Source organism: Cavia porcellus, unplaced genomic scaffold (genome assembly GCF_034190915.1).
Source record: "Cavia porcellus strain 051 isolate PalLab524CR breed Dunkin Hartley unplaced genomic scaffold, mCavPor4.1 scaffold_20, whole genome shotgun sequence".
Taxonomy (NCBI): Eukaryota; Metazoa; Chordata; class Mammalia; order Rodentia; family Caviidae; genus Cavia; species Cavia porcellus.
Window position 1 is genome coordinate 18349975 of NW_026947503.1, and position 144179 is coordinate 18494153.

The following is a 144179-nucleotide window of genomic DNA, read 5'->3' on the forward strand; positions in this document are numbered from 1 at the left end:
AGATTTTCACAGTTCTCTAATGGTAGAACAATAGAAGAAGCCTTTGGTCTGCACAATAGGCAGAAAGAAGCATAAGTGATTAAGGTGTTCTACTTCGATGGAAACAAACTCATTGGTACAAAATAAATCACTAGCTTAGGCTGAATATCAGGAAATATTTTCCTGTAAGGTACCGCATTGTTTCCCAACAAGGTTGTGATTATGCCAAAGATGCTGTTTTTTTCACAAGGCAACTTGCAATTTCTTTACTACTAATATTCTAACTTTGCTTTCATTTAATTAGAATTTAGTTTGAAATAGGCTTTACAGCACTAGAAGAATTACCTAGTTTACCTGTACTTTAATATCTTAATGAATGAAGTAGTTTCATATATTGACAAGAGAATCGTTTAGTATGAAAGTTACAAGAGAATGTGAAGCAAACATATCTTATTTAGTTGGAAGTAGAAGAAAAGTAATTAGAAGATATTTCAACTGGTAGAATTTGACTACAAAGAATGAAGTGATGACTGCTACTGAAGGTCATTATATGCCTATATTCATGTATGTTTATTGTTTGCCATATATTGTGGCTGACCTCTTTATGCTTATTTATGCTACCTTATTTAGCACTCATAAAAGTTTATAGTAAGATCTACAAGTTTCTTTAAGATGAAGAAATAGCAATTCAGAAAAATCTACTGATACAAGAACTTTTAGTTATTAATGTTAGCTGAGATTTTTTAACTCAGTTCCCTTTAATGTTAACATCTACAAATGTGAGGTCATGAGTTCAATCCCCAGTGCCAAAAACAAGGACAAAACAAAAAAAAAAAAAAAAAAAAAAAAAAAAAAAAAAAAGAAAGATTCCTTGAGAGGAAACATGAGCTACCTCAGTTTAACTCAGGAAAATTCATTGTCAGGATTATTCAAGAGGGTGTTAGACACCATTGCTTCTTAAACTTTAAGTTACTCATCATTGAAGAAGCTTATTATAATTCAGACTGTTCCAGGAGTTATGCAATGAGGCTCAACACTTTGCATTTCTAAACACTCCCACCTCAGTACCCAGAGGCCAGAATGGTGACATTGTACGAAGGAACAAAGTCATTGATCTCCAGTAAGTAAGCAGTAGGAAAGTCACAGATCTCTATGGAAGTTTTGGACAGTGACTTTGAGGAAAATATTGGAAATTCAAACATATCTGTTGAAAAGAAGACAACTGTTGAGTTAGTAAAGTATGTTAATGTTTTAAGTGAATGATTCTCTGATAGTGAAAAGATGCAGATCAATTATAGAATCTGTTATGAGCATAAATATAAATCAGGGAATACAGTGATGAAAGAGATTTTATGGAGGAAATGGAGGGTCACGAGGAATATGTGTGTTGCACTTCTTTCCTTGTAGTAATATAAAATGAATTTGTCCTTGTCAAAACTTTGAAGAAATGAATGAGGAAGCCTCAATTCCACATTATCCTATGTAGTCATTTGCTGCTCTGGAAGAGGATAGGTTGTTTGTGCCCACTCAAACCTAATTATTTTTTATGTATAAGCAGTACACTCTTCATATCAACTATAAAATTCCATATTTTTGCTATGACTCTTTAAAGTAGACCACTGAAACAGTTCCAAGAAAAATATACACAAAAAATGATAACTAAAAATAAATACCATAGCTAAAGCACATGGACTAAACAAATTTCTTGTAGGACAAAAGTCAAAATATTAGTTGGGGACTAATTTATTAAAGTATATTTTTGGATGATAGCAAAATAAATGAGGAAGTATGATGTAAATCTACTAATATAATGATTTTATTAGATGGAATGTGATGCAGGTAACCAAAGGAAGGATCACCGAAACAAAAGCTATTTCCTGGCCAATGAGAGCTATACTGCTCTATTTGCTTGTGCAAAATTTTAGGGTATAAATGAAGATAAAAAGCATACAAATTTATCAAGTAGTATAATTGGGCTTCAGTATTATTGTAACTAATTTTAATCAAAATATAATCATGCTAAAAGCAGAGTTTGGCATTTTTTTTCATTATTCATCCATTCATTCATTCAGACAATATTTATTGAATGCCCTCTTTATCAAATACTGTTACACAAACTGTAACATATGTTAAGACTGAACACAGTCCTTGCATTTATTATGTTCATGATATAGTATGAGGATATAGTATCTTTTTAAAAAGTAAATATTAAATATAAGTATAATAGTCTATTAGATGTAGAAGGTACAGTGTCAGCTTGGACATCGTGTTTAATGAAATGATACTGAATTATCTGAGAAACAGTTGTTAAAGAGTATTTTAAAATAGTAGGACCTAGGGCTGGGGGTTTGGCTCAGCTGCATAAGTGCCTGCCTTGCAAGTGCATGGTCATGAGTTCAATCCCAGGACCAATAAAAAAAAAAAATGGTAGGACCTGAATATAGTAATGCATATGTGTATAATCTTAGATACCCAACAGTTTAAGGCAGGAAGATACTGAGGTTAAGGCCATTCTGGACAGTTTAACAATAGTATGTCAAAATAAAGTAAAATAAAACCATTGAAGTCAAATAAGAAATCATCAAATATAAAGGTATTGGTAAGGATCAAAACAACTTTATTAAGATATGGCACATCAGCAAAGCTATTGTTTCAAAAATACAGAGAGATGTAAATACACATTTTGCTGCCAAGAGTTGAACCAAAATCAAGATAGCAGAATAGTAAATAGTCACTGAGTTTTCCCAAATGAATCAACTGGGAACCCACATTGGGTCATTCCAACAGAACCATTCTGATGGAGATCCAAGGGAGTGAGTTTTGGGAGAATGTGGGTTGAAAAAATAAAGTCAAAGTGCCTTCAGGCTAGATATAAATGTGTTGATTTCTTAAGAAGCACAATTTGAAAACATTTTTTCCAAAAATATCTTTTTGTTAAAGGAGTTAAGAATTGCCTCTTTGGAAGGAATTTAATACAAAATTATAGATAAAAATATAATTAAAACTCTGTATAAAAATCAACCTTTATTTTTTAAAAAAATGCCTTTCCCAGGCAATCCTAAACTTATAAAAATCTGAGCACAAATCAGACAGAGAGAGAGAGAGAGAGAGAGAGAGAGAGAGAGAGAGAGAGAAAGAGAAATTTTGATTAAAACTAGGGACTTTGTACTAAGCTATCCCTTTCTAAAAGTGTTATTATTTTTGTGACTCATTTCCCTATGTTGATACATGTGGGTCTCAAACTTGTGATTCTTGTGCTGGGATAATAGGCAGGTGCCATAACACACAGCTAAAACTTTCCTTTACTATCATGGAACATTTCTAGGGTCTTTTCCTTCTATGCCAAGCATTCTCTACTAAATAGGCATATTCTCCCAGCACCCTTGACATGTAAACACACCGTTAGTCATAATGGGCTAATAGAGAACTTTAATTCATTATCCAGCAATCAAAGGAGTTATTTAGAAAGCAACTTAGAGCTATCTCTAATTGGAAAATGCAGTTATTTGTCTATATTTGGAAATGGAATGCTGTAATTCCTCCCTTAATGGGATAGCACAAATGATAAACTCAAAGAAGCATCACTTGTTTCGATTATGTACAAAAACTATAACTATACTCTTCTACTATTATGTATGGGAAGTTCTGATGACACTTGATGCCTCTGTATATTTTTTTTCAAAACTTCCCAAAACAATGAAAACTACATGTGAAACACTTTTGTTAAATTTTGTGGGTTTTTTCAAATATTGATAGATTGTTGGTAATCGATCATCTCTGCAAGTTTGGAGATATAGATTAGATTGGTTTCCACACTTCTATCATCCAAAGGGTCAGTTAAAAATTTAATAGAGCACCCAGACTACTCATGTTGTGCCAGCAGCATACTTGTTACTACACCCATATTTGAGATGTTTCGCTAGGTTCCAATTATCCAATTTCAGGGAACTGCATTCTGCTTTCAATTTTTAATGCGTGATTCCTGTGGATTTCAGTATGAGATCTGTAGGTAGCAAAGTATCAGAATATACTGACTTAAGAGAGCACTTACAGGTTTATAAGGCAGTAAATGATATAACGTTTGGGAATGTGGATATTTCACTACATGTTACATTATTAAAGGTATACCCGCTTGATGCTCCATCTCCCCGCTCTGTGGCAATAAAAGAATATTTGCTTTTTTTGTTTTTATTTATTCATCCTCAGAAACAATTTAAACAGTTAACCACTGAAAATGAAATTTTAATGTTTCATTTTTCCATTGAAAACTGAAATTCTGAATTAGATGTTAGAATAGCAGAGAAGTTAAATGCCCACTTACAGAATAGTTTGTAATCTCAGCTTGCATTTTGTAAACCTGCTTGACTTGCAATATCCTTGAGTAAATAGGAAAAGAGTCATTTTATTGTATTAACAAGTTTGTTCCAGTGAAAATAGAAGAAATAACTGTGAACATCCGACTATGATTGAACTCTGACCCTTCCTTTAACATTGTTTAATATTTATAAGCTCTGTGAATATATATGAATAAAAGTACAAAATAAATACAATGTAATATTTAGTTATATTTATATATTCTGAATAAAATACCATTTAATAATATGTTTGTTTCTGTCTTATTATTAGAAATTCATCAAATTAATTGATATATCATTATTTAAATCAATAGGTATCCAGGGGTTACCATATGGCAGACACTGTACTTGGAATTATGGGTGATGTGAAACTACATGAATATTATTTCTTCTCAAGAAATGAAAGAAAAGAGATAGGATGAAAGTCAAGAAGTGTTGTTTAAGAGTATTACAGGTATCAAATTTCATAGAACAAAGAATGTCCCATCCAGCTAAGGATATCTGAAGATAATGTTACCAGTGCAGTGCATGGAAATGTAGAAAATGTGATACTCTTGCCGAAGAAAAGAAATCCAATATGCAACATAATACTTTCTGTGAAGGAGAAAGAAGCAGCAGGAGATAAATCTAAAAAGGTAGGATAAAAAAGGGATTAAGAAAGACTTTATTAAGAAACTAACAATAATCTGTAGACAATAAGAACCTATTAACTGGTTGTAAGAGATATAACTTTTACAGGTTTTCAGTTATTAATCTCCAACATTCATTTGAATTTATTTGAAGAGAGAGAAAATAGAGACCAAGTAAGAAGACCCAGCATGCATATTCTGTATGATTTGAGGCAGAACGTCCAAAACACAGTGCTAGGTGTGACCCACAAAGTAACCGAATAATGAAGGAGACAGGCTCAAGACAGACCACAACAGAAGCATTTGAAGAATTTAAAATCTAAATGGCAATATACAGTCAGGAGGAAGAAACAATTATTCTGGATCATTAAAGATGATGTCAGAATCAACAGAGTGGGAAATTCAAGAGAAGCTCAAGAACATACAGAATCAAAGCTAAAAATTTGACACATTGGAAGTGACGTCCTGGTAGGCCATTCGCATGGCAAAGGATAGCAAGCAATAGGAAAAGCTCACCTGAATTTTGGGAGATATTTTTAGTTGGATTATGTTGGCTAATATGAAGAAGACAACGATGGAATTTGAAATTCACCACACATGTATGAACATAACAGAAGTACACTTATAGAAATATAAAAGCAAACTAATTGAGAGATGCCTCATTATTGCCCTGGTGGCCCATCCCTTACATAGATCTTAACTGTGGCAGACACTGTGAAGGCAGCACAGGGAATAATAACTGCAGGCTTTGCCACCGTGTCTGACTTCTTCCTGCCCCCCAGAGAATGCAACTTGTTAGTTGCTCATATACTACAGAAAAGAGCAATAGACAAAGTATTTACATGAGGACCTGTGTGTGATTATCCCAAGACAACTGTGCCTGATTTACTAGAATCTCTGAGTCCTTTACTGGCCCTGTAGGGCCGGGAAGTGGCAAGGAAGTACCTGGGGATGGCTTCTAGCTGACAATCATGAGAGAATGAAGCCGACTAGGAGTGTAAGGCTTGCCTGTAATTTCAGTATTCTAGGAGACTGAAGCAGGACAACCTCAAATTAGAGTCTAACCTGGCCAAATTGAAGACTCAGCAGGCCCATCTCAAAATACAAAATTAAAAGATAAATACATAAAAAGACCTTGGGGTTGTAGCTTAGTAAGCACCCCTTGTTTCAATCTCCAGTAAATCTTCCAAAGCATGCAAGAAAGAAAGGCAATGAAGCCTTCAGTACTACAACTGTATCAGACTGAATTCTTCAAGGATTGAAAGGTGAATCTTTAATCTGCAACATTTTAATGATTACCTTGTGTTTCTTCAAAGGGTTAATTGCATACACAGAAAGAAGGGTAAAGAAAATAATGATAAATACATTTTATCTAGGTTAATAAAACTATAATTCAAAGAGATATTACTAAATATGAAAGTTAGATCATGTTTGAAACTCACAATCATAAAGAATTGTAGAGACATTTCAGCATATTTGTTTATGAGAGAGATTGATACCTAAGGCTTAGTGTTAGGATAACTATGTTATGATGAGGATTAAAGGAAAGATATTAGTGGGCAATGCCAATAAATCTAAAAAGGTTTCATCCACCTCCCTTTGCTAAACAGTTTCACCCTAGACACACCTTGAGACATGTAGAGCGGTCATAGGATACCAATAGGTCCTCTCAAGTCAGTGAATCTGTAAAACTGTAACTGTCGCAAAATTAAGACAGTGATAACTATGGCTCCCATGGGTTTAACAAAATTCCCAGTTGCAAAACAAGTTAAGTGTTGGATCAGGAATACAAATCTAACTTAACTCAGTACTCCTTTATTTACTCAGTGAATAGTTATTATTTTTTCTCTTTTTGTCAAACAATATAACATGCATTGCAGATAAATGTATTAGTATCAAATAGAGAAGAAAATCTCTCGTTATATGTCAAGAGATTCTGTACCTGTGGTCATACAGTTCCCTGCATTTCTTAGATAAAAAAGTAAACATAATGCAGATAATATGTCCAGATCCAGATTTAGTTTAGGGACATTTCCTTCCTTCTCAGCCTCAAATCCTATCACAAATCTAGTACATTTTAGCTTCATACCATTTTATTTTCATTCCTACTTAAATGCTTACATTCAAGCACATATTTATTATTTGAAAAGTTTCAATTACTTTCAACTAGCGTTCACTTCCTTAGTCTTGTCCTTCATAGTATGTTCCAAAACTATTTCTAAAATGCGACCCCCAAACTATCTTTTTGACGTGCTGATTATAAATAAGATTGTTGAGTTCAGTGTGTTACCTGATTTTTTATCTTCACTAATTTGCTAGAAAGTGGCATAAAACATGTGCTTAATAAATTGGGATTTAAAAATAAGAAAAAATGAGAGGTAATGAATTATTTTGTTGTGCTTAAATTTTTCAAATGTTCTTAATTTGGAGCGCTCCTAATCTTGCCTCTTACAGAGATGAACCTATACTTTTCAGCCTACTGTCTGAGTTTAATATTGATCACTATCGTCTCTACTTAAATTCAAATGAAAAAATGCATAAAACTATTTGTAATTTCATTTTCGTATTGTTTTACAATTCCTTTGTTTTGTGTGGAAATTTGCTTCTAAAGTGACTGTTCTAGGAGGATAATTTTAAGATCTCCCGCAAAAGCAGAGATTGAATGTTTCACTAAAGCCTGTCTTTTTTATAGGAGTAAAAGTGATTATCACATTCTATAAGCACAAAAGCTTCATCTCCCTAAAATTTTCAATCTCTTTTATGGTTCCTGTAGAATTTTATTTCATTTCTCTTTATACACACCTCTTTACTTTTAATGCTGCAGCATCTTGATCACACAAAATACATTGTGCTTATTTTTATGCCTATGAGGTCTAACATAAGACGGTGTAGACAAAGTTGAGAATTTTTGTGACAATTAAGAAAATTCTACAACTCTGTTTAGATGGCTATGCCTGCTGAGTACTAATTCTATGATGTAGGGAGCGGCTTCCAATAGCTGCTGCTGCCCTGCCCCTCCTGCCTGAGGGCATTTGGTGTGTCAGCCTACATTTCCCATGACCCTCATGTCTGCCTACATTACCCATAATCCTCTCCTGCTTACGTCATATATCCGGATGTGATGATGACCTATCAGATAACACTCTGTGCCCTTTTCCTGCCCCATTGGCCCGCCTCCACCCTATATGAGTTGTAGCCATTTTAAAAATAAACGAGACTTGAATGGAATCTGGCCAGGTCTCTGGTCTCTCTTTTCTCTTGCCCTGCCCCTATCCCTGATCCCCTCTCCATGTGAGACCCATAGATTGATCCCCAGGCCGGATCACTATGACATGGGGGAATATTGTGACTTATATCTAGATGTGTCTTCCAAGTCTTACATTTTTATAGGTGGATCTTTTTGAAAGTGGCTGGATCTGGGATGTGTGATTTAAGGGAATGTGATAACTAAATTAGTCCACTGATTGGGTTATCACCCTCTGGACTTAGTAATGGGACGACTGACTAGGGTGTGAATGGTACTGTTCAGTAAGCTTGTAGTCTGTGTGGAGTAAAAGGAAAAGGGAGATTCAGTGTTTGCTGTTTCTTGCCTGAAACACATGGACTGGTTCTTGGCCATCTGGGCCCTCTGCCATGCACCCTGGATGCAGTGGGCTGAGAATGGACTGAAGCTTCTATGCACTATGACTGCTTTAACTTGTGAACTTCAGGTATTTTGTTTTAGAAACAAAGAAATAAAACAAGAAATATTCTATCAATTCTGTTATTCTTTTAAGAATATCGTGAGCATATTAATAATAAAGATCCATAGAAATACCATGTACTTGACATGTAGTAATACTTCAAGTAATGCTACTTACTGTTACTTGTAAAAAATCACAATTGGGCTTAGCATTTGCAAAAATAATTATTTCTCCATCTATAATTTTTATAGTAATGCAAGGATAATAATTTTGACTCAAACATACTTTATGAGACTGAAACTAGAAAATTATTTTAAAAGTGTTTAAATAAATGTGATTTGTAAATGGAAACATATTTGTAGTATACAAAGTATCTCTCCCCCAAATAATGAAAGTACAAGGGATGTTGAATTTAATTTATGACTAATTATTTGAAACTTTTAGATTGCAGAGTTTTAATTGTAGTGAAATCTGTTTGAACTAAGTATAAGGATATTTTTTTTCTAAAAATCGGACTCATAGAAAAAAGTATATCATGTGAAAATGAGAATATAAACCATGGGCTGAATTTCCAACTCTTTGGAATGATATATTAATAGTTTGAAATTAATCTTTTTTGGCAATATGATCTCTGTAACTCTTTACAGATTTTATATTGTGTTATATACCTTGTTATTATTTGAGGTTTTCTTTGCAATATTTCTAAATAAGGCAGTTTTTTTATTTTGTTATAAATATATTGTATTGAAAACAGAAACAATGTTTTTCCTTTACCTAACATTCTACAGGTATTTGATAAGCAGAATGTCTATGTTTTTTTGGTAAGAAATTGAGGGCATACTGATTTTTAGAATATCTAGTTTTGAGGGTTCTTTAAGTAGTTTTTAAAAATTTCTTTCAGAAGCAATGCCCACAAAAAGAAGCCTCATTTTTTCCAAGCTTTTAAATGAAATTTGTAACTATTATTTTCATGAATGATTAACCTCTAGCATAAGAAAATTAAGAGGATTCAAATAAGCCAGTGGAATTAAATACAACAAGATGTTGCTTGGTTAAGCAGCAGATGTTGAATATTACACATTATCTCTGCTTCTAGTTGTAGGTCTGTGTCAGGTCTGTGATGATAAGTGAAGCACATTTTTTCAGGTCCCAGTGAGTCACTTGATCAATGTTTAACTGGCAGGCGGGCTTCATTAGTACAGTGTCCAGCAGGTGTAGGTATTCAGGAGGGGCCTGTCATTAAAGCACTTTGTGTGTACCTGCTAATTACATTTCTCATTTTGAAGCAGCAGCATATTCATTGCTGTAGCATTTGTCATCCTTCTAGCAAGTAGCATGGGTATAATGAAAGATAAAATACTGTGTTTGTGATCACACGGGGTTATGTTGGGATTCTGGAAAGGTATGATAAGGGAACACATCCTTTTCTTCCAAAATGTCACAAGGAAACAGCAAGTAGAGTCAGAAGGAATATGCTCAAAAAGGAAATAATCTCTATATGTGTGTATTCTGTGTTTCTCAGCATTCCTTGATATATATATATATATATATATATATATATATATATCCCCTGGAAACACACACACACACACACACACACACACAATTTTATTTCATGCTGAAATTCTATAAGTTTAATTGAAAAATGAAACTCAGAAGTTTGAAAGGTGCCCACAAGCAGACCCAGAATTTCACTTGAAATTTCATGTTTTCAAGCTCAAGACACTACATCAACTCACATTGCAATTTGGGCTTTTATCCAAACTTTAAATAGAAATAAATAAATAGAAAGCACTAAAGAAGAAATAGAGCGATATAAACCTTTGTAAGATGTAATTGGATTTGCACTGTGCACATCATCAGTAGTCAATTTGTTTTATTAGTTCTGAAATGTGTTCTGCAATCAGTTTTATGAACTACTCTATTGGCTTTTAGCTACAACGACAAAGCCAAATGTCCAAATGGCTATCAGGAATATAGCTACAAATTTCAGATTATTTCCTCTTAAACATTTTCTTACCCTCTGCTTCATTAGTCTGAAGCCAAAATGAAATGCAACTTTGAATTTCTCTTCAATTGTTAAGCAATAAAACATCTTAATTCTTTAAATTTTTCACTTCCAAAAAATCAATTTGCAAAATAAGAGTTTTATCATATTTCAGAATTTAATGTCTAAAAATTAATCCAGTTTTAAAACTTCAACATTTCTTTTAAGAATAACTGACAAAAAACTTAAAATAGAATGGCTTTGAAAGTTTACATTTTTGAATTCTGTATATATTTATTAAAATTTATGGACAAATTCTAGGCAAGCTATAACGAATTATAGAAAACATTCTATAGCCCTAGGCAATCTAACTTATATACAAGTTTTGGTTAAGATTATTTAGGTTACTAAAACAACTTTTAAAATTTAAGAAAAAGCTAAACATACTGGAATTATTGCTCCTATATTTTTATTACTTGATCTTTTTGGTGAGCAAGGCAATGAATGTAAGAAATAATTCCATTATTCCACCAGGATGAGACTTTGTATTTGGATTTCGAAGAGTCCAATGTCATCAGGAATTTGTAGCACAAAGCTTAGACCACTTACTTCCAGATCAATTATAATTAACAAAAAATGCCCTCCTGTTTTGCTTGAGGCTTTGGAATACTCAAGTCACTAACTGTAACCTACTCATTTGTCAATATGAAATTCAATTTCAGCATTATGAAAACTAATAATAGATTTAAGCCACAATTGCATTTTCTATTCCTCTAAAGAAAGCAAGTATCTAGATTTCAATGAGGCTCAATTTGATACTGTTAATTACAGTATTATTTCCTGTGTTGTATAAAATCACACAGCACTTGGTAGTACTCTCCTTACAGCTCTGTTGATTCAGCAAATTATATGTGATATAAGAATTATCTCTTTTCATTAATATCTTTGAAACAAATGTGAGAACATTAAGAGAAATCATAAGACTTATAAATCTACATATTTTCTTGTTCATACTAGGCGTTTATAATTTTTCATGGAAAAAATGAATTCAAAATATTATTGTTTGTTATACTTATATCATTTATTTTATTAGCCTGAGGTTGATTTATATATATTTGCACAACTTATTAATTTCCAAAAGTGACACCAAAGATTATTTAATTACTTTTTAATGGCTATAAAATGGAAAAATGATGAATGAGTATCTGTTTTCTTATTTTACTAAAAGATAATGATATGCTAATCACAGGTGTGTGAACTCACTCTTTCTTAAATGGTGACTTCACAATTTATTTCTCAAATGTTTTAAGATTTTGGCAAATAAACTTATTTTTCAATATCGTTTGCTTTAAAATGGGTTCTAATATTTCCATATGAGACATTAATTCAAAACTCATAATACATTTTATTCGGGAATTTGAATCTTAATACTTTCTTTTCCTATCTTTGAGAAATTGTGCTTTTAAATTGTTGAGTATAATTTAAATTAGTAAGTATTTTTTAAAAAATTATTTCTATTTTGGTAAATTTAAATATAATTTAATATAATTTAAACTATTTCGATACTGATAAAGCTTCAATTTTCTGTAAATTATGTTCTTTTTCTGTTTGAAAATTATAAGCCAAATTCCAGGCTTTAACTGTGCCAAACCAAAAAAAATGAATGCTCAAATAAGTAACTATAGTATTACACATGTTTAAAACTTTACCAACTTTAGCCTACTGAAATGTATATCAACATAGACATGAGATCAGTGATAAACACAAGGCCATTTTATGATGTCAGTTGTATAATTTGAAGTGAAGCTGCACATGGTGTTCTGCCTTTTCAGAGCATGGTATGTTAAATTACCAAGACAAATGTGAGAATTGTCTGCTGAGCCTTCCCACTATACATTAATAACTTCCTTAGTTTATATAAAATATATATGCATATTGATTTGGAAAATGTGTAGAAAGTTTTCTGATCTGTTGCTTTAGCAATCGTTTTCTCCATCTGTCTTGCACTTTTGCTCTTTCTATTGATAGACAACATGTGAGAATAATGCAGTGTGTAACCACAACCTTACTTGATAAGAGGATCTTCTACTGATCCAAAAATAAAACTTAATTCCCACGGAGAAAAATATATTTTTCTAAAGGTAATTGGCATTGATATTTTAAAAGTTTCATAAATAATTATCATTTTTAACCTCTCTGGAAATTTCAAGAACCAATTTTTTTTTAAATTCTTTTTCTAATCTGTTTGATGAAGCATAAAGACAGTTTAGGGTTTTTTGTTTTTTTTTAACTTTGCAAAAGTTCTGCATATGTCCAGTCCCTAAAATAAGTCAGACATGTAGGTCTAAATAATGATTTTTGCTTTACTGTCTTCTCTATTTTCATGCTTCTGGGACACACTATCCAATACCAGAAGTAGGAAAGTTATATTTTAATTTACAGTATGTAGAGGTTTCAGAGGCTGGCTCCAAGGCAGGTGGCATGACTTATGCATATGGCAGAGGAAAGAGAGTTCGTGACAGATAAGGCAGGAGACACTCAGTCTTCCCAATTCTTTCCCTGTTTATTGCATCCAGGCTACAAGTCTATTGGTTGGTGACACCTATATCTATGGTGGGCCTTTTGTCTTCAATAAACCCATTATCTACACCCAGAACAAAGCTAAACTAATCAGTGGGTAATCTGATATTACATAACCCTGATCCATCTACTCCCACAAGGCCTCCCCATTTATGCATGAGGTTTTAGCAGGGGAACATCTAGATATAACCATAAAATGACTGTGTCACATCTTGTTTATTTGGTTCAACATGAACTAATTTGTTTAGGTGTGAGTTCGCTACTCTACTTTTTTCTTCTCCTTTTTACTCTCTCCTCTTTTCTTTTTCTTTATTTTTCTTTTCTGTTCTTTTCATAATCAAACTGCTTATCTGATGAATTTGGTGCAGGAAATGTGAAGAGATAATTTTACTAGGATTCTGTATACTTAAATTTTATGAGAAATGACAAGTAAGAAAAAAACACCCTCTCAAATAAAAAAAATAAATCATTGTCCAGAAATCATAGTGACTTAATAACTTAATTCATAAATAAGTTTGTGCTACTCTAGTGTTTGAAATCAATTTTAATGTAAATAATCTAGGTAGACTTTGTAAAATACTGCAGTCTCTATCACACACTTTTGTCTGTATTTTTGACTGTGACTGTTGATCTGTTCACACATTATGTGCCTTTCATAAACACTTTGTGTAGAATATGATAGCAACTGAAACAAGAACTCATGATATTATAGTCAAAAATGCAGTAGTGGACCAATTTCAAAAAAGCAAGATCTAAGAAAGAGCTGGTCCTCTCTTCCAAGCTCTCATTTTTTTTTGTTTGGTTTTTTTGTTTGTTTGTTTGTTTTGTTTTTTTTGAAAACCTGCTAGTGGCGAAATAATGAGGAAAAAAAGGCTGAACTATGATTTCTGTGCCAATGAAGAGTAGCTATCCTGGTAACATATCTGAATTTTTTAAAAAAATGTTTCCTAGGATTTTCAAATCAGCTTCCTCCTTCTGGATCTACAGTTTGATTTCAGTTGTTCTGGATATCCCATAAATTTTCAATCTCTTTTTTCCTTCTTTTTTTTTTTTTTTTTTTTTTTTTTTTTCTTAAACATGTCAAAAGCTCCTTGAGGCAATTTTTTCTCTAGTACCAGGGATCAATCTCAGGACTTCGCGCTTATGATTCAAGTGACTGAGCTTGCTACAGATGAATCAAATCAGTAAAGGTTGCCACTCATAAATTCTTCAGATTCTTTCCCTCACACCATCCATTAAAGAAGCTCCCTATTGGAATGACACCATTGGGTGCTTTAAATGAAAAAAGCCAGAACCTCCTCCAAATTATCAGTTTCTTACAGTCTGAACAGCCAGTACAATAAACTGTCATCCTCTATGCAAAAATTTTGCATCCACTAAATCTAAATGACTTATTTTCATTGTCTAAAATTTTGGCCAATTCTTCTTGTGTTTCTGCAGTCAGTAGAGCACATGAAGTGTTATGATATTTTCCCTGTTCACATTTTGGTTCCTGGATTTTAAAGCCTACAGGATATTGATTATGGAAATAGAGTTTTTGGTTCTAGTACAGTTTCTATAATAAAAGTTACCCATTTTCTTTTTTTCCTGTCTTTGCATCACTATCAAATGTACACTAGTGCTCTTTAAGAACATATTGAAGAATTCATCTTCCCTCCATTACCCAGAATTTAGTTTGATAAGGCCTGGCTCTTTCTCATAAGCTACCTACTGTAGATTTACTGTTTTCTTCCTGAGAGCTATGCTTCTCAGTAAAGTATCTGATCGTCCTTACCAGTGCCTGTGTTGGAGACCACTATGAAGTGGCTCTGGGCAGGATTTAAAGTTAACTAATTGACTTTCTATGTTTATCTGTGAGTCTGTCTTAGCTGTAGGCTTTTTACCTGGTGACAGGAGCTGATTCATATTAAGTGACCTCTATGATCACTGGTGCTGGCTGAGGCCTGTAGTGGCCTGTGAGGCCAGAGATACCTCAAAGAGCAAGATAAGGCCACAGCTGTGGACACTCTGGCTCCAACCCCAATTAAGTAGATAGAGACTGCAGCTGCAGGAAGCTCACTCCTGCAGTCGCACTCCTACCATAAATGCCATCCTGGAGATAAGATGGTCCTCCTACATTGCCATAATGTACTGCTTGGAGAAGTCTTTGAAGTGACTCTAAATGTCCTGCTCATTTCCCACACTTTCCTCAGTTTCCCTGCGCATTGTTTAGAAATCAATCAACATGGGCAGTCCAGAGAAGTCTGTGTCTTAGCCTTCAAAGCCTGGGACTTAGCTTAAGGGTTTTGAGCCTCCTGGAGCCCTAAAACAATACCACTTATCTCTTTCTATTTAAGTCTTCACCATGCACTAGTTTGGGCGATTGGGGATCTAGGTCAGGACCCAATATGCCTGGACATTATATGCCTGGACATTTTCACTTATTTATTTTTTTTTCTGTTTACCATTATTTTTATTAGGAGAACTTCTGAGCACCTTCTGATATTTCTTCCTTCATAGACTCTTTGGCAATGGTAACGATGGAACACCATATGTCATTTCTCTATGTTGAGTTTCCTGTTGAAACTCTTTGGAAAAATTATCTTTTGATTCCTGACTACAGTTATCACGGTCACTATACACATTACAGTGTTTACTTCGTGATTTGCTATGTAAAAAACTCCTTGGTGATGCATAGTTTCCAAAGTGCACAAATTTTATGTGAATTTGCTCATATCCAATTTTACTCCTCATTTTATTTTCTTATGTTTCTTCAACTTCTGTATTTATTTTGCCAATGATACATTTTCAGTATATCTCCTATTTTTTGCCAATGACTGTGTTAGACATTTTAGTGAAAGGATGTTTAAAATCTTTAAATTTTATGTTGGTCTCCCACTCACAAACTGAGAAGTGCTTGAAAAATCTTTGAACTGCAAGATAGTTAAAGTCATTTATAGAGATCTCTGTGGCTTACATCACATTGAGTCTTAAATTCTGATCACCATTCCTTCTGCCCAAAAAGCTTGCCAACCGTATGAACACACAAATGCATGCATACAGAGTTTATGGAAATATATACACAGATGCATATTTATGATATATGCATTTAATAAAATGTCAGTGAAAAATGTTCAATAAGTCTTATTAATTAAAATATTAAGGAAAAATCAAATTCTGTAGCTACAATTTCTTATGATGAAATGTACAAGAATACAAAATATATACCTGAAGCTAGTGATCAAAACGTTTCTTAAAAAAGAAATGACACAGTCGGCAAACAGATATAAAAGAAAAGGCCAAATTTAAGCCAAAAGAATGTGAATAAAGAGCAAAGAAAAATGCATAATGTGAAAGGGTGCAATTCCGAACAAAGACATGTTATACACATTTTTTTTCACACCCAGAGTATAATAACAAGTTTTATAAAGCAAAAAATATCATGGAAAGGAGAAGTAAATAAGAAATCAAAACTTGAACATTTCATTTCTTGCTTCTCCTTCAAAACAAACACAATAGGCATAAAAGTAAGTTCATAATTTTCATGTCTTTTTGAAGTGCGTTCATAATCAGTAAGGAATACAAGCAGCCAAACTGACAAATTTTGGAATTTTATTCCTTGAGCTCAGCGACCACTTGCAAAACCCCTGTTTCAGAGTCAGATAGAGTGGACCCTAATTGGAGAGTAGCAAAGCTGTTAAAGCAGAACACCATAAAAAAAGGCATCTTCTTAAATTAATTTTGGTTGACACCTGTATCATGCTTCTTTGTTGAGCAGGTTACTTTTTCTCTTGTGGGTGCAGCTCATTCTGCTTTTCTCATAGGCCTTGTACCCTGAGTAATTTTTCGCTCTTCTGGATCAAATACGGGGGGGGGGGCACTAGTTAAATGCAGGGCACAAGATTGTGTCAGTTATGCCAAACTACAACATCTTAGGTTTATATCAATTTTTAGACATGTTTATAATTATTAATGAAACACATAAAGTTTCCTGTAAATTAGATCACAAAGAAACAGAAATTTTCAATACAATACCTTCCAAATAAAGTTAAAAAAATTAGAAGTCGATAAAACCAATCCCAAAAGGTACTTTTTCTAGATATACTTCACTCTCTAGAAATTAAAATTAGGATGCTAAAACATTGCTGAGACTAAGAAATTTTAAAAAATCAATTAAAGTTTTTAAAAGAAGCATTATTAAAGGTTTAGTACAGAAAATTCATTAGATAAATCCAAATGTATCACAGGAAAATGAGCAGCACTGGTTAAGTAACTATCTGTCTACCTACCTGCCTATTTGACAACTTTTCATTACCGTGAAAAATACCGGAGATAGACTATCTCAAGAGTAAAAGATTTATATTGACTCATTCTTTTAGAGGTTTCAGTCCTTGGTGATCTGATTCCATCGTCTGTGCATTTGTCATGAGGCAGATCATGGCAGAAAGGCATAGTAGATGTAAACTTTTCACCTCATGGCAGACAGGAGAGAGTAAAAATAAGGGGCAAGGACATAAAATATCCTTCCAGGATGTACCCTGCTTGCCTGCTTCCAGCTTGTCCCCAACTATTTACAGTTTCCACAACTCCCAAGAGTTCATTCAGTCTTGACCCCATCAATGGGGCAAACAGTGATGAAATTAGATCCCTCTTGGTCATGTTATATCAAAACACGGCTACCTTGCGGACCTAGCCTTCATTCAGCAAATGGGCCTTTGTAGGATATTTTAGATCCAAATCATTGCAGTGTTAAAATAAGTGAGTTGAACATCATCCAGCTACTTACTAGGAGCTAGAGCCTGCACTGATGAGCCTCCTGGTCTTACAAAGCAGGGAAGACTAGAATTAAGGAATGAATCTGAAGACAACAAGTTCCAGAAACTTATGAAGAACCTCAACACTATTGTATGTTCATTCCAAAGTGTATGAGGAACATGAATATCTTTAGAAACACATATGCAAGCCAGTAACTTTCATACTTATGACTTCAAAATTTGATGTGGTTTAAATTTTACAAATAAAAATATATTCAAAATCAAAAGGTTTAAATATCTGGCATAAGTTGGTGTAGTTATTTAGTAACAACATCTGAAATAAAGATTGGAATTTTTAATATAATTATATTTGCTACTTGTTCCCCCCAAGTTACGCCATCTGTAGTCCAGTATCTAGAAGACAGACATCTAACAATATTGATATGAAACTAAATTCCGGATGAGCAGAAAGACAAGTAGTATTTGAAATTTCAGAAATATATTACTAGAAGTCTCGCATGCACTGTTCACAGCTTCATTCTTGGGATATTCTCTGGGGTGATTATGAGACCCCCAAAGGAAAATCATATTTTGTGTACAGGTATTTACATCGTCAAATGCCTTTAATAATGGTTATATGTGCAGATGCCTATGAGAAGAGAGCACCCGTTCCTCCTAGTAATTGGGATCCCGAGGGATTTAATTAGAGCAGCATTCAAGTTCATCTGTCTGCCACATTCCCCAGAGACTAGTATCTATGTTGAATTCAGAGTGAATCTGGCAGATATTTCCCAGGAAACTCTTGGATACTAGTTGAGTTCAGTTCCCCAGAGTTGCATAATGAGGACACAGAGAATATGAAACTTTGTGTCAATTTGTATAACGGTTTTCTTTCTCCGGTAAGAGAGCTAGATTGGTAGCTGCACCCTTATTCCCAGATACTACTTTATTCTTGACTTCATACCAGATTCTGAATGCAGAATCACACAGAATATGATTTGTATGTTGATTAAAATATTCAATTAAATTTCAGATGTAAACTTATTTGTAAGCTGTAAGATTAGATCAACCTAAGTATTCTCTCCAGGCATGAAACCTGTAGACTAGACTGAAATACACCTTACATCATATTTCAATGTATAAAAAACAGTGTACAAATAGTATTAGTATTCCACAACTGCTTCTACTCATCTTGAAACAAGGGTTTGCAACATGCTCATCATATTGTGGGTATCATCTCATTCTTCAAGTTTTGCATCTTAGCTAAAGTAATAAATTGAACATAAAGGATGTACTGAAGAAATGTTACTAAAATTTCTTGCATAAAACAATAGCTATCACTACAGTATCAATACAAGAAAAATTATTCATCAATTAAATGAATCCATGAACATTTAATCTAATATGGAAAACAGTTTAAAATAAATATATTGTTACTGGATGTTCCACAAAAATTCATTTGGAATTTCCATGCTTCTGGGCCTTCATCTAAGCTTAATATGGAATGCTTTGCTCTATATCTTCTTTGTTGGAAACCTAATGCATATCTCAGATTTACTTTAGTGCCTTTATGACATCTTTTGGCATTTATAATTCCTTAACAGCTCCCTGTCTATGTGAATGTAAAGCTCATGGGATCAAAAGTTTATTTGCATTTATTATTTTAAAGATAAACACTACTGTTGATCCAGAGTCAAACCATTCTAAATAGTTAAAACCAATGACAATTGGTTTTCCTACATTATTAAATTAGTAAATATTAAAATCGCACACAAAATCAGAAGAGCATGATACCATTTATATGAGATAGGTAAAGTAACTAAACTAAACTCATAGTAACAGAAAGTAGAACGATAGTTGTCATAGACTGTAGGAAAAATGAAAGGGTTTTTTTTTTTTAGGGGACATAGAATTTCAGTTTTGCAAGATGAACTTTGGGAGGTCTGTTCTATAAATATATTAATATACTTACCAGTAATTAACCAGACCCTTCCCACAGAGATCTGCAGAATAGTTTTATTTGCCTTATTTGGAATAATACCATTATTTAAATCATCTATCATCCTGGCACATATTAAAATACAAATGCATTTAAATTATTAGGAAACATTATTCATCAGATCAGAATGCACTTTCTTGACTCAAGAAAAGAGAAGTCCCAAATGGATTTGAACGCTGCCATATCTCACATCAAAGATCATAGTTCACTACTGATAATTTATTGTGATTTTCCTTTTCAAAAATCAAGTGGCAAAATCACAGAGCACTTCAAAGTATCTTTCAGTCCTTCATCGTCTTCAGCATAATGTTCAACATTCTGGATTTGCCTATAAATCTAAGCCTTCTATGATGTACTTCAGATCTATGATCTACTTTATCCTCATCTCCTACCATTAACATACATACTCCTCTCAAATATGATCAGTATTCCAACACTCGTCCACTGCAAAATTTCACATTTCAGAACATGCTTACTGTGCTCCCTTCGCTGTACTGCAGAGGCTGTCCTTCAATTCGCTCTCTCACCTCGTTCAGTGATACAAGATTTACCTTGCCCAATCATGTTCTTGTGACAACCCCCATGATGTGCACTATAGTAGTGTTAGTTTCTCCCTCAGGTTTTCAGAGACTTAGTGTGCTAGATCTGGAAATAAATGAAAAACAATTGCCTGGTCAGGGACTCAGAACCCAAAACACTAAAGGTTTTTCCCATTCATTAGTCCTTTTCCAAGAGTTTATCCACATAGTTTGCTTCAACAGCAGCCCCCAAATTTGTCTGTTGAATAAGTTAACTTCAAATTTTGTATATCAGTGTTAATTAATGAGCAGTTGAGTTTATGGAGGTCACAACAAAGATACAAAATACACTTATAAAATCACTTATGTTGATAAATTATATTCATCTGTTTCATTTGTACATTGCTTTTAGTCTACTATGGAGACTAAAAGGGCTTTATGTGGGCCTGACTTGGACTTTTGACTTATTTTTTATTTCTTTATTTCCCTCTTTGGTGCAATTATGTGTTTATTTATTTGATTACAAAGTGACATGTAACCTTTTTCTTTGTCCTAGTTTTCTTATTTATTTTACTGTAAGAACACTGATCATTTACACTGAGGTTAATTATATTAACAGATTCTTAAATACTGTATACAGTATAGTCTTGTTGAAGGTAGGAGCAATGTGATATAATACATGTCTAGAATTTTTCATAGATAGTTAAAATTTTATGTCTGCTAACAACATTCCTCCTTTAACTTCTTTCTAGCCCTTGCCAACCATCATTATAGTTTTTTTTTTTTTTTTTTTCATTTATGAGCCTATTTTCTTCAGGAAAAAAAAAAACATCTATTCAAGACTTTAATGTTAAATGTGTTAAATTTGCTTTTTCTATTAAATTATAGGCATATCTCATAATTTTTATGATTAATCCTTATCAGCTACATTATTTGCAAGTATTTTCTCCCTTTACACACTTTCTGATTACTTCCTTTGCTGTGAAGAGTGTCCTGGTTTAATATAGCTGCACTTATCACATTTTGCTTTTTCAGCTGTACCTTAGAAGTATCCATGACATTATTATCCATGACATTATTGCTGAAATCAGTGTAATAGATCCTACATTTTTCTAGAAATTTCATAATTATGAGTGTTTAATTTAAGCCTTTAATCCTTTTTGTGTGTAAATCAAATCCAACTTTCTTTTTATCTTTTTTTTTTCCAGTCTCTCTTCTTCCATCCATCCGTCCTTCCATCCACCTCTGCCTCCTTTCTTTTTTTCCTTTTTCTGCCTCCATCTTTTTTCTTTCTCCCTTGCTTCCCTCCTTTTTCCTTCTTCTTTTTTGAGTCCTTAGCAATTTCTGTATAAAGATCAGATCTGCATAAAGATTCTGTATAAAGATCAGATCATCTACAAAGTGGGGATTTCTGTTTGGAATGTACTGGTTTTTTTTTTTGTTGTTGTTGTTTTGTTTTTGTTTTTTTCTTTGTCCAGTAGCTCTGACTACAACTTCAGCGCTGGGCCGTGTGAAGCGGTATATTTGCCTAGCTCATGATTGCAGTGGAGAAGCTTGTGGTTGTTCAGCATGTCATCAATATCCTTTATCAAGTTGAAGTAGTTTCTTATACAAAGTTCCTGAGAATTCTTATCCTGAAAGTGTGTGAATGCTTTTTTTTATGTACTGAAAAGGTAATAGAATTGTTCTTTTCCAGTAAGCAGTAAATTACACTGCTTAATTTTCACATAGAAAACAGTCTTCACATATATTTAATAAACTCCATTCTTATTATCTTATACATACACACACATGCCCATTCATGCACACATGTGTGTGCATGCACACACAGGATTAACTTTTTAAGGATACGGCATCTAATTTCATGGAGAAATTAGATGTTTTCATTTGTAATTTTTTGTCATAATTAGAGAACAATGAAAATCTGTAAAGCTTCATAAGTGTTTTGTCTTGTTCAGAGTTTTGAAAGATTTTTGTGTAAATTTCATCATTTTTTCCTCTGAATATGTGATTCACTTCACTTTTATATTATTTTGTTCTAGATTTCTTTGTGAAAGAAAATAAATCATTCAATGTTTATGTTGGATACAAAACAACTCACTGTACTTCTTTCTGATTAAAATTTGATACAAGGTAACTCATCAATTTGACTTTCTTTGAGATTTCAAATTTTTTAGCAGAAAAATATCAATATAAATTTATTTTCTTTATTGGAAACTGTATGCTAATATTGTCATTTAATGTGTGATTTTTAATTTGCAATCATTTTATTATTAATTATTATGTATTATGTTTTATCAAAGGTATTTTCAATCCAACTTTTGGTTTTATTTATTTACTTTATAGTTCTCATGCTTGTGAATTAATCTGGAAACTTAAAAGGGTATTATTATGCTGCTGTTTCTGAATTTCAATACTATGTATAAAGCTCAGTTAAATCTTGTGTTCAAAATATGTCAACACTGGAGACTAGAATTCTACTTTAGTGTATCTTCACCAAGTTGTTCGACATCCATTTCCAAAGTTATCCTGTTTATTGTAAGGTCTGTTTCTGTGACTGTGGAACTGATGTGCTCAACAGTTAGAAGCCATTATTTTCTTTACTCAGGTCACAGAGTAACTGCTTACTTTGTTAAGGGGCAAATGACAGATTGCCTGGCACTCTACACCTGCCTTAAAGAATTTATCTGTTTTAGTCAGATCCTACAGGACACTCTGTCCTTTGAGTAAACTAAGAGTAGTTAATGAGAAGTCTTACTCGCAGCTGATAATTTTTTTTCATTTTTGTCAAATGGGATAAAATAATCACATGGTTACTATAATCACTATCTTCACTCTATTCTACCAATTAAAAAGCACGTTATATACGCAGCTCCAACTCAAGAAGGGGTGCTTAATGGTGGAATATGTCACTGGATATTCTAACCACCATACCTTCCCTTTGTATATCTAGATTGCTTTTTATCACTGATTTCTTGAACTTTCAATCTTTACCAAAGATATAGGAAATTACATTCTTTTCATTTTTATTCAAAAGAAGCACTTTCAATCAGATTATATATATATATATATATATATATATATTTATATATCTGTATATCTGTATATCTATATATCTTTGTGTCTATAAATCTTTATATCTTTGTATCTATATAACTATATATGTGCCTCTACCTCTACCTCTACCTATATACGGTACTTGAGGCATACTTTACATACTCTGTTATACAATGTTTTCCTTTCCTTTCAGTTTTTAATGTTTAATTTTCCTCATAGCTTTCTTTAAGCCGTAGATTCAGTAATATCCGTAGTTTTTCAATAACTGGGAAATACAAGTATTGTTCTGTCACTAGTTTATATGCTTATGCTTTTCCTGCCCAACACCATCTTCTTCCATTTATTAAGACTTGTCTGCCCCCATATGCCATGAGTCATGGAAAACTCTTCATGCAGACTAAAATAAATATATCTTGATTTAGAGATTTAACACCAATATTCCTCAAACTCTTTAATGAAACTGAAAGGGAAGAAATTCTCTCTAACACATTTCTGGAAGCACGTATTACCCTAACACCAAAACCAGAGAAAGACACAACCAAAAAAGGTAACAACAGGCTAATCTCTTTCGTGAAATAAGATACAAAAAATCTTAATAAAATCACCTCAAAACAGAATGCAGCAAATAATCAAGTACATTATACACTTTGACCAAGTATAATTCATCCCAGGAATGTAGAGATGGTTCAACATGCAAAAACCAGTAAACATAATACATCATATCAAGAAAGCCAAGGACAAAATCACATGTTAAAACTCAATAAATGCAGAAAAAGATTTTAATGAAGTCCAACACTCATTCATGATTAAAAAACCCTTATGAAAATCAGAATAGATGCCATTTACCTCAATAGGATACAAGCAACCTGTGACAAAACAACAGCCATAGCGTACTAAAGGGACAAAAACTGAAAGCTTTCAACCTAAAATCAGGAAAAAGACAAGGATGTCCACTGTCACCACTCCTATTCAATATAGTTCTGCAAACATTAGCCAGGGCAATTAGAAAAGATTAAAAAAAGGATTAAGGATTTGAAAGGAAGAAATTAAATAATCATTATTATCAGATGACATGGTACTCTACATAGAAGAACTCAAAAATTCCACCAAAAGTTTTTTGGTTTGATACACAAATTCAGTAATGTAGCTGGACATAAAAATCAGCACTGAAAAGTCAATAGCATTTCTGCACACAAACAACAAATTCACCGAGAGGGAAATTATAGAAATAACAGCTTTCACAATAGGTGAAATGCATAGGAATCATTCTAACAAGGAAAATAATGAACTATACATTGAAAATTATAGCACTCTGAAAACAGAGGATGAAGAGGATATCAGAAAATGCAAAGAACTGAGCATGTAGCATACATCTGTAATCCCAGAACTCCAGAGGCTAAGGCAGGAGGATTGATGCAAGGTTGAGACAAATTGAACTACACAATGCCCTCAAGCCTGTCCTAAATGGCATAGCATGATCCTGTCTTGATATTTTTTAAAGAAAAGATGTTCCTTGTTCATAGACAGGAAGGAACAGCATTGTGAAAATAGCCATACTCTCAAAACTGAAGAGGTTTAATGAAATATTGATCAAAATACTGTTAACATACTTCACAAATCTAGAGAAAACATTCATAAAATTCATTTGGAATCAGAAGAGACCTAGGATTGCAAAGGCAAACCTGGGTAACAAAGGCAAGGCAGGGATCCCTACAATCCTTGAATTGGAATTATACTATAAACTTATTGTGATAAAATCAACATAGTACTGGCAAAAGAAAAATAAAACAGACTTGAGGATCAGTGGGATAGATTAGAAAATGTAGAAATAACTATAAACACACTCAGTTACCTTATCTTTGACCAATGGGGAAACCATGTTCACTAAAAGAAAGATAGCTTCTTTAAAAAGTGTTGCTGGAAAAACTGGCTTTCCACATGCTAAAGAACAAAAATAGAACCATGCTTATGACCATGCACTAAAACAAAGCCAAGATGGATCAAAGATCTATATATTAAAACAAAAACACTAAATCTACTAGAAGAAAAATAGATAGAAATCTTGAAGACATAGGAGTAGGCAGAGATTTGGTAAAGAAAAATCAGACTGCATAGTAGTAGTTGTCTCAAAAAAAAAAAAAAAAAAGCTACTGGGGCTTTGGGGAAAAGGAGCCCTTCTCCCTGTTGGTAGGAATGTAAAATGATATAACCATTGTGGAAATCAGTGTGCAATTCCTAAAAAAAAAAAAAAAAAAAAAAAAAAAAAAAAAAAACTAGAATTAGAGTAGGATTAGAGATTCCATTTGACTCAGCTATTCCTCTTCTGAGTATTTACCTAGAGGACTTAAAAACAATACACTACCAAGATATACGTGAACCCATGTTTATGGCTGCATAATTTATAATAGTTAAATCTTGGAAACAACTCAAACACCCATACCCTAAGGAATGAATAAAAAATATGTAATATCTTTATATAATAGAGTACTACACAGCTATAAAGAAAGAAAAATGCAAGGCTTTTATAGGTTAATGGATACAACTAGAAACCATACTCATAAGTGAAATAAATCAGTCTAGTATGTGTAAACATTGTATTATATTTCTAGTATAAGACACTGGAATAATAAATAAGATCCAAAATCTACAATAGATTGTGTGAAAGAGAAAGAAACTGCTCAAAAGGAAATGATAACTGGGTTAGGTAAAAGCACAAAAGAAAGAAGGGAAATTATATATATTTGTCCAAAGAGAGCTAAGACAGTTATACTACTGTTTACTTTTAGTTCAATAAAAAAGAAGTTTGTACTTTTACTGTTTAATGAATTTAGCTGTGTATATCTTACAATTTGAGGACCTACTTTGAAGGTAACAATAGTCAATATAGTAACCATTGTTAATCTCCTACTATCTGGTTTTCAATTCTGTATCATAGTTGCTATTGTTTTTCTCCTTAAAATGAAAACAATTAAAAGCCCTACATATTCTGCTGTGGCTGTGATTTAAAATTTTCAATCAGATCCAATTGTTCAAGAATGATATTTCATATTATTATTGGATTTTTGCCTCCTGATAACTTACCTTACCCATACATTTGACATTAACTAGAAAGAAGACCAGATAAAAGCTGCTCAAAGTGTGCAGTGCAGGCAATTTCCCTGTTTGAGGCTTCAAGTATCATGGTATTTTATCCTTATCTACATTTAAGAACTTGTTAAAACACCACTTAATTCTTCATAACTTAGTTTTAGGTTCATCAACTCTCACCAATGCTCCACCAAGACGAGACAAATTTTCTGACCTGTCTGTCTGGAGTGACTTATTCCCTTTACAATTCAGTTCATTATGTGAACTTATCTCTCTGATGGACCTGAAGAGCATTTTTTCCCCATTTTGAGGTTGCAGTTTTCTACATTCTAAGTGTCAGCAGAACTAAAATACATAGGCATTTTATAACTGCCGGGAACAGCTTGGGGGCCACATCATAAGGCAAGCCACATCCCATAGGCAAGACAAGTCTTCTCCAGCCCTTCCTGACCTAAACCAGAAGAAACTTTTTACAATGTAGGGACGTCAGCCTCTGTGTATGCATGGGCAGTTCTCATGCAACTCTATAATGTAAATCACACCCAACCAGACTGTCAAATGTTAGTTTATGCCCACAGAAGGTGGAAAAAGGCACAAAAATTGTTAAAAAGTGTGTGACTATGCCATGTTCAGCACTCAGCCTTTGGAGAGAAATCCAGAGAATCAGTTCCTAGATGAATGATGTTGCTTCCTTTGAAAAAATTCTCAGTGTCTCCTCTCTGACTAAAATCTCACACACATCTGAGCTTTTGGTTAGGATTCTGAGACAGTGTATTTCCAACACTTTTGTCACTGTAGTCTGAGCCTCAGCTCACCAAGAGACACAGCTTCACTTAGCATTATCTAATCCATAGGAAAGTTTGGCCCATTCCTACATGGTGGGACAAGGGCTCTGAACACAAAACAGAACCAGTTCTGTGAGCAACATCTGCCAGATTTGGTAGGGAAAGAAGGAAAGGGTCCATGAACATGAACAAAGATTTGGAGGTGCTTCAGGATCCAGAAGGAAATCCAATGCAACTATTTGAAAGATTTGACCCAGGAGTAACTGAAAATCAACAAATGGTGAATGTGGCATTTGCCAGCCAGGCTCAAGCAGTTCTCATTTATAAGTTACAGAAATCAATTATTAGAAGTCCCAGAGTGTTTGTTACCTGAGACAGAGAAGTTTATCAAGAGGAGAGTGACAAGATGAAAAAGAAGGTAGACTTGCTGCTTCCTTTGTAAAATGATTGATACAGCCATGTAAGGCTACACCTAGTGCCAGAGGATAAAGCCTATGATAACAAAGCTATCCTGGAACCAGTGTTCCTACTGTCTCAGCTATGGACTATACAAAGATGAATGCCCCTACTGAGTAGAACGTCTTCCTCTCCCCTCAAACAAGGCAGTGGAGGACACACTACAGAACCAATTCCAGCCATTTCAGAAGCTACACAAGATCCCAAAAGATGATGCCATAGGACTGGTTGGCATAGTAAGATATGAGGTGGGCCAACACAGACTGGGTACCATTTTGTTAGCTCCACCTCACCAAGAGACTGTGGTCTTAATATATGTGGGAACTGGCCTGAAGAGTTTGCAATAGACACAACAGTTGGGCCCATTCCTGTGGAGACAGTTGCCATAGTGGGGGCCACAGATAACAGAATGTGCATCCCATTCTTGCTTCCCCAAAAATGCAATTCAGGCTTCCATGAGGTCATCCATGAATTCTTATACATCCCTACTGTCCTGTGGCTTTAATAGGTTAAAAGTACTGGGAAAGTTTCAGGCCCAGATAACTTTCAACTCTCATTGGCAGGCTCCTTTAGCTTCACAAAGACCAGAAATAAAATTCAAGATACTTATGCTTTGCCAAGAAGCAGAATGACACCTCTACAGTCTTACAGAGAGGTCACAACAGGGAGTACAGCTTCTTTACAAGATTACTCAAGGTATGGACTAAAGACAATCCATCTGAATTGGCTTGAACACCTTCAGTAATTGTAGAGCTAATGTCAGGGGCAGGACTGTTTTGCCAAAGCAGTAATTCATTTCTCATAAGTCTCAGACTGAGCTCCAAATACCCTTGGAAAGACTTCTATATTATAAGATTTTCTGACCTTGCCAGTCACCTTGTTACAAACTTCTTCTGCCTGCCCAAAAATGGGCACAGATGACTACTGAGTGGTTCAAGATCTGGGCACAGTAAACCATGCCACAGTTAACCCTACAATAAGTTGTCCTAAACATTTGCACTCTTTTGGGGCTTATACTTGCCTAAACAATTTTTTACATGTTCTGACCTCAAACATGCCTTATGCTGCATCTACCTGACTTCATGGAGCCAACCAGTATTTGCCTTCCAGTGGGGGAAAAACCCATAAAATGGTAACAAAGGTGACTTGGACAAGTCTACCCCAAGGATTCAAAAACTCGCTGAGCATTCTCTGCATGGCCTTTGCCACAGACCAAAAAGCCTTATCTACAGATCAACGTGGTTGTGTATTACTCCATTATGTAAATGATCTGCCAAACATGAAATGGCTGTATGATAGGGACACAATTGCTCCTTACTCTCCTGTAAGAGGCTGGATATACATATTGAAGTTGTGGATCAGGTTTTCTCCAGCCAACCAGACTCAGGGTACTAGTGCTTCAAGTATTCCAGTGCTGAGCATTTCACAGATGATAGCAGTTTTATGAAAGGGGAAGAATGACTATCAAGGTATTCCATCACTGAGACAAAATTTCTTCTAAAAAGGACCCTAAGTATTTACAACATAATATTGCTTGGTTTAAGTCAGGACAGAAGTTACCTCCCAAATGAATGGTGGAAATTTGAAGACAGCCAGGTATCCTAACCTACAGCCCTAGCTTTTGTCAGAAAGTTTCAAGATACCCATCTTGAGACTGCTGTGAGTCAACAATTGTACATCCTCCAGCTCTCCATCATAGCCCCATTGTTGTGTGTTGTTGGGAAATATGTTTCTGCAATAACCCATATCAAAGGCACAGAGTCTCTCCTGGGGTACAAAGAGTCAGGGAAGCTCCATTTGAAGGTTTTATGGATTCCAGTAAGCTTTCTGAGACCATAGCTAAAAGCATTTTCCAGCTTTTGGGTACACTGTCTCAAGCTGAGTAGAGGTCTTCCCCACTCACATGGAAAATGTATGTGAGATGGTCTGGGCATTTCTGAGAGGAATCATGTCTCATTCTGGAACTCCTGGATCAGACAGTGGACTGGAAGTAATTGTAAAAGTGGTGCAGCTGGTGGCCAAAGGGGCTAGATAGTACTTTGAAACTGCATAATGCACAGGTCCCTAGAGTTCAGGGAAAGTGGAGCAAATTGTGAGCAAGTTGTGCCAGAAAACTCACCTTCATTGGGCCCTCCCCATGCCAATACTGCTGCTGGAAGTTAGATCTAGTGCGACTAAATAGACAGAACTTTCCTGTTTTGAAATTATCTGTGGGTGGACCCTTATTCTTATTAAGATCTTAAAGAGGATTTGAAGGAGATCGGGACTCCCATTCTAAGACAACAGATTTAGGCATTATGTTCAGTCTTAGCTACACTACACCAGTGGGTTAAGGAACCAGTGCCTATGGTTCGATCAAAGATACTCCCTCTTTTAAGCCAGAAGATGCTGTGTCAGTAAAAGAATGAGTTGTCAAACCCATAAAATCTTTCTGCAAGGGATCATATCCACCCCACTACAGTAAGTAGGGTGGGATAGTTCACTGAAGCAGAGTGAACCAACTGAAGCACTTCACTACTAAAGCAGAGTGAACCAACATCTTGCAGTGAGACCAGGAATGCACCCCTGATTCACTGGTACCATGTGAGCTGAAGAGCCAGATGAGGCAGATTCTAACCTCAGGAGCATCATGGATATACGACCCCCCAGAGGTGCTCATTCTGAAGATAAGTAGTCAAGATATGTCAGCAGCCTGAGGATGAGGACTGATGACACAAACAGACTGCACCCCTCTTGGCATGCACTTGAATGGATTTGGGACACTAGACCTTCCTTTTGTCATAGGGCATGCTGAGATCACACCCAGCAGATTAGAAATGTGCTTAGAGGAGCATGTTTTCCCTCATCTTCCTCTGTTGGGTGGGATATTATATTGATATTGGTGCTTTTACCAGAAGCCCTATCATGTGACCTTTGTAATAACCCAACCAGGTCAGGGCGGGGAGTTGCTTGGACTTTACCACATCTAATTCTCATTCTTTGGAAGAACCAAAGGACTAAACACATATTCTGTCTCCCAAAATGAAAATCAGTACATCTGTTTCTACCTGAAATAATTCCTGATTGAGGAATGGTGTAGATTCTGGCACACCAAAACTGAAGGAATATTAAAAAATAAAAAGAGGTTCACAATTGGACTATTGGTATTTTTTGATGAGTATGCTACCATTGGTAAAAATTTCTGGAAAGTGTAGGATTATAGTGGGAATGAGAATGCATGCTCAATGATAAGTGTATGTGTGAACAAGCTTTGTCCTAATCTGTCTTTTTTGGTGACCACTGGACTTATTACCCTATTGGAGAGGTGTCTTGTGGGCCGTTTGGAAGGATAAAGATGAAGCATCACTCCTCCAAAAAGGGGTTGACAATCTTAGCTGTGAATTTGGAATTTTTTTTTTATTTATTTAAAGAGAAAAAAACAGTAAAATGGTACAAGTAATACAGAATTTCAAAAAAAAAAAAATAAACAGTAAGAAATCAATAGTTAACAGAATACATATTGTCATCTTAGAAATAGTTGCTCAAGTTACAAAATTAAATATTTACCCTAATTCTCTAATGAGTAATGATGATGAACATTTTTTCAAGTATTTATTTGCCATTTGTATTTCTTCATCTGAGAATTGTGTATTTATCTCAGATGCCCATTTCTGGATTGGATCTTTGAATTTTGGGGGTCTGATTTTTTTTTAATTCTTTATATATTTTAGACAGACATCCTTTGTCTGGGGGACAGTTCACTAAATTTGTTCCCAGTTTCTGGGTTTTCTTTTCACTATGCTGGAGGTTTCTTTTGATGTGCAGAAACTTTTTAATAAGAGGGGATCCTAGTTATTGATTCTGGGAAGTATTTCCCATGCAGTTTAAGTCCTGTTCAGGAATTCTCTCCCTACTCTTATGTCTTCAAGGTTTTTACCCAATTTTTCTTTGAATAAATTTAGTGTTTCTGTTTCAGATCTTTGATCCATTTAGTTTTTATTTTAGTACATGGTTATAGGCATGGATCTAATTTAGGTTTTCAGCATATGGAGAGACAGTTTTTCAAACACCGTATGTTAAAGAGACTGTCATTCTTCCAGCGAATGTGTTCGGCCCCTTTATCAAAGATAAAGTGATTGAGTGTTTGTAGTTGTGGTTGAATCTTCTAATCTATTCCACTGATCTTTGGCTCTGTTTTGGTTCCAGTACCATGTTGATTTTACTACAGTTGCTTGTAGTATAACTTCAAGTCACGGATTGTGATGCCTCCTGCCTTTCCTTTGCTGCTTAGAACTGTCTTTGCTATTCTGGGTCTCTTCTCACTCCAGATGAATTTTAGGAGTGATTTCTCTAGATTGATGAGTTGGGTTGATGGTATTTTTATTGGGATTGCATTGAATCTGTATAGCAGTTTTGGGAGAATCGTCATTTTCACAATATGTATTCTTGCTATGCATGAGCAAGAGATGTCTTTCCATTTTTTGAGATCATCTTTAATTTCTTTTTTCAGTGTATTATAATTTTCTCTTTATAGGTCTTTCACTTCTTTCATGAGAGTAATTCCTAAATATTTTATTTTTTGATTGCTAGTGTGAAGGGTGTGGCTTCTCTTATTTCTCTCTGTGTGATTTTGTTTTCAGTGTATACTAATGCTATTTATTTTTGAGTATATGTTGCATCCAGCTACATTACTGAATCTATTTATTATATCTAAAAGTCTTTCAATGCAGATTTGGGGGTCTTCTATGTACAGTATCATGTCATCTGCAAACAATGATAGTTTCAGTTCTTCTTTTCCTAACTGTCCCCATTTTATTTCTCTGTCTTGTTTAATTCCTCTGGCTAGTATTTCCAGTGCTATATTAAATAGGAGTGGTGATAAGGGACGTCTTTGTCTTGTGCCTGATTTTAAAGTAAAGGTCTTCAATCTTTGGCCATTCGGTATGATACTGTGAATCCGTCTCTGTCTGGGCTCTTCTTTGTAGGTAAGGACTTAATTATGTTTTCAATTTCATTAATAGAAATTGGGTTATTCAGCAGTTTTACATCTTCTGTACCTAGCTTTGGTACTTCATATGCTTCTAGGAATCTATCTATTTCTTCTGTGTTACCAAATCTTTGAGAGTGGAGGTTTTCGAAATAGGTGTTGATAGTCTTCTGTATTTCTGTAGGGTCTGTAGTGATTTTGCCTTTTTCATTCCTTATTGCATGAATTTGAGCTTTTTCTTCCCTTTTTTAATAAGGTTGACTAGGGGCTTATCAATTTTATTTATTCTTTCAAAGAACCAACTCTTTGATTCATTGATTTTTTTTGGATTTTTTTCTTAGTATCTATTGCATTGATTTCTGCTCTGAATTTTATAATGTTCTCTCTTCTTTTGGCTTTGGGATTGACTTGCTCTTCTTTTTCAAGATGTTTGAGGTGTAACATCAGATTATTGATTTGTATTCGTTCTGTTTTCCTGATGTGGGAACTCAGTGCAATAAATTTTCCTCTGAGGACGGCTTGCCTTGCATCCCATAGATTGCAGTTAAATTATATTTGTATTTTCATTTTCTTATAGGTATTGTTTAATTTCTTCTTTAATTTCCCCTGTGACCCACTGATTACTCAAGAGTGTGTTATTCAGTTTCCATGTATTTGTGGGATTTTTGCAGTATCTTTTCTCATTAATTTCTAATTTCATAGAACTTTGATATGATAATGTGCAAGGGATAATTTCAACTCTTTTGTACTTATTTAAATATGTTCTGTGAGTTAATATACGGTCTATTTTAGAGAATGACCCATGTACTGCTGAGAAGAATGTGTATTCTGTTCCTGTTGGATGGAACACTCTGTATATGTCTATCGAGTTCATTTGTTCACAGGGGTGGTTCAGTTTTGTTATTTCAATGCTTATTTTCTGTCTGGTTGATCTGTCCCTTGGTGTCAATGTGTGTTAAGATCTTCAGCTATAAGTGTGTTACTGCTAATTTGGGTATCATTTCTGTTAATACTTGTTTTATTTAACTGGGTGTTCTGGAATTTGGTGCATATATATTTAAGATAGTTATTTCTTCCTCTTGAAGTTTTCCCCTAACCAGTATGTAGTGACTTTCTTTATCTCTTCTGATCATTATTGGTTTGAGGTTCACAATGTCTACAAACAGAATAGCTACCCATTCCCCCCCTTTTTTTTTGTTCCTGTTGCATGAAATATTGTTTTCCATCCTTTGATTATCAGTCTGTGGGTATCCTTTTTGGTTAGATGGGTTTCATGTAGAGAGCATATGACTGGATTTTGCATCTTCCTCCATTCTTCCAGTCTGTCTCTTTTAATTGGTGCATTTAGACCATTTACATTAATGGTTATAATTGTTATATGTTGGTTTATTGTTGACATGCTATCTTTCTGCTGTTGCATCTTTATCTTTCTGTTCTGTTTAATTGTCTGCTTTGTTTAGTGGTTTTTTTTTTTTTTTTTTCTCAAGTGTATCTAGACTGGCTTTTAGTATTCTTTGCAGGGTTGGCTTGGTGATTATGAAGTTCTTCAGCTGTTCTTTGTCATGGAAGTATCTTATTCTTCCATTGATTTTGAGGGACAGTTTTGCAGGGTACATCAGTCTAGGCTGGAAATCATTTTCCTTTAAGATCTGGAATACTTCACTCCATGCTCTTCTTGGGCTTATTGTTTGTGCTGAGAAGTCTGCTGTAATTCTGATAGATTTTCCTTTATAGGTGATCTATCTTTTATCTCTGACAGCTTTTAAGATTCTGTTCTTTTGTTGGATTTATGGAATAGTGATTATTATGTTTGGGTGTAGTTTTATTTTGGTTATGGCTATTTGGATTTCTATATGCTTCACTGATCATGATATCAGTTTCCAATCTCATATTTGAGAAATTTTCAGCTATTCCTTCTCTAATTATACTCTTGACCTCCTTTATGCTGTCTGCTTCTTTTTCATTTATCCCTATCAATCTTACGTTGTTTTACTTTGCATCATCTTGTAGCTGTTGAATTGTTATTTCCTGTTTTCTTATTATTTTTAAAAGATCTTTCCTTTCCCTTTCACTGGCTTAAATCTTGTCTTTGAGGTCTGAAATTCTGTCTCATTTTCATTGAGGCAGTTTTTACAACTTTCAATGGAATTTTTGATTTCCTGTATATCTCTTTGCATCTGTTTAATGTATTCTGTTTGTTTCTTGTATTGTTCATCCAGGGATTCTATCTTTTTGTTTAGTTCCTCCAATTATTTAACTGTGTCTTCTTTAGATATGTTCCTGATCTCCTTCATTTCTTTTATCATTTCTTCTTTTATCCGGGAGATTCTTTCTAGTTTGACTTCCTTTAAAGCTTCCCAGAGTTGCTTCTTTACAGTTACTATTATTTCAGGTATGCCGGGAATATGACATGTATTTTCTTCTATGTACATTGCTCCTAAGGTTTCTTGAGCTGGGCTGAATATTTGAGATTGCATTTTGGTCTTTTGTTTTTTCATTTTCCTATATTTCCATGTTTCAAGTGTTGTTCCAAAGCTTCAACTTGGGCATGTTGGAAATTGTCTCCTATGTCCTGGGTTCCTGGGACTCCTCCCGTAGCATAGCTCCCTCCATGGGCAGCGAGGCTCCTGGTTTAAAAGAAGGTTGCAGGCTCCTCTCAGAAAGGTCTAAAGCCTCCTCAAGCTGCACAGCTCTGCCCTCTGGCAGCAAAGCTCCCCAGCATGGTCCAGGGAGGCCCAAATCCCACTAAGCCCAATCTAGTGTGGCTGCAATCCTAATGGGCCCCCAAGCCCCTACAGCAAAGATCTCATATCCTCCCAGGGATTGGATGTTGTGTTTCCCTCCACCTCCTTTATGTCAAAGCTCCCCAGGCTGATAGAAGGTCACCCCTATGGCCTAGGTAGGCCTCAAACCTCCTCAGCAGGGCTTCTCCTTCCTCCAGGTGGTGGCAGTTGTGCTGATGCTCTCCAGGCCAAAAGAAGGTTGCAGGCAAGGTCAGAGCAGGTTCCCATGGCTAGGCCCATCTCCCTCCACCAGTAGTGGCAGCTGTGGTGTGTTCTCCAGGTAAAAGAAGGCAGTCAGCTGAATTTGGAATTTTTAATCCTGCTAATTTTACTTTCTTTAATCCAGGAAACTCAAGATATGAAATTGGCTTCCATGTAAATACACTTGACCCAGGGACATTTTAGAAGGGTCTTTACCATCCAAAGGGCCACATCTTATCAGGTTTTACATTTATTATATGAAGAAAAAGAAAATAACACTCCTCCATCCCTGACCACACACAGAAACTTGATTTTAGCCCTAGCAGAGCCTTAGCCCAGACTCTGAAGGTCTCTTCTTAAACTGCATGTGGAAGAACCAGCATGGGTGATCAATGACCATGGGAAACTAGAGAATTAGATCTCTCTGAGCCTTATTCTGTAACAAGTATCCCAGCTCTACCTCAGATTTGGTTTCTCAAGAACTCAATAATTGGGGAAAAAATCTTCCCCTTTAAAAGAACGGTTCACCTATCTGTGTCTCTTTAGGAAGTCTAATATGTGTGAATAACAGGACCCACACCCCAACTTGAAAGAACAGTGATGTGGGCTGCCTGGGTACATGAACCAGTCCCTTACCCCTTGTCAAATTCTTTTGATCTACGTGGGGCCAGGAATGCAGGCTTCAAAGCAGATATTAACAGGCAGGTAACAGACAGCACACATTCAATATATAGAAGAACTACATATGATGTGCTTCTCCCAAACTGGTCAGGGTCTTGTGCATCAAGGATGATCCATCTGTTTCTCATTCTATGGCACTCGCCAAGGCAGAACATCTGGAGGTTCAAGTGTATGGGAACAGGGGGACCTATAGAAAATGATACCTCCTGCAAATTGGCAATTAGAAAGATGACAAATGGCTGCCTGAATGCATAATTCCATATTATGGTCCTACCACCTGGGCAGAGGATGGGTCCTGGAGCAACTGCACTCCTATTTACATGCTAAAGTGCATAATTAGACTGCAAGCAATTGGGGAAATTACAACTAATTAAAGTGCCAAAGCTCTTAACTTGTTAGCCAAACAACAGACCAAGATGAGTACTATTTGTTCCAAATCCCTTGGCCTTGGATATCTGCTTGCTTCTGAGGGAGAGTTTCATGAGAAATTTAACATAAACAACTGCTGCCTACAAATAGACGATGAGGGAATGATCATAGAGGAGATGATAAAACAATTGAGGAAAGTTGCTCATGCTCCAAACAAGACATGGAAATGTTGGCATCACAGAGAACTGTTTGGGTATGGTTTTTAAGCATTGAGGCATTCAAAAGCCCCATAGGTATTACTTGTCTGATTATGGGAACACATTTAATCTTACCATCCCAGGCTCCCTTGGATATACATTCTGTTGTCAGTCTCATTGAGATGATGTTCGAAAGAAAAATGATGAATTTATGGGAATATACTCCTCTGCACCCGGGTGTTATGCTCTTTGACCCAAAATAGAATGAGGTCTAAGCACAAAAGGATGAAGTATGACAGGGCTGCTCCTGATGTGTCACAGTACTTTTATCAGTCTATGATGATCAGCCTCTGTATAAACTTATGCATTTCTAACGTAACACCATAACATAAATCATACTCAACCATACTGTAGAATGTTAATGAATGCTGAAGCAGACTATAAAATCTTAGTGTATATCCATATGATGGAGACCAGACACAAAAGTTGTGTAAAAGGCTGCAACTATGCCATGCTGTACACACTGCCTTTGGGTAAGGATCCACTGAATCAGTGCTGCAATGAATAAAGCTACTTTCCTGGGAAAAAAGGTCTTATTGTCCCATCTCTGCAGGAAAAACACACAGCAGAACCACTCCCAAGGTGGATGGTAGATTTTGAATTCTCAAAATTATGAAGGGAGAGGAGTGAATAACAAATCAATAACAGTGGGAAAAGATATGTGATGAAATGTTGGACGTCAATACCATAGAGAACATATTGAGATTTAACAACTCATTCTTCATGATTTTTAAATGTGGTGAACAAGGAAATAGTAAGAATAAGAATTATCTCGCATTGGTCCCTGTGTGTCCTGGATGCCATCATCGGACTTTTTCCTCTATTGTAAATGTTGATGCTTTTCAATAGAATAAAAGAAAGTGGCACAGAAAAAAAGATGTCCTTAAAGAAACCTACTCAGAGCTAAGCCAACAAAAGAGGCAGGGGTATTATCTGCTGATATTTGTGTGTGGATATGTGTACAGATGTGAATTATTTTTTTGTATAAAAAAAAGTATTTCATACAATGTTCAATACCTCTATACAGAAAAAAAAAAAAAAAACACCAGGAGGTTTTAAAATGAAATACATTCTAGGTTATACATTCTTCTAAAATGCATTATATTTACTGTAGCTTTTTATTTAAGTGATGCGTTTTATCAGCCATACGTTTTAACTGGAAACTAAAACATTATGAAATCATGTGATCATGTTAGGAAATAAAAAAGAATACGTTGGTCCAGGAGAATGAAAAGGTCTATAGAGAGTAAAATTCTGTGTCTTCATATTTTTAGGGATGAAATCTACCAGAAAAAACTACTTGTTCTGTGAGCCAAATCCAATCCTAATTATACTTTCTATGTGCAATTTGCTTTAAAAATCTAATCATCCTTTCTGATCCAGATATAACCTCTCCACCCCATGTGGTTCATGTTATGTAAATGGGGTCAGAAATGTAATAGCTCAATTTTGATTATATAGCAGCTTGTTGCCTGTGGCATCATTAAAAGTGCAAGTTGACAGACAGGTTTCTAGTTTACGGTACTGTATGTTATAAGCACATTAGTTAAGACAGTAACAGCCCTTGTTTGCTTTCACCCTGTAACTTGCAAAAACATATTTGTCCTATAAGGCCAGCATTATAAAGCTACCTTTTAAGGGTCAGTGGCTTACACACAAGTTCCGTACATGCATGCTGGTAAGGCTTCTCCTCCCCTGAGGCTGTGTTTCTCATGGGGCTTCTCACTTCTTCTCTGGATCCCTTTGCCACTTGTGACAAATGAACTGGCCAAGACCACATAGAAGCCTTAAGTATGTGACAGAGTTACAAGAGGCACTGGTTCCTTTAGAGCTTTTCATTTTACAGATTTTTCATGTAAAATTGTTAAAGAAATCGTAAAATAAAGATAGCAGTGGGCCATTCAGTGCAAAAACACAAGCTTTTTTAAAAAAATTAGTTTGCATTACAGTAAACAAGAAAAAAACTAATGTACATAATTTGGCAAAAAGGTATGCATTGAATGAAGGAAAATATATTTCTGTAGCCTAATATAGTACAGACTTATCTGAGAAATACTAAAAATAATGTTTCCAATTTTCAAATTTTTTTGAATAAATGTTTCCCCTCCAAAAAAAAGAATCACTCAAAAAGTAACAATTTAAAATTAGCAGTGGGAAAAGAAGATTTAAGAAATTCTAAATAAAAATAATTTTAGTCAGTTCATAATCTATCATCTACAAAAAGCACTACAGAGGGACTAAGGTGACAAGGAAATGTAGATCAAGCAAACACTTCCTGCTTCCCCACTATCTTTGGCCCCAGGGGTAGACTGTCTAGTAATTCTTAAGTATGTCCAGGGACCACAGAGCCGCTGCAGGGATGTGAGCTGTTTACACCACCCTAGCTACAAAACTAACAGCAACTCCTGAAGCTATTACTGTCCAATAGTAAAGCACATACTATCAGTAAATAGGATCTGGAGTTTTGTTTTTGCTTTTTTTTTTCCCCAAGTATTTACTATGTGTAATTGATTTTGGAACTTAATATATTAGTTTAACTTCTTGTACCCTATTAAATGATAATAAAACCCTTTTTTTCTTGTCATTTTAATATCTCATGAAAGGGTTTGCGGGCACAGTTCATTTTGATTAGGCAAAAAAAAAAGAAAGAAAGAAACTAACTCTGGCTTATGAAGGTTTCCAAATAAAATCATACAATCTTGAGAAGATACATAATCTTCCAAATAAGATGATATAATCTTGAGAAGATACATTTTGTAACTCATACAGGATATTTGTAAGACATAAGGTATAGAAATTGATGCTTTTATAGCACTGAACTGCAAGTTTTAAAACGCTGGAAAATCATTCACAAAAAATAATACTAGCTTCATATAAGATAGAAAGAACTTATTTATACCCAATGTTGGATTATAATAGTTTTCCATACACATTCCGTGTATGATTATTAAAGTTCTTAAAAGTACCATGTTCATGAAATCGTATACTTCAAGAGTTAATTGATTTTAGAGAAGCATAAATCTACATGTTTCCTGGCAACCTGAAAATAAGAAATTATGATCAAAATAAGGAGAAGAATACAGTATCACTAATAATTCCATTTCATGGATAAATTTCTATGTAGAAATCAATACTTTGAAAATTTTTTACTATGTTTTAATTTTATCTCACCTAATGTTACTGAAAATGATTTGTTGAGGAGCAGCAAAAATTGTGTTAAGTATCTCTTATTTAAGTGTTTATAAAAGTTTTATTTTAAATATTCACTATGTGATTATCAGAATTACTTTCTCTTATTTTCATGGAACAGAATTCATAGGAACTTAGATTGCTGTTTAAATCTCACCGTTTTACAGGTCTAAAACATTGCCAAACCTTGACTGCCAACTCCTTCTCATTCCAAAGTAGTTTCTACCCTTATCCTTGTGGGCTATAAAAATATTCTAAAACATAAATTTCTTGTCGCACTCCAAATACAATGTTAATTTGGTCTTTTCTTGAATCCCATAGTTGGCTATTATCCGAAATGCATTGTAAGTGTTAATTGCCAATGGAGTCTCAAATGTTATGGTTTGCATGATTTTGTGTACAAAGCAATAATTTTATTCTCATTAAGGAAAATTTTATAGTTTTAGTTCTTTTAGTTTCCAACATGATTGTATTAGATATTGTAGCTAAAATGTTTTTAGAGTACTCATCACTTGTTGACTTAAAAAAAGTTGAGGTTCATCCATGTTATAGCATATACCAGTAATTCATTCCATTTTATTGTTTGTTTATGTATTACCTTAGATATGCCATATTTTGCTATCCATATGTAAGTTGACAGACATGTATATCATTGTAATTTGGAATATATAGTACTATGCATGATGGTCCTATGAATATGCATACATAGAACTCTGTGTGATATACTATGTTTTCACTTTGTGTAGATACTTAAGATTGGAATTTGTGAGTTGCTCAATCTTTAAAGAAAATTCAAAGCAGTTTCTAAACTAGGAAACCATTTTCCATTCTATCAACAATATATAAAGGTTATAGTTCATCTTAATCCTTACCAAACATTTTGTTTTATTTTCTATTTTTCTACATCACTTGAAGTAGGTATGGAATAGTATCTCATTGTGGTTTAGTTGTAATTGGTAATGCTTGACTAGGAACTGAATCATAAGTGGAATTTTTGAAGGATATGAGAATGTTCACTGTTCTGAATTGGAGACTTTGTAGTGTACAATAGTATATGCCTGTGAAGTTGTAGCTCACAGTTTTCAGTCTCAATCATTTGTAGTTTTTCCTTAGAATCTGATATTTGGTCTCAGAAGCCCCCACAATTTTAGGGAAACTACAAACATCTTCTTCAATTGCTTTTTTGGTAGGAGGTTTGCAAGTGGCCAGTCAAAGACTGTTACTCAGTTCTTCTTGCTGCTAATTAGCTACTGCCCTGCAACCAACCTCGGGCAGATGTATCAGAATTCTTGAATGATAACCCGCGTTCCTACCACTTTTTGTTCTTTGTAAAGCCCCAAAATTTCTAAGATTCTGCCAAAATGCCCGATGCCACCTAAGAATTTATTAATATTCTATTAAATTAAATTACATAGCTATGGGAGACATAGCATATTTAAGGTTTAAATAATAAAAGTAGGTGTTTTGAGTCTTTTTAAAATACTACATGAAATTTTTGAGCTTTCACATTTTGCAGTTGCTCTAGAAATGTGACTCTTAAAAATTTGAGAGTCACATTTGTATTACAGTAAACAATTTGCATAAAATTATCACATAGCAGCACAAAAATTTACACAATTAAAATGTTTAAACAATTAAAAGTCAATTAATTTGCATGTTATTAAGCAGAAATTTTAATAATTTGCATTTTATTAAGCAGAAAGAGTTCCTTATTTTAAATAAATCTCTTAGTTAGATGCATCATTTGAAATGATTTTAACCTAGTTTGTGGACTGTGTTTTTCTATCATATAAATAAATTGAATAGACAGTTGTCTTATGCTGCTTCATTCAACTTTTGGAAATTTTTTTACCAAAATTCATGTTAAAAACTGATTTGCAGGTTTAGTTTCTTGTAATGTTGTCTGACTTGATCTACACTACTTTACATGTCACTAAGTGCTGTCCACTTAAAACCTGCAGCCTTAATAAATCCATGTCCTTTCGGTTCAAAATATTTTCTAATTTCCTCTTTTATCTATATCTATATCTTATTTGTAAGTGTGTTAACTGATTTGGAAATATTTGGGGATATCATATAGTTATTTTTGTTTACACTGTAATGAAAAACATACTTTTACTTCCAAATTGATGGAGGCTTGTTTCTGGCCCTGAATATTTGTAACTTTGTATAAGACATGTATACACTTCTAAAAATGAATATTCTGCTATTATTGAGTAGAATTTAAATAAATATAACTTTTATCAACTTACAGCTTAAGTTATTCAAATTATAATTTTACTTATCATCTAATTGTATGTCAGGTACTTAGAAAGGATACTGAAAATATTCAACTACAGACTTAAATTTGCACATTTATCCATTTACTCATGTCTGTTTTTGCTTTACTTTTACGTTTAGAGTATTCAAAATTAGCAGATTCTTTTAATTAATTGACACTTTTAGCATTGTAAAATGTTTTAATTTAAACCTTAACACTATTCTTTATTCTGAAATTTCTAATTGATATTATTATTGTTCTTTCAGACTTTTTGATTAGGATAAACATCATGAACTTTGATATCATTTTTCTTTTATCTTATATGCTTCTTAATTTTTAATTTATTTGTTATGAAATATGTAGTTTAGTCTGACTTTTTTATCCATTGTAATAATGGTTGTTTTTAAATACATTCAGAACATTTATATTTAGTGTTCCTGCATTTTTATGATTTTAATCATTTTTGAATTTTTAAAACATTTTTTATACTTCTTATTGTTGTACAGATCTGAATATAGGTTTTATTTATTGTCTTTTACTGAGAGTTTGAAAAGAATTTTGAGCATATGTGTACTTTTTATAACCTACAATTTAAGGGCAAAACACCACTCTGGACTGAAAGGGATGTGGCAGCCAAAGTTTTGGAACTTTTTGAAACCTATGAAATGATTAGTTTTAAATAGGGATCTCAGTTCTTAACTCTTATATTTCTATTCAGTGTAAAGATAAGCAAATATTTCTTATAATTACATGGTGAATTTAAAAATCAATAGCACAGTTTTCACATTTAAAATAAGTTGTCATAAAAAGTAGTTAACACTGTAGTCACTACTTTCCAACAAATTGTTTTCAATAATCTCTTTTGTCTCCCCCAAAATAACAATTTTCATTAATATACAAGAAATATTTTTTAAAGTGTACCGTGCTTTTAAATACCCCTATGTTTCTCTGTCTTATTCTTATTGACTCTACTTACATTGGATTAGAGGACCTTTTGATGACCTCATTTTAATTTAATTACATTTTGGAGGACTCTACCATCAAATGAAGACACATATGGACATACTTGGATTAATACTGCATTTCAACAGAATCTTGGAGAACCCAGTGCACTCCAAAACTGACTGTGTTTTACATTATGTTGTTACCTTTCATTCCCTATATATCTGTTAACAGTACCTAGGTGTGTGAATGTGGCGTGTGTGAATAAAAAGACTCTTGAAGGATGTATACTTCTCTATAATGCAGGGATATAGATATATTTTAAGTAGTGTCTCACTATGTGGTTTAGCCTGGTCTTGAACTTGTACATCCAGCCTCTGGAGTGCTGGTTTACAGCGTGTGCAGTCATGCTGAGTTTAGGTGTTTCCCTTGTGACAGAGAGATTGTACCTAAATTATTCTTTTGATGGATTAATGAGTCAGATTGCATTACCTGTGTGTAAAATAACTTTATTGAAATACAATTGAAATATCATGCTGTTTGTCTGTTTAATGTGGAAGATTAAATACACACTTCTTTTTTTTAATTTCTTTTACTTGTTTACTGCATTTGGCTTAATCAGATTTTAACTTTTATTTCCAAAATGGTTATAACATTTATTGTAGTTAAAATATTTTAGGGATATTTAACATTTGTCTTCAGAATGATTAATCTTTTATTCCACAAATTTTAGCTATCATGTATCTTATCTCTTGTATTTTTCATTTTACTCAACATAGTTTTCACTTCTAAAATCAATCAGGCTTGTATAAATGTATTTTAGCAAATTTTGATTGATTGCTTTAATTATTCATTTTGGACTTTTTCTACACTTTTTGCGCCTATTATTATTATTAATTACTATTGTTAAAAAGTCTGAATTTTATTTTATTATATTTATTTTCACATTCATAAAAACTATTTAGTTTAGTGTCATAAAAAATGCTTGGGATGGTTTCCAGTTACTTGGGAAAACTTCGCCCTTTCAGCTATTGCTTTTCAATAGATGGTGGAAGTGGTACAATATTCATTTTAGATTTAATCATTTCTCACTGTCATGCCAGAGTATTTGATATCAGTCACACACTTTACCAAGTGACCAGTAGTGGAAATTCTACTGCCATATGTTCTTTCCTTAAATTGCTACATTTCTAGTTATATCAATTTAAGTATATTAGAGATAAGAAAAGCATATACTTAACCCATGGTGTTAACTCATACATACCCTATGCTTATTTAAGGCCCATCTATGGATATATTACTATTATTACCAGTCCTTCCATGGTCATTTATTTATGGTGATCCCTTGGTATACAGTTTTCCATCCTGACATTTAAATTCAGAGTTTTACATTTTCTACATAGCAACAAAATATCCAATACCTGTCTTTTGTCTATTTTCTGAATTGATTCATGATTCTATATTTCATAGAAACCCAAAATATATAAATAGATATTGTATGAATATTTATTTATTGAAAGAAAATTCTAACCTTTCATATTGTTTTATTTCTAGAATTTTCCAAGAGCAAGTGAGGGATGTAGCTTAAATATTCACTTGTTCATCTTTATTCACGTCCAAATACCCTTGTTCATCTTACACAATCCAAATTTAGATAAGAATATTACTGAATAAGAAAGGCATAGATGTTTTTCTTCATTGTATGGAATTAATTTGTACATGGCAAATGCCTATCAAAGTATATGTATTATGATTTTTCCATGTCTTACAGGGTTGCTGTTGTTGAAGACCCTAATATGTACATTTTCATTGCAATAATAATAACATCCTCTTATAGGCCAGACAATATTAATTTCATATTCAACAAAAATCTTAGGAAGAATCTAACTAATAAAAATATAATTGTGTAGATTTTCATTTTATTTTTATTCCTAGTTGTTTGGAAAAGTAAACTTATTTTTTCAGGTAGTAATTTGTCACTTTTAATCAAACCTCCATAAGGTTAGTTTTATGTGAATTTCAAGGGATTATAACCATGTTTATCCTTAATGTATAGAATTATCTTTAAATTAGTTACTGATTACATAATTAGAATAACAATTAAATAATACTTTAAATTATGTGGTGAAAAACATTGCTTTTCTAAGTGGAATTTAATACTATATTTCTAAGGCAATAAAGAAACCTTGACATCTTTGTAAATTATAATGATTTAATAACTCTCTGTGGTCCCTAGTGAAAAATGAAAATAAAAATGAAAGGAAATGACCAATTTTTGTAAACCACCAATTTATTTAACTTTAGTAATTGCAAATTATTATTATGTTTTCTGTTTTGCAGACGATCTTAACCGATTAACTAAAACTGTGTTAAATACCATGTCCAACCTTGATAGAATGCAGCCCAAGTTGAATATTTGAAACAAATAGACACAGCAGAATGTTGACCTGTTATGAATGGGCCACCTTTATAATATACTGTGCCTAAGAAATATTTTTTGAATTGATAAGTCCCATTTACTCATAATTTCTGTTGGATATATTTCAATTTGTATCATTGATAAGAATGAAAATTTCATAAATAGACTTAAACCAATTACTTTCAAAAGCAGTAACATATTGGGATTCCTGCGCCTCACCATCTGTGTGCAGAGGAAGGGCTGGGTGGATCTAGGGTGCCTGCATCTGCCTCCCCATGTGTCTGGAGGACTGTGAATATCTCAGCAAGCAGGGGAGCATCACAGGTTCCAGAGGCCCCACGGCCTGTGTTAAGTGTTCAGTGCACTCTGCCCAAAGCACAGACTGTTTGGAACCCTCCAGGCTTCCGGGTGCAGTGAAGTGGATAAGTGTGTTTGAGGCATCTACATCTGCCTCCCCATTCCGGCTGTGCTTGGAGAACTGTGGAACTTCCAACAAGCAAGTGGGATCACAGTGTCCCTGAAGCCCAGCTTATCTGGAACTATGGACTTCTAAACAGGCAGTAGAGGGCAATTGGTTCTACAGGCCCAGTGGCTTGGGGTAACTGGGTGCCAGAGTCTCAGGAGCTGTGAACATGGAAAGGCATTTCCAACAAACCCTGTGGAAGCTTTCAAATAACACTTGAAACAAAGAAATATAGGAAAACGACAAAACATAAGACCAAATTACAACCTCAAACCTCCAGCCCATCTCAAGAAACCCTAGAAGCGATGTATATAGAAGAAAATATATGCCATTCACCTCAAATATCGGACACAATAGCTACTGAAATTAACAAGCAACTCCAGAAAGCTTTAAAGGAATTCAAACTCAAAATAATCTCCCAGGTAAAAGAACAAATGATAAAAGAAATGAAAGAGCTTCTGAATATATCTAAAGCAAACACTGTTAAAAAATTGGAGGAACTAAACAAAAAGATGGAATCCCTAGATGAGTAATATAAGAAACAAACAGAATGCATAATGCAGATGCACAGAGATATACAGGAACTAAAAAACTCCACTGAAAATTGTAAAAACCGCCTCAATGAAAGTGAAGATAGAATTTCAGACCTTGAAGGCGGATTGCAGCTATTGAACAAAAAGGAAAGATCTTTTAAAAATAACAAGGAATCAGGATACAACAATTCAACAACTGCTAGATGATGCAAAGAAAAATAACATAAGAATGATGAAATTAATGAAAAAGAAGGAGACAACATAAAGGATGTCAAGAGGATATTTAGAGAAGGAATAGCTGAAAATTTCCCAAGCATGAGATCAGAAACCGACATCAGGATCAGTGAAGCATATAGAACCCCAAATAGTCATAACCAAAATAAAACTACAACCAGACATATAATAATCACCATCCCAGAAATCCAAAACAAGAATAGATTATTAAAAACTGTCAGAGAGAAAAGACAGATCACTCATAAAGGAAAACCTATCAGAATCACAGCAGACTTCTCAGCACAAAAAATAAAGTCAAGAAAGCATGGAGTGAAGTACTCCAGATCCTAAAGAAAAATGATTTCCAACCAAGACTGATGTATCCTGCAAAACTACCATTCAAAATTGCTGGTGAAATATGACACTTCCATGACAAAGAACAGATGAAGAACTTCAAGAACACCAAACCAACCCTGCAAAAAATATTGAGAGACAGTTTAGATACACAAAGGAAAAAAACCACTAAGCAAAGCAGGTAATTAAACAGAACAGAAAGATCAAGATGCAATAGCAGAGAGATAACATGTCAACAATAAACTAGCATTTAACAGTAATAACCATTAATATAAATGGTCTCAGTGCACCAATCAAAAGATACAGACGAGCAGAATGGATCAAGAAACAAAATTCAACCATATGCTGTTTACAGGAAACCCATCTAACCCAGAAGGATACTCACAAACTGAAAGTCAAAGGATGGAAAACAATACTTCATGAAGCAGGAATCAAAAAAAAAAAAAAAAAAAATCAGGAGTAGCCATTCTGTTTGCAGACAACATGAACTTTAAACCAACAATGACCATAAAGGACAAAGAAGGCCACTACATACTCGTTAGTGGAAAACTCCAAGAGCAAGAGATAACTATCTTAAATATATATGTACCAAACTCCACAACACACAGTTATGTAAAACAACTATTAACAGAAATGAAAAGTCAAATTATCAGCAACACAATTGTAACAGGAGACCTTAATACCCCACTGACACCAAGGGACAGATCAACCACAAAAAAAAAAAAATAAATAAATAAAATAAAATGAGCAAAGAAATAACAAAACTGAATCACACCTGCAAAAAAATGGATTTGATAGACATATACAAAATGTTCCACCCAAAAACATCAGAATGCACATTCTTCTCAGCAGTACATGGATCATTCTCTAAAATAGACCGTATCTTAGCTCACAGAACATATTTAAACAAATGCAAAAGAGTTGAAATCATCCCTTGCAAGTTACCGGATCATAGCGCTCTGAAATTAGAAATTAATGATGAAAGATACTGGAAAAATCCCGCCAACACATGGAAACTGAATAACACACTCTTGAGTAATCAGTGGGTCAGAAGAAATTAAACAATACCTAAAAGAAAACGAAAAATCAGATATAATTTACCGGAATTTGTGTGATGCAATGAAAGCCGTCCTCAGAGGAAAATTTATTGCAGTGAGTTCCCACATCAAGAAATCAGAACAAATACAAATAAATAACTTGATGCTGCACCTCAAACAGCTATAAAAAGAAGAGCAAGTCAAGCCCAAAGCCAAAACAAGAGAGGAAATTATAAAAATCAGAGTAGAAATCAAAGCAACAGAGACTAAGAAAACAATCCAAAGAATCAATGAATCAAAGAGTTGGTTCTTTAAAAGAATAAATAAAATTGAAAAGCCCCTAGCCAGCCTTATTTTAAAAAGGGAAGAAAAAGCTCAAATCCATGCAATAAGAAATGAAAAAGGTGAAATCACTACAGATCCAATAGAAATACAGAAGATCATCAACACCTATTTCAAAAAATTCTACTCTCAAAGGTTTGATAACACAGAGGAAATAGACAGATTCTTAGAAACATATGAAGTACCAAAGCTAGATCAAGAGGATGTAAGACTGTTGAATAACCCAATCTCTGATAATGAAATTGAAAATGTAATTAAGTCCTTACCTACAAAGAAGAGCCCAGGCCCAGATGGATTCACTGCAAAATTCTACAAGAAATACAAAAAAGACCTAATGCCAACACTCCTCAAATTATTCAATGAAATTGAAAGGGAAGCAATCCTTCCTAAGTCATTCCTGGGAGCATATATTACTCTGGTACCAAAACCTGAGAAATACCCAACTAAAAAAGAGAACTATAGACCGATCTCCTTAATGAACACAGATGCAAAAATCCTCAATAAAATATTGGCAAATAGGATGCAGCAAATCATCAAGAAGATTATACATCATGACCAAGTGGAATTCATCCCAGGAATGCAAGTATGGTTCAACATATGCAAATCAATAAATGTAAACCACCATATCAATAGAATCAAAAGTAAGAATCACATGATCGTTTCTTTAGATGCAGAAAAAGCCTTCGATAAGGTCCAACATTTATTCATGATAAAAACTTTACAGAAAATTGGAATAGATGGTCTTTACCTGAATATAATAAAGGCCATTTATGACAAACCAACAGCCAGCCTCATACTAAATGGCCAAAAATTAAAAAGCCTTTACTTTAAAATCAGGCACAATACAAGGATGTCCTTTATCACCACTCCTATTTAATAAAGTGCTGGAAGTACCAGCCAGAGCAATTAGGCAAGAGAGAGAAATAAAAGGGGTAAAGATAGGAAAAGAAGAAGTTAAACTATCATTGTTTGCAGATGACATGATACTCTACATAGAAGATCCCCTAAACTCCATTGAAAGACTCTTAGATATAATAAATAAATTCAGTAATGTATCTCGATACAAAATCAATAGCATTCCTATACACTAACAAAATCACAGAGAGGGAAATAAGAGAAAGCACACTCTTCACGTTAGCAAGCAAAAAAATGAAATGTTTAGGAATTACTCTTACGAAAAACGTGAAAGACCTATATAGGGAAAATTATAATACACTGAAAAAAGAAATTGAAGATGATCTCAGAAAATGTTAAGACATCCCTTGCTCACGGATAGGAAGAACAAACTTGTGAAAATGGTCATTCTCCCAAAACTGTTATACAGATTCAATGCAATCCCAATAAAAATACCATCAACATACCTTATAGATATAGAGAAGTCACTCCTAAATTTCATCTGGAACCAGAAGAGACCTAGCATAGCAAAGGCAATTCTAAGCAGCAAAGGCAAGGCAGGAGGCATCATAATTCCTGACTTGAAGTTATATTACAAAGCGACAGTAGTAAAATCAATACGGTATTGGAATCAAAACAGAGCCAAAGATCAATGGCATAGATTAGAAGATACAGCCACAACTACAAACACAGTCAACCACCTTATCTTTGATAAAGTAGCCAAGCAGGTTCACTGGAAGAACAACAGTCTCTTTAATAAATGGTGCTGGAAAAACTGGCTCTCCATTTGCCAAAAACTAAAGCTAGAACCATGTCTATCACCATGTACAAAATTAAAATCTAAATGGGTCAAATATCTCAATATTAAAACAGAAAAACTAAATCTATTGGAAGACAATTTGGGTAGAAACCTTGAATACATAGGAGTAGGCAGAGAATTCATGAACAGGACTCAAACCACATGGGAAATACTTTACAGAATCAAAAACTGGGACCACTTCTTAATAAAAAGTTTCTTCATGTCAATAGAAATCTCCAGCATAGAGAAAAGAAAACCCACAAACTGGGAAAATATTTTAGTGAACTGTCTTTCAGACAAGGGACTCTTGTCTAAAACATATAAAGAATTTAAAAAAACTCAGACCCCCAAAATTCAAAGATCCAATCCAGTATATTGCATATATATTGGGCATTTGAGATGAATATGCACTTCTCAGACAAAGAAATACAAATGGCAAATAAATACATGAAAAAATGTTCATCATCATTGGTCATTAGAGAAATGCAAATTAAAACCACACTGAGATACCATCTCACTCCTGAAAGAATGGCCAGGATCAAGAGAACCAACAACAACAAATGCTGGAGAGGCTGTGGGGAAAAGAAACTCTCCTACACTGTTGGTGGGAGTGTAGACTGGTACAACCTTTGTGGAGGTCAGTCAGGAGATTTCTTAAAAATCTGGGATTGGAAGTCCCATTTATTCCAGCTAATCCACTTCTACGCATATTCCCAGAAGAACTGAAAGCATCATACTACAGTGATATATGTGCACCTGTGTTTATAGCAGCACAATTTGTAATTGCCAAATCTTGGAAACAACCCAAGTGTCCATCAACTGAGGAATGGATAGAAAAGTTGTGGTATTTCTATACAATGGAGTATTACTCAGCTATAAAGAAGGATCACATTGAGATATTTATTAATAAATGGGCATAGCTTGAAACCATACTCATCAGTGAAATAAATCAATCTCACATGTGTGAATACTGAATATTTTCCCTAATGTAAGTAATGATTCAAATATATAAAAGTATGCGGTAATCATGATTCCCAATTATGTGGCCTTGAAGACCTATAAAGTTTTCACTTATTCATTGGAAAGGCTTTATTTTGGGCTTCTTGATATGGAAATATTTGAAGCTATAGTGTATGAAGTTATATTCAAATATTTCAAGGAAAAACACAGTCACTATGGTAAGTACTATTAAATCGGTTTATTTGGTGGTGAAGCACAGGGTTGCTGAAACAGTCATGCTTTTACCTGTATTATTATGTTGTTATGTCCTCTTTTATCTCAATCTCTCCCTTATTCATTAAAAAATTATTAATTTTTATTTTTTTAATTAAGGGGAAAAATTTAAAAAATTAGCAGGATATATTATAGTAACTTTTTTTGATTTCCTAACTTGTTTTGAAGTCCTGTAATACTCCCACTATCTTGTTTTGACTGATTAGACTCTGTTCCATTCTGCATGATAGCATCAAGTTTGAGGGTATAGGCAACTACTTTGAAGGCAATAAGATTCACTAAGATTCCCATTCTGGTTTGACTATTGTCTCCTTTGGAAGTCCTGTAATGTTTACAATGTTAAGTTTTATTGGTCTTTTTCTCTACTGTTTTGTTCAACTTTATGTACCTAATGATATAGACAATTCTTTTTAAGGAAACAAGAATCATTATGGTAACCACTGTTCATAACCTTGTACTCTGTTTTTACATCATGTACTATGTCTATCCTTGGTTTTGACTGACAGCTTTGTTTTGCCATATTTGACTTTATTCTCTTCCAAAAAAAAGTAATAAGAACTAATGAGTAATAAAACCCAAAATGTGTAAATTTTGTTGTAAGAAACCCAAAATGTGTAAATTTTGTTTTAAAAAAAATGAGAGAAAAAAAAAGTACTCTAAAGGATACAACTGCAAATGTGTTTAGGGGTGTTAAATAGCTGACCATATTAATGTTTTTGGTTGGATCATTGAACACAACTTTTTGCAGTCTCTCTGTTTGAATATTCACTTTGTATGCTTTGATACTGTGACTTGAGCAACTATCTCTAAGACAATAATGTGTAATCTATTAACTGGTGATTTCTTATTGTTTTTTTTTTTTTTTTTTTTTTTAGTTCTGTGTTACTTGTACCGTTACACTGTTTTGTTTTGTTTTGTTTTTCTCTTTTTCCTTTTAAATGATTTTTTTAAAAGCAGTAAAATATAAGACTTAAACATATTGACCATCAGAAGACTTATTTCTTACAGGCAAGTTAATATAGCAAGATCCTCACCTAAGTGCCTTCCAGGACTGTAGGAAGGCTTGCTTGCTCTGAGAAGCCAATGTGGTCAGTGAGACACAGCCAGATATACCCATGCACCTGAAGGCACCTAAAGGCCACTAGCGGAGCACCTACCTGGAATCCGACAAACATGTTCCTTTGTGCCTGTTTTCATCCGAAGAGTCCCAGTGTAGCTATGCACACTAAAAGAAGATGCATACAACCTACCATGCAACCCAGCCATGGGGGAATCCTCATTGTAGCTGTACTTGTCTAGAGAAGTCCACCCCATTCCCTGATACCTCCTTAGGAACCTGGATTCAGAGAAACTCAGGGGTCTGGCTCATTCCTCTACATCACAGAGAGGCAGCCAATGTGAGAAGTGCCTAGGACCCCAAAAGTAGCTGGATGAAAAGAACCCAGGAAAATTTCAAGATGAAGGAGCAAAAGAATCTCAAATCACCAGCCCACACAGAACAAGCCTGAGAGATACCGTCATGGGAGAAAATGAAGTCACACTCCTGAAATCTCCAAGCAGTTAGCAACTGAAATAAGAAACAATGCCACAAGATTGTAAAAGTAATCAGATCAGAAATAGTTTCTCAAGTAAGAGAAGAAATTTCAAACATAGTGAAAGAGTTGTTCAAGATATCTAAAGAAAGCATAGATGAAAAAGAAGAGAATAGGAAAATGATGGAAACCTTGAATGAACAATATAGAAAGGAACTACAATACATGTAACAGATTCAAAGAGATATCCAATACATTTTTAAAAAGCTGACAAAATCACTTGAAAGAGATTGAAGATACTTTCAAACCTTGAAGACAGGATTGTAGCTAGCAATCATTAATGGAAATATCACTTAAAATAATAAAGAATCAGGAAATAACAAGTCCAGGGCTTCAAATCTATGCAAAGAAAAATAATTTAAGAGTGATAGGTATTAGCAAACAAACAGGATCAACACAAATGAACTAAAAATGCTATTTACACTCGTAATAGAGGAAAACTTCCCAAACATGGGAAAAGGATCTGTTGCACACATAAGCGAGGCATATAGAACTCCAGCCAGCCATAACAAAATAAATCTACAACCAGACATATAATAATCAAGATCCTAGAAATTCCACACAAGAACAGACAGAATATTAAAATCTGTTAGAGGAAAGTAACAAAATCACCTACAAAGGAAAGCCCACCAGAATAACGGCAGACTTCTCAACACAAACACAAACCCTCAAGTCAAAAAGAGTTTCGAGCGAAGTGCTTCAAATCCCGAAAGAAAACAATTTCCAACCCAGATTGATGAACCTTGCAAAACTATCTTTCAAAATTAATGGAAAAATAAGATATTCCCATGATAAAGAACATCTGAAGTAGTTCATGACCAGTATATCAACCCTATAGAGAGTGCTAAAGGACATTCCTAATAGAGATAAAGATGACATTGGTTCCAGGAACCGCAATAGAGGAGGATCATTAAACTAGACAGACAATTGAATGAAGTGGAAAAATGGAGGATCAACATCAGAAAATAGCATGGCAGAGATGAACCCACGCATGCCAGTTGTAACTATTAATGTAGATGGCCTCAAACACCAATAAAAAGAAACACAGGGAAAGTGGATCAAGAAACAAGAGCCATCTATATACTATAAGCAAGAAACACATTTAACTAAGAAGTAAATTTATAGACTTAAAATCAAAGAAAACAATTATTCCATGTGATAGAGGGCCAGAGAAAAGCAATGATAACTTGATCATCGACCACAGATGGATAAGAAAAATATGGTATTCTCATAGAAAGGAAAGCTACCCAGATATAAAGTAGAATGGACTTATACAGAATTATCTCCCTAGCATAAAAGCTGAAGAAATTATTGGGATTTAAAAAACACAATAGACATTATGAAAGTGATAGAGGAGGAAATTCCTAAAAGAGGAAAGTGCTAACCATTGTTAATTTCCTATAATCTTGTTTTGAATTATTGTTTTATGTTTGTTTTGATTCTGTCTTGTTTTGTTAGATTTTATTGTGTGTGATAGTGTGGGCAGTGATTTTGAGGATTATGGGATATACTATGACAACCATTGTTGATTTTCTATTATCTTTTAAGTGATACAATCCTTTAATTCTTGTACTTTGGTTTTATTCTGTTTTGTTTGATTTTATTATGTGTGAAGGTATGGACAACTATTTTGAAGAGCATAAGAGATCTTATGGTAGCCATTGTTGATTTCCTGTTATATATTTTGAACTCCTGTAATGCTTTCATTTGTTTGTTTTGATTAGCTTTGTTCCATTTTGTTTTGTTTGATTTTTTTATGTGTGATGATATGGACAGCTATTTTGAATAAAACAAGAGACATTATGGAAGCCATTGTTGATTTTCTCTTGTCCTGTTTTGAAGTCCTGTATCACTTGCATTGTTCTGTTATTATTTGATTTATTTTGTTTTATTCTTTTTAAAATAAAGAGGAATAAATTTAAAAAGACAAATGCACATAGTTTTAATAAAATGCATTGATGTTTGTTTCTAAAATGCTTCTAATTTTTGAAATATGTAAAGTTTGAATACCACTCCAATCTTGTTGCCTTAATATAGAAGTATATTCTAATTTGTGATCTTAAAAATTTTGTTGGTTTGTCCAGTGGTTGTTTTTGTTTTTCTTTTGTGGATGGGTTTTGTTATATAATGTAGGCTTATATCAGATTCACTAAGTGGCCCAGGGCAACCTGCAATTTTTGGTGATCTTCCTGCCTTAGCCTCTCAAGTGCTGGGATTATAGGCATGCTCCACTACACCTCATTTGAGAGGTTCTTTTTAAATATTTCTACATGAAACAAAATGATCTTTGATTTGTATTTATTTTCTTTGAAAATGTATGATAATAGTTGTTCTATGTTGTCAATGTCAAACAATTTTGACCACTATAATATATATATATATGTGTGTGTGTGTGTGTGTGTGTGTGTGTGTGTGTTCTCATAAAATTCTATTTCAATGAATTTAAGTATGAATATAAAAACACATAGAAAATGTTTACTTCAAAATCTAATCAGTTAATTGCTAATCATCCTGTTTTTCCAAAATTATTCTATATTTTCCAAAATTCTAATCATTTGAATCATAAATGGGAGATGAAAAATTTTTCACTATAATCTCATAATTTTTATTAGTACTCAATTTATAACCTCAAATTATTAAATCCTCATATTAGGTGTAAGTTTAAACTAAGTTGATATAGTAATAAAGTTGTGATTAGATTTTTATTTTTAATATATATTCAGAAAAAAATCTAGCTTTAGAAAAGATTGGAAAGTTTTTATTGTTATAATAAAATAAACTAATATTAACTTATTAAATTCATGCCATTGAAATTAAATTTCAGCAAAACTTCATTCATTGTAAAATAAACTTGAACATAAAAACTGAATAATTCCATAAAACTCCAATGCTAATCTCTTTTTCTTGCTGAATTTCTTAGCGGTAAACTATCTTTTGCTTACAAATTCAAATTTATGACAACTTTGAATATTTGATTAACGTTTTCAGATGTTGATTCACCAAAATTAAAAATAAAAATAGGTTTAAAAAATTTCTCTTTCACTTTTATTAGACTAGATAGCTTCCTTGATTTTTCTGACAGACTTTTATTAAAAAAAATTGGTAACCTTAAGCAGACATCCAGCAGAACTTGACAAAGTTTTGATTGAAGAAAGATTGATTCTCTAAAGTTTGAGTGGTCAGACATGCACTGAATTTGCTGTGGTTCATTGCTATATCCCAGGAAGGATTTTCAACCATTCACTCCTAATGAGCTTATTATAAAAGGCTGAAAGGATCACAGATTGTCTATCAGGAAAGATTGTCAGTCACAAGGTGTTAGCAACTCTGCTGTGATTTATACGCCATGAGTAAAGAACAGAATGGTGCTAAAGTGCTGCTTATTATGTCTCACAGCTTGTGCAATAACACAAATAAAATATGTGGAGCAAAGGTTTAAAGGAAAAAGTAAATTCGGAAGAAGAAAATTAGACATCATAATGCTTCACCACCTCCCATTTTCTTTAATGGCAATTATAAAGGGGAGGAATCAAGGGACTTGCCACCATAATAGCCAAAGTCAAAATGATGCTATTAAGGTGCAGTTGGAAAAATAAAAATAATATTAAAAAATAATAGAAACAACGTCCATCAATGGCTCTTAGCAATAAGTAGACTGAGTTCTCTCGCTGGATATAGAGGATTTTCTGTTTGTTTGGTTTTTGGTTTCTTTCTTTCTTTCTTTTTTCCAAAGAAACAGACACTTAATTTTCTTTACTTAAATTACCTTGATATCTTGGTTTAGCTTTCAAATCAATAATTGGGTAAGTAGATTAATGTACATCTTGTTTAAAGTCGGATAAAGATCACTTAGCCAAATAAGTTTGTTCAGAAAATTTACACATATTTGAAAAATAGACACTGCTCGTTGTTATGTATTAGATAATTCTTTTTTATACTTTTAATTAATATTGCTATACATATAGTATAAATTTATTTGCACATTTATCTTTCCTGATAATGTGTTAGTGTATATTTGTTTAGGGTGAAAAAAAGAAAGTATAAGATTCGGGTAATTTCCTTTGCACCATGACAAATAGATATCTTAGGAAATAGGCTAATGATATTTGGTAGAATCATTGTCTATAGAATGTTCTTAATATTGTGTCTCTAGTCAATGTCTTAACAAGAATTTATTTCTTAATAGATGTTCCTAGTGAAAGATTGCATTTTGTAAATAAAATCAGGGTCTGTGAACTTATGAAACAGTAGTCTGTAAAATGTCGCATATGCTAATATATATGAAAAGATTTTATTGTATAAATGTTATTAGATGTATGGCAACAACCTATTAACATGATCTAGAAATTACATCTAATATAGATCTGGGAACACATTTCATGCTAGGAAAAAAGGACCTAGGAAATTTTCAGTGTCTTGCACTTCAACATCTTGGCATTTTCCAGTGTTGACGACTTACAAACTTGAAATGATGGGTAAAATCTGATCTTATTTGTATGTCTCAGGTTAAGTCTGATTTATTTCAGTTTGAGTTGAGAAGCAAGCTTTTTAAGGCAAATCAAACCTAAAATACATGTTTTATTGAATGGCGTCTTCATAAAATCAATCAATACAATTCCACACTTTCATAACCTAATGTGATGATTCACAGGGTCGCACATCAACCTTCTAAGCTGATGAAATTCATTTACCTAGATTATCATATTGTTGCACTTGCCTTTTTTATTGGTATTGCCCCATCAAGCTTCAAAGTAAAGCTACAATCTCTTTCTGGACAAGTATAGTGTAGAAATACTTTCTGTATTCAACTAGATTCCCTTAATCACTAAGCCTCACTTAAAAACTCTCACATTTCTGACAAATCCATTAATCTTTACATTGAAAACGTTAGAGAAGAAAAACAAGAAAATGCAACAAAAGCCCTTATAAAATTAAGCTAGAAAAGTTTCATAAATGGAAAATTAAATTAGCTCAGTTATTTGTGAATTTAAATAAAATAATAAAAGAATAAGTTATGTGGTTCAGTGGCACAGTGCTTGCCTGACAAGTATGATTTCCTGGGTTTGAGACGTAGTTTAACAAAAAACCAAAAAGTGTAAGCCGCCCCCCCCAAATTAGGAATAGCCTTTGTGAAATAATAAAACACATATAGAAACAATACAACAATAGTACAATGGAGTATTGACATTCTGTAGAAACTTCTTCTAAGTCATTAAAGAAAATATGAAAGTCATGTGAAAATTAAAGCACGGAGAAAAACTATCTAAATTACAGTAAATATAAAAGAATATTTTAATCTTGTTCAGATGTTAACACTGTACCACATACTATAGTTATTCCTAAGGAATTTGTAAACTAAATCAAGTTCAAATACACAAATTTAAAAGAAGTGTTAGGAAACAAAACATTTTCAGAAAATTCTTGGATGCATTATAGAATTTTTTGACATTTAACTTAAATCTTAACTATGCATTCTTTTTATAAATTAATCTTGAAAATTTTACTCCTAGGATACATAAGCTAGAATAATTTTTCAAATATAAGATATATTCACTGAAATACCATTAAAATAAAACAATTAGAAATACGTTATATATATATTAAATGGGTACAATTAAATTTATTAGGGTATGTGTAAATCAGCTTTTCATTCAGGGGAAAACTACTTGACAAGTATGTCTTAAAGGAGATACAGAAATTTCACTTTCAGTTCTGACCTTTCAATCTGTGGTCAGCAAGGCAGAAACCACATGGCAGGGAACAGCTGCTCATCTCGTGGTACCTGGGAGGCAGAATGATTCATTCTCCAGGTTAGTGCATTGTGGTTCAATTATCTATTAAGGTGAATATCTCCTCTATGAATATTGTGCTGAGGATCAAGCTTTCAATACATGAATCTGTAGGGAATGCTCCATACTGAAATAATTACATGGCACAAAAAATGGGTTTTGACCAGCTCTTAAAATACAGATGCCCTGTAAGCATTCAGGTTGTATTATTGCTTGTTTAAAAATATTATGAGTATGTGTACAATGATGATATATGTAGTATATATATATATATATATATATATATATATGAATGCATATGTACATACTTTTTGATATTATGAAAGAAAAACTAATAAAATGACTATGGAAATCATATGAAGAGTCCTCAAAATTAAATACGGAAATTCCATTTTATCCAGAAATCCCCTTCTAGGCAACTGCCCCAAAAAACTAAATACATCAAACCACTATGATGTATGCAACATACTCATTTTTCTAGCTGCATAATTCATAATTGTTAAATCTTAGAAACAACCTGTATGTTCATAAAAAGATGAACGGATAAATAAAATATTATATTTATACACAATAGAGTAATACTTCATCATATAGAAGGATAAACTTGAATCATTTGTAGTAAAATAGTTGTACCTTAAAGTAATAATATTAATTGAAGCAAATCAGACACACAAGCTTAAATACTTAGTTTGTCTCATATGAAAAATATATATAGTACAAAATCAAATATAGGTAATATAAAATAAAGAGAATTTCCTACATTGAATGTAATTGTTGTGTATCAAAATATGTACTAATAAAAAGAGCAAATACACATGGACAACAATAAAATACATTGTTAATATATGCAAAATTGATAATTATATAATATCAATATTATATATATTTTATAATATATACAAAATTAATAATTATTTTGGGCTATGCATATTTGAGGGATTTTCACTTTCTATGTGCTTTATTATCTAATATTTTATTATTTTTGTGCTAAAAGTAAATTTCATTGCTTAGTGCTGTCCTTATTAGTTTAGAAAGAGTCCTTCATTTTTTAAATCACATAATGTACATAAAACCTATAGAAAAATGATAATAAAATGGTTAATGATACCTATTCTTACTCAGCTCTCCCACTACTATTAAAAATGCAGACGTTAGTAAAGTTTAATCTTGTGACACTTAAAAATATGTCTACTGTAGGTCTTGAGTTTCTTGATAAAGAAGAAATTGAAAAAAACTTGCCTATTTTGGAAGAACGTATAAAAAGAACAGTCCCTAAAGCTCAAGAAAGATATTGGACATAGCTAATGACAGTTTCAATTAGAGATTTCATGGAATCACTGACTATTTTTAAGCATTTGATGTGAATCTATTAAGAAAAATTACTGACTAGGAAGCCTTTATCTAAAGATAGTCAAAATACTGTAGTACTGTAATGTAATTAATGTAATGACTTTGACATCACAGAACTCTCTAAAAACGAACTTGATCTAAAGTAAATGAATCAATAAATGAATATATGACAAAACAATAAATTAATAGCAGAAAATCTTGGAAAAGAACATTACTTGAAAATTAACTTACTGTTTCACTGCTATTGGGAATTGAACCTGGGCCTTCACCCTGAACCTCATCCCCAGCCCTTTTTATTTTCACTTTTTAAAAATTTGAGACAGTTTCACAAAGTTATTAAATTTATCAGGTTGAGCTTTCACTTCCAGTCAGCCTATGTCAGCCTTCCAGAGCCCTGGCATAACTGGTATATACCCTGTTGTCTGTCTGTGACAGCTTTATTATGGGTCAAAGTGTAATGGCTGGATACATCAAGATAACTGAAAGAAGAGAAAAAATACAAATAATCAAAGTAGAAAGAAAATAAGAAAAAAGTTATTAATGAAAAAAAAATTCAGTTTATATTGAAGGCACTTTAAATAAGTCTATTACTTTCACTGGTCTAAGTGCAGAACTGGTACTAGCATTGTGCTTCCATAAGGCATCATGACTAAATCTGTTTTATGACAATGTCCTCAAACCATTCTTGTTTAAAAACCTGTACTGCAAAATATTTTTGCATAATTCTGTAACAAATTATAGCCCAGATAATCCATATGATAGAGATCTTAAGCAAATAATGCTTGAAACATTCATTATGATGGTGATGATGCTCATTAGAGGAAGGTACAATTATAATCACAATCCTATACCCCAAAGTAAATTCCATAAGCTTCAGGAATGAGCCCTGTTACTTAATCATCTAGTGTAGTATTTTCATTATGATATATAATAAAATAGTAAGAAAGAAATAATTTCCATTCCCAACATAGAAGAGACTCAATATATTTACATGCATTCTTATTTTAGAAGTATTTTATAGTCTTTTTGAGATAGAATTTGTTTGAATTTTTCAGTAAAATACTTGCAACTGTGTTTCTTCTGTTTTACTACACTAAATAGATTTATGTACCATAAAATAAAAAATAGCTATTGTTGAAAAGGTCAAACATGTATATTTTTGATATCTCCAAATTTCTAAACAATATTTCAAGACTGTAAACTTCATTGATTTCTGTTTTTGTCTAGTATATATAATAATCATAACTTTGTTTTGTGCACATTGAGAACTTACAAGTTCTTGATGTAAGTTGCATTCAGAAGACTTCAAAGTATAATGTATCATTATATATACTGACACTTTAGATAAAAAATGATAACTGAATACATAATAAAATTGTTCAAGATAAGGATTCTCTTAATGAGAATTAGATGTGTAATTAACTTTGTAAAAATAAAATTACCTAAAACTTCAAAGTCTTTGTAAATGGTTTTATGTCATGTAAATGCAGACAAATATTTTATACTTCCTCATAATTTAGCCATTAAAGTAAAACTGATTATATATATATATATATATATATATATATATATATATAGACACACATATTTGGTTTAAATCTGTTCTTTATTATATTCTTGGCCTCCACACAGAATAAAATGTGCTAGAAAAAGAGACCTAGCTTTTGCTAATGGACTTCACTTCTAATTTTCAGACTGACAATGAACAGAGTATTTTCAGAAACACTGTTTTGAAGCTTCTAAAATAAAGAGAGCAGCTTGTGCCATCTTTCATCTTCCAGAACTCTGGCAGCTAAACTTGTTCAAGGATTTCCTGCTGGCTTCCAAAGAGACACTACTCTACTTCTCCAAGTTGCCACATTAGAATAGCGCCCCTGGAATTTTTTTTTCTTTTCTTTTCCTTTCTTTTCTTGTCTTTTCTTTTCTTTTCTTTTCTTTTCTTTTCTTTTCTTTTCTTTCTTTCTTTCTTTCTTTCTTTTTTTTTTAACAAGAAGTAAGTCAAGTTAGACAAACAAAAATAAGTGCTTGATGATAAAAATACAAGGTTTCTTCTCAATTTTTAGAATCATCTGAAAATTACTCTTGCTGGAAGTGGTGGCATATATCTGTAATCCCAGCATTAAGGAAGCTGAGGCAGTTAATTGCCACTTTTTGAAGCCAACCCAGACTACATAGCAAGACCCTGCCTCAAAAACAATACAAGACAAGACAACACAAAGCAATGCTGACTCCATTTTTAGACTCTATATAGAAAACTCTAGTGTGTGGGAAAAAACAGAAATTATGAAGCATGAGTGGATGATTGAGAAGGATTACTCTAAGAGTAACACTTGGTGTCATTTAAAAAAGATCGCAGTGCCAACCAGGTTGCTGGGTGGTGAGACCTGACCTTGGGGTTGCAGGTGGCTCACACTATGCTCCCAAAGGGCCCTTCTTCAGCACTCTCTGTTACAGATCTCTGTAGCTACTTTCTCTTCTTCTCTAAAGCAATGTAAGATTTTTGCTTTGTTTTTTATGTTTATTTTTTGCTTCCCGGAGAAAGACAAACTTTTCATGATCTCACTCATATACTGAAGACTTTTATCAATTGAATTAATTTTTAATTTTAACAGCCTATGCATATTAATATAAACTAAAAACCTTTTTAGAAATATTACTTTTTCCATTTATGTTTCATGAAATTATATGTCATTTTTGTAACTGTGTTTTCTTCAAAGCTAGATAAATTCTTTGAGTCATTGTACTAAACTTTTCATTTAAGGTTAATTTCAAATACAGAATTTGAAAAACATGTATCTTTCCGTTCCTGAAAATGTTTCCCCAAATTGCAAGTGTCCAATTACACAAACTCAGGATGAACCAGTGATTTGCTCTTAAACATCTTGCATGTGTGTATATATGTATATATATATATATATATATATATATATATAGTAACAAAAATAAAACTGACTTAGAATATTGCATTTTAAATGACCATTGAAAGCATTATTCACAGTGAAATGCAGCAGTTTATGTGAATTCAGATTCAAGAGAAACTACTCGTGCCACAAAACTTATTTCTTTGTTTTTAAATACATTTTACAGTTGGCTCTAGACATACCAAAAGTCTTATTTTTTAAATAGTTCTTTAGATATAATAGTATACACTTTATGGGAAACAGAACAGTAATTTGGTTTGTTTCTATGATAAGTAATAACCAAATCAGAATAATAAGCACATTCATTTCTTCACACAATAGTAATTGTGGTTCTCCTCCAGCCAATTTGAATCGTATCTCATGTTTCAGTAGACAGTAGTTTCTCTGCCATCCTGTAGAAACCACAACTTCTTACCATCTGCTTTTGTGGCTCTTGTCTAGCCTCACCCTGTTCCTCTTCTAATCCTTCTTGTTGTACTGATTATAATTCCAATCCATTCTAGGTAATGACTTTTAAAATTCTACAAATTAAACATGCATTTACATATATTATTTGTCTGTCTTTGTCTCTTGTTTTTATTTAATGTAATGATCTCCAGCTCCATCCATTGTGTATCAAACATCGATTAAGATTCCACCAGACCATTGCAAAATTTTAAAAACACCCTTTGTCTTTCAAAGCAAAGGTGTGAGAGAAGCCTATGATCCCTCAATGTGAATATAACTTTTTCCTGCGTGCTTATCTGAGGTAGAATTCTACAAGTATTAGTGTCATAAGTGAGCATCTATTATCTCAAATGCTAGAGATGCAAAGTATTCTCTCTCTGTTTCTCTCTCTCTCTCTCTCTCTCTCTCTCTCTCTCTCTGCATAAGGGAAGCATTTAAAGCACATTCCACTCTCTTATTGACTCCATTTACTGCCCTCACAACTGCACGTATGAGATACAAGTATCTCTTGGGTTGCTAAACCTTTTAATGATTAATAACTAATTCTTTAATAAGAAAAGAATTTAGAAACACATATGTTACGTGAATTCCTTACAAAATTGACCACTGTTTTGTTTTATCATTTTTTTTTTTGTCTTTTTCCTTTTTATCGGTACCAGGGATCGAACTCACGACTGCCTGCTTGCAAGGCAGGTGCTTATGCCACTGAACTAATCCCCAGCCTTGATCACTGTTTTTAAATACCTTCTTTCCATAGCATGTATGAGAGTCGCTTTTCTGACTTAATTCTATCCTGCATCAGGAGAGCATTCACCTGGGCTTTCTCCCTTACAAAATCCAGATTTTCCGCTTCTGTTCTGTATTACAGTTTTTCTTCTTTCAACTCTACCTAGAGACATAAAGTGCATCTATACGTCCATTACTCCAAATCCTTCACTTATTTCAAAGAAAAGTATTGCTTCTAAACATAAGATGTGGTAAATTATTATCTAGTTCACATCATTTCTTTAGATACTAACTACCTGCTTCATTCATTACTTTTAAATCATAATTCTCTCATTACAAATGTATGCTAGCATTTCTACCTCTGTTATAGGCATAAGATTAGTTACTAAGATGTGCAAACTGTTTAATACTATGTATTTAGTAGCTCATTTGAATGAATTTATAAATATATCTGAAGTTATTTATTTCATTTATTTCTGTTTTGTCTGGTTTATATAGTATTAGATTTACAGACAAAATTTTAGAGTTTGCTTATTACTCTTTTGCATGTTTTCCATTTACCTGCTATTTGTTTCTGAATTTTTAGTCTGAGCTTTGGTTTCCTCAAACATAAAAGATGTTCATTAAGAGTAGGTCTCTAATTTTTTTTCTTGGAAATAATAACAAAAATTTCCTTAGTCACTGCTTGGCATGCAAGACTCAGTGTTCGGTGAAAATGAGAAAATGTGATTATGTTAAGTTACTTAAACAACGTAGAGACCACTGTCATCTGTCTCACCTACCTTCTTTAAATGAAAATATCATCTTTCTATATATAGATTTAAAATATTTCAATAGTGTGCAGTCTTTCTTAGTCTAGCAACCGAATCAAGAATATGATCTTGAGCTGGGGATACAGCTCTGTGGTACAACACATGCCTGGCAAATGTAACATCCGCCCTAAGCTTGGCTCCAGGTAACAAAACAAAACAACAGAATGTACTCTGGACAAGGCTTCTACCAATCACTCAGAGTCACTCCTGTCCCAGTTGCTCACTCTCCTCAAGCCACACAGGTTTTCTGGAGCCTCATCAATGACCTATGTGGTTTCCCAATTTGGGACTCACAGCACATGTGTCCTGTTTGAAACAACTTTTCATTTATTCTCTACTTTTAATCTAACTCATTAAATTATTAGTTCTCTATCCTCAAGAACAATTTGTATTATGTGTACTGCTTGTTGGCAAACCCCTTGTACTTTACACTGCTCTTCAAGAGGGTTCATTTGCCTAATAATTAATTGAACAGGATTGTTTTTAAACACATCTTCCTCATCTATAGCTACAGTCTCCATGGTATGTTATAAAGCCTCCTAGTGATTACACAATGCTGAATATAGGAGGCTAGTAATGAATACTGATATTATTAGTGTAATCTTCAAAAATGTCAAGTACTTACGTGTTATTTAAATCACAATTAAGAAGTAAATATTTCACTTATTTTGCAAAAACAGAAGAAAAGAGTATTTTCTCTCAGATGTTTTATTTGACACATGGATTATAAATGCTATAAGCCAGGCTCTAACTAGCTAAGCAGTTTAAACTGAGCTCTTTTGTATATAACTGCTTAGTACACACCTGCCTCTAATTAAAAGTGTGAAATTTTATGATTTAATACGTTTATTTCAAATATATTTTATGTGAAAGTAGTTGCTGGCTATTTAAAGTCAGGTGCACCTTGCAGTTTTATGTCTCCTATTACACGTATCATATTCTAATAATTCTGAAAGAACCATTTGAATTAGTGCTTTAGTTAGCAGGACAATGGGATGGAAAGAAAGACCAGCATAATAGAGGTGAAGGTTACAACATTCGTCATTTATATGGCACATATTTTATTTCCTAAGGCAATGTTAGCACTTTACTTATGCTGCTTTGTTCACAGTGAACAAAAAGTCCTTACTTTGAATATGACTTTTATTCTGAAAGTATTAAAAAGAAAAATAATGAAAGATTAAAATGAAGGCAGAAATTTTCATAGTTGCACTGTGTAGAATTGCTCATTTTTTAAATACTGAAATATTATAAAGTACATTTCAAACAATTAAGGAAAAAGAACATTCCTTTTGGGTAGTGAACAAAGAATTAAAACATATTAAATAAATATTGATAACTTGTTAATTGGATACTTCAATAAAGTTTCAATTATTAAATTATAGAAATTATCTAAATTTTACTTTACAAAAATGTTATGTAAATATAAAAGGAAACAATGACTTTTATTTATTTATTTTAGGGTATTAACTTTTTAATAAAAAGTTAATACCCTAAAAACTTTTTATTAAAAAGTTAATACCCTAAAATAAACAATCTTTATCCTATTGAATTCATGGATTCTATGAATTTGACTGTTTAGTTATATATGTGAAATTAAGTAGTATTTGTCTTTTTTATGATTAGATTACTTCATTTTACAATAGGGTCATTAAGTTTCATCTAAATTAATGTGTATTGCAGAATTTCCTACTATTTTGAGGCAGACTACACTCAACTGTGTAGAATGTAATAGCATAGTAATATTATACCTCAATAACATAATATGATATTTTCTTCTTTCATTTTTCTATAAATAATAACACTATTCTATGTTTTGGCTTTAATAAATACTGCTGCAATGAATATCAGAATGCTAATCCGTTTTTGAGATCCTGCTATCAATGTTCTGACTAAATATCCAGAAGAGAGATTTTGAAGTCATTTACTAAAATTCAGTTTTTAAGTTCTGAGATAGTTCCATACTACATTCCATACAAGATATATCATATCAAGGTTTTACCTACCATGAGAAATAGTTCCAGCTTCTCTGTATCACTGACAAGTTGTGTTGTTTTGTTTTGTTTTTTGGTGTTCCTGGAAATTGAATCGAATGCTTTTATACTGAGTTGTATTCCTATATCTTTTCAGTTTTAATAAATTTTTTTTTAAATATTGAGCTATGTTACCAAGAGGTCACTAAGTTGGCTCAGACTGGGCTTGAACATGAGAATCTCCTTCCTCAACCACTCCAAGTACTGAGATTACAGTGACAGCAAACATTAAATTTTTTTCTTGAAATAGTAACCATTTTGACAATTGCAAGATTATATCTTCTTTTGGATTTTATTTGTATTTCTTTGAATACTAGCATAAATTTTATTTAAATATACATGTTACCTACTGGCATGTTTTCTTTAGAAATGTCTTCTAAGGTTCTTAATTCATTATTTAACTTGAGTCATTACTATCTTGCAATTGCTTTATAGTCATTTTTCAGTGTATGGTACAAATCATCCTTTATAAATTATATGGTTTGGAAGTGTTCCATCCAACTCTATTGGTTATGTTTTCACTGTGATGTTTCTTTAGACATCAGGTCTTTATTACATCTCTTCACATATGCCTTTATTTTGCTCCAGGGTTTTTCATTTCATAGCTATGATAGTTAAGACTAAGATCATGAACATTTTATTCTTTATTTTCTTTTAAATCTCAACATTTCAGGTCTTATTTCTAATGGTTAATATTTTAATCATTTTGAATTTTTTCCATGTGTTTTACTGTAAGGGCTCAATTTAATTCTGTTTCATGTAGCTGTTCTGTTTCCCAGTATTCCCTGAAAACACAGTCCTTTTCTGGTTGTATATTCTTGTCACATGTGTTAAAGTTATGATGAACACAAGTAGAATATGACAATAATTATAGTTTATGCATCAAAAACATCACAAAAAGTATACTTTAGTAAGAAAAAATCTCTGTTTTAAAAGTAAAAAGATTTTAAATAAATAGAAAAGACAAAGCTTGCAGAAGGAAGAAAATATTGAAGATCATGGTGAAGGTAAAATAGAATAAGAAACACAGTAGCATAAATAAAATTATTTTTTCTTTGAAAAGAAAGAAAATTGACCAACAATTAACTAGACTATGATAAAGAGATGAAAGACTGATTAATACAAATTCAGAAGTGAAAAACAATATTATAAATCAAATTATAGAAATAAAAAGGATTGAAGAGCTAATACTCTAATACTATCATAAAGAAAAGTTAAAAGGACTTTGTTATGTTAAATAAAACGAAAAATTAAGATGAGTTTCATTAGAAGTGGTATGATTTATAAACCTCAAAATACACAATTCATGAAGAAGATTTAAATAAATAAGACTATGTGACTATACAAAGAATATATATTATATATTTTATATAATTTATATTATATATTATATATAACATATAAATATGTTATAATAATTATATATTATATATATGAATAATATATATTATATATAAAATATATAAAGTGAAAAACAACTGGGATATTCAAAGATAGAAATACACATACCTGCTCAAGTTTGAAAATTTGAAAACTCTTTGAATAATAAATGACAAAATATAATAATTTAATAATGATTTACACAAATGCATGTTTAGAAAACAGTAAGTATAGATTAACAATCTTTATTCATCCAGTTAAAACAATACCTGTATGAACAATATATTTCTGACCAAAATAGAATTAGAAATCATTAATGACATCTTGAAAATTATAATATATTTGGAATTACACAAGACATGTCAAAAATTTTTATGTGTAAGAGAAAAGAATCACAACAATCCTTTAGCACAAAAATGAAGTCCATAGTTAGAAGCAGAAATTAATGAAAAGGACACAAACAATTAGAAATTTATTCTAATTCATATTAGTAAAGAAATCACAAATCATCTTTATCAAGAATAAAATTGGAATTCTATGAACAATACATTGTTAAGAAACTAAACATTTTTAAAAGTAATGGCTAGGGTTTAGACCTACAATATCCCCCATATCACATGGAATTTGAACATGTTGTTAGGAGATGGAGCGTGGTTGGAGGTTGGTCATTCAAAGCATGACCTAGAAGGGTAAGTTCTACTATTTGTCACTATTCTCTGTTTCTTGCTGCCAGGAAAAGGTTTCTTCTGCCAAGCTCTTTCACTATGGAGAAAGTCAACCATTAGTTAAATTCTTTGAAATCATATGGATATTAAAATGTCACTAGATATGTATGGCGGGATGACTAAAGTCTGGGAATAATTGCAGGCAAAGAGGATGAAGCCGCTTAGATAAAGACACCCAAAAATGTTAGATAGAAGAAATGAATACTAGAGGTATAATACAATGGGGTGGGTATTCTTCAATAATTGATTCTATAATTCATAAATAACTAAAAAAAAAAAAAAAAAAAAAAAGAAAGTCCTGGAAGTCTCCAAATACAAAGTAATAGTAAATAAGTGGAAAAATAAATTACCCTAATTGATGTATGCATATGTATTGAAACAGCACATTTATCTCATAAAATATATAGTCATGACAAGTAAACCTATACATTAAATAAATATTTAAGGAAAATAAATTGTTAATTACTCAGATTGCATTACTGCGTATTGCATAAATATTAAACTATAAAACATAGCACGTAAATTTATTACATATAATCTTAAATTCAACATATTAACAAAATAAGAAAAATAGGCAAGTTTAAAGCATATATACAAACAGAAAGATTTAAAATTTACTTGTGAAAAAAACTAACATACCATGAGAGTATTTATTTGCTAAAATAACCATGGGCAAAAATATCCATCAATTAATGATAAAGTATTAAATAATTTCCCTTTATGTTTCCTTAGCAATTAGAATGTAAAATATTGAGCTTCATTTAAAATATAATAAAGCAATAGCATCTACTCTGATAATTTCTATGTAGAATCTAACTGAATATTCTGTCTAAGCAAAATAGGACATACAATCAAAAAAATTTAAGTAGAAAGTCAAACATTCATCTGCTATTTACACAGAAATTCTTTCAGAACTGAAAATTACTGTATGACTTAATCTTGGAAAGTCTCAGGAAATAAGATTAGTCATAAACTACTTTGTATTTTTATATACTAAAAAGATTAAGATTAAAACCAAATTGTTATTACTTTTTCAAAGAATTTGTTTGAGTCAACTGTAAATATAATATATAGATAAAATGGAACACCCATTTTAAACATTCAATGGGATTTAATTACAGTAAATTTTAACTAGCATTTATACTGATGTCAAAAGTACAGTACGCTTAAAAGTAACTTTTACACCAAGAAATCCAATATCTGTGTACAAAGTAAAACAAAATAAAGAAGGTAAAGTATGTCATACAAAGTTGAATCACATATGAATAAATAAAATGATATACCATGGTGTATGAATGCAGTTATTTGTTCTCTGAAATTGGTCTCAAAATTTAACACAATCTTAAAGAAAATCCCAAATGATTTATTTTTACTACTATACAAATTAATTGTAAAGTGTACTTAAAAACAATGAATCTATAATAGATTAAGTAGTCTTGCAAAATCAGAAGAAATTATATGATCCTACTATCTGATTTTTAGGCCTATGATAAAATTACAAATAAATAGCAGTGTGGCAGATAAAGTGCTAATGTCTGAACAGCAGGATGAAGTATTATCAGAATTTTAAATATTAACTCCAATAAGAAATCATCACAGTCCTAAGGATTGAACTTTTCAGACTGATAGTGGCAAATATTGGAGAGCATATATATCAAATAAATGTTAATTCCTTGCTGGTAAAATATAAAATAGCCCCACTATGTTGCAAATTTTTATAGCTTTTTGTGAAAGCAAATATACATATCTGGTTTCCATTACAGATACATATCTGGTTTCCATTCCAGATGTCTACTCAAATGAAATGAAAACAAAACCTACAAAAAAGATTTGTTAAATCATGTTAACAGCTTTTGTTTATAACTTGGGGAAACAGGACACAATTCAAATTGTCCATTATAAGCATACAAAATAAACATTATTTTACATTTATGAAGCCAATACAGTGCAGAAGGAGGAACAAGAGGAGATAAACCAAGGGAAAAGAAAAGCAATGGAAGAGGTGAAAGAGAATGGTTAATGTAACCACATGGATGACTATCCAAAGCATAATTATGAGCATGAAAACTAAACAAAGAGTATATACTGAATTATTTCATTCATTTACAGTTTAAGAAGAGACATTTCATGGTGGTAGAAACCAAGTGAGTAATTGCTCATGAGATATAAATCATCTAGCAGAAGTTAAAAGTTAGTTTTAGAGTAAACAACAATGCTGAATCATAACTGGGAATTTATTTCATTATTTTATATGCTCACTAAAACCAATCTGAATGTATGTTTATGGTGTTCAAATTTCAATGTATCTAAAAATTATGTGTAACCAAAATAATTTTCTAAAAATTTTTAAAAGGGAATCATAAAAAGAAGCTGTAAATTGAAGATGATTCGGATAAAACAAATACAAACAGACAAGGAAATGACATTACTCACCATCTCTTTAATAGTATTCCTTCACTACTCAATACAGTGAAAGTGATATGCTTATCGAATTTGAATAAGTTCATAGAAAAATCAATGAGATGGTTATGTATCTTTCTATTTACTTCCATTGTTATTCATTATAAACCTCATCATGAATCCCTGGCGATTTTATCCTATGATGGTATCAAATCGTAAGACTGAGAGAAAGTCAAACTTTTCAGTAATATTTAGTTCTGCTATAGTGAAAAAAGGACTTTAAAATCTCACCTGTGTAATTGTAAGTATTAGAAAAACTTTTTCAGTGTCTTACTAAATATGTGTTTTGTTTCAAAAAAATCATAACTTTAGAATGAATTGATCTTCCTGTCATGATACGAATTCAAAACTAATATTCTGAGACAATATGATGGAAAATTAAAACATATTTTCAGCATAAATAATATTTAAATATAAACAATAATCACATATAAATCACAATGCTGTAAGTTTGAAAAGTATTGCAGAATATTCTGGGACACAGCAATTATAATACAAATGTAAAATTTTTCTAAAGTGTTCTTCATGAACTTTGTTAGGCTTTTTCATTTCTACAAAATATAATAAGATTAACTTCTCATGTACCCCTGAGAGAAATGTATAACAGAAAGACCTACTAACACAAAATAATATCTCACTGAAATATAGGATATCTATGGTTATGTTACACTTAATGGAAAAGTTGCTATGGACAATACGAATATTGAGTCAGTGACAGTCCCACTCCAGAAAATATTTAAAGAATTATTCATTAGGTATTAAAGCAAATAAGTTGAAGCTGAACCCATTTGTGACAAAGTCTATGACGTATAATAACATTTTTATATTATAAAAATAAATGTTTAAAATAGAGTATCACAATATTTAATACATTAAGAAGGGAGTGACTAATAATATTTTAGTACACACTGATGATCTATTATAAAGTTTCTACTTATGTAAGCATAATGAAACTATGAAGACACATCTATAATATTTTAAATATCTAGTAAACACATAATATCAATGGAATTGATATACTTTGGATTAAATTCTCTCTCTCTCTCTCTCTCTCTCTCTCTCTCTCTCTCTATATATATATATATATATATATATATATGTGTGTGTTTCTCTCTCTATATATATATGTTTCTAACTACCTATGTAATATATCTATTCTAATTTATAAGAACTATAAAAACTAAATTAGCATCAGGAAAATATGAACAAGTCAATCATTTAAATAATAAAATTTAGCAATGTAGATATTGAAACCAAGTGTCAGGAACAATTCAAACTTAGATCACAAATTTAGATCCTGGCTGTTATATATCAAATTATCATTTCTTTCAATTTCAAATGATGAATCACTGTTCATTACAGACAATATTCTTAAAAATTTAACCTTTAAGGTATGATATAATAATTTCAATTTTATAAAAATTTAAATTAATTATCATATCTTATGAACTTCTTTAAAATGTCAAATTTTAGAAATGGGTTTATGGATCAATATGTATTATATATTAATATCATATTAGATATAGAAAGAAATTTTTTTAACTATTGAATACTAAAAAACAAGTGTCATGGTTTATGTCTGTGGCCCCCAGGCCTCATGAGTTTGCATTGTGCATTTGTGATGGTTCATTGTCTAGTGCTTGGATTGATGGTGTCAGTGCTCCATCCACATAGGGGTGGAGCCAGGATGTGATGTAATTACAGGAGGAAGGTGTGCCTTGTTCTTTGCTGGTTCCTGCTCGCTGTTTGCAGCAACCATGAACTGTGGCCCAGCCATGCCAGCCTGCTTTGGAGCCAAGTGAGTAGGGACTAAAACCTCCAAAAACTGTAAGAAATAAACCTTTCCTTTCCCAACTTTAGGCTTCAGCTTCAGCTTTTGTCTCAGTGATGAGCATAAAGTAACTAAGACAACAAGCAATTCATTATCATGATATTTTGTTAATATTGATCAGTTGGAAAGTCTCATCTTGTTTAATAACTTGATGGATTTCACCACTATCAAATCCAGGAAAAATATTATCAGAAGTAAATGACATAATGTTTTAAAAAAAAGACTTATGAAAGCCTACAATATCATCATTGAATGGAATATGTAAATTTTTTTTGATTTGCTTCTGACACATTCCCTCCAGTTAAAAGGAATATAATTAATTTCTAATTTTATCAATAATCATAATAAAATATATACTTCCTTCTTTCCAAATAGTAGAAATAAATTAAAACTATAAAATTTTCTTGTACATATTGTGCTTTTAAAACTTATTAATTGCCTTAAAATGTATTAAGGATTCCTAGCATGTTGTAACTTGAATATCATTAAGATATTTCAAACTATTGCATTGTGCATACTTAAACTTCAGAAGTATATCATCAATAAAAAAATTCTGTACATTGAAAATTACATTACTCTGAGAAAAGAAATCAAAAAGGATTTTAGAAAATGGAAAGGCATTCCTTGTTCATGAATAGGAAGAACAAACATTGTAAAAAGAACTACTCTCCTAAAATTGTTATACAGATTTAAAGCAATTCTAATCAAAATAGCATTAGCATACCTCACAGATCCAGATATATCATTCCTAAAATTCACTTGGAACTAAAAATTATTTAGAATAATAAAGACAATTCTGGACAACAAAAGCAAGGCAAGAGCCATCATAATTTGTTACTTTAAATTCTACTATAAAGCTAATGTAATAAAATCAGCAAGGTACTGACAAAAAAAAAATATTCACAGATCAATGTAATAGTTTAGAAGATAAAGCTACAATTATAAGCACACTCAGATGCCTTATCTTTGACCAAGGGGCCAAACAAGTTTACTGGAAGAAAGACAGCTTCTTCAGCAAGTGGTTCTGGAAAAACTGGCTTTCTCTATGTCAAAAACTGAAACTAGATCTATGTCTATCACCGTGTGCTAAACTAAAGCCAAATGGATCAAAGATCTAAATATTAAAACAGAAACACTAAATCTACCAGAAGACAAAGTAGTTACAAAATTTGATGACATAGGAGTAGATACACAATTCACGAACAAAAATCAAACTTGCTTGGGAAATACTTCCCAGAATCAATAACCGGGATCTCCTCTTATTTAATAGCTTTTGCATGTCAAAAGAAATCTCAAACAGAATGAAAAGAAAACCCCTGTATTGGGAAAAATCTCTTTGCTAAATCTCCTTTAGACATAGGACTTCTATCTGGAACGTATAAAGAATTAAAAAAGATCACATCCCAAAATTCTAACTGAGCAATCCAAAAAATGGGCATCTAAGATTAATACATACTTCTCAGATGAAGATATACAAATAGCAAATAAATATATGAAAAAAAATGTTAAGAATCATGGATCATAAAGGGAAATGCAAATTAAAATAATGGTGATATTACATCTTACTCCAAAAAGAATGGCCAAGATCAAGAAATCAACCAATAACAAGTGCTGGGGGGGGGCAGTTGAGAAACAGGTGCTGTTCTCCACTGTTGGTGGGAGTGTAGGCTGGTGCGACCACTGTGGAAATCAGTATGGAGATTCCTAAGAAAGCTAGAGGTCACATTTGATACAGCTATTTAGCTTCTGGGCATTTTTCCAGAAGAACTGAAAATATACCAAAGTTGTATATATGCACCCATATTTATAGCAGCACAATTTGTAATAGCTAAATCATGGAAGCACATGAATTCCTATCAATCAAGAAATGAATAAAAAAAAGATATATTTTTTTATAAAATGGAGTATTACTCAGCTATAATGATCATATTGTTGATTTTTTTTTTTTTTTTTTTTTCTGTACTGACGATCGAACTCACAACCTTGTGCTTGCCAGACAGGCAGTTAGGCCACTGAGCTAGATCCCCAGGACCCATACTGAGGCTTTTATCGACAAACTGATGAGACGCAGAAGTGAAATAAAAAGTAACATATTATCTGCCTAGTGTAAGAAATTGAAAGAATAAATAAGATCCAAAATCTACAAAAAAATATTGTGAAAGGGCAAGAAGCTGCTCCAAAGTGAAAAATAACTAGGATAAGGGAAAGGAGAAAAAAAGCAAGGGAAAAGGAAAAAGAAACAAATTTGTTTTGTATGTATGTAAATAATAGCTATGCTGATTATACTACTAATTTCATTAGTTCTTGGAAAAGAACAGCATGCAATTAGATCAATTTTGCATGTATATCTGGTAATATAAGCAACTCTCTTGAAGATAACAATATGCAATATTACAACCATTGTTAAATTTCTATCATCTTGTTTTGAAAGCTTATATTGTTATTGTTTTGGGTTCTTTGATGGTCTTGCAGTCATTGTTTGTATGTCTCTTGTTTTTTGTTTTTCTATTCTGTTTTTTTTTTTCTCTTTAAAATAAAATTTTAAAAAGACACCTCTAAAAAACAATTGTGTTTTGATAAATCTCACAAGACAGAGTAAGTTTAATTGATCCTTTGTTGTGTTAAAAATCTCTGATTTATAAAAACAAGCCTTAGACTATCTGGGCAGTAAAACGTGTGTTTAAAAGCCCTGGTGTGACAGCTAATACTGCTGTCAAAAGCTGGACCATATTCTGACAAGACAGGAAGATAAAAATGTTTAAAACCTAAATCATAAAGCAGTGGTTATTTATTATTTTGGTATATTTTCAAGGTTATTTCAGGATTTGTCTAAAAATTTCCTTTCTGTAAGATAATAGAGGGCAGCTTGTTTCCTAGATATATAGTTAGCTGAGAAAGTCACCTGCTTCCTTTCACTAAACCATATGCCTGCTTTTGTCCAGATGTTTTTCCTTCTGAGGGAAACGAAATTAACTAGGGCCACACTTTTCCTTGCCCTGCTGACAGTAAGAATTAAACTACCTTTCACCAGAGAGCACTGATTCTATGGGAAAGCTTTCTCACACTGTCTATCTGTACTGCCATGTAATCCAATTATATCTTCAGCTCTTCACCTTTTAACTTTAGTGGAGTGTTACCTTCACATCTCTCCATTCTGGAACACTACAAGCTCTGATAATTCAAGACCTCTTCAGAGCCTTTCCTAACTCCAAGCACTCCTTAATTCAGACAGAGGCCTTGTGTCCTTGGGATATTCCCTCTTTTGTATCCCAGTGGGCACCAGTCTCATCCTCATATTATAGGGGAAATTAAAAGTACTAATAGAAAGAGTATGTTGCAAAAGAACTAAAATTAAAATATTGATTGCATAGTAACTTACAGGTAAGCACAGACCTATAATACTGCTTTCATTACCAGCCCAAAAGATTCATACTGAATCTATTTTTCATATTCTTTTTATGCTGTTGTTTCTAATGTGAGAATTAAAAACTCCTTACTTCCCAAATCATCCTTGGAGGGCACTCTTGAGAATAAACTTACTGTTGCTTCAGTTTGTTTATTAATTATCTTCTCTAAGAGGGCTGAGCCACATGCTATCCATATCCCATAAGCGGTACTTCATTTGCAAACCTTTATGAGATTTTCAATTAATAAACCTTGACATATATTGTAGTCTGTAGTATTAATAGCCATGAAGGAGCTACTTCTGTGGCTCATGTTTGATGGAACAGTGGCTCCCACTCCAAATTGGTGACACCCTTGGTGTCTCTAATTATCACACAGGCTCTTATGAAATTCCAAAAATGACTCTCAGAAGAAAATTAATTTTAATTAGACTTAATTTTGAAAAATGCATCCCATACAACATTTTTCATGGCCGAAACACCACATAATCAAACACAAAATGCTGCTAGTCTGAAAATATATCCTTGGGAAGCAGTTTCATTTTGCTGCTGTGGTTACAGCACCTATTTTAGGAAAGGGTTTGAACCTGGACAAATGAATGCTCAAATATGCATTAGAAATAGTCACTGCTGGTGACAACTTAAGCTCTCATGGAGATATAAGCATATCAACAACTAGGTAAACCATGATAAAAATAATTCGCTAAATACAAGTTTTGTCAAGGGAATGCTGAGGAAGCAACAATTAATTTTGTGGGAGCATATCAAATAAGACCTTGAGGAGAAAGTGAAAGAGCATCAGGGCTCTGCAAAATAAACAGGATGGAAGTAAGCTGATAATGGATGTGGACAGGGAGGAAGAGCATCATCATTACAAGCATCAGTTCACCCTCACTCTGTAGTGTGATTTGCATGACATAAGGAGGCAAAAATTACTTTAATGTATCCTTCAGTAAAAAATGATACATTCATAGAATTTGTTTAATTGTATAACACAATAAAACCATCAAAATACGTTTTCATGAGTGTTTGATGTGGAATCAACAAACAAAAAATATGTGCGTCAGTGTCCTTTCCTGAGAAATTTATCTCATAGGGTCACTGAGTTGTCTGAAAGTTGGGGTTAGCCTGAGCTGGTCTTGCTTGCATTGTCATGGTCTGCGCTGTTTTATCCTTTTATCATTCCTGAGAAGATTATGCCCTCAGAATTAGGAAGTAAAGGTTTTCAGCAGGCATGTTTGCTGCCAGACACGACTTTAAACAAGGCTGATTTTTATTCATAAGGATAGTACACTTCAAAGAGTGTGAATAGAACAGAGTCTAGGTGTGGGGTGTGGGTTGGTTTCCTTTTTGTTTTCCTTGATTTGAGAAATGATTTTGGGTGTTAAATAACTGGGCTTCTTGCCAATAAACAGTGATTTTCTATCCTCACCTTGTAGTTGGAACAAGCAAAGTCTGCAGTGAGGGGAGCCTGCAATAAAATTGTTACCAGGTTCTGAGGTGAGCACACTTTCTAGAGTGACATAAATTTCCATAATTCTTTATCGAGTGCTGAGGGTATGGTCGTGTCAGTAAAAAATGGCTGTTTCCTGTTGAAAGCAACAGTAGCTCCTACCTTCTGGGGAGTCTGTGGTTGCCCACTAGCTAGGCTGTTAGTGGTCCAACTGGTGGTTTGAAAAACAGTAAAGAAGTTAAACAAATGAGTCTGATTTATTTCACTATGAGTATGTGGTACTATGTAGTCCAGACCAGGCTTGAATTCAATTTGTAGCTCAGGACTTGAACTCAGTGATCCTCCTGCCTTTGCCTCTTGACTGATGGACGTACAACCATGTGCTCTATGACAAGTTCCTTCTCTTTTCAACAGGTCCAGTTCTCTACTTCTGACCGGACACTCTCTAGTAAGATGTGATGACTTTGATCAAGATAGGATCAAGAAGTGCTGACTTAGTTCTACATCATGTGCTATGTCTATCCTTGGTTTTGACTGACAGCTTTGCTTTGCCATGTTTGACTTTATTCTCTCCCCCCCCCCAAAAAAAAAGTAATAAGAACTTAGGAGTAATAAAATCCAAAATGTGTAAATTTTGTTGTAAAAAAGAGAGGAAGGAAAAAAAAAAAGAGCTCTAACGGATATAACAGCAAGTGTGTTTAGGGGTGTTAAATAGCTGACTATATTAATGTTTTTGGATCATTGAACACAGCTGTTTGCAGTCTCTCTGTTTGAATGTCTACTTTGTATTCTTTGATACTGTGATTTGAGCAACTATTTCCAAGATGATAATATGTAATCTATTAACAGGTGATTTCTTACTGTTATGTTTTTTTTTTTTTTTTGTAGTTCTGTATTATGTGTAACCTTACACTGCTTTGCTTTGTTTTGTGTTTTTCTCTTTTTTCTCTTAAATTAAAAAAAAAAAGTGCTGACTTAAAATCAGTCTGCTCTTTCTCTCTTTGCCCAATGTAAACTTGCTTGATTCTTCAGGGTCTTCCTGGAGTTTTACACAGACTTTGAATAACTCTGTGCAATTAAAACAGTGTATTAAATAGCTATCTGCCTTTGGGAATTAAAAAACAGGACAGCACTCTGCCTGTTTCTATGCTTCTATTTTTTTATTACAGAAGATAATGATAGCAAAGTATTTGATATTTTTCCAATGAAGTCCTCCCATCTTCTATCTATACTTGTAGCTCTACAAAAGCAGAGGCTTCTTAGTCAAGTTTGAAGTTTAGAGAGGAGACACTCCCAGACCATGCAGCCTGCATGGATTCAAAGGATGAATCTTTAAGTGGCTCCATTTTTCGGTGCATTGAGTTCTTGTGTCTATATATGACAGGGCGTAATAATATGATGTGTGATGAAAAAATTATAGTGAATATTTATAACAAAGACTGGTGAATAATTTAGGTAAGGATTCACCATAAAGTTTTTATGAGACTGTCTTTGTATTAGATGGCACTTGTTAGCAGTGTTCACCTACTTTAAATGATGCTGCTTAATACATGAAATAAAATTTCCAAAACTGCTTTGGAAGATATAACCACAACAGAATAATGGCACTTAAACTCTGTGTGTGTGTGTGTGTGTGTGTGTGTGTGTGTGTGTGTGCCTGTGTCTGTGTCTGTGTCTGTGTCTGTGTCTGTGTCTGTGTCTGTGTCTATGTCTATGTCTATGTGTGTGTTAAGGGGGAGAAGAATAATGACTATATATATATATATATATATATATATATATATATACCCATAGTCACTATATATTGTAATCATCTCTTTTATGGTTGCTAAAAGGATTAACTGAGCCAGCCTGCTTACATTTTGCTGTCCACGCAAATTATGATTCTTTTTGCTACTATTGCGGTTCTCTGTTCTGACACTTAAGATTTATCTGACCTTGTGTCTTCTAAGCTTTGATTCCTCTATTTTGACAAAGGAAATAATAAAACTACATTTTGAAAATTACGTTTAACATTAAAATCTATACTGAATATGAATTTCTTCTGGTTAGACTATATAAAATAAATAATCATATGTGAAGGAACACCACTAAACAACTTTATTATAAAATATTGTGAGATTGGATATTTTCACATGAAGAAAAATAAATGTTATTACATTTATTCTGTCATTGAAAAGAATAAATTATCTTCTCTTTGAATATGCATTTGTGTAGTTTTTATTTAAGACAAACTCAACAAACCCAAGATTAAGTGTTATGGTTTGTATCTAGATGTACCTCCCAAGCCTCATGCACTTGTAGAAGTCTTTCAGAGCTGGTTGGATCTAGGGTATGTGATACTGGGATTAAGAGTACCTGGTACTACATTAGTCCACTTATTTGTTTAGCATATTTCTGAATGTGGATGATGGGAAGCCCCACCTGCATGTGGGAGGCACCAATCAATAGGTTCATATCCTGGATGAATATAAAGGAGAAGGGAAATCTCTACAGACTGTGAGATGAAATAGACCTTTCCTTCTTTAACTTATGGGTGTTGGGTATTTTGTATATGTGACAAGAAAATAATCAAGACATTGAGGAGGTTTCTTTTCACACATTCTGTGTACCTAAGCTAGGAGACAGCACTGTGTCTAAAACATCTGCCATTTTAAAATCTAGCAGTGGTAATTCTAAGTGAAATGATTTTTAATTTGAAACCTGAAACTGATTGCAAATTATTTCAAAGATTTCCATAATAATATCCAATTATTTTTTCCAAGTAATATTGCTTATAAACAATAAAATACATAAATTCTTAAAATTAGTGGGAGACAATTATAGAATTCTCTGTGAATCATTGCTTTTGTGTTTCTTTGTCATGAAAAAATTTTTAATTAATGAGTTTTGTAAAAGTATCTTTAATGTAATTAAATTTATAATGTAATTAAATACATATATTTGTTTATGTAAACACGTGAATATGAATCTTTCCCCAGATCTTCTTTCTTCCTTTATTCTGGTACTTTGGAAAAGAGAAAAGCAAAGGGCTATTAAACTTGTTCATTTATCTTCATTTTGGAGAAAGGAATTAAAACAAAGTAACCAAGTAATTTTTTGTTAAGGCATTGATTTTGTCTCTTTATTCTTACTCCTCATCAGTCTCATCAGATTCTTTTAACCGTCTGAGGGTTGTGTGTGTATATGTGTGTAACAAAATTTGTCTGTTGTATCCCAAGATCCATTTATACTTTTTGTTGAAAAAGGATTTTCTTCATCACTCATTAGATAAAATCGTATGTCTCCCTTTTGTAAGGTGGCACTGTGGTCTAAGACCCAGGATATGAATGGTTTAACGCAGTAAATACATTGAGCTAGCTATCTATTTGATTTGTGAAGTAAATGGTGCTTGACTGACACCAATGCTCACATGCCATAAGCACTAATTTTTTTATATGATGCTTCCATATGCAAGGGAATTAGACTGCGAGGCGCAGTTTTTGTTTGGACATCCAGATCCCACTCACTGCCTCCTGTGGACACGGCCATGCTTTACTGAAAGACAGGAACACGTTACAAATAAAAAAAGTTTAGTACAAACCATGAGAAATCAATCACATTCACTACAGTCACTTCTGCGCAATAATATCAATGCATTAGTAACAACTAATATTTAGTCTTAATTTTTGATTAGATTTTTGTTTTCTTTTTCAAACAGACTTTGATATTTGGCTTCTTTAAAATGAGGGGGGAAAATTTCTAAAAAAAATTAGCAACTAAATGAATATTATGCGATCAGATACACGAGTTTTAAGATTTTAGATTCAATTTCCATTAGTTGATTTTTTTTCCTAAAGTGATCACACCATGCTTCTATAACTTGGACATTTCAAGGTAAATGTTCTCTTCAACAGAATGGATAATGCAATGGGATGATGTGCCACAACCTACTACTCCTCTGTGGCAAGTGATAAGAAAATAAGTCCTCCCTGCAAATGTCAAAGCAAATAAAAGCAGGCAATGTATATTTAAAAATAAATTAGGACTAGTCACAGTTATGCACTGAGAAACTAAAGATCAGAAAATTCAAAAATTTAGTTCAAGATTATATGGTTTTTAATCAAGTAAGTTGGAATTCCAATCCAGGATTTTTTAATTATGAATTCAACAAAGGTCTCATTACTTAAAAAGAAGGACAATTTACTTCCTTTGGATATGTAAGAGAAATCTTCATGAAAAAGAATATTTTTTTTTAAATTTTTCATTTGACCAAGCAATTTGAACACGGGGAATCCCTAGCTACATGCTCAGCTTAGACTAAAACATGGAAAACAAAAGCAGGCAGATTCAGCAGAAACATATCAAACTCACATATCTGTCCTCAATGAACATTTACAAAATGAATTTTTGTACTTTTAAACATCTTTGAGGAATAAAACATCATGGGGTTTCTCATTTTCTATGATGGATTGCAATGACTAGTTATTCTTATCCAAGAAACAGTATGCACAACTCAATTGGTATTATAAAATTAATTCATCTACACTAAATGAAGATCTTCAGAATAATGAACAATAATGTTCCCTAAAATCACAGGAGTAGTATTAGTTGCTTTTAAAAGAACTATCAGTAAAGATAAATCATGTAGGCATTGGAGTTGTAGGTTCCCTAAATAGGATAATCTGAAAAAGTTTCTAAAGTTAATTTGTGCTAACTACTTAATTAGAACCTCTAGGCTTGCTTTTGAGAGACAGTGACATTTCTCTTAAGTGTTTTTGCAAGCCCTCAGTGATTACACAGAGACATACTTTGAGACATTCACATCTGGCACATACTTACCAAAGGTTAGATTCACATTAAACTTCCTCTCATATCAGAGAAACTTCCATTCGTATCAGTATGAATTTAGTATGTCAGATATGTAGATGGGCCAAACAACTCCTAAAGTCAAAGGAACTCAAGAAACAAAAAGACTTTTTCAAATATTTTAAGTGGATTAAGTCTCACTTTAAATCGTGTCAATATTTGTATAGGCATCAAAGGAGAGGCTTACAAGTTAGTCCTCGATCTTCATCCAGAATAAAATCACTGTGTGTTATTTGAATAATAGGAAATTGTTAAACATGAAAGACACAACTCCCAACCAAATAGAAAATCTGAGACAGAGCTATATATGAAAGCATAATATGAAGCATAATATGAAAGCATAATATGAAAATGGGCAGTAAATTTATCTTTCACATTCTAAAATGCAATCATCTTTTTTCCCTACTCACTTATTTCAATAATTTCTAAAAATTACATTATAGGAATTGAGTTAGACATATTGTATAGCTCCTTAGTTTGTGTGTTTTAAATGACCAAGGTTAAATTTCAAAGTATTCATTTCATACGACAAATGCACTATACTTTTATGATCTCTCTGCTACCACTGGAAAATGAGAGGAAATTATATGGGATAAATGTTGAAGCTATTTGTATATTGAATGTAGTATTTCAGAGATTCAAATGAAATCTATGACCTATGTTATCAATTAAAGTTTCCAAGTTGTAAATGAGTCAGTTGCAAGTATTTTCACCTCTTGTTTATGCAAATCAGATCTAAGAAGAATATTGTATGTCAGCTACATTCACCATTACACTGTGATTTGTACTGCAGTGTAACAAGTATAAACCAACATTGGAATCGGCATCTATTTATTTTCTCTTAAGGCCTGAATTCCAGACATCTGGGCATGCTCTATAGGGTTTTCTTCTGACACTCTCAAAAGCCAGTATTATTTGGACACTTTTCTCTCAAGTTAACATTTTTAGATTCAATTTATATTTTTGGACCTTTTCAAGTCTTTTTAAAGACTGTACCAAAATCTTTTGAGCTTCTCTAGTTTTCTCTGATCTTTTTTATCTTCTAAGCAAAGGCAATACACAGAGCTAGTATCATATAAAATTGGGTAGCAGTAATATTCATTTCATGATATGAAATCTTAGAAAACCTTTTCAAAACTAAGTTCCAAGCTATTACAGTGTCTATTTTATATTTATTTTGTATCACTAAAGCTTCAACTAAAGTTTTAAATGCAAAACAGAGTGACATTATTGTTCTATGTGTAGACATTTTGAAATAAAATGCAAGAATAGAATAAAAATTACCTTGATACTGAATACTTCCTATTAAATATGTAATATTATCCCTTTTTATAGTCTAGCACTTATTCAATTTTGTCCGTTTTGTCATTAAAAATAAGAAAAACCACTTATTCTTTCAATCCTCTTTTTGTCCACAGTTGATCTTTGTCTATACAAGTATTTCTAATTGGTGATAAGATAGAGATTTGTAATGTGAAGATAAAGAATTTTAGGCATATGAAACAAGCTTGACTATCAAAAGCAAAACAATAGTACAAGAAGTTCAGCGTCATACAAAATGCCATCCAGATTGCTCACAAACAGTTTTCTGTGCTCCGGGTAGATATGTTTTGGAACCAGGTGGTTGGCTTCATAAGAACACTGGCATTAAACAAAAGGTTGGATCATTTGAATATACTGTTCAGATGCCAGACTGGGCTGCCCTGGATTTGATGGGGTTTGATGAACCTGCATATATATGCAACATAAAAAGACAGAAGGGCAAATCTAGGAAGTAGACAAAGACACAGAGAGAGTGATTGGATGGAAAATAAAATTAGAATGAGCAGTGCTCTGACACAATTAGTCAAACCAATGCTGATCCACTAAACGAGCAAGAATTATGCTGTCAAAGATGAGACACCTGGTCCTTTTATCTTGGTCCGTGATGGTGAAATAAAAGTGACCTTAGTGGCTTCAGCAAAGATTAGGATGGTTTTGCAGTGTTTTCTATCACAGCCATTTGAAGGCTATATTAGAAGGTTGCTACATTTCATTCTACTTTAGAACTATTTTCATTACAACGTATTTTAAAGTGAGTTTATATATTTTAAGAAATTTCTTTCCATATTTTCAGGTCTTCTATACAGAGAAAATAACATTAATTTTCCTTCACATGCAGTTTGAAATTGTGACTTAGATGGTCCAATCAAAAATTTTTTCCAGTAAAGCAATTTAAATATATTCTGCTGGAGAATTGTGTAATGGATAAACCGTAAGACAACCTCATCACTACACTTGTTGTGAAGATTTCAGGTCTACTTATTTGGGACAATTTACACCTGATACAACTTGTAATGTATAACTCGCAACTGTACAAGTTACATCCCACTTGAGCACCTGACTTTGGGTAGTGGCGAAAACAGCTCATATTTAAGGATTTCACATAAGCATGGATTTGATTTTCTCACTTCAGAAGGGAAAGGAATGAGTGACATTGCATGTGTGAATTTATCATATGTTATTTGTATTGCAGGAATTAGAAACTATCTTGGAAATGACATCCATGAGGGAAGCAATGACACTTGTTTCATTTTAATTTGCATTCAATTTGGTTTATCAGAAATAAAACCACACCAAAATAAGAGAATAAGCCATACCATTAATTTCAGCAGATCTCAAACAAAAACAAAAAACAAAAACAAAACAAAACAAAAAAACACCTTGCAATATATAATCTTTAGCTTCTGCCAGCTTTGCAGGTTGATAAGCTACTGTGAATGAAGCCTCATTTTGATAAAAAGAACTGGGAAGGAGACCTACTAAATGATCTGAGTAAAAGTAAGAGTCCAAAAATGCTTGATCAGTTTTAACCTTTCTGGAAGCCACAGTGAGACCTAACTTCAGTTTCTCTTTTGTTTCCAGGAATAGGGACCAGTGTTCAGACAGATACTAACACTGGACTGTCCTGAAACACATCACTTCTAAGAGATAAATGGGGAGGCAGAAGCGCATGAGAAACAGTAATTGATGGTCTTGCTTTCATAGGATACATTACATCACTTATGCTGTGTTTTTTAGTAGAGTACTGGCTTTCTGTACTGGTTGGAGTGAGAGTGAGTTACAGCATGCTTTCAATACTTCATGATGTTAATCCATATACCTAAACACACCAGTCTACAGCTGAATCCCTAACTCCTCGAGTCCAACAGATTGTCTACTTTTCCTTAGTTTAGCATAATACCAGAAAATATCAACAAGCCCATGTTTACCATGATGAAAAGTCAGAATTCACCTATTGACCTTGGGTTTCTACCCTTTTGTCCATGGAGGGTTCTGGTTGGGAGCCAGATAGTCTTCTCAGTACCAGAGCACAGAGTCAGAATTACAATGCTCCTTTCTTCTGTATTGAGAACTGTAAGCTAAACTTTGTATTTTCTACCTCCTCTGACTAAATCATTTACTACACAAGGGTAAAAATGATAGTTGTTTCTCTCTTAAAAATGCTTTTAGAAGTAGTGCCAAGATATTTTTTGTACTACCTCATCAGCTCCTCAAAACTATGGTAAGGTGATAATATTATTGGTATTCCTTTATAGACTAATATCAAGAGACTTAGAATATTTAATAATTTGCTCAAGAAATTTAGCTTGAGAAGATAGCCTGGTAATCATTTAAATTCCCAAAATGTTTGCACTATCTTGAATTTTAGATCATAACTGGTCCTAAAACTGGTTAGGGAAGTCCTTAAAATAATCAGATTTGATTGCCAAAAGGATTTTTAAAATTTGGCTTTATTCTATATATTAAACATTATTTTTCTGTATTTCAACAACTAAAAAAAAAAGCATTTTCATTTCTTTTATAAATGCCTCCAATTTTGAAAAAGGTCCCCAACTCATACAAAACAACCCAGAAAATTTTAGATTCTTTCCCTCCTCATGGTTGGAAGAATGGGATTTGTCACACATTTGAACTTAAATGGTGCATTTCTAACACCATAGAGTGAGTCTAGACCTGACTGGCTATAAACAATTCAGTGTTCATGTGTCCCCTCTTGATGTTCATTGTGTGATTTAATTTTTCCTAATTCTTTCAAAGCAACATTAGTTTCCAATTTAACTTGAAGAAACTTCATTTTAAATCTCACTGCTTATCCACAGTGCATTCTGTGCAGGGTTGGTTTAGCAAGTCAAGCCGTACTTCTTTGAAGTTCATCTTACCACTTAATTAGCTGTGCTCCTCTGACTCTGGATGATATTCCTATAAAGTTTTATTTTTTTTCTGCAAGGCTATGTATTATTTTAAAAATTAATACTCTTTAAATATAATTAAAATAAGTATATTATAGCACATATTAAATAAAATGCAATAATAAAAGGAAAACAGCAAATGAGACCCAAGCATAAAGTGTCAGAGAACTGTCCCTTTAATTAAATAAACTCAAACTTATACACATTGTAAAAAAGAACTATTTGTCAAGTTTTACACTTATCATTACCGACTTAATATTTCTAAACCCTCACATTGTGCTCATGTGTTAAATAGCTAGGAACACTGTCCTTAGGTGACGATGAAATGTATGAATTGTTAAGTTATTCATGAGCACTATCTTTCACTATACAAATAGTGTACCATACCTAGACACATATGACACACAAAAAAACATAACATTTTGTTAAATACTACAAATAGAGTTTTTCTAGATGTTGTTGAATATGTCTAAAGTGCAGTGCCCTTTATTATTTCCTGTCTATTCATTTTTTGCTCTTAAGAATTCAATAAAGTAGCAAAACAAAATTTTGAAAAGGATTTACAGGTCATATAAGCTGGTAAAATAGAGGCCATTTTCAGTTAGAACTCTACACAAACAACTAAGAGATGAACAATGATATACTCAGAGTTTCAGAAGAGGGATAGCGATAGAGTCACTTGCAGAATTCCATAAGATCCCTCTTTTCCTATCTTCATTCTATGTTTTTCCTGCCTAAAGAGAAAGCAATAGATCTTTCCTCTTCCACCTAAAGCACCAGAAGCATAGTGTTACCATTTGGTGCATATTTAAACTTTGTTTTCTATGTAGAGCTCTGTCAGCTCCAGGATCTCCATCACATTTCTTAAACGAGTTTAGCTTATATATGGATTCTGTATGTTTAAGAGTTTATCTAATTAAAGATTTTAGCACCAAATCATTAAGTTTACTAAAAAATGTTTGTTTTGCTTGTCCTATTGTTTTGGTCCCCTAACAGATTCTCCAGAGAAGAGGTCAGGAAAAGTGTTAGCACTAATGATTTAATCAAACCCTGTTAAAAGAGATGTGATTTCAAGAATTGGAAATGGAAGCATTTGAGAGATTTAAAGGTCAAAGTATATCTGGGTTTCTATTTACTCACTTATAAATGACAACTTAAAGTCAGTGATGTCTGAAGCAAATTATAACTCTAAAACTTTGTGTTTGCTTTCTTGTCATCCTATTTGAGTTTTCTTGTTTATACTTACATTCAAATGTATGTATATTAGCATAAAATTTTCCTGTCTTTGTACTGAAATGCAATATATTGAATGAATTAGCTTATAAGCAAAACCACGGTTACCATGACTTTGTGAGCATTGCCTGTAAACATGATGCTATCGATATTTAAATGCAGGTTGAGTCCTGTATCATAGAATATGAGAAGTGCACAGTAAATATACATTGAAGTTGATAAAAAAAAATCGTGTTCCTCTTTCCTTTCTAAAATGTCCTTCTTAAAGAAGACAAAAAGCAAAAACAAATACTGAAACTTAATCTTTGGCTCTTATTTCAGTTTTCGATTACGTCCTTTCTCAGTGATATCTGAAATCAGATGGACTTTGTTCTGCATTATCATTAATAATTTCAAAACAACGTTAGGATAGCAAGAGCAAAGTGGTGTTTAGAAGTCATTAAACATGGAGAATCATCCCTTTCGCGGTCTGCTGACAACATGGATCTCTGCAGCCTGGAAGCTCCTGAGCTAACTGTAGGAGTGTTTCCTGCTGGAAACTAATTTAGTGAGGAGAAAAACAACAATAATGCGTCAACAACGAAAAGCCAGGGGGTGTCCTCATAAAAAAGCAAACAAAAGAAGGATCAAGAAGTGCAAACCCTGAGCTTAGATTCTTCTTTATCTGCTTACTGCACACATAACAATTTAATTATAAAGCCAAATTACCATCCCTTACAGAACTATTGTCATGGTTTCCAGATTCTTCCAAGTGTTGATTTCAGTGTAGCTCCCTGTATATTTTGAAACAATGCTTGGAAAATACCCTCTTTTTGCAATTATGTTACATCTGAGAATATAGGCCCTTTTTTCTCACCCAATCAACTTTTTCATGTTTGCTCCCTAAAAATGCACCTGCTGTTCCATATATCTGCCTGGGTCATTTGGTTGGTTTTACACAGACATGAGAAAAATAAGTACTTGATTTTCATAGAAATATTAGCAAAGTAGAATGTTCCTTTACTTTTTAAAAAAAAATAATCTAACATTTCTTCCTCCAATAGAAATAAGTGTTTCAAAACAACTAATTCAGTGACTACAGCTGACATCAACCTCTACTAATATGATTGTTTTTTCCAATAGTATTGGTGTTACCAATTTTTTTTTTCTTAAAGATAAATTTATAGCCAGCAGGAGAGAAATTCAGTTAGTCAGGTTGTCTTAAACCATGTTGTCATGTTGACATAAATTTGCTTACAATAATATTGAGGTCTTGCATACATGCCTACTTAGGTTCAAAAAAAATTCTTTTCTGTGAAAGACGGTTTATATTATTTGATTGACTGATGAAATTTAAGGAAAAGTTAAAAATAGACTACACAATCTATTAGGAAAAATATGTCCATCAATAAGTCGCTCATTTATTTACTAAACATTTATTGTGAACATTATATTAAAGATTGTTCAAGATGAATGATACAATCATTATACTGTGTATACAAAAATACTTAGCAATAATCCTTATTTCACATGTACATAATTCAGTGTTCTACAGTTTGCGTCTTAATTATTATTTACAGTACCTCAAATAAAATATGAAAAAGATTCAAATGGCAGAAACAATGATTATAAGAGTTATATGTTCAGTTAGAATTATACAAATTTAAATCTTCATCAGCACGAAAGATACAGATAGTGTGTAGCCTGAAGTTTGAATAATTTTGCATGTTTCTAATCTTCGCCAGCTTCTGAATAAACCCATCACTGTGCTCTGCTGCTTACCTGGAAACATTTCCTAAATATAAAACGTAGAAGTAATAAACAGTGTCTTTAATGGTAGATTAAATCTTAACTGGTTTGTAAGAAAAGTTTTGTTTATTAGAAAGACTATCTGGTATCATGACGCATTGGAGAAAACAATCAATGATTCCAGGCAGAAATCCATTCATTTGGCAAATAACTAGTTTCTCCAGTGGAGACAGCTGCTGTCCTGCCCTTCTGGCTGAAATACTCTGAAACAAAATCTCTACAGATGAAGAGGATGAAAATATTGTGGAACAGGGAAAATCCGACCAGTTAAGGCTCTGAAGCCAAGAAAAAAGAATTTTGTAACAACCTGTTTAGGAAATTGGGCCCTGATCTTTTCAGAGAAATTCCAGTTGATCTGTCTTCCTTCTAACACATTTTCCGCTCTTTCCAAGAGAGGTTTAAAAAGTATTTAGTAAGAGCTACATTCCAATAATGTACAATAAGAAGACAAGACTTTTGATTCAATCTTGGATAATTGTTCAAACAATAGAAAGTACTTTGGGAAAGTAAAAGCAGTCTTATTGATGAGGTTGGCAGTTCCCTTTGTCAGCATTTGCATAATAAACATCATCCGTAAAAATTTTGAGAAGGTTTTATTTTACAGTCAAATTAATAACACAAGGACTGAATGGACTCCTAAATTCTATAACATTCATTTTACAGTGTTGGGTGTGTTACTAAGTGTTTCTAGAAGCAGTAGAAAAATTATTTATCTAGTTTTACCAGAGCAAAGTTTAAGTATCTGCTTATAAATCTAGTTTCAGGTTCTTTGAGAAAGAGGATATTTTAGAAGAGAGTCCAGGGGTGTGTATAAGTGTACTATGTACAGAAAAAGAAAAAAAAGAACAATAAAAACGTAACATACCAAATCTTGTTTCTCAGTAGTGTTGAACCAAAATTTCAGACACATGTGAAATATTTGGTTGACCTATGTTGCAAACAAAATACTTACTGGTATGAAATACATAAGAAAATTCTGTGATCAGAATATGTGTTTTATGAAAAGATATGGTAGAGATATATTTATTAGTGATTAAAGATCCTGTCTCATGTTTCTACTTATAGTCATAGGGGGTGATAGCATATATAAGACTTAAGTGAGACTGGACTGAAAAAATACCATTTCTGGTGGAACTAAAAAGTCATTACTTAACCTGCCACAATGTCACCGCTATCCTGAAACTATATATGGGTAGTAAGGCTTTAAACAGTGCTATGACTGATCGTAGGAGCAGATAACATAAGCGTAATTACAAACACAACATGCATTGAACCAAAACACTTAAAACCTGTCTCACTGCAACCGGCTCAGAAATTGATCCTTAGTAATTCAGTACTTTCAACCTGAAAGCCCCACTTAGAAGTCGCACTCAGTCTTTTAAAACCAGAAATACTGGCATTGCAGGATAAATAAAAAAATAAAATTAAAATATCCTGAATTAATACAAGTTGACAAAGCCTTCCATAATATCTACAAAATTATAATCAAAATATCTACTTCATCCTATAATGCTTATGTAAAATCTGTAATTGAGTACCATGTAATTATATAAATTTATTCAATTTTATTGATACATGAAACAAAATGTCTCTTGAACTAAATGATCCTAATTAGTTGATTCTTCACATTGCTTAACATAATATTTTCTTGTCTTTAATTTTATTCTTATTGGTACTGGAAAGATTTGGATAGCCTTGGTATTAATGTTGATAAAATCTTTATGGAAGAAAATATCTTTGATTCTGGCTAAAATATTGAGTTCTCATTTTTTCTGGAAACCATTTTGTATTTGCATTAAATTTAGCAACATCTTAACAGTTTGACTGCCCTGCCATGGAAATGGTGTCTAGTGAAGCTACCTGTAAATTTCTTGACAAGTCTTTTAATTTCTGTTTCTTTGCAAAACCACAGTCACTAATACTACTGATTATTCCCAGGAGACATATGCTGCAAGAGGAATATGTTGAAAAATTATCCTTCACAGGACAATTACCAATAATGAATTTTATGAAGTTTCTCATGCATTAAAATAATTTACTTTAATTGCATGATGAATATATCTTACTTTTCACAAAATCTAGGGAATGCAAGGCAAGCCAGTCTGCAGAAATGAGCCTCAGTGAAGCTGGTGGAACACAGCAGAAGACTTAGTGACACTGTGTCTAAGGTCTCACAAGCTTCACAGCATTTCAGTTTCAGTAACAAATAAACGAATCCAACTTGATATAGTTGCCTTGTAAATATCATTGAAATGCAGGAAGCCATGCGTTTAAACCAACTTTTTAATTTTCTTATTCATTTGTAAACCCAATAAACATTCAATAATTGATTGCTTAAATGACACTGCAGCTACATCCCTATAGAGTTTGTATACACTTGCATAGAAAGTTTACCAATCAGAAATTCCATCACATAGCAGAGTAATACCAGTCAGTCACTTTGATTTTTTTTTATCTAAATGAGTTTTTCAATGAATATAATAGATGTAGTGATAAAGTAGAGAAACATAAAATTAAACTCCTATTCATTGCCTTAATATTTGGTATGGATTAAGAACTGGTGGCCAATATAACACCAGCTGGATTACATCAGCGTGGCACTGAGCAAAGATGCTCCACCTGAGGAAAGTTGCCAGCATAAATAAGTGGAGAAGGAGGAAGATGTTAAGGCGTTGAGGCATTAATCCGTTGATACATTATTGCATTGTATTGAGGCATTGTGAGTTCTACCAGTTGCTGTCTGAGCTGTTGGTTCTCCTGGAGAAGCTTTGGTTCTCACATCGAGCATTGCTTCCTGGCTCCGGAGGGGAAGACATGTGCTTCTTGGTCTTCAGGATGAACTCATTGTGCTGGCTTCCTGGCAGGTACCTGACTGTGGTTGGCATCGGAGGAGCTCAGGGCCTCCGTGTCACTGAGGATGGCTGTGGTGCCTTTCAGGGCAGCCTGGTCTTTGTAGTGAGTATGAATTCTTGGCTCCAATGTAGAACCCTCATCCCACTGGCATAGCTCCTTCACACCGCTGGCATAGACTTTCTGACTTCCACCGCTGACCTTTGGGCCTTCCTGTCACACATCCATGAAAGAGACTGGCGTGAGTACTTCTTGTGAGCTCTGGACTTCCAGTTGGACTTGTGGGAGGCTTTGTCATTAGCTCTGGGTTTTTATCTGGAGTCATGTGGGACATTGCTGTGGAATTTAGGCTCTTGACTAAATATTCTGTGTCTTGGGTGTTGCAGATAGATTTCCTGCATTTTCTTATGTCAACTCCCAGTGACCATTATAAAAATATTATAAACTCCATGTCCTGATTCTAATTGTTCTCCACACAACTATTGACTCCAACAATATTTGACCAAAAGTCAGCAAAGTGGTAATTATATACTTTAAAATATGATTACTATAGGAATGCTAATAACAATAATTGTTTTGGAAAGCACATTTAATTGCCTAAAATTATGCATATTTGATTATGACATGGGAGCTCAGCTTTATCTTACATAGACAGTTGAGGCACAAACTGGTAATAATTTTCCACAGAATGAAAAGACAGAAGACATCAATAAATATGATATTTCTTTCCATTAATTGATTTTCACACATTTCTGGCAAAAAAATGATAAAAACATGAAAAAAGCATTAAAATGATTGTGATATTTGTAATAATATGAATTTATATAACCTAAATAGCTATCATTATGGTTGAATTTAAATAAGTTCATATCTGACATAAATTTTAGAAAATATTTCATGCACTTAAAGCATAATGTCCACTTTGAGAGTATAAAGAAGCTAAGCTGGAAATCTCGGAGTCCCATTGCAGAGTGAGCTTGTCGTAGACTTGACACAGGAAATGTGGAGCCGTGGGAGGGAGTCAGTGAGAGAACTGCGCGGACCAGCTGCAGACTTCTTTCTACTTACTGTGGCCGCAAACAGGAGACTGAATCAAAGGTAATAGGATTGCCGTTGGGAAAAAGACTCTCAAGAACAATATCATCTAATTAAAAAAAAAAACAATATATTAAAATACACTCAAAGTCAACAATCTTAATTTTTTGAGCTAGACTATCTACCAGACACAGTGAGATACTGAGGCAAAAAATCTGAGGATTTCCTTGCCAAAATGTGTATTTGATTGAAATCCATTTTTTTCCAACTGTTTTTATAAATTTCAAGGTAAAGAGTGATGAAAGTGTAGCTATTAGAGGAAATCAGCTTTACTTCCTTCAAATGTTCCCCCAATTTTTCTAATATGTTTTGATATTGTTATCAAAGCTCTATGTTTTATTATATGTAAACAACAATAAATGGGTTTAACAACAATAAAAATAATTTTGTAACATGTTCAGAAAATTTCAACAAAAATGATTCTGTATGTTTACAGATGTATGAACTTGTTTCATCATGCTTAAAATATTAAAAATAATTATAAGCATTGTGCATTTGCATGTGTTCCAAAATTTGTTTTTACATTACAACAGAAATTAATTATATTGATAGAAAATTTAAAGTTTAAAAAAAACATGACAGAAACCTATATTTATCTCCAATATGAAAGCCACAGTAGTTGCGTGACTACCAGAATTTCATCAACTGTGATTCTCGTCAGGTGTAATATCACAAGAAGAGTTGGTAATAAAAAAGATTCAAAGGGCATGGAAGCCATGGCTGGCATGACTACCTTTGGTAAATATGATGCTGTTTGTTTTGAGTTGGCCTTACCTTTAGAAGTAAACTTTCCAGCTGAATATGTGATGTGTACTTCAAGAATCCAGGCACTTCTGTTCTTACTGTTTTGCTTTCAGCATGTATAATAAGTTCTGCATGGCTATGCGCTCTGTATACATTAGCTGAAATATATATATATATATATATATCACAGCATTAAAAACAACTTGATTTCTATAGATGCTTATGACTTTCATAATTAACAAACACTAGCAAGTCACCAGGTTTAGTATTGATCAATTTCTGGAAGGCTAAAGAATCCTAGGATTCATAAATTTGGTAAGTATTGTTTAAAATTGAACCCAGAACTCTTAAAAATGAATCTCAGCATGTTATCCAGGATTCAAGTCCCAGTCCAGTGTATATAAATGTCATTCAATTTAAACATAAGTCTTCATCATTTAGTGAGTAGAGTTTATACAGACATGAGTATAACACTAATCACTGAAAGGATGGGCAAAACATTTTGAATTCCAAATGTGTGTTGTGCAATATTTATTGCAGGAATTTACTTGGAAACTTTAAAGCTGATTATGATAGCTTTAAGACAGTATGGCTTTTACTGATTTAACAATAAATCATTTGGTATGTAAGAAGTGCCCTATGAGTTCAAACTCAGGTTATGAGCATATTGATTTTCCTGTGTTTTTATAGATTATAGGGTCAGGAAGTGGCCAGCATGTCTCAGAACAGAAAGTATGTGAATGTCTCCCACAATGAATGCTGCACTATAATACTACATTCTGGAAACTGTGTTATCATGACCATTTCAGAAGATGAAGTGCTTTAAAACGATAGATGAATGCCTAAATCTTATCTGGTAACATTGAATTAAACACTTCCAAATATAAAACATATTGGATGAAAGTAAGAACTGAAAAATAAGGTTTCATGTATTTTAAAATCAGATGATTTTTGAGAGGCTTATCATTTAAGAGAAGTAGGCTCAGAAATGAAGTGAGTCATCATTTATGTTAAACTCGGTATTGTTCACACATACCATATCTTCACAAATATGTCTTCATCTATAATGTCACCACACAGTAGTCAAGAAGCACATTTCTTCTCTCCTTTCAAGACCTCTTTTCTCCTTTCATGACCTGGTTTTATTCTGATTCAATTTCTCTTCCCAAGCCCCTGTTCTTCTTAGAATATTACATTTATGAATATTTATTCACCATCTCAACACCATTCTAAATGTTAAGAATATAGCTATAAAGAAAAATGCTTAAGGTCTCAGGTATCACTTACACTTGAGAGAGAGACAGGGAAGAAAGACTAGGGAACATATAAATAAAATACAATAGGTTAGTGTTGTCATCTACTAAAATAAAAGAACAATCAGCCAAAATGACTCAAAAAAAAAAAAAAAAAAAACAGAAAAGAAATAGTATGTACCATGATATTATGTTTCTTCTGCTCTTTTTCACTTCATCTTTTGTTTTCACTGGTTTTCTCGTGCTTAGCACAGGCTCATTATATTCATTGCATTCTGGAATTACTGATGGACATATGTAATCAGTGTATTAAATTCAAGATTAGACATTTTTTCCTCTATGTTGTTTCTTACGCGTCTTGCACAGAACTGGGAATAAAAAACAGTAACTTTTCCACATAATTTATGTTCACTGGTTGAAAGAAAATACTATTAAGTGTTTTGAGGTGTGTTATTTTCCTACATTCGCTAAATGAAGGAGTAAATGATTAAAAAGCAATTTAAAGCAAAAAGAGCTGTTATAACCTTATTCTTAGTAAGAAAATGTTTCTTGCACTGGAGATTTAGTTTAGTGGGGCAGCACCTGCATGGCAACCACGAGGTCCTGAGTTTGATTCCCAATAACTACTGCTTACCCAGCAAAAGAGAGAACATGTTTCTTAAATGATCTAAGCTTTTGGGAACTCTGTTGTGCCTGCTGCTATGTCTTCTCTCCGAAGCTACACATGAGCATCTGCTGGAGGATGTAATTGAAATTAACAGAGACATGCAAAAACATGATAAAATGCAGAAATGTGGCAGCATGAAAGAACATTTAAATTTCTACAAAACAATTCTTGCATTCTAAACAGGCACAAGCTTTCTAATCTTGCAAAATCTAACTCACTCTATGTTATGTTTGTTGTGATAAATATACAATTCTATATACTTTGGCGATACAGAAGAGCCAGCTATCTATGTGAGGTGCCAGAAAATCTGATACTATGAAACATCACACCAATTAGCCAGAGCCTCTTTAAGTCACTAGCTGTCCCCATTTTGCACTCATGCTACCTATTGTTAACCTTTCTGATCACTGATTGGAGAACTGCTACCCTGATGTCAGATAGGTTATTTCAATCATACATTCAATATCATTCTTGTGTAGTTTTAGGTATAGTACTTAAATGAGTATCTAAATAGCTTCCTTAGGCAAGCAACATATATTAACAGGGTTTAATATCAGGTTATTATGAGAATTAAATCAGATAGTGTATATAATAGGCTTGGGACATTGACATAGAAAAACTTTCCATATAAATATATTATCATCATAGGTATTTTCACCATCATTAAGCATTTGGCTTACATAGACCTTCATCTATTTTATTTAATCACTGGGTCAGAACTAAGGTGCAATTAAAGGTATTATTATCAAGCAACACAATGGATACAGAATGAACCATAAAAACTGAAAAGTGAGAAAAAATAAGACTCAGAAACAGTGAGAAAGCTTTAGTAAGAGCAAGAAACATGCATTGTGTGGTGAGAGATTTTGCCATTAGCGACATGGAAAAGTACTAAGGCACAGAAGCAACTGGTACCGCAGATGTAGAAACTTTCATTTAGACAACATTTTCAGCCATGGTGTGAAATGACAAAGTGGACTTGATGTGTGCAGCACAGTGAATTGTTTCAGAGTCCGTGAGTAAGTGAACAGTCCTCCAGAAGGATCCGGAGGATGTCTCAAGCTTTTCAAGTTAGAGGCTAGGTAACGCTTGCTTCCCTTCCTGGCAAGAGGTCATTCTGGGTTTAACCAGCTCACTGGATGAAATTGTTGAATTTAAGAGAAGAAATACCAATAGAACATAGGAGAAGAGTGTCTCTGTCTTCATCTTGATAGCCGCTCTGTGTGAAAGTCCAACCAGCCTCCCACCTGAGCTGAGTCTGGCGTGAGCGGTCTGCCCCGGGGAGGACGAGTCTTGGCCTAGGCTGCTTCATTCTTTTGACTCTACCATTTGAATAGTCCAGCCATATAAATTCAGACACAAGTGCATATTGAATTTGAGAAAATATATTAAAACAGACATAATTTTGAAACATAATGTGAAAAAATTCAAGGAAGTTTGAATAATATTTTGGCTAAATAATCATGTGATAATTCCATAATAACCATTCTATATTTCTTTGGTATCATCTTAAATTTTCTAATTCTATAATAAAAAGGACTTGATATCATTTTTATAGAGATAATAAAAATAAAGTTATAATAAATATATAGTTATTTTAAAAATTGATTTTTTAGGGATATTAGTATCAAACTATTAAATTTGTCATATGTTTTACGAAATTTGAAAATCATGTCAGTAGGAGAAAATCTCTGATATATTTCCTTCATGTGCATGTTTCAAGATTTAAAATAACTTTCTTCTGGTTACTTTTATCTCTATGTTTCGAATTTTGTTTCTCCTCAAAATATCTTCCAAGGCATGGAGTTGGATGAAAGGAGATACAATGTGATTTCCATCGTTCCTTTTGTCTGAGAATTGCAGGCAAATCAGCACAGTTATATTCTTCTTCATGAATGCCCAACAGGGCATCTTACCACTGAAACTAAATTCTGGTAAACCCAAATAAAACGGATCTGCAACTCAATTTGAAAGTAGCTAAAAACCAAAACAAATCTATAGCTACCGAAAATGGTATCATCATAAAGCTAAGCATAACAAACAGTAGTCAGGAGGAAAATATTATATATTATCTAACAGCAAATAAAATTGTTCTTTCCACAAATTTTACAGACTTACACATCCATTTTTATAAAAACACAAAATTACACAAAATCACACAAAATTTACAAATCCGTATTTATAGACTGTGCTCCTTGCTGGTAAATTTCAGAAAAATAATTAGGATATTCTTTTCTTACTTCAGTCTCACCTCTCAAGCAAAGACTCTCATCATGAAGCACTAGAGCTCATCTCATATTTTTAACCTGCTAGCAGTGAGCACTCATCTCTGAAGACTTTCTACACACATGCACTCCTAGGTAGGCAGGAGAAACATAAATTCAAGTCTACCCTTGGGAACTTAGCAATTTAGTGAGACGCTGCCTCAAAATATGTGGACTGAGGAAGTAGATCAGTGCAAAGGCCATAGATTCAATTCCTAGAACCAAAAATATATATCGAACAATGTTCTTTAGGAGCAAAATAATGCTAACTACAGAAAAAGCAGAGTTCTTCACTTTGTAAATTTGTCTGGGACTCAGGCACCTCACTAGCACCTAAGTCATGTAAATCTACATTCAAATAAGTAAAAATGAAGTAGATTTCTACTAAAATAATTGTAAACTATTCAGGTCAATATATAGATTAGTTGAGAAATCATTAATGTAAATATTACAGAGAGCTAAGAGACATTTTTCCCCTTTTGGTTAGAATGCAAGGCCTTGAATCCAGGAAATTCCAGAGAAGAGACAATGATGCCCAGTGTTACTGATGGGGGCCCCAGTGGCACATGAATCAGCAGGATGACAGTTGTAGTGGAAGCTTGAGGCTCTGAAACACAGTTTTCATGGTTTCATTGTTAGAGGTAAAAGACTATAGCATGAAGGAGAGGTAGAATCTATGAACTCACTAATGCTTATTTGTAAAACACACTCTGATTTTTCAGAAACAAAGCTATGTGGAGATTACAATCAGGAAACATGAAACATTAAATTTATTGTAGAATAGGGAGAAAAGTCTCCAATCATGACAACTGATTCTCCATATTTTAGAAGAGATCTTTGAAACAGCTTTCCTTCCCAAAGCCAGTTCTCAAATTCTTCTATTACATTACAGGTTACGTACTGAAGAATATTCCCTCAGTCTGCATACTACATAGCTTTAGTGAGTTTGGGTTTACAACAAATTACCATACACAGAATGACTTCAACGACAAGCATTTTTTTTTAATATCTGTATGCTCTGTAAGCTCAAAATCATGGTGTTAGCTGATCCAGCATCTGCAAGAGTTGTTTTTCTGAATTTTGAAGGCTATTATTCTTGCTGCATACTCACAAAGCAATTAAAAGTGGTGTGTGTGTGTTGGAGGAAACCCTGTCATTTTATAAGGGCACTAATATCATTCACAAAGCTAATTACATCCCGTTATGCTTTAGATCTAGAGTGTCCCTGAGGTATCATGTGCTCAGAGGTGGCGCTTTTAGAGTTGTAGGATTATGATCTATTAGATCCAGCAATTAAATAATCTACTGATGAATTCTGTAGCTGAATGTACTGCTACGGGGTGGGGCCTGCTTCCATGTGAGTGTCTGGGTGTGACCTGGAAAGGTATATGCCCTTCTCTCCCCAGGTATTTATTTATTAGTTCTCTTTCTTTCTTTCTTTTTCTTTTTCTTTTTTTTTTAATTCTGTACATAAGGATTATCTTCATTATGGGGATTTGATACATTTGCATAACATATCTTATTTCTTTTTACTTCCCTTCTCTCCCCTCTACCTGGATCACCTTATGTATTTGTAAAAGATGTTTACCTGTTTTGATTTATATCTAGATGTCCCGCCCCCTCAAAAAAACAAACAAACTCATGTGCTCATATTTAGGGCTTTGAGGCGATAACTGGGGGCACTCGGGCATGAAGCTTATCAGTAGATTAGCCTCTGATGAGTAAATACCTCACTAGATTTCAATTTTTTTTTAATTTAAGAGGAAAAAGAGAAAAACACAAAACAAACCAAAGTGGTGTAAGGGTACACGTAATACAGAACTACAAAAAAAAAACAAAAAACAAACAAACAAAACAAACAAACAAACAAAAAAACATAACAGTAAGAAATCACCTGTTAGTAGATTACATATTATCATCTTGAAAATAGTTCCTCAAATCACAGTATCAAAGAATACAAGGTGGACATTCAAACAGGGAGACTGCAAACAGCTGTGTTCAATGATCCAAAAACATTGATATAGTCAGCTATTTAACACCCCTAAACACACTTGCTGTTATATCCGTTAGAGCTCTTTTTCTTTTTTTTTTCCCCTCTCTTTTTACAACAAAATTTACACATTTTGGATTTTATTACTCCTTAGTGCTTATTACTTTTTTTGGGGTGGGAAAGAATACAGTCAAATATGGCAAAACAAAGCTGTCAGTCAATACCAAGGATAGACATAGCACATGGTGTAGAACAGAGTACAAGTTTATCAACAATGGTTATCAACGTTGTCCCTTGTTTCCTTAAAAAGAATTGTCTATTTTATTAGATATTATAAAGTTGGACAAAACAGTAGAGAACAAGACCAATAAAATTTAGGCATTGTAAACATTACAGGACTTCAAAGAAGACAATAGTCAAACCAGAATGGGTATCTTAGTGAATCTTATTGTCTTCAAAGTAGTTGCCTATGTCTTCAAACTTGATACTATCATATAGAATGGAACAGAGTCTAATCAGTCAAAACAAGATCGTGGGAGTACTACAGGACTTCAAAACAAGTTAATAGGAAATCAAAAAGAGTTACTATTTATATATCCTAATTTTTTGAATTTTTCTTTAATTAAGACAAACATAAGAAATGACTAAATATTTTTTTTAAAACAATAAGGGGGAGATTGAGATAAAACAGGACATAACAATATAACAATAGAGGTCACAGCATGACTGTTTCAACAACCTAGTACTTCACCACCATATAACCCGACTTAATAGTAGTTACCATAGTGTCTTTTTCCTTGAAATATTTGGATAAAACTTCATATACTCTAGCTTCAAATATTTTCATATCAAGAAGCCTAGAATAAAGCCTTTCTAATTAATGAGTTAAAACTTTATAAGGCTTCAAGGCCACCTAATGGGGAATCATGATTACCACATATTTTTATATATTTGAATCATTACTTACATTAGGGAAACTATTCGGTATTCACACATGCGAGATTGATTTATTTCACTTATGAGTATGGTCTCAAGCTGCGCCCATTTATTGATAAATATCTCTATGTGATCCTTCTTTATAGCTGAATAATACTCCATTGTATAGAAATACCTCACTAGATTTCATGAAGTGGGTCGCTAGAGGCAAGGAAATGTCTGGCTCCCTCCTTCCTCCTTTGTTCCGTGTCTCTGCTTCCTGAGTGGGGTAACCCAGGTGAGCCTCCATTGCCTGGCCCGTCTGCCTTGGAGCCAATTAACTATAAACCGAAGTCTCTAAAAACTGTGAACCAAAATAAATGTTTTCTCCTTTAAACTGCATTATTGTGCCTCAATACCGAGAAAGTGACTAAGGTGTCACTGTTTACTATTATGCACTATTTAGATCTTTAAGTTATTTATGAATTATTTCTACTTTGTGAAGGATATATTCTTATCGCTTGCACCTGCCTTTGCTGTCTGCCTCCTGTCCCTCAAAATGTGAGCAGCTTTGCTCTGAGAGATGACCGGGACCATGCCCTTCCTGCCTCGGAGCCAGCCAGGATAGACTGACGCTTTAAAAACCATGAACCAGAGCACGTATCTTTTCTTTTAGGTCGTGTGTGTCTGATAATTTATTCAACAAAAAGAAAGTAACTGAGAGCCTCCGAAGTACCTATGTCTTCATACAGTCATTTTGGTATTAAGAAACTAACTTAACAAATTTTGAAAGTATATAAACATTCTTGTCATACCAAATGTCTATCGATCTTTTAAAAACTGAACAGGAAAAGCACTGGATAACTGGGTTACTCAAGAGAATCTATCACCCTAACACAGGCAACCCTAAGTCCTGATGTAAACCTTAAGCTCTAAATATCTCGAGGCCTGAATCCTCTCCCATATTACAATGAGGATTTATGAAATAAATGTTGATTGGGTGAATAAATATAGGTAATAAAATTATTTCTAAATTTGTCTTTAATTTGTTCTTATTCATAACATATACGTAGAATACTTAATTTAAACCACAGATGAATGTTTAAATTGGAATATAATTATGTGTTATTTTAGTTAACTGAAGAAATCCTGTTGCATGACTCACATACTCAAGAATGAGACACTCAAAAATTTGTCTGACTTTGGAAAAGCTGTGAACCACATCTGCATTTACTTTTATACTTCCCTGACAACAGAAAGTGAATGTTAATTTTTTTCTAGGTTCATGAAAATATTTTTCTGTCAATACATCTTGTGTTCACCCTTTCTAAGCTTCCTACAGATTCAGTTAAATTGTTAAAAAAATCTCGCTGAGGTTACAGGCTAATAATGATTTAAGATATTAACTTAGGTACATGGAATATTAACAGCTTACAACTCTAAAGAAAAATTCTTCAGTGACAAAGAATTTATGTCATAAGTACACCATCTCTGCATTAGGTCACATAACCTGATATCTTTTCAAGGGAAATTATGTCCTTTGATTGACTTTACTACATTCTAGAAGTAACATTTGGATAAGGGACATTTTTGGGGTCTAATAGTGTCCTTTAGTCACTCAGGGTGTTTCCACAAAGATATTTTACAAACGGTGGTCTCTCAATGCTTTTACATTACCAGCTATGACAATCATTTTCTTCCTATTGTGAATTAAATTTGTAAATTTTATGAAATATTCACATATTTTTAACAAATTATCTTAGATGAATAGATGTTTACAGAAAATTTTTAAATTTAGCTTAATGAAAATATTTTCTTTTTCAGTTTTTACTTATTTGGGAATATTTTTATGCTAAGACAAATATTTTGGGTTTCTAAGATCATAATGTAACTAAACAAACATCAACTTTTGGCTTTGCCATCTATTTCAAGGTTTAGGGAATCATCTGACCACTTTAGAATATTTTCATCAGTTTCACTCATTTTTCCCCTGAGGACACATTAAATGAAATTCTTTAAAGTGAAAAATGTTAGTAATTAAACAATTAACACATATTGCTAATGCTTTTCTTTGGAAAGTACCCTGCCATGTACGGAGCATAAATGAAGGATTGGTAAAGTTAGACCTTATTTCAGACACATGTGATTAGTTGCACTTTAAGAAAAATATTATATAAGAATACAACATAAAATGCAATAACCCAAAAGTTAACATATGTATCTGTGAAGGATAAATAATAATGACAGTGATTAAAAGCCAAGGTTTGATAAAATATTGCTCTACTTCCCATCAAAATTCTAAAATATCTTATTGTGCAACATGTTGATAATATAGTTGAGCTACATCCTGAATCTATTCTGGCTAGAATTTGGAACAGAAGTGTTCACACAACAGTTGAGAAAACAGAACTAGCATATATTATTGAGTATATTTGTATATTCACTAGATTTTTTTTTTGCAGATGTGATGATATTTTCTTTGGTATTTTTCTTCCACAAAAAGTATACAATAATTATAATAATGATAAATAATCCCTGTCTGAAGGATACCTGTAGCTTACCACACAATCAAACAAAATGTTATCACTCTTATTTGTTTTGATGTTATGCTTTTGTTTATAATGTTTGAATTTTAAGCCATAATTATACTGATTTGGACAATGTTTTGTTAATATAAGTGTTTTCCAAATCAAGAACATAGAATTATTTGCTAGACCAAAAAAAGAACATAAACCATATTTTGCATTTGATAGTTAATGTTTACACTACTTGTATGAAAATTGTTGTTTGAACATAAATGAAGTTGAAAACCTGAAACACGATTATTTATTGAAAAGTATTGTCTTAGAACTAAGAATCACATAATTAGGACAATGACTGAAAGCATGCAGTATATTTAAAATGGACCTTAACATTTATTTGACCTCTGAAATGAACAAAACACAGAAACCTACAGAACAGTAAAGCTAATTTTTGAAGCTTGATTAGTATTAGAAGAAGAGTAAAGCTGTGTTGATGAATATAAGAATGAATCTTGAATAAAAAAGACGACTTATTCACTATTTGATTGTGGTCAGTTCTTGCTATGCCTTTTCATATATTTGAACATTTTAAAAATGACATATCACACATATTTTTGTAAAAGTGACTGAAACTAAACATATTAATTACACTAGCTAGATATTGCTTTGACCATCTGCATTGTATACTGTATGTGTGACTTTTCTCATAGCCAGCCTATATTTTCATAATTGGCCCTCTAATTTAAATACCAAATGATCAAATACAAATGCCAGCCTGGCTGGGACAAGAATTATAAGCTATGTACAGTACCTCGGGTTATTGTCAAACCATTATAAAATATGTTTGCAACTCTTGTATATAAATACACCCTGGATTCATTATAGTTGGTAATAATGACTCTTTTATTCTAGTCAGGAACACTCTGGACCCAGTGTACATGTTACTCAGCTATATTAAGTCATTCAAAATACAGATGATACTGCTGAAGGTTGTCTGGGAACAATAACTACTGAACTGGCAGACTGAGTAGTGCAGGAGAGCTGAATGTGTGGGTAAGGAAAGAATACTCATCTTGTAATTTTGCCAGTGACAAGACTCACCAAAATGTTATTCTGTTTCCATCCACTCATGCAAATGCTTCTTTTGCTTCAGATGTTCAATATGTTGGTATTATTCATCTCAATAATGTAATATTTTTGGTTTTTAAGAATAATTTTTAAAAAATCAAATAAAACTTGCACTAGTAATATTTTGACTGAATTTCCTTTGACAAGGGTTGATCAGGATGGAATAAGTTAGGAAGAAGTAATTTTTCTATTACCTTAATATATAATTGCTAACTTCAAATTTATAGGAAATGTTGTTAGTGATTACACTGTAGAAAGTCCCTTGTTACTCAGCTTATATTTTATTGTGCTTCTGTTTTTGTTTGTTGTTACTTCGATTTACTCAATTATTGTCATGATTGGCCCATACTATTTTTTATGATATTTCAAGTGATCTCTACTCACAATCCCCTCCTGATGTCCTTTAGAAACTGTTCTTAAAATCCCAACCTCTAACTTCTCTTTACAGACCTCCTTTATTCTCTTTACAACAGATATGGCTGTTGGTGTGGTCAGCTTCATGATCATGAGAACCCTGAGGGATTAGGAAAGCAAGTTTGGAGCATCCTTTGTTCTAATTCAAAGAAGTCCCACTTGTTTTTCTTAACTTAAATAAAAGATGGAGGAGGGAATTTTAATGATTATCAATTTGCATTATAAATTTCTTAATGATATTTTCTTTCATCCTTAGAATCTACAGGTTCTTGTTAAGCTTCTTTGCTGAAAGAACAAGTGATAATCCACTTTTTGATTCCTTTTTGTTATTATTAGATCTGGTTATTAAAAGATAATTTATTTAAAATGTTAGTAATAACTGTTATTTAAATATTTTTTCTCTCAAATGTATGATGTCTTTTTCTATTTGGATACATTACATCTCAAAATATCACAGAGATTATTTCAAAGATTCCTATAACTAATGACATGACATCATGAAAACTTAAACTTATAAAGGTTTGAGTGAACTTTACTGCTTTTAAGATGAGGCATGAAGGCTTAGTGACATTTAATAAATTATACAAAGTCACAGAGATGTCTGGTTGAAATTTCAGGGCTAAAGTTTGTACTTTGTATTAAAATATCACTCTGGTGGTAAAATATTCCTTTCAGTAACGCATCGATGGTGAAATATTATTTATTCAAATATGAAAAAACAGTACATGATGGAGACAAAATCTTGTGCCTAGCTCTTTTGTGTTTTATTACTTTGCATGTGACATTTGTAGTGTCTTCTCTATCAAGGGCATCAAAGTTCTCTTAGAAATCCTTTAAAACCTTGTTCTATCAAGCCATTTATATGGAAAACCTTCTTGGATATGTGTCTTTTGTGTAATGAGAATTAATGCCATTTAATATCTATTTAATACTTTTCAAATACTATAACTGCAACTAACAGTTCTTCTCATTTACTGTACATAATGATGCAAATAGCTGTCTTAATATGTCTGCTAGATACTACATAGCAGAAGCAATATCCTGTGTAGTAATACATCAGTTCTCTGTGCCTAGGACAACAGTTAGAGAAAACAAAGCATGACTGAAGGGAAAGATTGTGAACAGCTCTGTCACTGTTTCCTTCTTAAATTTGTATTTCATACTCGTGGTTAATTCTTCACATGGACACAAGGAAAACAAGAATGCTACGTGGGCCACTGCTGTATATGTTTCAATAGAGCATTTGTCAGCAATTTTATGTCATGTAACACACTCTCAGTGCTGTAATTTCAACATCCAATAATAATACTGCAGTCTTTGAAACCATTTTTAATGTGAGATGTCAGGTAACTATCTCTCAAACTCTATCTACCTGTAGAAAATCTAGTCTTCAAAACAAGAGGTAGAGTCAGTGTATATCTCCATCTCTTCTAGGTCTCCACTTTTTATCAATATTTTGATTGTCAAAATTTCCAGACATTGTGAGCAAGTTTAAGGAAAAAGCCTGAAAGGTTTTTGCCCTACTATAAAGTACTGGACATTACGGCAGTGGTCTAAATTGGCAGAAGACCAAAGTGACAACTACTTCCTCTTCCTTCCCCTTCAGCCTTGATTACAATGTCTTCTTTCCTTTCCTGTGTATGTGAAGAGAATTCCAATCAGTTTCTCACACATCATGAATACTCACCCTATATGCCGCTTCTGCTCAGAGGTCATAAAACCTCCCACCATATTTGCAGAGGAGAAATGCCCCATCCCATGAGTGGTGTGCTCCTCTCCACCTCTGCAATAAAGCCCTTTTGCTTCTCTGTTGCAATAGAAAACCCTAATAAGGAGGAAAGTTTCTTTTTCCTAATACCTAACTTACTGGGAACGTAGCAGATGTTCCACATTGAAGGTTTCTCTTCTGTGCTGGGTTGTGTTTATTCTGTGTTGGGAGTCTCTCTTTAGTCTTTCCATGAGGAAAATCCTCTCTCTTTTGAGTGGCCATTTAATATCTCTCACCCTTAGAGGATGCTTAGTCACCCTTATCCCTGCGTGCAGCAGGTCTGGAGCGTGGAACACATACAAATCAGTTTGTTTTTGCATATAGCTTCTCTGCACCCCAGAAACACTGATGTGTTCTGGGCATCAACAAGTTCTGGAAAAAGGATTTCTTCCTGAAAGTCACTTTTCCACTTTTTCAGAGACCACCACTTAAGCCACTCAGTGCACATTAACCAGCAGTGAAATGCATCCAACCCCAGAGGAGGAACTCAAATGGCCCTGCTCAATGACTTTTCTAAGATTGCGCACCACCGTATGGGAGGGTTCAGGTACCCCTAGGATCCCTTGCCCCGACTTCTCCTCAAGGAGATTAAATCAACGTATAAATGCTGCATACACTATCTGTGCTTTTATCGTATTAAACTCATCCTCTTGAGGCATTTTTCTCTACACTTGAGTCTGGGAGGGAGCAAAACATCAGTCAACTTTGGGGACAAAAGATCTTCTAAACTAATCTTTCATGAACCTTTCTCAGAATCTCAGCTCCTGATGGTTTTGCATCATCTACATTATAGTGACTACATAAGTGGACTTAAATTATCACCTGCCAAACAGGTCTGTTACACAGTTTTAAAAAAATTATACTCAGCATGTTTCATATGTTTTCAATATTTTGGGGCTATATCCTATATTTTTTACTCAACAAACTTCTAAATTAGCATATTCTAAGAAAACAAGTGAGATATGATATGTATTTAATCAGTAAATAAATTAATACATGAATAAATACTGAATAGTATGATTGTATGAAAGAAGATTGTAATATATACTTATTTGGAAGGCAAATAGAAGACTTGGGAGCAATTCAATTTTAGCAATAAATTCTAAGATATGTGATGTTGTGGATATATGTGTTAAAAAGCAAAATATTTTGTGAATTATTTATTTGCACATAAAATGCAAGGATTATAATTTATTAATAAAGTCAAGCCTAAAGTCTCAAGTGACATTCTCAAATTATTTGCAAAATGAGAAGCATATAAAAGTATTCTAAATTCCTTCGTAGAAGGGTTATTAGGGAATATCAGAAGTTATATTCCAGAGGCAGTTGATATTGATTATAGCAAAAACATATAATAGAAACATGACAATCGAGTTTCATTTTTGTGCTATGACTGCAATCATGTTGTTTTCATTTATTTGATTAAGTTGTATGGGTCCATAACATATAAGAGCCATGATATCATTCAGAGGGTCTAAAACATTTTGTAATCCTTTATTATTTAAAAAAAGAAAAGAAAGGGAAAGAGAAGAAGGAGGAAGAAGAGGTTATTTTACACTTGTGAAGAATTCAGGTATCCTTCTTTTTGGAGTAACAACCCAGGAAATAAAATATACTGGTTATTAGAAACCATCAAGTATAAGTTAAATTATAGTATATCATAAAAGTGAGTTTGAAGAGGATACAGGTGACTTGGGGATAAGAATATCCTATTTTACCTTAAAGGAAAAATTCTTGAACATATATCTTATTTGGATTAGGGTGACAGAAGAACTTGAACTATTCTAGGAAAGTCTGTGTGACCCTCATGACCATGAAAGATGAATTCCCTGTTTAAGGGCACAGCGGAGTTAAGGCTTTTATAAAGGGTTGATGGAGACCACTATGAAGCACCTCTGAGCAAGATTTAACCTTTACTAATTGGCTTTCTGTGTTTATCTGTGAGTCTGTCCTAGGCCTAGGCCCCTTGCCTCGTGACGGGAGCTGATTCATACTAAGTACACCTCTATGAATCACTGGTCCTGGCTGAGACCTTTAGTGGTCCGTGAGGCCAGAGATAACTCAGAGGGCAACATAAGGCCACAGCTGTGGACACTGTGGCTCCAACTCCAATTAACTAGGTAGGGACTGCAACTACAAAGATTAACCTACAATTTCACTTTTACCATGTCTTCATAAGACAGCACTGCTAAATTGACTTGATTCATTACTTAGAGACGTCCTTAAAGTGACTCCCAAGGTCCTGCTCATTTCCTGTGCTTTCCTCAGTCTCTCTGCCATTTGTCCTTGGTCCTAATACAAACAGACCGATCCAGAGAAGTTTTTGACTTTACCCTCGAAGTCTTGAGCTTAATTAAAGGTTTTGACCCTCCTGGAGCCCTAAAAATCACATGATTTATCTCATTTTATTTAACCTACGCTGTACACTTGTTTGAGAGATTAGAGATCTAGGACAAAACCCAGGGTCAAAGTGAAGAGTTAACGTGAAGACCAATGCAAGGAGGGAATAATTTATAAAGCCATCTGATAACTCGTACTTAGTTGAGTTCCTAGTATATCCTAGTATTATCATCAGAAAATCATTAAAAAAAAATATCGCTCTTCACCATTGCAATGTAGCATTTTGCAAACTCTTGGAGTACATTATTTGTATCCTTCAAAAGAATGAACAAATGATGGTAAGTGTTCTATCTTGGTCTAGGCTTCCTGAGGCACTGATGATTCAACTGTGTGTATTTCTTTTAAGCGAGTGTATCCCAGGGAACAAAAGGTAAATGAAAGAAACAACATAGACAAAGCAAGGTGACAGGATTTTGGCCTTAAGGACTAAGAAAGGAGAAAAGAGGCCTTTCTGGCTAGCACAGGAGGGCAGTAGAGAAGCAAGCACCCTCTGGCAAGAAGAGAAGGTACTTTTATCAGGCCTGGCTGGGGGAGTTTGGCAGCTGAATAAAATGCCATACAAACAGCTGATTTGAAGAAGCATCTGGGTACACAAAACAGAGATTTATTGGGGATGAGGGTAGACCATTTGGATGGTTGTAGAGTCTTGGGATTGGAAAGAGATCGGCACACTCACAAAAAGGGAGCATGAGGTTTATTTTTGGAATTAGAAAGAGAAGTGAGAAGTTACTCTTGGAGGAATAAGTTGCTCCTCTTTGCCCGGTACCAAGTTGAGTAAATGACATGTTAGAGACACCTAAGCCCAAGGCTGGCAGATTGTATCATAAAGAAACTCATACAACCTGCAGCGTGGAGCAAATTACCCTGGATGACCTAAGACCTCTGCTGCTGGAGGACACAGCGACCAGCATGAACGTGCTTCAGTGTTACCTCCACCAAGGAAGAGGGAGCTCAGGGGATTTTCTTTGTATGACAATATCTCATCTGTTGCTGCTTGAGGCATATTTTGGGGGAGACTCATAGACCAGCGTGTCTAGAAATGCAAAGAGCATCTTCCTGTGATCAGAAGAGGGCAATTGTTATGTGTGGTAAGTGGGATTCACCGCCGAGAGGCCATTAGTCAAAGATTTACAGTTTCTGTTTTCGCACGTATCCTTTGTCCGACAGGACACACTGTAGAAAGATCCTTTGAGATCTTTTGGTATCAGTCACAAGTATTTAAAATTTAGGGAAAACTATTAGGGATTTTCCAGTTTAGGAACAAGGTATATTCTTTCGTATTTTCTTAAGAAGTTTTCTCAAAACATTATTTTTATGTTACAAAGAAAAAAATAATTTAATGATGTCAAACTAACGTCTATATGTTTAATTGTTTTAAACACAAGCTGTCATCTTTCTCATTTGTTTATTTGCCAAGTATTGAAAGCTAAACTGCTGGTTTTTAAATTTTGGTGACACTGGTGATCTGGGAAAATGGTGCCTAAAAATGTAATTCATGGATTATCACCGCAAATATAAGCAACGAACTTCTTTTTATTTTTAAAATATTTATTTACAATCTGTAAACAAAATAGTTTTTCTGAATCTGCAGCTTACACTGATGTAAAAAGCCTATTATAAAAACCAGTTGAGAAAGTCATGGTTCACATTTACTTGTCATGGTTCATTGTTTGCACCAATCCTTTGCCTTCTCTGACCTCCTAGCCCATTTATGGAGTATTATATCTTTTTTATTGAAGTAGTTTCCCTGCAAGTCTCTGAACACTAATGAGTTATGTCTTATCTGACTTCATGTTTACAGCATCTATAACAGAGGTAGGTTCACAGTTTAATGACACGAGGAGGTAACTTAAAGATAACTACACAAAGGTATAGAGGAGAAAATAGACTGCCTGAAGACCAAGGCAAAATAAACAGTATCCCCAGAATTTAAGATAAATAGGAAAGCCAGTTTCCTGTATTATCCAAGGTCCCAGTCCTGTGAGCAGTTTTATAGATGTGGTTGCATAGTTTTAAACAATAATAACTTTAGTCCTTTTGCTTTTAAAGGTCAAATGATAAACAATGGGTTTGAAAGTAGAAATCATCTTGAGAAAAAATGTTATAAGCTACCGTTTTCCAATAAAGAGCTATTTTGTTCCACAAATGAACATGAAACCAAAAATAGGTTTGCACTCTCGTTGTATCTAGTAAATGAAACACTGCATTGGATAAAATGCTTTTGACAGTCAGTGTAATGTTCTGTTTATAAATCAATACTTTTTCCTTATTTTTGTAATTTCCTATTTTATTCACCACGGGAAAATAAATACTTGACTTTGTAACATCAAATATTTTCCCTTTTGAATATATCTTGCTATCAAAATTCATTAAGTAGTTGATTAGATACATTTTGTCACCTGACCGGTCTCCTTAGAATAATTTCAAGTGGGAAGATATTGCATTGATTTCTTCACTTATTCTCCAAAGAAGTTGAAATTTGTAGCATAATACATCTGGCCAGAATGATTCTCTAAGGAAATAAAGAAAAATAATAATTGTTACAAAATAATCCTTAAGGCTTGACCAGATGCCATTTCAAAAACTGAAAAGTTTAATAAATACACTGTTCAACTACTTGCACGTTATCTTTTTCATCTAATTTACTTAACTGCAGTTAATACTTGTGGGAGTGCGGAAATAGTCTCCTAATTATAAATATTTTGAGAGTTCATGAGTTCATTCAAAAATTGGAGTTACATGTAACTGAGAAATAAAATTGAGATATTCATAGTGGGATGTTCATACACATTTTTACTTTTAAAATCTTCATCTTTATCTAAACATTACACTAACTAGTTTACTTTGAATCTGTCAGTCAGTTAGATAGCCTTCTTGTGATTTTTTTTTTTTTGGTAGCTTTTTGGCTGATATTTTCCATAATTTTAAAATTATTTTTATTATAATTTGCCTATTATTTCATATTTTCATTATTGTATATTTTCATTAATATATCTTTGTACCTTGTTCATGTTTTTGACTCAAAGACTTTCATTACTTATTTAATGAATTAATCTATTATCTAGTAGCTTTCTTGATACTAGTTCAATCAATTAGAATTATAGGGAAAGCATACATACTCTCTTTTATCTCACACCTTTCCAAATTTTGAATGCTATTGTTTCTCCCCAACACTTTTGTTTCCTAGGAAAACTATTTAATTTTTGAATTTAATTCTTAAGTTCTTAGTGCAATTAATCCCTACTGACGCACTCAATAAATGAATTAGGTCTAATACTGCCTTTGTGAGGTAAGAAAATATATATGAGCATGTATATATATTGTAATTGTAATCTGTAGCATAAAAGTAAGATGATGTCTCTTTACTATTATAGATACTTTACTTGTAATTTCAAATTTAGTTTGTTTAAACACTTTATGGTCATTTCAAAATTTAACTCAAAATCGTTATCTTCACATTTAGACACTTCTTAAACAAACATGTTCTAACAAATGTTCAACTAAAAATATCTTCAATCATTTCTAACCTAAATACTTATCTGCCCAAAACACATTTATCACTTATTTTGTAGCTATGTTTTAAATCCTATTTTTTAAACTAACATAATCATCAACTAGTTCAAGTAGTGTGTCCTGAGTCAGTGTTTTGAGATATATATATATATATATATATATATATATATATATAAATGAAACTCATATACATATTGACCTTGTCAAACAAAGTACTTGCTAGTGGTATCATATGCTGATAAACAGAAAATTTGTATGCATATTTTATTTTTTTATTTGTGATAACTATAGCACTGAAGAATTAACTAAATACATCAAAGACAGATATTTTCACATAGAAACACTCTTTTCTAAAAATGACATGAAAACACATGTCACACATTTCTGCATAAGAAAACTAAATTTTTTATAGGTCACTTAAAGTGAATTAGAAACTCTACTCAATGACTAAACTACAAATTCACTTTCATATATTTGTTATATTGTTGGTTTTTCTCTAATATACATTATGAAGAAAGAAACCAATACCTTATAAAGTATGAATGGCTTACTTCGTGATGATTTTGTTACTCACCTATTAGCCAGAAACTCTACAGTATTTTGGCCTATAATGCTAATAAGTTTCTTTGTTTTCTAAGTCATTTGGAATATATATATTGTTTTGAAATCATCTGGTTAATTAATATATATTTTTGGGAAGTTGACTTTCCTCTGTCTCCTTAGAACTTCTCTATTGTCTTTGTGATATTTTCTTCTTTATTTATGAGATGATTATGAAAAACAGATTTGTCAAATTTAAATGTTTATTTCTGCAGATTTCTCAGTGTCACAAATAGTTTTCTTTTTGATATTTTATATATTTACATATTTTGTAAGTTATATATTATACAAATTATTATACTACTATATATATATATATATATATAGTTCTCACATTCATATTCAAATATGCCCTAAAATTGTTCTTTTTTAACTCAACTATCTATCATGTATTATTAGTATTTTATTTATAACAGAGAAAAAACACTACCTTCATCTTTTCCTCTTTAATTTTTACTTACTCATTGTTCTAAAATTTAAAAGTACAGAATCCAGATCCTTTCACTCAAGTTAGTCTAATATAATTATCTAGAAAGAGAAACAAAGTAAACCCATTAAATACCTGTATGGTTCTCAGAAAATATGTCATTTATTCATTATTTTCAACTCTGTTCTATACTGCAGTTCAGTTAGTATAAAGTAGGAGAATAGTAATGTTCGGTTTGCCTGTTCATATTTACAATTTTTCGAAGCTTTTTTTTTTGGTACCCAAGAATCAAACTGTGAATCTAAAACTTGCCAGGCAGACATTTATGCTTCTGAGCTCTTTACAATATCTTTGAATAATTATCTCCAATTTTCTTTTCCTGAATACAGAAACTTTAATAGAAGTACAATAGAAATAAAAATTAGTAGAAACAATACACTTATTTTATATTGTATCACTGTTAGAAAAGTGTGAATATATTAAATATTATATCTAAAGAAAATGAAAATGTTCACATTATTACATCTTATTTTTAGGAGAAATTGTAGACTGAATGAATTACATTATCTCTACCAAATTCCTAGGAACTAGCAAGTGTCAGTTTACATTGCAATGCAAATTAACAACTGTTAGTGGTGAGCAAAAATCATAACCAGTGTAGGTCACTTCCTGGAATGAAAATCAAAACACTATGTGGTTGATTCTCCTTAATAGCTGGTGTGTTAATTACTTTTCTCTCACTGATGAGTTAAAATACCCAACACTCAAAAATTAAGAAAAAAAAGGATTATTTAGCTCACAGTTTGTGGAGGTTTCAGTCCATAATCAGGTGTCTCCAAGGCTGGGTGGCATGGCACTGGGGCTACCGTTCAAAGTAGTAGAAAACAGAAAAAGCAACAGGAGCAAAAAGAACAGAACAAGCCTCTTTTCCTCTCTTACTTTGTAAGCAAGCTAACCCACCGCATCCCATCCTCCATGGATGTAGCATTCATACCATTTCCATGCCCGCTTCTTGCACAGGTGAGGGTCTTTGCAAAGAAAGGACCCTGGCTCCCTTCTGAGTCCATCAGTTAAGCTTCTCAGATTCCACAATATATCAACCATCACAGTTGGTAAATAATAAACAATGGGAATGTAACCAAAGCCTGGCTCAGAGAAACTTTTGTTCAAATCCAAGATCATACTAATGTCTTATTTAAAAAACATATTATTTGATTCTTTACTTTATCATATTAATTGTTTTTCCATTTATTTGTGCTAGATCATATTGCATACCAAAGTATTCAATGTATTCCATAGATAATGTTGTTTATTGCCTATTTCATAGTTTGATTATAAGTATTAGTGAATAGTGTCTGCAGCATGTTTTCAGTGCCTAGTTTCTTGGAGACTCTAATCATTATATTTAACAATTCTATGACTATTTCCAACTGTATGACCCACAGACAATATAAATTCAGTATTTCCTAAATTGTAGTGTCTGTTTTTCCTGCAAAAACTTGGCTACTTTCCTTTAGTAATATACCATATATTATATCATCACCACTCCTGCCACTGAAGGCCAACATTTTCATCACTGTGACACACGTGATAAAATATCACTTACTGCTGATTTGGCTTTTTGTACTTCTGTGTCTTCTGTATGCTCTACCACTTTTTATGTTCAGATTCTCAAATGTCTCTGACATATTAGAAACAGTCATAGTGGTGACCTTGCTTATTTCCTGGATTAATCCAATTCCTGCTTCACAATTCAAATATTTTATCTGAAACCCAGGTCAGGTAGTAGTTGTACTACCTGAAATATTTTTGTGACATTTTTAAGCCTTCATTTAAAAGACCAGCATCTTTTGTGAGTTGGTGAGTCTCTTATCTATATTCCAGTTTTCATAATTGACTTGCTTTTCTTGTTCCCAGGGCTTAAAATTTTGTGCATTGTTTTTCTATTAGACATAAAAATAGACCAAAACAAAAATATAAACAAACATGCACAAGCATATACATGACTAAAGATAGTATTATTAATTTACTTATAGATTCAAACCTGGAATCTGTTGCTTTTATTTAATATTAAAAATACTATGGTCCAAAGAAAACATCAGTGTGCATAGTGAAACACTGACAAGTTAGGCCCATCTAGCAAAAATTAGAATTTAATGGAGACAACTTACTTTCAAAAATGAATAGATGTCTATTATATTTACATCTAAATAACACATTATATGTTTTATTCCTTTATTCCTACCAATAACCAAGAATCAGTGATCACTGAAAATACATTAAAGTATATCATGAGTGAATATATATATATATATATATATATATATATATATATATATAAAACAAAGACTAGTGACTTAAAAAGATTAATCTAAAAATATAGACAAGCATAGAGGGTGAAATAGTGATATAAATGCACTATCTCAAATGTATTGAAAATATATTTTGTAAAGGCATTGTAAACTTTTTTTGCTAGAGTTGATTCAATTTTGCAAGCACATTAGTTAATATAAATTGTATGTAAAATTTTACCCTGTTTCTCATTCCATACATTACTAAAGAACATAAAATACCATTTAAAGTTGAACTTTTCTTCATGACAAAGTATAATTTATCTAGCTGTGACCAAATACTTTTCAGTTTTCAAATCATATCCTCAGATCATTATAACATGAGTACTCATCAGAAAATTTCCCTAAAGTAGATCTTAGCTATAAGATATCTCAATTTTTGAAAGTGAAAAAGATAATATCTGTGTGTGTGTGTGTGTGTGTGTGTGTGTGTGTGTGTGTATGATTTCTCTTAGTTCATTGAAAAGAGTAAGTTGTGCTAATATTGTGTGGACAACTAAATGCAAATATCTTGTACACTAAATAACTAATTTAAAGATAACAATACATAATCTATTATCCACGTTACCCTCTAATTTTCAAGTTTTGAAATTTTATTATTTTTTTTTCTCTTTAAACTAAAAAAAAAAAATTAACACTGGGAGCTGCCATGTGTAAGTTGAGGGTCTCTACAGTGAACTCTACTTAGCAGTGGAGCTGAGAGACCTTGCACAGAACTTGGTAGTTCCCCACCCAGCATCCCCAAACAGTATGGGATCTTGGGTCATCACTATGGGCCTGATTGGGCCCTAGGTAGCCAGGAGTGCTGCATGTTGAGTAATGAGAGCTGAAGGCTCCAAAGAGAAGTCCACCTAGCTATGCAGCCACAATATGTTGTGTGGACCCTAGCAAGGCCTCACCCAGAGATCCCAAGAAGCTGGGGAGCTTTAGTGTACCATGGGGCATGAGATGAAGGGCTTCCCAGTGTACTCCACATACCATTCAGCCTTTGTGCACTACTCAGAACCTCATAGGACCTTGTCCAGTGACCTCAGGCAGTCAGATATCTTCAGTGAGCCACATGGGCTGTGCTGAAGTACACCGAGCACATTACCTCCTCTTGGGGAGAATTTAAAATAAAAGAACTCAGGTCAGAAATAATCTCCCTAATTTCATTAGGTTAAGAAATTATTAACCTAATGAAAGAAGTGCTGAACATATCAAAAGAAGACATAGTTAAATAGAGGAACATGGTAGACACTTAAAATCTTGAGTGAACACTATGAGAAAGAAATAGAATGCAAGAAACAGATTCAAAGAGATATCCAGGAAATCAAAAATTACATCAAAAGTTGGCAAACCACCACTATTAATGTGAAGATAACCTTTCAGACCTCAAAGACACGATTTTAGCTAGTGAACAGCAAAGGAAAGATCTTTTAAAAATAGCAATGAAATAACAATTCAACAGTTTCAAAATGATGCAAAGTAGGACAACGTAATATTGATAGGTGTGAACTAAAAAGGTGGCAACACAAATGATATCAAAAGACTATTTACAGAAGTAATAACCAAAAGTTTCCTAAACATGGAAAAGAAAACTGATATAAAGATAAGTGAAGTATAAAGAACTTCCATTAGCCATAATAAAATAAATCTATACCCAAACATATAATAAGAAACACCTCATAAATTCAACATAATTACAGAATATTTTAAGCTGTTAGAGAAAAGAAACAAATAACTTACAAAGGAAAGTCCATCAGAATCACAGCAGACTTACTAACACAAACAAAAACAATCAAGGTAAGCATGGAGTGAAGCATTTCAAGTCCTAAAGAAAGTGATTTCCAACCCAGATTGATGTACCCTTCAAAAGTATTCTTCAAAATTAATGGATAAATAAGATACTTCCACAACCAAGAACTGAAGAACTTCATGAATTTGAAACCAACTCTGCATAGAATCCTGAAAGATAAACTATATAGACATAAAAATAACTATGACTTCAAGAACACCAACAGAAAGAAACCACTAATAGTGCAAAAAATAAAAGAGAGGGGAAAGGTAAAGAACCAACAGCAGAAAGAAAGCATGAGAGAAATAAGCCAGGGTATATCACTTACAACCATGAATGCAAATGGCTTCAATTAATCAATTAAAAGAAACAGACAAGCAGAACAGATCAAAAAATAACATCTAGCCATATACTGTATAAAGAAATCTATCTAACCCAAAAGGAAATTCATAGACTGAAAGTCAAAGGATGGAAAAAAATACTTGATGAAACAAGTACCTCCAGAAAGACTTGAATAGTTATTCCATTTGCAGACAATGGGAACTTCAAACGAAGAATGATCAAAAGAAATAAAGACAGTCATTACACAGTGGTTAGGGAAAAACTTCAAGAGCAAGAGATAACAATCTTGAGTATATATGCACCAAATATGGGAGCACCCAGCTATATAAAACAAACATTAATAGAAATTTAAAACCAAATAAGCCATAACAGAATTATAACGGGACACCGTAACACCCATTGACACAAAGACACAGATCAACAGGCAGAAAGTCAGCAAAGAAATAAAAGAACTTAATCAAATTTGTGAACAAAGGAACTTAATATACATGTACAGAGTGTTCCACACAACAACAGCAGAATATACATTCTTCTGAGCTTCACATGGAACATTCTCTAAAATAGACTATATACTAGCCCATAGATCATGCCTAAGTAAATGCAAAAGAACTGATATCATTCCATGCATATTATCTGATCATACTGCTATAAAAGTGGAAATTAATGACAAAATAAACTTGAAAACTCTATAAACAAATGGAAAGTAAATCAATGGATTACAGAAGAAATTAAAGAGGAAATTAAATAATATACACAAGTAAACAAAAATAAAATGCCAAATTACCAGAAATTACCATGGTGGGTTGCAATGAATGCAGTCCTCAGGAGGGAAATCTCTTGGGGTGAATTGTCACATCAGGAAAATAGAATGAACACAAATAAACAAACTGTAGCCACATCTCAAATGTTTACTCAAACACTAAGCCAAAAAGGAAGAAAATCATAAATATCAGAGTACAAAGCGACACAATAGTAAATAAGAAAACAATACAAAGATTTAACAAATCAAAGAGTTGGTTCTTTGAAAGAATAAATAAAATTAATAAGCCATTAGCCAATCTTGTTTTTTTAAAAAAAGGAAACAGAAAAATCAAATTCATGCAATAAGGAATGAAAAGGGAAAAATCACTATAGAACCTGTGGAAATACAGATCATCAATATCTACTTTGAAAACTTCTACTCTCATAGGTTTGATAGCATAGAACAAATGGACAGACTCCTAGAAACATATGCATTACCTGGATCAAGAAAATGTAAAACTACTTAATGAAATTGAAAATGTAATTAGAATCTTACCATAAAAAAAAAGCCCAGGTCCTGACAGATTCACTACTGAATTCTACCAGAAATTTAGGGAAGAATTAATGCCAACACTCCTCAAATTCTTCAGTGAAATTGAAAGGGAAGCAATATTCCCAAACTTATTCCTGAAGCAAATTTGTCCAATACTAAAGCCAAAGACTCCACCAAAAAAGAGAACTACCAGCCAATCTCCCTAATAAACATAGATGCAAAAATCCATAATACAATACAGGCAAGTAGAATGCAGCAAATCATCAAGAAGATTATACACCACAGACAAGTGGAACTCATCCCAGGAATGTAGAGATGCTTCAACATACACAAGTTAATAAACATAATATAACACATCAATAGAGCCAGAGAAAAGAACCACATGACAATCTCAATAGATGTATCAAAAGCTATCGATAAAATCCAACAGTCATTCATGATAGAAACCCTAGGGGATAATTAGATAGTAGATGGTCTCTACCTCAATCTGATAAGAGCCATCTAAGACAAACCAACAGCCTGTATTATATTAAATGGTCAGAAACTGAAAGCTTTCACTCTGAAATCAGAAACAAGACAAGGCTATCAACTATGACCATTTCTATTCAATATGGTGCTATGGTGCTAGATATGTAAGCCAGAGAAATTATACTAGAGAGAGAAGTAAAAGGAATAAGGGCAAAAAAGGAAAATTTATATTATCAGTATTTGCAGATGACATGATACTCTACATAGAAGACCTCCAAAACTCCATTGAAAGACTTCCAGATGTAACAACGAAATTTATTAATGTAAAGTCAACATTCAAAAATCGATCACATTCCTGTACATCAACAACAAACTCACTGAGAGACAAATAAGAGGAACCACACCCTTCATAATAGCATCCAAAAAAGTGAAATACTTAGGAAGAACTATTTAGTAAAAATTACAGTATTTTGAAAAATGAAATCAAAGAAATCTCAGAAAATGGAGAGATTTCTTATTCATGAATAGGAAGAAAAAACATTGTGAAAATGAATATGATCCTGAAGTTGTTATATAGATGTAATGCAATTCCAATCAAAATACCATTAGAATACAGTCTCACAGATCCAGAGAAATCATTCCTAAAATTCAGTTGTAGCTAAATGGAAACTAAAATACCAAAGAAAATTCTGGCTAACGAAGGCAAGACAATCCCTGACTTAAAGTTATACTATAAAGTTACAATGACAAAATCAGCATAGTACTGGAATAAAAACAGACCTGAAGATCAATGGAATACATTACAAGATATATTCACAACTACCAACACACTCAGCCACCTTTTTTTTGGCAAAGAAGCCAAACACATTCACTAAAGAAAGTAGTGCTGGAAAACCTGGTTTTCCGTATGCGGAAAACTAAAACTAGACCCATGTGGATCACCATGCACTAAGCTAAAGTCAAAGTAGCTAAAACAGAAACACTAAACAGAAACTAAAACTGGAAGAGAAAGTAGGCAGAAATCTTGAAGACAGAGGGGTCAGAAGGGAATTCATGAGCAAAAATAACAAAAATTAAATAGTACAGGAAATACTTCCCAGAATGAACAACTGAGATCTCATCTTATTAAAAATCATTTACATATCAAAAGAAATCTCCAACAGAGTGAAAGAAATCCCACAGATTGGGAAAAAAAAAAAAAAAAAAAACTTAGTCAACTGCCTCTCAGACAAAGGATTTCTACTTAGAACATATAAAGATTTTTTGAAAAAATAAGACCCCATTATTCAAAGACCCAATCCAAAAATGGACATCCTTGACAAACAAACATTTCTCAGCTGAAGAATTACAAATGACAAATAAATACATGAAAAAATGTTTAACATCATTGTTCATTAGAGAAATGCAAATTAAAAGCACACTGAGATTTCATCTCACTCCAGAAAGAATGGCCAAGATCAAGAAAACCACCAATAACAAATCCTGGAGTGGCTGTGGGCAAAGAATCACTTCTGCACTATTTCACAAGTGTAGAAATGGTGGGATCACTGTGAAAATCAGTCTAAAGCTTCCTCAAAAAGCTGGAATTGGAGACCCCATTTGATCCAACTATCCCACTTCTGAGCATATTTCTAGAAGAACTGAAAGCATCATGCCACAATGATTGAACAGATTTTTTAACCGAGGTAACATTATTTATTTAGACAGTAAGACAGAATTTATAAAACAATTCATGAAAAAGTTGAAATCAGTAGATGATGAATGCCTCTCAGTGGTGAAAATATAAATATTCACCATATTTATTTTCATTATGGAAAACAGCTCTTCTAGTGTGCCTTCTTGCAGTGTGAATAAAGTAAATACCCAGCTTTACATTTCCAGGAGCAAATACAGTATGGTTGTGGGTAATCTGTTTCCCACAAAAGTACAGACACACTGCTTTACCTTCTATGGACATATTAGACAATTTCTTCAAGTAAAACTTTTCATGAAATTATTGGGAGGAGGCTCATGCCTCATGAATTTTTTAAATTTTTAAAAGTATTACACCCAAGTAACACTACATATATACAATTGATTAGATTTAGAAATATCTCACCAATTTCTTACCACTGACCAGAAAATAAGGATGAACATTTTGTAACTTCTCGACTTTAGTGAAAAAAAGGGTATTCGCATTGGTTAATACCTGAACTGAGTTTAAAAAAAAAAAAAAAAAAAAAAAAAAAGTAATGGCAACCTTACCATCTTCCACAACTTTGAGTACACTTATAACTCATGAATTTATGAACTTTAAATTTTGCATACTGTAAATTCTTTTTGACAATAGACAAATAGTGAATTATATTCTTTCTTTGATTGCGTACACATTTCTTAACCATTGAAACCTGATCCAAATGGAATGTTCTTTTCATCTATGTATTGATCATTTTGTAATTTATTAAAGTTTCCTTTATTGTTTCCTTAAAAGTATTTCAAAAATCTTGTAAAAGATTATTTTTCTGTAGAATCAGCACTAATGCTCATTTAATGTGAAGCCGTACGGTGGAAGAGCAGATTCTCATCCAGTGACTTGTAACTTTGTTAATGTCTTTCATGTAAAAGACTGAACAAGATTGTTTGCGGAAGTTGTAAGTTTAATATTAAACAGATCAAATGTGACTCAGGGTTTTTTTTTTTATTTCAAAGAGAATAAAACAAAAATAAAACAGAAGAAAATGAGACATCATGGTGGCCACTGCTAATTTCCTATCATCTTGATGTTGAAATCCTATCATGCTTTTATTCTTTTGTTTTGATTGGTTCTATTCTGTTGTGTTTTATTTGATTCTGTTATGTGTGACAGTATGGACAACTTTTTTGAAGAAAATGAGAGACTGTATACATTATTTTTCATATCCTGTTAGCTGGTTTTGAAGTCCTGCAATGCTTTCCTTCTTTTGAATAGCTTTATATTATTTTGCTATGTTTGATAGCATTGTGTGTAAAGGTGTGGTCCACTATTTTGATTCAGATTTTTCTAAGTTGTTGAACTTATGTACAATTCTCTCACTGCTTACATGGCTATTTTTTAATCAAATCCGTGGAAAAACACTGAGATGACTGAGAAAGAACATGTAGAAAGTGGACTGCCTTTTCTAATGAAATCTTAAGAAATTCTTTAATAAATACAAATATTGTCACATTCTGAGTGTGTCCTAACTAACTTATTTTGCCTGATCATCTCTAGACCTGTGTTTCATGAAGCCCATGAATATGTCATTCTAGCTTCATTTTGTAAATGAATCGGTTAAACCACATTCAGTTTGTGATCAGCAGCTCAGGTCACAGTGTAACCAAAGAAGGAGTGCCACGCATTTACTCCCTGCTCTGTCCCAGGATAAAGGAAAATCCTATTTGCTAAAATGATAGTTGTGCTTTGTCTCAAAATTCTAAGGATCATTGGTAATATGTTCCTTCAGGTATTTGCCACTGGCTCTATGTTTCATTGTTGCTGAAGCTGATGTGATCTACTGACAGTTTGATCTGGATCACAGAGACCCACATTAGAGTTGCCTGTGTAAAGTGACTCACTAATTTGAAATGTCTGCCTGTTATCAGACAAGGAGGAGGGGAAAGAGAAGAGGGGAAGGAGGAGGAGAAAAAGAAAGAATAAGAGATGGAAAACAAGAAGAAGAAGGAGGAGGGAAATGAGGAAAAGCAGGAAAAGGAACCTACTAAAGTATCTACACAAACTTTATGGAGAGCTCTGGAGCTGAGACCAGTGTGGATATTGGTCTGAATCAGAACAAAGGAACTGGATCATTCTATCTCTGCATCTCCAGTCTCTGGCTGTGAGCTATAATAGTACAAGAACGTGACATGAGTGCTCTTTTCAGAAGACCAAATATCTAAACAGAAACTCAGCTAGAAGCTATCAGCCTCCAACATTCCTAGACAATAGTGAAGTCAGTGTGCCAGTCATGGAATTACAGAGGGTTCTGCTTGGTACTCTATCACTCATCATAGACTAGGCTTCATTCTCTGAGGTAAGACATGATTTATGCCATGATGCTGGACACCACTTTTCTAATAAATCTTTAGCAGGCAAAGTTAATAGGTGCTACATTCTCACCAGCACTTTATTTTGTCTATTTAACTTTTAACATTCCAATATGTGTTAAATTATGTTTCACTATGGATTGACAAATATTTACCATGACTAAAGATGCAAAGCATCTTTTTTTATGCATTATCTCTAACTGTATATGCTGTTTGTAAGATGTTTATTCATATTCTATGTCCATTTTTAAGTTGTCATAGCATAATAGAAATTATTTATAGATATTGATTTTAGCCCTTTCTTTTTTTATTTTTTTTCTTTCTTTCTTTCTTTTTTTTTTTTTTTTTTTTTTTGTATTGGTACCAGGGATCGAACTCACAACTGCCTGCTTGCAAAGCAGGTGCTTATGCCGCTGAGCTCAATCCCCAGCCCCTGTTAGCCCTTTCGATATTATTTGCAGACACTTTCCCCATTCTCTGAATAGTCTTAATATTTTTATTTGTATCCTTTAACTCACAAGAATTTTTCTAATTTGCATTGTTCAATTTATCTATTTTTTTTTGTCTCCTGTGCATTTGGTGTAACAACCAAGAAGCAATTGCCTAATCTGATACTTATTCTTCTCAGAATTTTATCATGAATTTTTCTGATATTTAAGTTGTAAATCTACTTTGAGTTAACATTTGTATGTGTCGGGTGTTCGGATTTCCACTTTATTCTTTCTTTTTCTGGTGTTATGTGTCAATATTTTTTTAAGGGCTACTGCTTCACAGTATAACAATGCTTATTAGTAGCTTCAAAAGCTGAGCATCTATCCTATGGTGCCAAAAAAGATTCTACTAGCATACAACGATAAATAAGTGTGGAAACAAAATGCTCAAGTTTTAATTTTTTGACGATTTTCTGTAAATCTTTCCGATTAAAATTCTGTATTTTTCAATATTACTTGGTAAGATAGTAGAATCACTCCAGGAAGAGTAGGTATTACACGTCCCATTTGATCCTTGAATGTCCAGAAAATTCCATAGGCTCAGCCTTCGGAATGATCTTTCTAGATTGCATGCAGAACTATCATGATAAAGCTGTGGCTTATCTTGAATAATATTATTTCTGTTTTACTTTGAATTAAGCAATGGTCCCATAATGAGCTCAGTTCCTCATGTAGCTCCCTTGTGAATCACTCTCATCATAATTTTTACCTAATACCTACTGGCCTGGCTTATGTAAGCTTTGCATATTTAACTTTGGAAAACTAGTTTTCACATTGTAATGGACTCTCATAAAATATGTGCTCACTTGTAGGCAGTCTAATTGCCATGCAATTACTTACAACTTGACTCCTTTCATGTATCCACTCATTTTCTTAGTTTCTTATGTTTTCTCCTCTTCTCTCTGCTTTATTTTCCTAATAACATTATACTTTATATATTTTATAATAGTGAAATTTGACTGTTGTTTATGTTATGTATAAGAAATTATTTTCTTACTGATTTTATTATTTTTGGCTGTAATATTGGAACTAGAATTTTCTTTTATGTTTACCTAATATAATTGTAACTTTCACTGTTAATTTTCGATGGACTGATTTTTTAAAAGTATCTTATAAATGTGAAGTCACTTATTGTTTATTTGTATTTGAGTTTAAGATTCATTTTAGAGTTATTTTCCTAAATGAAGCTTTCATTTATGTGCTACATCATTAATCTAAAGCCCTTCAAAGTTTGGCATGATAGTTGCTATATCCACCATAGATTTTAATTCCGAAATCTTATTTCTGTGCCCATGAAAGCCTTTTCAAAATCGTATTATCCTTGTTCCTGACATGTTGCTGCTTTGATTTCATAGGAAAAACAAGAGTGTTCTTGCTTTTTAAAAAAAATGTATGATTTTAAACATTCTCTAAAAGCATCATTATTCAAGTTATGTTTCCCTTCTTGCAGTTACAGAAGGTCGCCATGTCAAAATTTGAAGGAATTTGATACTTACAATTTTTTTTTACAATATAGAAGTCTTTCACATTTCTTCATCATCCCCATTATTTTGTTTTAGTTAAGACAAATGAATTTTAACATGATAAACTGGTAGGGCAAACACAAAAGCTGAGGAAATAGCCTAGCGCCAGGCCACAGGGGCCTAAGGAAGAGCAGGAAGAGCTACCATATCAGGGTTCTGAGGGCAGCTGATTATCCTGGAGCCCAGAAGAAGACAAAGAAAATAGCTAACCCAAATGAAGTCACCAGTTGCCACCAAAATGGAATAAGGTGAAGTATTATGATGTTCTGTTTCTGTGCTTCCAATCCTTTTTCAATGCCATTTATTGCATAAAATAGATCACAGTGACACCGCAGTCTGGCTAAGCTGCCTGAAGGTTTCTGTGTTCTACGAACCTAAGTATAAAAAGGCAGAAGTTTATAATGTAAGACATGTATGAGGATTGAGCACAAATAAGAATACCAAATAGGCATTTTTCCCCTCTTTGGATGGATAACAACTTTCTCATTCCTCTGTATTACAATTTTCTGTGCAAAAGATTATATTCCTAGCTAACATGGGGCAACTATCTATCTTTGGAAACAAGACACTTTTACTCTCTTTATAGCAAGAAGGGTCTCACTCTGAACAACCAAGATTACAATTGCTGTAAAACATTTTTAAAATTCTGAACTTGAAAAACAGACAAAGTCTTTAACATTTTGCTTAAAGTCATTAGAGAATTGCTGGACAGTATAAGATCTTGGGATATAGATAAAAAATAAGTATGATAGCCAGGCATGGTAGCCCAAACCTGTAATCCCAGCTCTCAGGTGACTGAGGCAGGAGGATTGTTGGAAGTTTGAGACCAGCCTGGGCTACAACCTGAACTGCATAAAGAGACCTCGTGTCATAAGACCAAAAATTAAAAAAAAAAAAAAATTAAAAAAATTGAACGAAGAAGAGTACAGTGTTCGACAATACTCAAAAAGTTGAAAATTTGAGTAAACAAGGCAGGCTTACAGCAGTCTTATGAGAAAAACAGGAGCAAAATTGTACAAGGAATCTAAGGCTCTAGCACATTCTTCAAATCTTCTACTTGTTCTTCCACAGAATTACATCCTGCCAAGCACTGCTCTCTTGAAAACACAAGTTATCACAGATACTGAAGCCCTATCCTGTAACAGTGCAATTTTTTCTTATCACAAAATCTGATTTCAGTTTAATTTCCAGAATCACAAATTTAAAAATACATGCAGAAAAATAATAAAAACAATACTCATAAAATATCTTTAAATGCATCATCTATATCAAGCATACAATCACAGTCCCCAATGGTCCAGAAGAAAAGATTCAGTGGTAGAGAAAAGTGGGAAGGCAATGGTTGAAGAACCACGAGGAATCCATATATTCAAGTTAACAAACTACACTAGTTTAAATTCTACAAGGAAGCACAACCATAATAGATAGATATATAGATGCAGATTTACATACAGATATAGATAGATAGATACATAGAAAGATATTTACTATGAAAACATCAGCTTCCTTGATTCCAGAGATGATAAGTTCCAGTATTGCCCATCTGCAAACTGGAGGAGCAGGCAATGAGGTGGTATATATACTTCAGGACACACCCCAAACCTAGACTCTTGGCAGTCAGGGATGCATATCCTAGTTCTACTTAAAAGCCATAAGAACTAGAAACACCAGCACCTGAGGGTAAGAAATAATGGATTTTTCTGTGTCAAAAATGGACAGCATATTTTCTGTTTTTGTTTTTTTTGTTGTTGTTGTTGTTGTTGTTCTACTAGAACTTTGTGGATTGTATGATTCTGACCTGCACAGCTGAGGAAAATTTACTTTACTTATTCAAATACTAAGCTCTTTTAGAATAACTTCTACAGTTATGCCTAAAGCCGTGTTTTATCACCCATCAGAGAATTTTTTATCCCAGGCAATTTAAAGCATACAATTAATTATCATACAGATATCACTTTTATTTTAGGTATATAAGTGTACTTGAAAGATTAGATGTGGAAATAGGTGATATTTAATAAAATACAATGCATTGAAAACAATATGCTTCAGTTCAAATTTGGTAATTTGAACAATATTTCTGATCTAACAAAAATTGCAGAGCTGAAAGATCAAGAAAAATAGCAAATCTAATGCAGAACTTTAAAAATGATGAATTTGCAGGCAAATGTAGCATAAGCAGCTTGTGAGGTAGCGTGGCTGCACCTGCACTTGGAGCCCCGTCTTAGAACACAGAGACAGAGAAAGAAGTGGAAACGAGAAAACAGTGAAACACCTGTCAAAATCTAAAATGCTGTAATTCTTCAAAGCAATTTCTTATAAGGTTTAGAGCATTCATGTAGTATATATACAAGTAAAATATATTATTCAAGGTATATAGAAAATCGCACCCAATAATTGTTAAATACGCATTTTCTTTAAATCCATGTAGAATATGACCAAGTTTAGAAAATATGCTTGTCTGTAACTATATATTAAGAAAACAAAAAGAAGTAATATCATGCATAAAATGTTCTCTGGCACTTGACGCATTAGTCCTAATACTGATATTGCAACTAAACAAATGTACATATATTTGTTTTTTTGGGTTTTGGTACTGGGAATCGAACTCATCACCTCAAGCTTACCAACCAAGTGCTCTGCAACTGGTCTAGCAATATACTTCTAAATAATCTACAAGTGAAGGAAGAAATGAATGTGGAAATCTAAAAGATAGTTGACTGAAAAAAAAAAACACAGAGTGCTAAAGTTCTATCATTGTGCCTTTTCAAAGTTTGATACAGCATACTCATTACCAGATTTTAACTTTAATCTTCACCAAATCTGATGTATCCTAAGACCCAATATATAGTGTGATATGCCACATAGCCTAGGATAGATGCAAAACTTTCTTTTTCCTAGATCCCAGTTTAAAAAAAAAATAGGAACTTTATAGTTTATTTGGTAAGAGAGTCCAAGAGCACACACAAATTGTGTTGTATATATTGTCTCAAACACCTAAACGGTCTCACAAGTGTTATATATTTGGTCAGCAGTAATGCAAAATGAGACACCTTGTCTCTGTTTAGGATAATATACAGACATGCCCTAGACTATTTGCTCCTTAAACCTTTATTAAAATGATAGCCCCAAATGCTGTTTTATTTTCCCTGTGGCAAATATATGTCTAACCAACACACCTGGGCTGCTCTCTTTGACCTGTTAACTAGGGATAATTAGAATGCTATTTGGTTGAGTAAATTCTATTCTTTGGGATGTTTATAACTGCTCTAGAGAATTTTAATATTAAGAGAAGAGTGGACACAGCCCTGAGGCACAATAGTGAAATTATATTAGTGTTTCTGTTACGTGAAGGCAAATTGTTCTAATCATACTTGTTGATTGGTACGGAGAAGAATGGCTTTTCGGGTCAACAGGTGTAACATCAAGACAAGCCGTGTGCTGATTTGCTCTAATAATGGTATCAGATCTCTTAAAGAAGTTGCAGTTAGAGGACTATCTAATTATATTTATCATTGTCCACATCTATTTTCAAGATGCAATTAATTTTCATGACAAATGAATAAGTGAATGAAGGGTGGATTTGATAAATAATATGTCTTTCAAAATTTTGATGGGATATTTAACTGCTATAATTCTTACCAGAATGCGAGATTGCCTGGCTTTGTTTTGTTTTTTAAATGACTGAAAGTTCATTTTCCATGTATTTTTGTTTGAGTCTTCATACACTTCTGGACTTCATAGCACAGTGAAGGGAGCACTTGTGAGTAGGTATTTGATGACTATGTACCTACAAAATGATTCCACAACCTCCGGTGCTTTTGCACAAAGCCCAGAAGAGAATTTCAGTATATTCTCCATCAAGGGACTGACAAATTTTTAAGCAAAAGGCTTCAGCATTGTGATGTGATGACCAACGGTCTAATTTGCTGTGGATCAGAGACTCTCCCAGGATGCAGGATTTTCAATGCCAAATCTGTGACAGAGAAGGTCAGTCACTTTTTCTGTCAATTAACTTCGGTTTGGAAACTGGGACAAAGTTTCTAATTCCTCTTGGGGTGACATAAATTGGGTTTACGCTCACCAAACTTAGATCTTCCCTTATCATACTGGTCTATTAATACATCAGTAGTCTGTACATCTGTTTGATTTTGAGGGGTTTCACATTCAGTTAACTACCATTACAAAACTCTATGTATCTAAATGTTCAGATTACCATAGCACTACTGCTGCCTATTACAGCAAGTTAACCAGGATTGTCTGCAGCACCTAAAACCCAGCCTCCCACACTCCAGGATAATATTGTCGTCATTGAAATCAAGGACTTCTATTTTATTTCAAAACAATTCCCCTTCATCCCTGCCTAGGAATGAGAGCCACCTTAGAGCATTTCAAAAATAGTGGTGTTCATAAATGGATTTATTGGTTCTTTTGTGAAGGAAAAATCTCTGGACATTCTCAGGATACATTGCTGAGAGACAGTGAGGCAGTTGCACATATCAGGTTCAAAGTAACTTCGCTGTCATCCTAAGACATGCATGTGTGTCTTCCTGTACTTTATGTCAAGAAAGGTCCAACAGGGTTACCTTATTAATGCAAAATTTGGATCCAGAATGCTATAGCCTAATGTAAAAATTGTGATTTTCTAAAGAGCAGTAAAATTCAAAGTAAAGATTTGTTGAAAGAGTGCAGTCTAATTGGCTTCCTTCATAATGAAAATGTGTCCTTTTTTGGCTGATTCAAGATTTTTCCCCTTGTATGTGCAGATAGCACTTCACTTACCTTATGCTCCTTTGTATTCTCTACCACTTCCTCTAGGAAGAAAACTATTGATCAGTTCCCTGGATCATATTGGGAGATAACTGTTCTCTGTTAGGAGGCAGCTAGAAGTGGTGAAGTAAACTTCGCAGGGCCAGGAAGGCTCAAATGGTTTCAAGTGACCTAAGTAGACATGGTCTACGTGAAAAAAGCCTGCTTTTCTCACAATGAAGTTGGAATTGATTCCAGCGACATGAAGGATGAGTGCAATTGTTGGCTCGAGGTTCTGTGCTTTGTTCAGGTGCACACAAATGTCTCCATGGCAAACCTCACAGCGTAATCACTTCACAAAACACAAAACTTCAGTGTTACTGCTTTGATCTTAACAAAAATGCTGGCAATGATCTTCAAACTTTGTTTATTCTCCTAGACTTGTAAATGTTTGTTCTAATCCTTAGCCATGTCTGCCTGAAGCTATAGGTCTAATAAGTTATTTAAAGTTTATAATATGTATAAGTTCTTTTGTAAACTAGATCTGCTTTTAAAAGAGGGTTCACACACAGGTATTCCCATTGTTTTTCTTTTTGCTCAGCTCCTCTTTACCTGTAGAAGTCATCAGTGTGTCCAGCTGTTTTTGTTGTTGTCTTCATGACATAATGCATGAATACACCAGACTCTTGATTTTCAAGTCCTTGACTTAGACCAGCTATTAATTTCAAATATCCATAGATAATGAAAAGAAAAAATTATTCCACTGTTGGCCACAATTACAAATCTCCTATTTGCTGTCTGCAAAGTCATCATGACTCTTTCTGTTCAAACAGATAAGAATTGCAATCCTGAAATCCCCTGATAGGAGATATTTCTCTGCAACCACTGCTGAAATAAAGAACTATAACAGTAAGAGCCATAGACAAATCACACTTCAGAATGTTTGTGACTCAAATCTTTCAATGAAAGAAAGTGGCAATAGAGATGATGGATGATTAAAGAATCTGACAAGATATCTAGGGATGAGGGAGGCAGCACATCGCTAAGAAACAATGGCTACCATCACTATGCTTAGCTTAAACTCTGTTTTGTTATGTTTAGTCTTACTCTCTTTAAAATAAAAAAAATAAGTTGCAGGTATTTATCTATAAAAATCTAAAGTTTATCTTTCTTTATTTTGGAATAGTACTACTTAGAATAAAAAATACCACATATTTTTTATTCACATCTTGGTTAATGAGTATTTGGGTGGTTTCCAAGATTTAGCTAATACAAAATGTGCTGCTGTGAACATATTGGTTAATGGTTGATTTCTTGATGAGAGCTGTTCTTCATGGAGTGAAATGGAATCTCAGTATTGCTTTAATCTGGATCTCTCAAATGACAAATGATGTGGAACAATTTTTCAAATATTTATTTGCTGTTTGTATTTCTTCCTCTAACAGGTGCACACCCATCTCAGATGCCCATTTTTGGATTGGGGCTTTAAATTTGAGGGGGGGGTGATTTTTGCAGTTCTTTATATATTTTTGATACAAGTCCTTTCCTAATACGCAGCTTGCTATAACTTTTTTCCACTGTGTGGGTTGTCTTTTTCATCTATTGGGGATTACTTTTGGTGTGCAGAAGCTTTTTAATAGGACGAGATTCCAGTTGTTGATTCTTTACACTGTTTTCTGTGAGATCCGGGTTTTACTTATGAATTCTCAGCCTGTGCCTATTTCTTCAAGAGTCCTTCCTCCCTATTTGTCTCTTCCTATTTTGTATACTTTGGTTTTAATAATTAGACCTTGGTTCCCTTTTGGCTTTAGTTTAATGCACAGTGATAGACGTGGGTCTAATGGAAAAGCAAGATTTTCCAGCACTGTTTGGCTATCTTTTCTCCAGTTTGGTCAGATAAAGTGACTGAATATGTTTGGAGTTATATCTTCATCCTTTAATCTGTTTCACTATTCTCAAGAGTTTATATATGCAAGTACCATGCGGATTTTATCATAGTAGCTCTGTAATATAATTTCAAGACAGGAATTGTGATGCCTGTTGACATGCCTTTGTTGGCTAGAATTGCTTTTGCTACTCTAGATTTTTTCAGTTTCCAAATGAATTTTAGGAACATTTTTTTCTAGTTCTGTTAGGCACGCTAATGGTATTTTGATTGGAATTACATTAAATTCTATAATTATTATGGAAGTATCTCCATTTTCCCTATGTTGATTTAGCTTATCCATAAGCAAGGGCTATCTTTCAATTTTCTCATATCCTTTGTGAACATCTTTTTCAGAGTAGTGTAACTTTCACTCTGTAGATCATTTACTTCCTTTAATGGAATGCAATTTGAGACAATGCTCACAAGTGAAATAAATTTTACGCCTGTGTGTCAGCGTCACATTGTCTCTCTGGTTTGCACACTGAAAGGAATAAGTTGGGTCTAAAATGTACAATAGATACTGTGAAATGGAAACGACCTGTTCAAACTGAAAGGTGAAGCAGGGAGGTGGAGGGGGAAAGGAAGGAAAGCAGGAGAAAACAAAGTACAAGGCAGGTCTAGGGATAGATGCTCTCAGTTCACTGAAAACAAAGGTTTATGCGACTATCTTTTGTCCATATCTTGCACTATTGAATATCGCCTGTGAAGATAACAATAGACAATGACTTAAGTATTATTATTTTTCTGTTGTTTTGTTTTGAAATTTTAAAAAAATTAAAAAGGAAAAGAATAAGCAAACATGCACAATGAAACAAAACAAGCATGTCAGTGACATGACAGCAAAACGGTACTGTCAATAAACTCCTAAGAAGAAGCTGAAGATTTTCTATGAATGTCTGAACAATAGAATGCAGTCTTTGTTACAAGAAAAGCAAGTCAAATCAGAGGAAAGATAGACTAGATCCTCCTTCTCATCTGCTGTGCAATTTCCCTACAATATCCCCGGTTGTTAGTCAAACTTTTTTTAAAATTTTATTTAAGGAGAAAAGAAAAAAAAAAAAAACAGAGAAAGGGTACAAAGTTATACAGATTTACAGAAAAAAAAATGAACGGTAGGAAATCACTAGTTAATGGATTACATATTGTCATCTTAGAAATAATTGTTCAAGTCACAAAATTAAAGCTTGTAAAGTGAACATTCCATCAATGATACTGCAAACAGTTCTGTTCATTGATCCAATAAAACTCTGTGATATCATTTTCTATCTTATACACTTAAATATACATGCAGTTATATAGTTTAGAGCACTTTCTTTTCCTCTCTTTTGTACAATGACTATTACACATTTTGGGTTTCATTGCTCCCCACAGTTCTTATTACTTTTTTGGAAGAGAGTAATACCAAATGTGACATAACAGAACAGAATCGGTCAAGTCAAAAGGGTGGACATAATAGATAATGTAAAAACATAATACAAGGTGATCAACAATGGTTACCATAATGCCTCCCGCTATCTCTAATAGAATTGCCTATATCATTAGTTATAATACAATTGAACAAAACTGTAGGTCATTCAAAAGGCACAAGGGGAAGGACAATAAATAAATATGAGAACAAACAACTCAGGGATACCTCAGTGAGACAAGTTGTAGGAGACAGAAAGGAGGAAGGGGAGAAGAGCAGGAACAAGGGTGTAGAAGGTGTAATAAGTGAGGTTGATAGGAAGATAGAAGTATAGAGCCAGAGTCGAAGTGACATGTGTGACATTTGTGACCTCTCCTCTCAATGAAGAGCACATCTGAAATAAGAAAGCACCAGTTTCTCCCTTTAGAATTCTACCTACAAAGGTAAACTTCTGAATTACCATTGGCCAAGTTTTTCCTTAATATTTCAGAAAAGATACTCATAAAAAAACTTGGAACATTGTGTTGCTTCTGGTGAATCTCTAATATTAAGGCTTCATAAAGAAGGAAGAAAAAGAATGTAAGACCTCTAAATGGCACCCAAGCCATTTCCCATCTCCAAACAAGTCAGAATTTACTAGTATGAGTGTTGAAAAACAAAGTTCCACCTTCAGGCTATTGTGTTCCTCCTGAAGGAAACACACAGGTTTGCTGGGATTCGATACAATAGTTCTCCGTAATGTTCCCTTCCCAAGGAAAGACAGAGAGAGAAAGGAAAGAAATCCATATTCACTCTCCATACTAACAGTAAAGTTTGGGAGAAGAGAGCTTAGGTTGATGCCATTCCTTTCAAGAGTTTAGAGCTTTATTTTCAGACTAATTTTAGGATCTTATTTTTAATGTGAATAATTCCTTTGTGATGTATCTTAAATTGTTAATATACAGTTTATACCTTCCATTCAAAATGACATATGGGATGTCATTTGTTAGCTCTGTAAAGTTTGACATTAATGAGTGAAAAATACAAAGGCAAAACACAACTCTTATGATAAAAATTATGAAAAAACATGTACATTCAAAACCTTTCTAGGTAACTAAGAGTAACTTGAAAGTCATTAGAAACAAAAGATCATTTCTCTTTTGATAGTTCTTTCATTTTATTATTTTTTCTTTTATAAGGACAAAATATTATGACATTACATGTAGATTTTATTTTTACTAAAAGTAAATGTGAGAAATAGCAAATTTCAGTTTTTACCAATTATTTCGGATAACATGCTGTCACCTTATCATTCCTTAATAATTTGTAAACATTGTGTATTTCAGTACAAATTTTTGTAACACTAATATTAGCTGAAATAAAACGTCAAGACGTGTGATCATAACAGCGTAATGTACCTCTGCTGTAGAAAACTATATTATTTGTGAATGAATTCTAGAGAAATACCACTTGAAAGACAAAAGCAAATGTGAGTGACTTCAAACACAGCTTATGGTTTTAAAGTTGATGGGAACATATTAGCTGAATTTGCCACAGGAAAGTACATTACCATGAAAACAGATTTACAAAATACCTTTTGGCACTTTGGTAATACTCAGTAACTTCCTTTTTTTTCAGTTTTTATGTTAGGAATTCGGTATTTTGGCATTAACATTGGTGAACTTACATCTTCTCCTTTATTTATCACACTAAAATATTGATCCGGCCCTTTTCTGTGCTACTCAGTGGAAAATATCGCTCAAGCAAGTGCTGCAATTCATTTTGTCAAGGTCTCCCCGCAGCAGAGCAGCGCATGCAAAGGTCAGATGGGTAAATGTTGGGTGCGTTCTGCTGCCCTCCTCTCACATCCTCCCGGGTGACTGGACAATCTGGGAGACTGTCACTGTTTCAGAATCACAGGCGTAAGTGTGTGTCACACTGGGGTGACAGAAGTTCTAATTTCCTAATGGCATTCATTGAGTTTTCTAGAAAGAAGAAATGCTTTAACTGAGTTGGTGAATGCAGAGATGCCTTTTTACCAAAGCTGCAAGCATCAAGGATGAAGTTAAAAGTCTTTGGCAAGAACCGATAGACCTTTACAGCCTGAGGGGATTCCTTTTGGTCATGGTTTATTGCCACTAACAGATCAAACTATGACAGCTTTCACTTCCATGACCTTTGCTTTTACTTTTCAGGGAACCTGGGAAGTTCAAAGTTGTGACAGCTTTTCTAAAAATCAAATGCACTTAAGTAATACACAATTATTTGCTAAACAACAATGAAAATAGTTTTTCTTATATAGAGATCTCAAGTGTAAATAAAAACATATAACTGAATTACTACCTTATACTACCCTTCTGGCCTGACACCAGCAATATGACATCACTGTTTGTCTTCAGTAGGTCAACTGACTGGGTAAAGGACCTAAGATTCAATTCCCTAAAGTTAAACACTATAGTTAGGTTGAGCCCTTTATGACCCTGAGTAAACCAATTAACATTTCTGCTCTGGTTTAACTATGTTTATCGGAAGTTGAGCAAAACTCACGAGCTATTGATAATATCTTGGCCAAAACCTCATATACAACAATATATACACAAGCAAACACACACATTAAAAGAATTTGAATAGAACTCATTTTAAAAATAACTGATTTTTCTCCCAAGTAGTTTTAAAGTTGCAAATTAAACCCTCAAGAACAACACATGTTCCCACTCAAGGTGGCTTATGCAGGGAAGAAGAGTCCCTTGCTACACAAAAGACAGTAATTGCTTTTGACAGTTCCTTCAAATTCATAGAGAATGGCCTTGATAAGGGAATTGTTCAAACGCATTCGGAAGTCCTTTGTTGAAGGGAATCAGTCCTGATTCAGAATCTATAGCTTCCCATTTGAGTTTGACAAAGATTTTTCACTAAGTACCTTAATGTTCCCCTTAGACTTTATGGAGTCACCGTGTTAAGGTTGGCTGGACTGACTGAGGACGTGGGTCTTGTCCATATTAGTTTCACAGTGTCACCAGGAGCTTGCTGGAGAGCAAAGATGAAAGACAACTCTGTTTTAAGGAGCAACTGTTACGTCTCCTTCTATCCATATCCATAATGCATTTGTTTTTCTTTGTCACTTTCCAGAACATGTCATTATTCCCCTTCTCTGCTTGGAGCCTGCCATGGCTTTTGGAGCGACAGCTCCTGGCAGTTTACATTAGCATCATTAGGAGCCCGACGAGGTGCTTCTCACAGGGGCACTGGCAGGGTATTATTCCAGCTGCAATTTCAACTTCTGTGATTTGTGTACATCTGTCATCAGCAGAGAGGTAGCAGCTTGCGAGAAACAAAGAAAGAAAAGCTTTTGCAGTGAAATAAGATAAATAAAATGAAATCGACTCAACTGCATCATTGTCCTTATTCCTTAAGGACCTGGTGATTTTTCAGTGTAAACGTCTAGAAATAAAGCTAATAATTTACTTATTATTTCTGAGATTTCAATGTAGTTCATTATTTATTTTATGCTATAAAGAATTTATTAAAACATCAAATTTAAACATACTGAAAATTAATACCTCTAAACTAAAAGAAAAGTAAGATTAAGTTAGAAAATATCTAGTTGCTAAAATATATTTTTATTTCAAATAATCTTACTATTTTTAGAGCTCTGAAAAATGATAAAGACAACAATAATTTAAAAGTCTTAATTTTGTGATGTTTTCATACCTAATATTTTATTGGATTTATAAAATCTATATGCCTGGCAATAGATTCATTCTGAGATAATTTGAGTGAGTACATTATGGACCTAACTTACTTGGAATACTGCTAAATTCCAAACATTTATGTAAAATATGAGGAAGTAGGTTTGAAAATTTTGTTTCAAAGATTAGCAAATATATTTTTATCTGGATAAATACTCTGATTTGCTACTTTTCATCTACAGATGAACACAGAACAGAGACATACTTTTTCAAAACGTGTTGTATAATTTAAAAGAAGAACCAACTACATATTTACTTCCTCAATAAACACTATAAATTAGAATCATAGACTAAACAATCATAAATACCTTTGTATGGAAAATCCTTTGAACTCTCCCCTTGTATTCCCAGGAGGTAAATTTTTCTTTGTGCTAAATCAAGGTGGTATTACAAGACACCATTTCATAGAATGAACTCTTGAATTTATTGGTTATTTCTTGTGAGACAAGCACATTATAATGAATGCTACAACAGAATAATTTTACTACAATTTATTAGTTGATTTTTCCTTTAAAAGTATAAAGAAAAATAATTATTGACAAAATATCTAAAATCTCGCTTTCAATTTTGTCATTTGTGCTGTGGATATGGATTAATATATTTCTCATGTCACAAGAGACACCACAAAATTGAGAAAAAATATTGCATGTGACGGTGCTTTAAAAAAGAAAACATCAAAATTGAAGTGTCACATTCCTTTAAAGCTGTCCAAAGTCCTTGTAATTTGGTGAGTTCATTTTTTGTGTGCGTACCAATCTCTATAGGTATGTTTGCATGAGCTTGTTATAATTTTTATTCACCTGATGGTAAAGCTATAATCTTCTGAAGCTTTAATTTTATGGGTTTTATTATTCAATCAAGAAAAATATTTCAAGTAAGTATATAATAAACTTATTCAGTTTTCTACATATTTGTACAGTTTAAAATCCATCTGTCTGACATCAATTCTTCAGTAAATTGGTACCCATGAGAAACGTTCTACAAGTATAAAGTAGAAAAGCTCTGTCTTTTTAAGATCAATTCTTTTAAAGCACAGTCTGTTTTACCAGAAGTAAGAATGAAGGTGTGTACTGTAGGGAAAACTATCCATTATAAACTTAAAAAGAGACCAAGTTTCTGTTCCCAGGACTGCAATTAACTAAGTCATTAGACCTACGGTGAGTATCTATGTATGACTAATTCAACTTGCTTGTATCAGTAAAAGGGACCAGCTTATTTGTAGAACAGCTTTCATCTTGCAAAGAAATAAAGTTCTACTAGTTTAAATGTGCCTAGGATTTCAAATTTCTAACATAGCAAAAACTTTAATATTTTAAATTATTAGTGTCTTGTCTTTACAGATTGAAAAACATCATTCACTATCATGTTATATACTTATGTACTTAGAACAAATAAATGTAAATGTTTCACAAATAAAACCTAATTTGAATAATTATCTATGTAAATTCCATACCAGTGTTTATGTAGAAAGCATCATTTAATGTAATAACTAACTATGGATTGTCACATACATTGTGGCAGGGAATGTTTTCAACAGATGGTCGTTTGGAATGAAATAAAAAATAGCATACATAGATATAGAATTGGTGACTCTCTCCACTTCTCATAATCTTCATATTACTCTGTGCGTCCACTTCCCTGCTTGGCTCATATAGCGATTTCCCGGTAGGTCTGTCTACAATCATCTTTGCCTGTGTGGTCTGTTCTTAAGTAGTCAACCAGCAGATTCTTTGAAGAAACTAGCAAATATGTCAGACCACAGCATTACGTAATCATATTCTGCCAGTGCCTCGCTGTTCTCTTAGAGTAAAATTTTTCTCTGAAGTACCGTAAGATCCTGTACTATCACATCTTCATATTCCCAGCCTCCTGTGTTACTGTCCATCTTCCTGTGTCAGTCCCCCTGGTCACCTCTTGGACAGTAGGGCGAATCTCACACTGTCAATACTCAGTGTTTTTAAACTTCCTGTTGTTTCAAGCAAATGCAATCGTTTGTTCAGCACCTGCTTAGTTTACATTCTCTTTTTCCTCCAAATTTTTTTTAATCTTTTTTCATCTAATGATATTTTACCCTGTCTCCTTCCCTCATTATTGCCTTTTGTTTCTACTCTATATTTTTCCTAACACCTAATATGTGTTAACATTACATATAGCTCTACGCAGTTATTTGTTTGGTACAATTGGTATTTTGCTTGGTATTTGTTGATTGTGTCACTCTAATGTTATAGGGCAAAAGTCACTTTTCAAACTAATATTTTAATTCCTGTGTCCCTAATATAGAATGCCTAAAATTTATTATTTTTGAATTTGTAAATAAGTTATAAAAATACTATAGGAATAAATAGTAAACATAATTGTAAATTGAAAAAAGAGGTTTTAAGATGATTTTGGAAAACTAGGGAAGAAACTTTATTTTTTACCCTAATATAACCCATAGCTTATAGATAATGAATATATTCAGTATTTTCTACGAAGCCAAAAGTTTCTTTCCTGAGTTTCTCTCTTCTATACCATCACAATTTTACTATATGTAAAGTGTATATAATATTATATATATTATATGTATATATAATATATATATTTCCCTTTTTTATTGTACTAAAACCACTCAAAAATCCTTAGGAGCTTAAAACTACCATGCTTTATGTATTTAGGCTGCTTTAGCATCACAGAAATAACTGAGAAGCTTTGTCCCATGGAAGACAGGGACAGACAGGAGCAAAGATAGACTGGATATACTCTGAATTGACACCAGACTGAAGTAGTGAATCTTACATTCTCAAAAGATGCAAAATCCTTTAAGAGTTTTCCCATGGAAATGTATTCACATTCAAACTATTACATATACCTCACTGATGAAAACCATCCAGTGAATTTTCAGACATTCAAGACTGCAAATTAAGGGCTGTCTTTAAACTCTTCTTGCAGAGTCGCATACCCTTGTACTATGGAAGCACAGGCTGTTCATCTCATGCTCCTCAGACCCAGAGCTGCAGTAGCAGGTGGGTTCTGTGTGGTCTGAGTGCAGTTAATCTGCATCCCAGTGAACAGGCCTGTATTTCTTAAAATATTTTTTCTTATTTTTAGTTGCCTCATTGTTGATCCACAGGATTTAAACGGAGCATAAAATTTATTCTTTTAATACTCCTAAGATGGATCAAGTTGACTAAGAATACTGACAAAACTCAATGTATGCAAATATCCACTGGGGGGATGTGGCAAAATTGGCATGAAAGAGAAACTCTCAAAGCAGATTTGGCAAAAAGCCTAAAGAATTTGCATTTTAAAAATTATTTAATTTATTTAAATTATTTTAAAAATATTTCTCATTCAATTCCTATCTAATTAGAAAACAAACCATTATGTCATATGTATGTTAACAGTTTAGTGCAGAAGTAAAGCAGAATTAAATGACATTAAAGAAGTTTTTGACTTAAAAGCAATTTTTAGTGTTTCAATTTTTTTATGGTAATTAATTTAACTGTAATCAAAGATAGCCAAATTTTGTCCTAAGCCTTTAAAATCTGATGGACATTATATTCTTTTTTTTTTTAAATTTAAAAAGCAAAACAAAAAAGGATGGATACATAATTTTAAAAAATAGTAGAAGATTAATACTGGTGAATATATTACATATTGTTATCCTAGATGTGGTTGCTCAGGTTAAAGGATCTAGGAATAAAAAATTGATCAAACAGTCAAACAATGAAAGTGCAAACTATGATTTACTACCCATATGTTCGTAGACACTTTATTGATACATTAAAAATTTCAAAAATGCACAAAAGATATAAAATGTCTAATCTAATATTAATTTCATGAACTATAAAATGATTTATATTTCCCAAATGTTTATATTGTACTGAAAGATAATTGTTATTTTTCACTGTTGTATCTTGAAAGTTGTTCATGCAATAAACTGAATAATGTCCTCATGAGAAATCACAGGTGCATATTAGGAAGTTTCATCAGGAAACAATGATCATCATTATATAATAGTATATTATGATTCTAGAAATGCAACAAGATACATCTTTATCTTAAATCAAATGTAGAAAATAGGGAGATTGTTAGAGTTTAGTCATATTTTCCTAATCATTGAAGCTGGGCCATCTAAATGATTTTAAACAAAACTTTTGATTTCAGATTAAGAGAAACTTAGCTTATAAGATGTTACCAAAAATTCAAGATTTTTGGAAAAAGGTATTGTGAATTTTACTTACATATGTGTCAAGGTATTTTAAATTAATGGTATTTACATTTATTTTAATTTACCATATTTCATTACCGTCTCCAAAATCATTTTCAAATGCTATATGACATTTCAGCATACATTATATATTTTCTTTAGCAACATGAGACAAGTGAAAGAAAAACAACTTTCTATGTTTTCTGCAGTAAATAACCAATCAACAGTACCCACATATATGGCTGAATAGAAGTGTATACTCATTCCACAGATGAATGCATAAAACATTGGAGGGGAGGTAGAGTAATCTAGAGGATATCTTCCTTTACATGGCATTGTTTGAGATGCCTACAATGCCTTGTAGACAATGAGTACAAACATGAGTTGAAGATAATAATAACACTCATGCTGTAATTGGGGAAACGGGGTTTATCTGTGGAGGAAGGGAAATGCATGGGGAGTGTGAGGGATTCAAAAAGACTCGAGACGTGCCACAGGTAAGTGCTTGCTCCCTAAAATGAATGTACAGCTCCTGGATTG